Source organism: Capricornis sumatraensis, chromosome 21 (assembly GCF_032405125.1).
Source record: "Capricornis sumatraensis isolate serow.1 chromosome 21, serow.2, whole genome shotgun sequence".
NCBI classification, from domain to species: Eukaryota; Metazoa; Chordata; class Mammalia; order Artiodactyla; family Bovidae; genus Capricornis; species Capricornis sumatraensis.
This window is the reverse complement of record NC_091089.1, coordinates 48385353-48529531: the sequence shown is the minus strand read 5'-3', so window position 1 is coordinate 48529531 and position 144179 is coordinate 48385353. Positions and strand designations below refer to the sequence as shown.

General features: G+C 42.5%; 3 protein-coding genes across 4 annotated transcripts in view; 2 read left to right on the top strand and 1 right to left on the bottom strand.

The window, feature by feature from the left end:
* HAUS1 (HAUS augmin like complex subunit 1) overlaps positions 1 to 9689 on the bottom strand; it is a 13106-nt gene extending 3417 nt beyond the window's left edge. Inside the window, exons 1-7 of the mRNA XM_068993853.1 lie at positions 9655 to 9689; positions 8500 to 8674; positions 4436 to 4571; positions 2750 to 2884; positions 1435 to 1558; positions 863 to 928; positions 40 to 111 (exon numbers count right to left, since the gene is read on the bottom strand). Of these exons, the coding sequence (XP_068849954.1) occupies positions 40 to 111; positions 863 to 928; positions 1435 to 1558; positions 2750 to 2884; positions 4436 to 4571; positions 8500 to 8674; positions 9655 to 9684 (738 nt within the window). The 5' untranslated portion in view covers positions 9685 to 9689. The remainder of the gene's footprint in view (positions 1 to 39; positions 112 to 862; positions 929 to 1434; positions 1559 to 2749; positions 2885 to 4435; positions 4572 to 8499; positions 8675 to 9654) is intronic.
* Positions 9690 to 13881: 4192 nt separating this feature from the next.
* ATP5F1A (ATP synthase F1 subunit alpha) lies at positions 13882 to 22729 on the top strand. 2 transcript variants are annotated; one of them, XM_068993548.1, is made up of 12 exons: positions 13882 to 14003; positions 15481 to 15559; positions 16769 to 16938; positions 18578 to 18685; positions 18840 to 19006; positions 19207 to 19355; positions 19693 to 19844; positions 19944 to 20168; positions 20680 to 20787; positions 20898 to 21042; positions 21974 to 22124; positions 22265 to 22729. In XM_068993548.1, exons 1-12 carry the CDS (start codon positions 13944 to 13946, stop codon positions 22344 to 22346), a joined length of 1596 nt encoding a protein of 531 aa, XP_068849649.1. In that variant the 5' UTR covers positions 13882 to 13943; the 3' UTR covers positions 22347 to 22729. The 2 variants fall into 2 exon arrangements, with proteins under 2 accessions (XP_068849649.1, XP_068849648.1); XM_068993547.1 differs by having other exon boundaries at positions 18578 to 18751; positions 22265 to 22678.
* A 9758-nt stretch (positions 22730 to 32487) lies between these two features.
* On the top strand, positions 32488 to 126069 carry PSTPIP2 (proline-serine-threonine phosphatase interacting protein 2). The gene is made up of 15 exons (XM_068993664.1): positions 32488 to 32520; positions 74571 to 74671; positions 89750 to 89827; positions 96387 to 96421; positions 97850 to 97956; positions 103493 to 103555; positions 116801 to 116899; positions 117418 to 117463; positions 118321 to 118400; positions 119782 to 119880; positions 120761 to 120857; positions 120979 to 121060; positions 122661 to 122695; positions 123730 to 123790; positions 126008 to 126069. Exons 1-14 carry the CDS (start codon positions 32488 to 32490, stop codon positions 123780 to 123782), a joined length of 1008 nt encoding a protein of 335 aa, XP_068849765.1. The 3' UTR covers positions 123783 to 123790; positions 126008 to 126069.
* Positions 126070 to 144179: the final 18110 nt, after the last annotated feature.

Genomic DNA, 144179 nt, shown 5'->3' with positions numbered 1-144179 from the left:
ATAAACTTTTTTTTTTTTTTAATTCATAAAAATAATTACCGGCATTAAATCTAAATAGGACTCCAATTTTTTCTTCAAAGGTACAGTCTGTCGTTTTAGTTCTGTCAATTTCTGAGGGTGAAAAAAAGCATACAGAATAATAAAGATATTCACAATGCAATTAAACACTGCCCATTTCTGAAATAAAACGTGACAAAGCATTAACACTAGGACATTTTAAATAATGTAACAAATAAAAGAGCTTCAAAGGTAAATGGATAACAAATGGACACAATCCTTACAAGATGTTAAAACAGGAAAGTAATACTCCCCTTTATTAAGACTAATATGCTGTCTGGGAATACAAAATAATGTGATTAAGAGGCATCAGAACATCAGGAAACAAGAGTCTCAAACACATATTTATGAACTGTCAATTTTAGATTCCCAAAGTCAAAGTACCAAAAAATCTTAAGAATAAAACCATAAAACAAATCTCCCCATTTCTCCCTCTTCCCATGAAAAGAAATAAAACTCTTATAGAACCTAAACCCCAGAACTGCATTGTATAGGAGTTGGGAGCCGGTATTTTACTGAAAGGGAAGAAAGATGAATATTTAGGTGGTTTAGCACAGAATACCTCAATATGCTTATTCAATAGATAAATCAATAATCATTGACTCCATCAAATAAAGAAAAAAACAAACATATGTAAAAATATATATAGATAAACAAGTAATAAAAATATAAATACTGGTAAACATAAAATACAGAGGTAAAGGAAAAGAAATCGGGTCAATAGTGAAAAAAGCTCTATAAAAAGAAACAAGTACATTGCACACTGACATTTTAAAGAAAGCTAAGCTGGGTAAAGCAAGCGAACCTCTGAAAGTGCCACCAGTGACTGATGAGACAGAGAAGCATCCATTCCTCGGGCTGCAAGCTGCTCCTACAATGACAAAAAAGGGAGTTCAGTTTAAAAAATTATTTTGCAAGTGACCATCATTGAATATTTTCAATATACAACATAGTAAAGACTTATGTAAAGAGCTATAACATAAAATAGAGCTTTTGTAAAAGCTACCAAACAAATCATAGATGAAGAACAATACTTGCTTCTAAGCACTTTTATGTCGCATGTGAGTCATTTCAGACAGTCCGAGATTTGTGACAAGATGGCGACAATATGGGTGCAGGGCTTAAGAGCTTGAGCTTTGGGGCCTGCGTGTGAACTGGGATCTGCTGCGAGACGGCTGTGCAATGGTGACGGACAGGGAGGGCTAGCGTGCTGCGGTTCATGGGGTCGCAAAGACATGACTGAGCAACTGAACTGAACTGAACTATCTTCACAGTATCCTTGTCGTGAAAAGACAATAACAATACTGCCTAGTTGTGAGGATGAAAGTTGGAAAGAAGTCTGAAGAGAGCTAAATGTATTGAGTCTTTCATGCAAACCTCCGCAGTTCTAATTCCAGATCTGAACTCCTCCGACTTGGCTTTTAGGAAGTCCATGTTCTGAAGACGACTGTCAACTCTGGCCCTTTCCGTACACAGATGTAACTCTGCCTTCTTGAGATCCCTTAAAAAGGAAAGTTGAGAACATTTTCTTCTTGGTGAAATTATTATGAAAAGCAAACTACTACTTCTTTGATTCAAAGAGTAGACAACATACTTGCTGGATTTTCTAGCTTAAATTTTATATTCCAGACTGGCTACTACCACGCATTCTTCCAGGTCATCTTTCTCTCCATGTTGCCATCTGGGATTTTTCTCAAGGAATACTGAATAACTTTAAGATTAATCTATGCTGATTATTCTTGGAGAAAGTAGATCAGCTGCTCAAAAAAGTGGCTTAATGGATCTAAAGACAATTTGAATTATGGAGGTCACAAAGGCCTCTCTTCTAAATGTAACATGACAAGGTGCTTTGCATACACAGAGTTAGTATTTATTGGATAAATTAATACAACATCATATTACTTGTGCATATACATACTCCTGCTTCACAGCATCTAACCTCTGGGGCCATTGGGACCTAAAGAAGAGCCAGAACATCAAGAGGGATACCAGAGTTCTAGTAAGAAAGGGCAATAAAACGGAACATGACTTTAAGTTGTACCATAGTTTGTGACACAGTGGTCGAAGGAGAGAGTGGGACAAATTGAGAGAACAGTATGGAAACATACACATTACCACGTGAAAAACAGACAGCAAGTGAGAATTGGCTGTGTGACACAGTGAGCTCAACCCAGCGTTCTGTGACAACCCGAGGGATGGGATGGGATGGGAGGTGGGACCGGGGGTTCAGGAGGGAGGGGACATATGTGCAGCTGCGGCTGGCTCGTGGTGATGTGTGGCAGAGGTCAACACAATATTGTAGAGCAACTGTGCTTCCAAAATTGTATTTTGTTCTGTATTTCTCCATATTGTATAATTATAATCTTTGATAATTATTAGTTACTCAAGAACAGTTATGAGTATTGTTCAATTGTCATCACCAATAGAATGATACTCAGATGTATTCTTTCTATAAAACTTTGTAAGTAATGAAAAAAAATAGGGAAAAAAGAAACTACTACATAAAAGATAAAAGTATGTAGCCAACCACTTCTATCTTCATCCAAGTCATTTTCTACTTAAAAACGCATTTTATCTTACCATTTCCTAATGTGTTGTTTTAAATTATATCTATTGGCCAAAACTAAATCTTACAATGTCCTGTTATTGCCTTTATAGTAAAAATTGTCACAACTTCAAACTAATTACTTACTCTCGCAGACATTTTTCTAATACTAAAGTTGCTGTTAGATTTTTCTCAAGTTTTGCCAATTCAAGCTTGATTTCTTCATTTTTGGATTTGGTGCGAAAAAGATCAGAGGTCAAATCATTCACTGCAGGGATAAAACTAAAAGAAGAATCTGGTCATGTAAACGGACATTAAGGACAATAATTACAATTATTACAATTATTCCTCACCTCTAAAAATGATTTTACTTCTATGTAAATTCTTCCTTAATCACGCTCTTTCATACCTCTGTACTACTTTACACACTGTTCTCATTGGAATACCCTTCCTCAGCTGGCAAATTTCCTTAAAAACTATATTTATTCCCATTCTGGAATTCACTACCCCTTTCTCTGTGCTTTCTACGTACAACTTGTACATTCCTATAATGTTGCAGCTGTCATACTATGTTATAATTTTACAAGTCCATCTCCTTCAATTTACCATGAGTGGAGACTGTCCTTGCCGGCATTCATTATTCTATTCACTTCATTTCTGCTTCCCCAGTGCCTACATAGATAGCTATACATATATATATATGTATATATGGAGGGAGGGAGGGAAGAAGAGAGGGGAACAGAGATATAGAGAGAACTTTACATATATTTAGTATTTGGGGTCTGCTGAATTGGCTTAATTCAAGACAATTGATTGAATTAAGATTTCTACTGCTATACAGTTTATATGATCTCCTAGCTAAAACTCTTCTGCTTAAATATATATGTATATATATTCCAAGCTTTTGCATTAGCAGTTGAACAGAACAGCTATACAGTTCTCTGATTATAATCTGTAATGGTAGTCCCTAGCTAAGATTCATCCAGCAGGGATAGTCCTAGGACTCTGAAGTGGGGTTTGAAACCCACCTCTGTCATTTACTAGCTCAGAGAAATTATCTAACCCACCCCTCTGAGCCTCGGTTTCTTCTTAAGGTTGTTAGAAGAATAATGTCTTTATACAGGTAAAATGCATGTCAGAAGGAAACCTACTCTATCCAATAGGGTAGGAACATGACTGAAAATCATTACATTCAACAGTAGGCGATTTAGCCTACTGCTTTTCTTACTGTTTAAGGGAATAATCAGTCCTGAACATTCATTGGAAGGACTGATGCTGAAGATGAAGCTACAATCCTTTGGCCACCTGATGTGAAGAACTTACTCACTGGAAAAGACCCTCAAGTTGGGAAAGATTGAAGGTGGGAGGAGAAGGGGACGACAGAGGATGAGGTGGTTGGATGGCATCAGCCATTCAATGGCCATGAGTTTGAGGAAGCTCTGGGAGTTGGTAATGGAAAGGGAAGCCTGGCGTGCTGCAGTTCATGGGGTTACAGAGTCAGATATGACTGAGTGACTGAACTGACTGACTGAGGGGAATAATGTGATACCTAATCCCTTTTCAAATATACATGAGAACCAACCTTCACAAACCTAATCCTGAAAGAATAATACATTATAAATTTAACCAAGTTTATCTGAAATAATCAAACATACTCACTACCAATGATAAGGAGTTGACTAAATTTAGTGTTTCTGCATATATTTCCTATATAATTATAAACATAAAATTATTTCCTATAATTTCTTATATTACCCTGACATACAAAAGCTCCTTAGGTTAACACCTCATAGCATACATGACTGCAGAAATTAAAACAATCACAAGAATTACCTAGCTAGAGAGGTATCCTTTGTTTCAAGGGCCACTGCACTGTCAACCAAAGCATTCAGATACCTGGAACCAGTGCTGGAGAGACTGGCAGGGGAAAAATTCACACTCTCCATGAGAAGGTCTTGAAGATGCTTGGCTGAAAAGAAATAAGAGTTCTATGGTGACTAAGATCTTTGTTTTGCTTTATTTAAATTTTTCAACAGCTTTATTGCAATCACCCACCTAAAACATATAATTCAATGGCTTTTACTATATTCAGAGTTGTGTACCCATCCTTGTAGGTGTGGAGTGGAATGTGGTTTTGATTTGCATTTTCTTGATGGTTACTGATGCTGTGCTTACTGGCAGTTCCTCTGATTTGCTAATATTTTCTCCCATTCTGTGTGTTGTCTTCTCATTTACTTGATGATGAGAAGAAAAACATTTTGAGATCAAAAGTTTTTAATTTTGATGATTTCCAGTTCGCCTACTTTTTCTTTTGCTGCTGCTGTTTTTGCTATCATAGCTGAGAAACCATAGCCAAATCCAAAGCATGAAGATGAACATTTATGCTGTCTTTTGAGTTTTAGATTAGCTCTTACTTTTAGGTTTTTTATTCATTTTGAGTTAGTTCTTGTTTTTTTTTAAACTCTTTTTTAAAAAACTCATATATATATGTTTTATATATATATATATTCCACTTTCTCATATATATATATATGAGTGTATATATATATATATATATATATATATATATATGTATGTATGTATTTATTCATTTATTTGGCTGCATCCGGTCTCAGTGGCAGCACTCGGGATCTTTGCTGCTCCAGAGCGTGTGGACTTCAACATTTGTAGCGCACAGGCTCTCTAGCTGTGGCGCTCGGGCTTAGCTGGCCGGTGGCATGTGGGATCTTAGTTACCTGACCAGGGATTGAAACTGTGTCCCCTGCATTGCAAGGCAGATTCTTAACCACTGGACCACACAGAAGTCCCTTAAGTTCATTCTTATATATATTATGAGGCAGGCTCCAACTTCATTCTTCTACCTGCGGATATTCAGCCATCTACTCAGCAGACACCAACTTATAATTGTTGTTGCTTAGTCGCTCAATCATGTCTGACTCTTTGCAACTCCATGGACTGCTGCATACCAGGCTTCCCTGTCCATCACCAACTCCCAGAGCTTGCTCAAACTCATGTCCATGAATTGATGATGCCATACAACCATCTCTGCCTCTGTCACCCCCTTCTCCTGCCCTCAATCTTTCCCAGCATCAGGGTCTTTTCCAATAAGTCAGCTCTTCACATCAGGGGACCAAAGTATTGGAACTTCAGCTTCAGCATCAGTCCTTCCTATGAATATTCAGGGTTAATTTCCTTTAGGATTGACTGGTATGATCTCTTTGCTGTCTAAGGGACTCTCAGGAGTCTCCTCTAGCACCACAGTTCGAAGCATCAATTCTTCGGCCCTCAGCTTTCCTTATGGTTCAACTCTCACATCCACATGATTACAAGAAAAACCATAACTTTGACTATACAGACCTTTCCCTTTGTCAGAAAAGTGATGTCTCTGCTTTTTAATATGGTGTCTAGGTGTGTCATAGCTTTTCTTCCAAGGAGCAAGTGTCTTTTAATTTCATGACTGCAGTCACAGTCTGCAGTGATTTTGGAGCCCAAGAAAATAAAGTCTGTCACTGTTTCCACTTTCTCCCCATCTATTTGCCATGAAGTGATGGATGTTATGATCTTAGCTTTTTGAATCTTGAGTTTTAAGCCAGTTTTTTCACTTTTTCACCTTCATCAAGAGGCTCTTAGCTCCTCTTCATTTTCTGCCATGAAAGTGGTGTTTTCTGCATATCTGAGGTTATTGATATTTCTCCAGGCAATCTTGATTGCAGCTTGTGCTTCATCCAACCCAGTATTTCACATGATGTACTCTGCATACAAGTTAAATAAGCAGGGTGACAACATACAGCCTTGACGTACTCCTTTCCCAATTTTGAACCAGTCTGTTGTTCCATGTCTGGTTCTAACTGTTGCTTCTTGACCTGCATACTGGTTTCTCAAGAGGCAGGTAAGGTGGTCTGGTATTCCCATCTCTTTAAGGGTTTTTCATAGTTTGTTGTGATCCACACAGTCAAAAGCTTTAGCATAATCAGTGAAGCAGAAGTAGATGTTTATTGGATAATTTAGTATGGAAAATTGTGTCAAAATTTTGTATATATTAGTAGAAATATTTGCAATTTAATACATCACCCTAAAAGGTGCTTTAGGACAGACATAAATAATCTTAACTTTTAAAATCCTTAGAATTTTTGTTACATATTAGTATAGACAAAAAAATAGCTTTTGCAAAATAAGATTTTTCTGGACTCAAAGCCCCTTTCTTCATACTGTATTTTATTTATTTTTTTAAATTAATTTATTTTAATTGGAGGCTAATTACTTTACAATATTGTCGTGGGTTATTGCCATACATTGACATGAATCAGCCATGGGTGTACATACTGTATTTTAATAACTACTAAAATAAGACTTCTCTGGTCCACCTGCCAATGCAGCGGACACGGATTCCATCCCTGGTCTGAGAAGATTCCACATGCCGTGGGGCAACTAAGCTCCTGCATCACAACTACAGAGCCTGCACGCCCTAGAGCCCACGCTCCACAACAAGAGAAGCCACCACAGTGAAAAGCCCACGCGTCACACCTAGAGAGTAGTCCCTGCTCACGGAAATGAGAGAAAGCCCAAGTGCCTCAAGCAAGACCCAGGGCAGCCATAAACAAACAGATTAATTAAAAACCACAGGTATCTTAGATGCTTCTTGGAAGAAAAGCTATGACCAACCTAGACAGCATATTAAAAAGCAGAGACATTACGTTGCTGACAAAGGTCCATCTATTCAAAGCTATGGTTTTTCCAGTAGTCATGTATGGATATGAAAGTTGGACTATAACAAAAGCTGAGCGCCAAAGAATTGATGCTTCTGAACTGTGGTGTTGGAGAAGACTCTTGAGAGTCCCTTGGACTGCAAGGAGATCAAACCAGTCAAGCCTAAAGGAAATCAGTCCTGAATATTCATTGGAAGGACATATGCTAAAGCTGAAACTCCAATCCTTTGGCCACCTGATGCAAAGAACTGACTCATTTGAAAAGACCCTGATGCTGGGAAAGATTGAAGGCGGGAGGAGAAGGGAATGTCAGAGGATGAGATGGTTGGATGGCATCATCGACTTGATGGACATGAGTTTGAGCAAGCTCTGGGAGTTGGTGATGGACAGGGAAGACTGGTGTGCTGCAGTCCATGGGGTTGCAAAGACTGGACACGACTGAGTGACTGAACTGAACTGAACTGATCTTTTTTTTTTTTTTTTGAACTGATCTTATATGTCAGGCTAATAAGTTTAGACTTGTATTTTAGGGGTCAGTGTTTTACCATCAGAGTACCAATAAAATATACTAAATGACACTTACAACGTATTGTTATTGTTCTTTAGTCACTTAGTTGTGTCCGACTCTTTGCAATCCCATGGACTGTAGCCCGCCAGGCTCCTCTGTCCATGGATTTCCTATGCAAGAATACTGGAGTGGGTTGCCATTTCCTCCTCCAGGGGATCTTTCCGACCCAGGGATCTAACCTGTGTCTCCAGCATTGGCAGGCAGATTCTTTACTGCTGAGCTACCAGGCAAGCCCTGCAATATATTAGGTTGCTATAACAACACAGTTTAAGACAAGTCTGGGTAAAATAAAGAAGCAATGCTAAAAAGCTGTCTACACTAAATCAATCTTGTATACTCGACTGTTAGGGCTTTCTAGGTGGCACTAGAAATAAAGAACTCCTGCTAATGCAGGAGACATAATGAGATGTGAGTTTGATCCCCGGGTTAGGAAGATCTCCTGGAGGAGGGCATGCAACTCCCTCCAGTATTCTTACCTGGAGAATCCCATGGAGAGAAGAGCCTGGCGGGCTACAAAGAGCTGGACATGACTGAAGGGACTTAGCAGGCATGCATACTTTACTCTTTTAAAATCTGGTTACCTCTAGGTAGTATCTCATTCAAAATTCTGTAATTGATCTCACCTTCTGATTCATATTCCTTTGCTTTCTGTTTCAAGTCCTCTGTTACCAGGTAGACATCCCTGTCTCGGACCCTGTTGCGTTCTGAAAGGTTATATAAAATCTCTGTTGTCCGAGCATTCACTTCATATTGTGGAATGGGATGATCTCCAAATATTTTTTTCAGCCATGCAGCGACCTAACCATTACAAGGGACACGAATTTAATAACCCTTGTTTATTTCAATGGCATGAAGCAAAAAAGACCAAGTTAAGTAATGATCAATAGCAAACAAAATGCTTTCTATGAATATTCTGGCATCCTACTTACTTCACATCCTAATTTGTCTTTAGGCAGAGAGATATCAGATGTCAGGAGATTAAAAAGTGAGCAGGCACAGCACAATCAACAAAATTACCAGAAAACAATCTGTTCTTCCCCAAAGCTACGAAAGCAGTACTAGGCAAGTATTATCATAGGAAGCTCAATATGCAAGTGCTAACCATTATTATGGGCTCAAAGTCTGAAAAAAAGAGTTGTCTCCAACACATCACAAGTCCCTCAGAGCCGGAAAGCTCCTAGAGTTGGGATGCGAGATGCGGAAAACAGGTTGTGTGTGCTAAGTCCCTTCAGTCCTGCCCGCCTCTTTGAGACCCCATGGACTGTAGCCCTCCAGGCGCCTCTGTCCATGGGATCTCCAGGCAAGAAAACTGGAGTGGGTGCCATGCCCTCCTCCAGGCGATCCTCCCGACCCAGGGATCGAAGCCGTGTCTCTTACACCTCCTGCATTGGCAGGCAGGTTCTTTACCACTTGGTTAAGAGTGATAAATCCAGTAAAAAGCAGCGGTGAACTGCGAGGCCTGATTGGAAGCTGAGTTTGGGATCAGAAGTCCCCCTCCAGTGTCCAGGGAGAGGTTTCACACGAGAGGGCTCCTCAACCCCTCTCCAAGCCTGAGTCCCAACAGGGAAGGCCGGGAAAAGAAGGGAAACTCCCTTTTCAGCGTTGGGGTGGGGTGGGGGGGGCAGACGGGGGAGCTCACAGATGGTGAAAGCCGGACTAAAGATGGATCATTAGAGAAACACAGTAAAAGTGGCTCGCCCAGGAGATCCGCCGGCGGGGCGGGTGTGTCAAAGACGCGGTTTCCCGGAGGCCGCAAAGCCCAGCTCCCGCCCCATCACCTGCGCCTCTTTCTCCTCTAGAGCTTCCATCGCCACCAGTCCCGCCACTTCTCCTGCAGCTCCTCGCGGAAGAAGCGCCCCGCTTGCTCTGACGGCCCCGCCCACACACCGTTAGGCCCACCCCCTTCTGGGTCCGGGATTTGTGGGAGTTGTAGTTTTTACTAGGACTTCAGGGCGCGGAGCTCTTGAACGAAGCTGGTCCAAGTCTTCAGCCCTGCAAGCCCTTGTTCTCTTGCAGCTTTCTTCGCTCTCCATGGTTATCACCTCCAGGAGAAGTAAGGCCGCATGGAACCAGGCTGTGTTTTCTTTCTTTTAAATTTTTATATCTCACTTGAATCACTCATCTTAAAAAAAAAACCAAAACAACCTGGAACTTTTTATTTGATAGTGGATGTTTATTTCTTCCTCACTTAAAATTTTAATTTTACCTTGGCAATATGAGCTGGGGCAGTCTCACTCTTTTTATCCCTTAGTTTCTACTACTAAAGAGCTAAATGTGCTGGAAACTGTTTTTAAAAGGTTTACAGCATACAACTCCTGCACAGTCACTGCCACTCAGCCATTCTTTCATTCATTTCTTTGCCTTTCCTAAAGTTCCCTCCTCCTTCCATCATTCTGTAGTTAACACCTTGAGAGGCTCTCTATATTTCTCTATATTTCTATAGTTTTCTGTGTTTTCCTATTTTTGTTTCATTCTTACAGGAACCCTGCAAAGTAGATGGGCACACATTATTTTACCTATTTTCACATTAAAACCACACGCATGGAGTATATGGCTTGACCAAGATTAGGTGGTGGACCTGGAATCTGACCATGGTGTTCTGATTCCCGCTGGGTGTTTCAGCCTCCTCAGGTCACACCATACTGCTGTGCACAAGCTCCTGTAGTATACTATCACATTAGGAAAAATAGGCCATGTACTCAACTTTCTGTGGTGGCAGTGGTGTTCAGTCGCTGAGCTGTGTCTTACTCTTTGCGACCCCATGGACTGCAGCACCCCAGGCGACCCTGTCCTTCACTATCTCCTGGAGTTTGCTCAAACTGTGTGCATTGAGTCGGTGAAGCTGTCTAACCATCTTACCCTCTGCTGCCCCCTTCTCCTTTTGCTTTCAGTCTTTCTGTGACAGGTTTCAATATCAAATTGTGAATCACTTAGCACCAAATATCTTTCTCTTAAGTAATATGCATATTTTAAATGATTAAACTTTTCGATGAAATTTTAGTAAGTAGCCTATATCATATTGTGTGGCTTTCTTATTTTTTTCTTTTTTGTTTCAGTCATATATGTATCTGCTCATTTACTAAATTCCAGATAAGGGTAGGGAAGTTATCTTTATGCCCTTTTTCCACTTTCATCACTACAAATTTTACAAAATATCCTTGAACTTTATTTTTACAAACCCAAATTTTACCTATTCTTACCCCTAATTCCCAAGAGGACTGTCATATTTACTCAAGCCTCACCTTGAAAAGGAAGTAGGATATTAGATAAAGGGATGGGTGTTTTGCAAACTGTTTTAGGACATGACTGTTTTTAACCCAGATATTCATATGCCCAACCCAAATTAAGATTTGGGGTATAAGCCAGAATTTGGTGAATGAAGCTATAAGATCCTTCTCAAAACAGCTACAAGTAAAGTTAATGTAAATACTCTCCACTATCATAAAATGCCATAAAATGGCACAGTGGTAAAAAAAAAATTCACCTGCCAATGCAGGAGACACAAAAGACACGGGGTTTGATCCCTGGGTTGGGAAGATCCCTGGGTCGGGAAGATTCCCAGGTCGGGAAGACACCCTGGAGGAGGAAATGACAACCCATTCCAGTATTCTTGCTTGGAAAAATTCTACGGACAGAGGAGCCTGGTGGGATACAGGCCATGGGGTTGCAGCCTGTTAGGACTGAACAAGCATCACAAAATACCTAACATTTTCCTTCCCAACCCCAATTCTGCACATTTCACAATTATCTCAGTATCTCTCTCTCTCTCTCTCTCTCTCTCTCTCTTCACACACACACACACACACACACACACACACACACACACACACACAGTCTCCTTGGGGGGAGCAAAAGTCCTGCCCTGATTTCATCAAGTAGGTATAGAAAGTTATTTTCATCATAGCCATTTTACTTCAAATGAAAAAGTAGTGTCTATACTATCATGAAAATAGCTACTTTTAAAGGAAAAATTGAGCCCTAGCTCACTCTGGAGTGATTCTGGACCATTCTTCCCAGGATTAGCAACCACTCTATTCGAATTCTTCCTTGTTAAACATTTTAATGTTAAACATTGCCCTAATTGGCAGGCATAATTCTTTCAGATCGAATCTAAAAGAACTACGATTCTTCAATTTGAGTGCTTATCACAATGAGGGTGCTTTTCAAACGTTCAGCTTGCCCCCAGTGTTTGACTCAGTCTTTGGGGGTGTGGCAAGAGATCTGAAGATTCAGTTCAGTTCAGTTCAGTCACTCAGTTATGTACGACTCTTTGCGACCCCATGAATTGCAGCATGCCAGGCCTCCCTGTCCGTCACCAACTCCTGGAGTTCACTCAAACTCACGTCCATCGAGTCGGTGATGCCTTCCAGCCATCTCATCCTCTGTCATCTCCTTCTCTTCTTGCCCCCAATCCCTCTCAGCATCAGAGGCTTTTCCAATGAGTCAATTCTTAGCATGAGGTAGCCAAAGTATTGGAGTTTCAGCTTTAACATCATTCCTTCCAAAGAAATCCCAGGACTGATCTCCTTCAGAATGGACTGGTTGGATCTCCTTGCAGTCCAAGGGACTCTCAAGAGTCTTCTCCAACACCACAGTTCAAAAGCATCAATTCTTCGGCACTCAGCTTTCTTCACAGTCCAACTCTCACATCCATATGTGACCACTGGACAAACCATAGCCTTGACTAGATGGACCTTTGTTGACAAAGTAATGTCACTGCTTTTTAATATGCTGTCTAGGTTGGTCATAACTTTCCTTCCAAGGAGTAAGCGTCTTTTAATTTCATGGCTGCAGTCACCACCTGCAGTGATTTTGGAGCCCCCCAAAATAAAGTCTGATACTGTTTCCACTGTTTCCCCATCTATTTCCCATGAAGTGATGGGACCGGATGCCATGATCTTCGTTTTTTGAATGTTGAGCTTTAAGCCAACTTTTTCACTCTCCTCTTTCACTTTCATCAAGAGGTGTTTTAGTTCCTCTTCACTTTGTGCCATAAGGGTGGTGTCATCTGCATATCTGAGGTTATTGATATTTCTCCCGGCAATCTTGATTCCAGCTTGTGCTTCATCCAGCCCAGTATTTCACATGATGTACTCTGCATATAAGTTAAATAACCAAGGTGACAATATGCAGCCTTGACGCACTCCTTTTCCTATTTGGAACCAGTCTGTTGTTCCATGTCCAGGTCTAACTGTTGCTTCCTGACCTGCATATAGGTTTCTCAAGAGGCAGGTCAGGTGGTCTGGTATTCCCATCTCTTTCAGAATTTTCCACAGTTTATTGTGGTCCACACAGTCAAAGGCTTTGGCTTAGTCAAAAAAGCAGAAATAGATGTTTTTCTGGAACTCTTGCTTTTTCAATGATCCAGCGGATGTTCGCAATTTGATATCTGGTTCCTCTGCCTTTTCTAAAACCAGCTTGAACATCTGGAAGTTCACGGGTCACGTACTGCTGAAGTCTGGCTTGGAGAATTTTGAGCATTACTTTACTAGCGTGTGAGATGAGTGCAATTGTGCGGTATTAATCTGCGTTAATTCTCACAGCAGGAAATGCTCTGCTCCCTACACGCCCAAGAGGAGTAACTATTGCACCCACATCACCAAGGTTTAATAGCTGTATCTTCGGGACCCGCCACAGTCAACCTCCCTGATGGTCAAGCTAGCCAGCTGCGCCCCAGGACAAGGTGACGGCAGCATCGTTTTTCTACCAGGATGCGGCCTGGAAACTGCTTCTCAGCCAGTTCCGCTATAACCATGCGGTCGCCCAAGGCAACCACAAGGTCGATGAGAAAGATAAAAATAAATATGTAACCAGTGCCTGGGTCGAAGCTTGCAAACGTCTAATCAGTCATTTGGAGGTTCAAAATCTAAAAATTATACTTAAAGGAAGAAAGTAATTAACCCCCCACCCCCACCCTGGCAGATTCGCGTCCGGGGGTGAAGCGAGGGGCGGTACATCCGGGTCACGTGGGCTGACTGCTTTGACCTTCCCCGCAGCTCGGCCATTTTGTCCCAGTCAGTCTCGAGGCTGCGGCTGCGGAGGAAGCACCTGAGGAGGAGCTGCAAAGATGCTGTCCGTGCGCGTCGCCGCGGCCGTGGCCCGCGCCCTCCCTCGGCGAGCCGGGCTGGTGAGCACGGGAGGCTGGCTGGAGGGAGGGTCCAGTCAGCGGCGGGGGGCGATTGCACCGGCTCGGGCTCTCTTTCTGTGCGGAGGGTGAGGGGCTGTGGCGGGCGGCGCCATCTTGCCCCGCTGGCCGCTCGGCCTGGCCTGGGCTGTCGGCGAAGGGCTCTTTTGCTCGCCCGGTGCCGGAGGGTGCAGGGTGCTGCAGGGGACAGTGACCTTCGTGCTGTCTGGAGATGGCGCCTCGGGACGATTCCAGTCTTCGTCCGAGAGGCCGGAGAGGGGCCTTGGATGAAGGTTAGGGCTGGGGCGCTAGTTTCCCGAGGCCTGCTCCGAAACGGGGAGCCTGGGTCCCACTGACTCCCCGGCCTTCCTCGCTGAAGGTCAGAGCACTGTTGTCAGCCCGGGTTGAAGCAAGGTAGGGAGCATCGCGTGAAGGTCAGCAGGCCCCGGCATTTCGCCTCCTCCCGAGGTCGGTTCAGAGAAAAGCAATAAATGAAGGTGCCTTTCTTAGTGCTTCTATATGCGATCTCTTAGTGCCGAATAGCGAAACGATCGTGAAAACACCGTACAGGTGCAAATAACGCGTTTCAGTGCGGGCGCCACCCTGACAGCGGAGGAGCTGGCTTCCAGACTGTCTCACTGGGCAGACTTTCGTTGCTGGTGCTTTGACTTGTTTTAAGATTTCATCCTTGAGGAATGTTAGTGATTGAAAACTCAAGTAAAGTAGAACATAGTTTGGGAGAATCTCTTGAAGGTCAGTGCCCTTCATTACTTAAATCCCTTGAAGTTAAGGACATAACCCCTAAAGGTTATGTAAACGCTTTGACATTTACTTGTGTTTTCATCTTCAGAGTAATCTCAGTTTGGAAAGCTAAATAAATTCGTTGGCCATTTACTGCCCTAACACAACCGCTGATAACATCTTGGATTTCTATTAACAAAAACAAAAAAGAAGTTCTCAAGGACATTCATCCTAGTCCTGTAGAAGGGAATGCCTTCAGAATATGCCTTGACCAAGCACAGTTGTAGAAGGAGGGTCCGGATTCCTGCAGGATTTGTTGAAGGGAGTTTTTTTGAAAACAAAATGCGTATTGCCATATCTCTTAGTTTCTAACCAAACTCAACATTTAGAGGCTTTTTAAGATTAGAATAGAAAATCTGTTGAGATTTGCCCCTTTTAGGAAGCAGTTTATAAAATTGAGGATTTCCACAACTCAGTTGAAATACATTTAAAGTCAAAATAATATTTATCTGGTGCCTTTAAAAGGAAAGAGACTTTTTTAGCAGTTGCTTTTTAGTGTAATTACAGTGTACTAGGAACTTCATTAACACATTTTCATGTATATCGATAAATGCTTTTTCACGTGATTAATATTTGTGCTGATAATTTGATCATACCAACCCTGCATTTGTTTAAGCTTGCTAATTTTATAAAGGCTTTTTTTAAAAATCAGATTTTTTAAGAAAATTTCTTGCACTAGGTCTCCAAAAATGCTTTGGGATCATCCTTCATTGCTGCAAGGAACCTGCATGCGTGTAACTCTCGTCTTCAGAAAACCGGTAAGTCATTATTTCTGTGTCTGGACCACACTTACTATCTTGTTACTAAATGATAAATGTTAGGTAGGTTACACACCTGCTGGGAATATTTTTTGGATTTTTTTTCCATTAGTGAATTTTTTTCTCTCAATTTTAGTTACTGTGGAAGTTTAGATTCTGACCCATAATATGCCGTTTAGCTCTATTTTGGTAGGTTCCCTTCTAGTGAAATGAACTGTAATTATTTCTCTTGATGGGAGCACAGGTTCTTTTTTGTCGTAATGAATACTTCTTGGTCCGTATCAGTATATGTCAGGTGGTAGGCTCCTTTCTGACCTATGAACCCTTTCCTAATAGACATTGGGAAAAGACGATGTGTTTCAAAAACAGGAACTGGTAACCTATACCTGGCAGTCTGAATTTGCACATTGTAAATGCAATAGAGAAATGAGGAGGTACACTTAAGAAGATTCTGTAGGTTGGGAAATTTTTTTGAGATGTGCATTAGGGCTTTTGAAATACAGTTAGGTATCGTCTGTATGCCAAGATGAGGAATATAATACATGCTTCCCTTGAAAGGGAGAAATAACAGCTTTTCATCACTATTTGAAAGTGGGCGTTCTAATGAATTTTTTCCTTGGCTGAAATGATTAAAGTGTGAAGAAGAAATTACCCTTTTTTTGTCAAAGTGAGGTGACATAATGAACTTTCAAAATGCAGGGGCTATCAGTACTTATATTTTGTTAAACAGTTGGGGTGTTTTTGTTTTTGGCTGAGTGACTTGTGGGATCTTAGTTCCCCCAGCAGGGATTGAGCCTGGGGCTTTGGCACTGAAAGCACGAAGTCCTAGCCAGTGGACTGCCAGGGAATTCCTAAGCGGTTACCTTTTAAGATAACTTTTTATAGAATTTAGCCAAAAAATTCAAGTTTCAGATTTCTTAAGAGATTAAACCAAAGAATTAGGAGATAGAAGATATTTATTTTAGGGATATTGCTTAATTTGATTAGCTCCTTACCTGGTTTATGTTTGTCTCGTGAAGTTTTCTCTCAGTCACTTGGATTCGTTTTCATAGTGGTAGGTATCAAGCTTTTTTTAAAAAATGTTAATTTTAGAATACAATTTGATTATTATGATCACAACTATAGTTTATATGTTGTTGGGGGAAATGAGTTCTGAAAAGATCTTTGGGCCAGGCTGTTTTTTGTAATGAAATTGTCCTCTCTTAATAGGCACTGCTGAGGTGTCCTCTATTCTTGAAGAGCGTATTCTTGGAGCCGATACCTCTGTTGACCTTGAAGAGACTGGGCGTGTTTTAAGTATTGGTGATGGTATTGCCCGGGTACATGGGCTAAGAAATGTTCAAGCAGAAGAAATGGTAGAGTTTTCTTCAGGTTTAAAGGTAAATTGTAAAATGAGATTTTATAGTTTTAGCATTGGTGTTTCCTCTGTTATTTAGTAATTCAGAGATTGTGTCACTTTTTTTTTAAACTTTGAATTAGAATCTGCTTCAGTGAGATTGTGTTTGTCATTACTATAGATTGTGAAGAGAATAAATTCTTTTGTTAACCAAACTTTTACCCTCTGGACTGATTTATGCATAAGTTGAACCATTAGCACTGAAATACAAAATTGGGTAAACCTTCAACCAGATTGTGAAAAGCTCGTCTGTTTGTAGCTGTTAAGATCATTCTATACAAAAGCATTTGATTAGTTAAATTCATTTTTGGCAGAAAGTTGGAAGTCACTGACTTTGTATTTTTTGTAGGAGTAGACCTATTGTTGAGACATGAGCTAGTGGTATAGCTATCAAAGCACTAATAATAGAAGTGTGCTTTTTTCTATTAGATTATCATAGTTGGCCAGTAAGATGAGAAGTCAGAGTTGTTGGAGTCATGGGTTCTCTGACAAAAGCAGAGTTATGATATCCAGATGGACCAGGGGCAGTAGAATTACCCACTAATCACATAGATGGGGGGAAGATCGTCTTGGTTCTCTTGCTGGTGTCCAGTATGGAAAAAGAACCTGTTGGTGTGAAAGACTAATTATGGAGCCAAATGTTTTATCGGTAGCCCTCAGACCTTGGCTAAAAATTTACCCTTTGATCTATCGTGTGTATCTTTGAAAGGTTAGGCTGAAATAGAGGAACTCATTTTCATTTACCTTTTAAAGATCTAGGAGTCCAGACTGATACTGTCTGAAATAACTTTTGCCATGATGGAAATGTTTTATAGATATGGATATGATAACTACTGAAGTTTCTCTGACTTGGGTAACAGAGCAATTACTAATTTCAATTTTAAATAGCCATATGATGTTAGTGGCTACTCTGTTGAACATTAGAGATTTAGACTAAAGGTTTTGTACTTGGAATGGTATTCCATGGTACTCCTCCATATTTACTCTGTAATTCTTTTTTTTTTTTTTAATATATATGTACTCTGTAATTCTTGAGAGCTTTATTTATTGATCAGATTCAGTTCTTGGACTAGCCTTTTTGCATTGATTATGTATGAGCTAGGGACCTAACATCTTACCATTTTGAAATATGATGAGATGACCCAGCACTGTTCCGTTGTACAGATTTGTTCTTGATTAGGTAGCTTTTAATTTCACTTTTTACTGATTTGATGGATATAGGTTCTTACTAGATAATCTTTAAAAAAAGATTGTTTATGAGTTCTCACAGATGTAAATCAAGTGTGTCTTCCTAGTTGACCCTGACACTTCACTTCATACTGGTCACCCCATTCAAAAACTGCAGTCAAAGGAAATGCAGTGGAAGAAGCTTAAGCAGTTCAGTTTCTTTGCTTGTTTTAGTTTTTAGAGGATGTGGTAAGGTGTATGTTTGGCTTATAATTTTAAACTCTGATTATTCGAGGGAACTTGACAAGTGTTTATCGAAGATTGGTGGAAAAATAGAAGTGAACCAGATCTGAAAAGTTGGTATTGCTCCCCCTTCCATTTTCACATGTAGTGTAGGTGTATGGGAAGAAGTGCCACTCTGGCTTCATGGATGTTCATTTATGTCTTTTGTATAGGGTATGTCTCTGAACTTGGAGCCTGACAATGTTGGTGTTGTCGTGTTTGGAAATGATAAACTTATTAAGGAAGGAGATATTGTGAAGAGGACTGGGGCTATTGTAGATGTTCCAGTCGGCGAGGAGCTGCTGGGTCGTGTAGTCGATGCCCTTGGTAATGCCATTGATGGAAAGGTAGGTTTAACATTTATTGGATTTGGTTGTAGCTTCAAAACAAAGAGCCAAATTGATTGTTCTGGGGTTTCTTCTTATTGTTTAACAGGGTCCAATTGGTTCCAAGGCCCGAAGACGAGTTGGCTTGAAAGCCCCTGGGATCATTCCTCGAATTTCTGTGCGGGAACCAATGCAAACTGGCATTAAGGCTGTGGATAGCTTGGTGCCAATTGGCCGTGGTCAGCGTGAGCTGATTATTGGTGACCGACAGACTGGGTAAAGACTTAACAGCTTGTTAAAAGTTCTAACTAAAACTTGCTCTATTGAAAGATTACCTTTAGACTTGGAATGGTAGATATTAATACTTTGGCTATATGACGAGAGTAGACTGTAATATGAGAGTAACTTGTAGTGGAATTTAAGTTGGGGAGTTTTTTGAAGTACTTAGTAAGGTGTATGTTTCTTTTTTCTTAAAGCAAAACGTCAATTGCTATTGACACAATCATTAACCAGAAACGATTCAATGATGGGACTGATGAAAAGAAGAAGCTGTACTGTATCTATGTTGCTATTGGTCAAAAGAGATCCACTGTTGCCCAGTTGGTGAAGAGACTTACAGATGCAGGTATTAAGGAATTTCAGTCTCATTGCAGTTATCTGGGGTGCTGCAAATCTTAGACTAGCTTATGCTTATAATGAAGTCTGATTTTAATTACTCCCTAATGAATTCAAATTTCTACTAATACAAGTCAGTACAAAAGTAGTAAGTAAAACACTGTATCAGTAGTATAAAGGAGCAGTAACTTAAGGTTTTGTTAGTTTCTTTAAAGTAGAAGCTATTAGACTGGGTAATCTTAATAGTAATGACAGTAGTAAAGTGCTTAATTTTTATTCTAGTAGCGTCTAATTTAAAATCACAGTATTAATAATCGTGTACAACTTAATGTTTATTTTCTTCTCAGATGCCATGAAGTACACCATTGTGGTTTCAGCTACTGCTTCAGATGCTGCCCCACTTCAGTACCTGGCTCCTTATTCTGGATGTTCAATGGGAGAATATTTTAGGGATAATGGCAAACATGCTTTGATCATTTATGACGACTTATCCAAACAGGTCAAAAGAAATGTACTTTTAGACGTGTTTATATGTTTGTATGTGGTAGTTGACAAATGTAGCTCCTGTCTAATAGGTGAGCACTTTTCTATATTGTAGGCGGTTGCTTATCGTCAGATGTCTCTGCTGCTCCGCCGACCCCCGGGTCGTGAGGCCTATCCTGGTGATGTATTCTACCTGCACTCCCGACTCCTGGAGAGAGCAGCTAAAATGAACGATGCTTTTGGTGGTGGCTCCTTGACTGCTCTACCAGTCATTGAAACGCAAGCTGGTGATGTGTCTGCTTACATTCCAACAAATGTCATTTCCATCACTGATGGACAGGTATTATTTTTATGATGAAATAAGTGTGAAAACTTTGGTGATTTCAAGGCAGTAATTGAGACTGGTAGTTTTGAACTAATTTGTTAAATTCCTTTTACTTTTCATTATGGAAAAACCTCAATTGTAAAGAGAATAGTATAATGAAACCCCACATATTCCGCCTGTTTATGTATTGATGGTATAGTATACTTCATTCTTGCTTTCTTTTTCCCCACGGTTCTCTTTTGTGTGTAATTTTGAAGCAAATACTAGAGAGATCACATCACTTCACCAATTTAAGTTTTAATGTAAATATGGTACCTAATTTTTTTGCATCTCACCTCCTCATCTCAGCAGTGGAATATACAGGACAATTTTGAGTTGTGAAAGATTTGAGGAGCTCTTTAGGATAAGAAGCCGTTTAGCATTCTTCAGTTTTGGGGCTTCAGTTTTTGCTATAGTGACTTAATTGTGAAAATAATTGATTTCTTTAAGCTTGCTGATATGCCTCTGAATTTTCCTTACATTGTAGATCTTCTTGGAAACAGAATTGTTCTACAAAGGTATCCGCCCTGCCATTAATGTTGGTTTGTCTGTGTCCCGTGTTGGATCTGCTGCCCAAACCAGGGCCATGAAACAGGTAATTTGTATCACTTTGTCATTAGGTTAAAAATAAAAATGTATTTGTATGGTGGTCTGTGTCATTGAAGTATTTTTGTATTGTTTGAGTTAACCATTTCTATGTTTCAGGTGGCAGGTACCATGAAACTGGAGTTGGCTCAGTATCGTGAGGTTGCTGCTTTTGCCCAGTTCGGTTCTGACCTTGATGCTGCCACTCAACAACTCTTGAGTCGTGGTGTGCGTTTGACTGAGTTGCTCAAGCAAGGACAGTATTGTGAGTTGTACCTTTGGTCAAGTTCCTACTCTGTTAGGACCTGGGACTATCACAAAGCTCCTTACAAACTGTAGTATGTGTCATTACCTTTGATTAAAGATGTTGCCTTTTGAATGTGATTGATACCTGTTTTAATTAAAGTACAGTCATTATTTCAATGGAAATGCTAGGAAGGGTATAATAATACCTTTCTTTTGGAAATTAAGACATAGTAGATTGTATGTCTCCCCACCATTGCCTTGGTTATATACGTGTGGAATCTGGCAGATTTAAAAGAATGTTGAAGGTGAAGCTCGCTCACTCATGTCCGACTCTTCGACCCTATGGACTATACAGTCCATGGAATTTACCACGCCACAATGCTGGAGTGGGTAGCCTTTCCCTTCTCCAGGGGATCTTCCCAACCCATGGATTTGAACCCAGGTCTCCCATATTGCAGACAGATTCTTTACCAGCTGAGCCACAAGGGATAACTAATAGATAACTAATAAACTAATAAATAATTAATAAAGAGTAACTAATAAAGAATGTTAGTGTTGGGAATTCCCCAGTGGTCCAATGGTTAGGACCTCTGTATTCTCACTGCCAGGGGCCTGGCTTCTATCCCTGGTTGGGGAACTAAGATCTCACAAGCTATGTGGTGCAGCCAAAACTATCTTACTATAAAATTTCAACAAGTTGTTTTTACCCAAAACAATCCTATTGGGTGATGTATAGTGCTCATGGAATAAGTGCGAAGATTGTACTTCAAGGTTTACCAATAAGAGGAAAAAACTTGCTCCAGGGAGGTGGGAAGGAGTACTAATATGGAATTTCTACTTGTGAAGTTCCGTGATCTATGGAGACATGTTAATAATTTGTGGAAAAAAATAAGTGTCTAACTGGGAACAACGGCATGCATTTGTTGAGCAACTTACTTCTTTCATTTCAGCTCCCATGGCTATTGAAGAGCAAGTGGCTGTTATCTATGCGGGTGTCAGGGGTTATCTTGACAAGCTGGAGCCCAGCAAGATCACAAAATTTGAGAATGCTTTCTTGTCGCACGTTATCAGCCAACATCAAACCCTGTTGGGCAAAATCAGGTATGAACACAACTGATGTCTCCTTTTTTTTGTAAGCTTTAAAATAAAAAGTCTTGTTAAAATTCTTTTGAATTCTGTAATTAGGTTAGTCATTGAATTTTTGCCCAGGTCACAACTGATCTGCTTTTGTTTTCAAATAGGACCGATGGAAAGATCTCAGAAGAGGCAGATGCAAAGCTGAAAGAGATTGTAACAAACTTCTTGGCTGGATTTGAAGCTTAAACTCCTGTGGATTCACATCAAATGCCAGTTTGGTTTTGTCATTGTTTCTTCTAGTTCCATTTGTAAAAGGATTACTCCAATACTGCAGATGTACAGTAATCACATTAAAATAAAGGTTCCATGTTGCTTGGTGGTTTTCTATAGATTGATTCTTTAAAAGAACTGAGGTTACTTTGAGGAATTGGTAAATATGTTTCTTAGCTTTTTTTACTTTATTAAAGTTAGCAGGCCTACATAATATTTGTGACTGAGTTCTTTGCACGATCCCAGAGTGTTTTGTGATTGATTAAAGAGAAATTCACTAACTGGCCATAAGAGGCAAAGTTCATATTTGATAAAGTGAAAAGCCTGACTGGCTTCTCTGCCCAGAAGACTGATCTGCATGAAGAGGTACTGTAATCAGTAAAATAAAATAGGGCAACTAAGGTTTTCAAAGAAATGAAAAAAATGCTAAGTGAAGAATAAAAGATTAGGGCAAAAATTGTGAAAGTAGGTATCAGAATGAATAAAATTGTGAACATGTCTATCTTTGCTTTAAAATAACAAGTACACTGCAGTCCTTAATTATAAAGTGATCAAGTTTTCATGTTTGGTCTTAGGAAGTCTTTACAGTCACAGAGATAACTATATTTTCTGTTAAGAGTTGTGAAGATTTGCTGTCACCTAAGAGCTTAATTCGCATATTAGAGTTCTTCAGAGAAATGAAACATAAGTGTAGTTGTACACAGAGATTATAGTGTTGGCAAATTTGAAAGGTTAGGTGGGCAGGTTGGAGACTTAGGGAAGTGTTCCATTTGGAGGTACAATTCCTTCTCCCACAGTAGACCTCAGGTTTTTCAATGGCAATGAGACCCACCCTTCTGGAGAGTAATGGACTTCACTCAAAGTCTAATGCTTTTTTATTAAAGTGTTAATCATCTAAAAAATACCTTCACATGGGACTTCCCTGGTAGTCCAGTGATAGATTGTCCTCCCCCCCCCAACCAAAAAAAAACAAACCCTTCACAGCAATACCGAAACAAAAACGGTACCATAGGCAGAGCCAAGGACAGGGCTGTTGATGAAAAAAATGGCAATCTTTGTCTACCCCCAACTTTCTCTCTAAAAGCAGCTGACTATTTCTTCTGTCAATTGTGTATTGCAGTTTTTATTGTGCCACTTTCACATTATGTATGTGATCTGTTGATTTCACCCAGTAGTTAAGAATTTTGCATGTGGACACTACACACCCGTATTTATCATTACAGTGTAGATTATGATTTGGGATAAAGAGAAATTTTGCTTATATGACAGCTGAAGAAAGCCAAAATGTTTATTTTTACCTTCCTCTCAGAATCTGTATACACAGAATATTTTAAGATCTAGTTTTTAAGAACTATTTTGACTGCGTTGGGTCTTTGTTGCTTGGCTGGGGCTTTCTCTAGTTGTCGTGCGTGGACTTCTCGCACAGGCTCTAGGTGGGTCGACTGCAGAGCATGGGCCCACCTCTGCTGCATGTGGACTCTTCTGGCCCGGGGGTGGAACCCGTGTACCTTGCAGTGGCAGGTGGATTCTGATCAACTGCACCACTAAGGAAGTCCCCAAACAGTTGTAGTTTAATTTGTCTGGTGGTAATGAGACCGACACATCAAGTATGCCTTGTGAAGAGTGTGAGTTTGCTCATGTAGACCAGTCTCTGTGCATAAGCTGTATGAATTTGGAAGGTCATCTAAGTCTTTGATCATGTGGATTAAGAGTTGTGGCCCTTTCCCTGATTTTATTTACCTAAAGTTCAGCTCATTCTATTGCTGAAGCTCATGTCCATTGAGCAAGCCATCCTGCCATCTCATCTGTTGTCTCCTCTTCCTGCCTTCCATCTTTGAGGTATACTTAGTCACAGAACAACTATAGTTGTTCATCATAGTGGTAAGAAGAGTTCTGCCTGTGTGATTCAAGTATCACCTGTTTGTAAGTTCCAACACCCCTGAACTCGGTTTAAACTCAAGCCCCCAAAAGGCCATTATTTAACTGGAGCTGATTGCACACATCTGATAGGTATGGAACAGCTCCCAGGTATGCTTTGTGTTTTAGTCCTTTACAAGTTTCTGAAGTGTTTAATAGAATTTATACTGGTGCCATGGAGGTGTGTTATGTGAAGACTGAGCAAAGATTCATGTTACTTCAGTAACCTGAAACCTAAAACTATCAAAATAGCCTGATACTTTCACAAACCCTAGAGCTAGGAAGGAATTTGAAGTGATGCGGTTTATCCCCTGGTTGCTGAAGACCTGTCATTCTATGCTGGAATCTCTGAAGGACGATGTGAAACTTCCCATGTGAAATGTTCTTTGCTATAGCTCCTTCTCGTTAAGAAGCTTTGTTTATATCTTGCTGAAATCTCTATTGGGAAGGATCCAACAGAAACCATTTATCATTTCTTTATAGGAAGGAAACTAGAGCTGTCAAATGCCTGTTCTATATTCTAGTTAGAACACAGGGTAGGCTCAGTGATATTGAAAGAGGAATAGCTTATATATAATGCATTGTTTGTGATTGTAATGTTAGGTTGGCGCAAGAATAATTGTGGTTTGCATTGCTGAACTTTGCTCTTTGATATTGGAATACATTGTTAAATGTAGTTATGTTATACATCAAAAAAAATTGCAGCAATGAACCAGAAGCAACAAATTCTGAGACTCAAGTGCAGTTTTTTAAAACCAAAGTTACCTCATGGGCACCTGAATCTTCTGGACAGGCAGGCCTGAATACTTTGCCTAATGGCCTTCCTGTGTGACAGCCAAATGGCCTGTCAAAATGTATTTTGTACAGCTTATAGAGGAGTGGTAAATGTCTTAAAAGGTACTTGACCTTTGAAATTTGAGGTTTTATGGCTTTCAGATTTATATTTTAAAATCTGTTGATAATAAAGTGAAGTCTCATGTCTCTTTCAAGGGTATAATTTATGATTATAGGAACATTAAGATAGGCATATTTTAAATAGTGCTTAGTTTATTGAGCATCAGCTGTGAGATTAACACTAAAGAACATGCAAAGTGAGCAAGACAAGTGCCATTTCATTTAGGTTATTTAACATTTAGAGTTAAGGTGGGAGGACAAAAGACATTAAATGACTGTAAATATTGTGCAGTTACTACACAGAAACACACTTCAAATGCAGTAGATAAAATACTGCTGGTAGAACTGGAAGAGTTCATGGATGAATTGGCTTTGGCCAGAGGAAAACTTGTTTTATGTTGTTCAGTTGCTTAGTTGTGTCTGACTCTGTGACTCCATGGACTGCAGCATGCCAGGCTTCCCTGTCCTTCACTTACCTCCCGGAGTTTGCTCAAACTCATGTCTATTGAGTCGGTGATGCTATCCAACCATCTCATCCTCTGTCTTACAGTTGATTTACAATATTGGTATTAACTTAGGTGTACAACAAAGTGATTCAGTTATATTTGAAATTCTGCACAAAAGATTTGCATATTTATATATTCAGTTACCTACTTATGTCAGTATAAATTCATGGTTATTTTGTATTTTGAATTATAATCCAATATTATATATATATATATTTTGTTGTTGTTGTTCAAATTCAGCTTATTTCCTGCCCCAGCCCTAGAAAGTCTTGGTTTTTTATTTTTTTGATTTTACAAGTTTTACACACACACACACCATACATGTACATTATGTACATACTGGATATGAGTTCTTATGGGATAAAAGTATCATAAATTTCCTCTTTTTTTTGGCCATACTGGGTCTTTGCTGCTGCACTGCGGGCTTCCTCTAGTTGCGGTAAGCAAGGGCTACTCTAGTTGTAGTGCTTGGGCTTCTCATTGTGATGGCTTCCCTTGTTGCACAGCATGGGTTGTAGCACAGCACGGATTGTAGCACAGACAGGCTTCAGTAGTTGTGGTTCTTGGGCTTAGTTGCCCCACTATATGGGATATTCCTGGACCAGGGATCAGTCTGTGTCCCCTGCATTGGCAAGTGGATTCTGAACCACTGGGCCACCAGGGAAGTCCTCTTCTGTTCTTCAGCTTGTCTGTCTTAACAGGTGGCTTTTGTTGAAAAAAAAAAAAAAAAAAAAAGCCCAGTAGACAGTAGGTTGTCTTATGTAACAGTGAATATCAAAGTTTTTCCGTCTTTAAATTACTTCAGTCAGGAACACATCTGAGTTCCTTATCTCGCTCAAGAAAATTCTAAACTTAAAAGATGTCAAGAAGGGGGAATTTTCCCCTCACACTCCGTTTGACTGGCCTACTGATAAAACACACCAGACAGATTAATGAGAGAAGTAACAAATTTTAATTCATGCACATGGAGGTCTCAGAAATGGGATATAAGACACGGCTAAAGCAGGTAAGTTTTATGCTTTTTAGACAATAAATTTGAGGGGGTTTATCAGGACAAACTTAGGCTATGGGTGCTTAATAAGTGAGTCTAAACAGAGTTTGGATTTGGGGTTGTAAATAAAAGAAGCATAACAAATTTTGTTCATACAGACTTCTTGGCCCTGAATTCCCTATCTCTGGGGATAAGGATGTCTTTCAACCTCCTGATACACAGAGAGGACCTTTCAAATGGGAGATTTATTTCCTGATTTCAGGGAGACAGGTGTTACAGTGTCCTTGGATTTGCAGTTTCTTAAGTTACTAATTCAAAATCATCCCGCTGAGGATATTTTGGGGGTGGTCTGCCTTGTGCCCCAGCAGTGCAAAGGGCAGACCACACTCACCTGTGCTTTGTTGCAGACAGCTAGCCTCTGGGTACTGAAGCCTTCTCCTGGAAGTTTTCCCTTTGTATACTATTCATGTTCTGTTCTGACCCTCTGCTCCACTCATGAATCTACTCAGCTTCTAATCTTAGTGATGAAATCCAACCTCTCTGCTTTTGACATTGACTTACTGCTGCCCTCTGTCCCCTGCTTGGCCAGGTCCTGCTTCTCAGATCCTGGCTTTAGCTCCTTGGCCAGGTTTGCCCCTGTCTCCTGGAAGGGAGGGATCAGGCTATGGGAACTGAGGTAAAAATTGGTAGTGACTGCTGTTTGTTTTTTTTTTTTAATTAATTTTTGGCTGCACTGGGTCCTTGTTGCTTTGCACAGGCTTTCTCTAGTCGTGGCAAGTGGGGGCTACTCTTCATTGCCAAGAGCGAGCTTCTCACTACAGGTAGTTTCTCTTGTGGAGCAGGGGCTCTAGGCTCACAGGCTTCAGTATTTGTGGGGCACGGGCTTAGTTGCTCCATAGCATGTGGAATCTTCCTGGACTAGGGATCGTGTCCCCTGCATTGGCAGGTGGATTCCTATCCTCCGTGTCACCAAGGAAGTCCAGTACTGCTGTTAATGATCAGGGAGAGCTTGTTGAATTCCCTGTCGGGTACTATCATTGTCTAATCCATGATCAAATAGCATCCTTATCTTGAGGGGCTTTGCAGTCTTCTTGGGGAGGTAAGCTATCCACGAGGAACAGAAACTAGAGAAAAAAACATGGATATAAGTCATATTTCATCAAGGGCTAGTTAGTGTAATAAGGATGACACGTTCTAGAAATTCAAGAAATGAGGAGACACTAAGGGCTGGAGAAGGTGGGGGAAGTGGTGCTGAGATAGAATTTGAGGAAAGAAATGAGCTGCACCCAGGCAGCCTGCAAAGGAGCAGCACAGGTGGGGTGGCAGAAAAGCCTGGCTGCCCTAGGGTGGGGACAGGGGAGGAAGCCAGGGAGTGAAGTGGGAAAGGTCAGGGTAGGAAGGTCTCAACGGCCACAAAGGGGCATTTGGGACTTAATTCTGATGGGGAAACATGGCTTTGTGAGGAGAGCAGAGAAAAGCAGCAGCAGTGCTTCAAGAAAGAAAACTAAGGCGAGTTGGCAGAGGAGGAAGAGGAATGCAGACTGATTTTTCAAAGTGTGAAAGGAAAAGGGATTTTAGTGGGCATTTGTTATTTTTGCCACTCACCATCCATTTATCCTATTTCAAGGGAAAGGTCCCTGATTCCTTCTGGGGAAGCCTCCCTTTCCTTTATAACTCTTGTGGAACAATTTGACAGCTTAATTTCAAAAACCTTTAAAATGTTTATATTATTTAACCTGTGATTATGAGGAACTTTTTTGAGGTATAGTTGATTTTCAGTGTTGTGTTAATTTCTGCAGTACAGCAAAGTGAATCAATTATATGTGTATATCACACACACACACACACACACACACACACACACACACACATACATTCTTTTTAAAAATCTTTTCCATTATGGTTTATCATAGGATATTGAATATAGTTCTCTGTGGTATTCGGTAAGACTTTGTTGTTTATCCATTCCAGTATAATAGCTTAAATCTGCTAATCCTACCCTCCCCCCCATCCCTCCCCAAACCTCTCCTCCTTGACAACTACTAGTCTGTTCTCTATGTCCACGAGTCTGTTTCTGTTTTGTAGATAGGCTCGTTTGTGTCATGTTTTAGATTTCACATATAAGTGGTATCATACTTGTCTTTCTCTTTCTGACTTCAGTTGGTATGATAATCTCTTAGTGGCATCCATATTGCAGAAAATGGCATTATTTCATTCTTGTTTATGGCTGAGTAGTATTCCATTGTATATATGCACCACATCTTTATCCATTCATCTGTCACTGGACATTTAGGTTTCCATGTCTTGGCTATTGTGAATAGTGCTTCTGTGAACATTGCACTACAAGGAATTTTAATAAAAATTTATGTAAAAGATATTTATCACAGTGATACTTCTAAAAGCATTAAGAGAATGCTAAAAAAGTATTGGTATATCCACTTGATGGGAAATTATGCAAAAGTTAGAAAGTGATACTGAAGATTTTTCTTTTTAATTTTTGGGAGGTTTGAAATAAACTCATATTGTATAAACTCAGAGGTCCAGAGAGCATGAAGTGAAAAGTAGGTTTTCTTCCCTCCTGTCCCTCTGCCCCATTCACCCCCACATAAGAGGAACATTTAAAACATGTGTGTCTATTCTTTTTCCTCCTTACCCAAACAGAAGTTTGTTTCACATCTTGTTTTTTCCTCGCTTTATAGCTGGTGATTGTTCCATATCAAAACACTGAGCTTCCTCATTTTTTTAATGCTTGAATATGATTTAATTGTATAGATATATTACAATCTATTGAGCTAGTCCTCCACTGATGGCATTTAGTTCTTTCAGATCTTTTGCCAGAATAACCATGCTGCTATAAATAATCATATACATATTTCACTTTGCACATATGAGGATATCTGGAGGATAAACTCTAACATGGAATTGTTGGATCAAAACATAGGAGCACTTAGGAAATTCCTTGGTGCTCTAGTGGTTAGGACTCAATGCTTTCACTGCAAAACTTGTGGCCAAAAAAAACAGGGAGCATTAAAAATTTTGGCAATATGGCAGAATTTCTTTCCACAGAGATTTTCAATTTTTTCATGAAAGAGTGTCCTGTCCATTCAGCCAGCACCATGTGCTATCAAACTTTATGTTAGGAAAGGTGTATTAAAGGATTTTAGAAAATACTAATGAAATATTGTTAAGTTACAAAAGCAAGACTCAAATATGTACAGTATGAGCTTAAAAATGCAAATGTAGGACTTCCCTGGTGATCCAGAGGTTAATAATCTGCCTGCCAACCATGCAAATGCATATTATTGAAAGAGATAATGCCACTGAATTAATAATAATGAATGCCACTACTAATGGCATTAATTTAATGCATTAAATTCAGATAATGCCACTGAATTTAATAATGCCATTAAATTATCCACTGTTAAATGTATTGATTCATTATTCCATAACTGCTGTAGTCCAACTCTTTGTAACCCCATGGACTGTGGCCTGCCAGGCTCCTCTGTCCATGAGGTTCTCCAGGCAGGAATATGGGGGTGGCTTGCTATTTCCTACTCCAGGGATCTTCCTGGAGTAGTGTTATGGCTGTAGTAGTGTTATTTAACTTCATTAGTAAAATATCCCAAATTTGTTATAGACCCTTGGGGGCATCCTTGGTGGTGCAGATAGTAAAGAATTTGCCTGTGATGCAGGTGACCCAGGCCGATCCCTGGGTTGGGAGGACCCCCTGGAGAAGGAAATTGCAATCCTCTCTAGTATTCTTGCCTGGAGAATCTCCATGGACAGAGGAGCCTGGTGGGCTACAGTCCATGGGGTTGTAAAGAGTCAGACATGACTGAGCGACTAACACACTTCTGCTGTAAAAACAATTCAAAGCAAGACCCATGGATATAGTACAAATATTACTTGTCTTTTTATTCCCAACACCTGTTGAGGTGATGAGGTTTATAAATTAGGAATGAATGAGGAATATTTTCTGTGTGGACAACCATTTGAAATTTCCAATCTTGCCACCAGGTGGTGGAAGAGAGTTAAAATTCAGGGGACCTCGTGGGCTCTGAGCCGCGAAAATCAAGTACAATGTACCCTGAGAGGTTAAACAAAATTTTAAAAATGAAAATTTAAACAATTAGAATTGATTTAAAATATTTGTTTCAAAATATTCAAAACTCCCAGGAAAAACCTTGATGCTATCTGTGGCACTTCAGCATATTTCCTCAGTTGGCACTATTTCTTACCCCTCCTTCTGTTGAGCCTGTCCTCCTGGTGCCCCTGATGATGCTGTCAGGCTTCCCTTTTTCCTTCTAACCTCGCTGCTTTCCAAAGAGTTGAACAACCTGATGAATGGATGCATGTCCTGGGAGTGACCCAGAGCTGAAGGCCACCTCTCCATCTCTGTTGTTGCAGATGACTCTTGGTGGGATTCCATCACCGGGGTGGGTGAGGGCCAACCTTCCAGCTGCCCTTCACATCACCCCAGCTGCTGTCTTCACTGTGTCTGTACCAAGCTAGAACCTGCTCAGAGGCACAGTTTGCCTCTCCAGGTCTGAGGCTGGGGGCTGGCTCTCGACCTCCATCCTCCCCTCCTTGAGTGGATCTGCCTCAGGAATGACCTCTATCTTTGGCTCTGATTCTGTTTAGAGGGGCAGAGCTGTAACCGAGCTCCTCATACTTTAAATACCTGTGATCTTGGCCACGTCAATCAGCCTCTGTGGGCCTCAGGTTTTGGTTCAGGGCAGGTAGCTCAGGGCTGTACTTTGTCTTAGAGTGCCTTATCACTGCAAAGCGGGGATGGGTCTGACTTGCCCTCGGTTATGTTTACGAGGGTGTTCTACTAGGAGAATGCAGGAAGAGGAAGGACGCTGGGACATCATACTTCTGGAGGGATTTGGTGGAGAAGGGTCTTGGGTCTGGATCCTAAGAATGCGGAAGGGTTGGGGAGGAGCTGAGTTCCTGGACGCCTTGAAAGGACCTCACTGAGGGACATGGAGTCAAGGGCCAATGACCTTTCCATGACTTTTGGACTAAAACATGCTTACCTGTGGCGGGTGCCTCTGAGGTCCCGCACTTGACGAGCTGAAGCGTCCACACCTAACGCGGCCGTCAGTGTTGTCAGTGGAGGCCACGCGCAGTCCCCGCGACCACCTCGGATCCGACGGGGGCTCCGTCCACCAGTGCGCAGAGCCTGGCTGTCTCCGCCAGGAACTGGGTCAAGGGAGGAAGGAGCTGTGGGCAGGAACCGAGCCGAATTCAGGGAGGCGACAGAATCGGTTCCTTCCGATCTTTAAAGGTGTCCCGAAGGAGAGGGACGTAGGGCTAACTGACTGACGCCTGACGCCGCAGGGTCTAACCCGCGGGCCGCCTCGCTCTTCCGCGCGGGACGAGTGCAGGATGCGGGCAGACCCGGGACGCGGCTCGGGCAGGAGTGGGGGGTGCTGGGTGCTGCGGACCGCTGAGGGGTGCGGGGAGCGGGGAGTGGTGGGGGTGCGGGGCGTGGTGGGGGCGCGGGGCGGGGCCGGAGAGAGGGGGCGGGGCTCCGGGGGCGGAGCGGGGGTGTGGGGAGGGGCCGGGGCCGGGCGATGCGGCTCGGGGCAGGAGGGGCGGGGATCGGGGGCGGAGCTGGGCTCGGGGGCGGGGCCGGGCGGTGAGGCTTGGGGCAGGCGGGGCGGGCAGATGGGTGGTGTGTGGGGCGGGGCGGGCGGTGGCGTGGGCGGGGCTTAGCTCCGGGTGCGCGGCTGGGCTGGCAGGTCCTGACAGTCCTCGTCCCCGCGCGCCTGCTCTGGTTCTCCTCTCTGCTCGCTAGCCAGCCATGACAGGCTCACTGTTCAAGGGGAACTTTTGGGTAAGTCAGCGAGGCGAGGAGCCCATCGCCCGGCTTGGGAGATGGGGGCCCCGAAGGGAGCCGTGGGCCCCTGTCCGGAGCAGAATTCGATCGGACCGGCCGCCGCCGGCCCCTCTCTGCGCTGCCCCCAGCCCGCCGCGCGTCCTCGGGTCCCCGGGGTCCGGTTCGCAGGGTTTCCCTCGGCCATCCGCGCCCCGGGTCACCGCAGACAGGTGTAGCCTTATAACTTGGACATTCCCCTCTCATCTCACACCTGGGGAAACCGAGACCCAAAGGGAGGAGCCACTCGTCCTGGGACAGTCTCAGGGTGGTCCCGGAGGCTGCGCTGTGAGCAGATTTGGGGTAACGTGGGTCAGAGAACGTGCGGTAAACTTCGCCGGGTTGTTTGGCTTTTCCAGGTCCGCGGAAATGTACCGCTTGTCCAAGCCTGCAGACATTAGTGGGGTTCTCTAGCAGAAGCTTTGCCGGTCTCGTAGCCCCGTTTCCTGAGCCCCTCCCAGCCTTTGTCCCCTGTCCCCCTATCCAGGGGGAGGCTGGTGCGTGTGTGAAATCCTGCGAGCTGGTGGGGACATCTGAGCCCCAGGACGGGCCCAACCAGGAGGCGTCAGCTCAGTCCTCCTCTCTGTCCAGTCCTCTTCCCCCGCCCCCGTCCTCTCGCTCCCCAGGTGCCCCTCAACAGTCTGTACCCCCTCATTTGGAGGAGCCACCCTCATCCTTTTAAGGCAGGAGCAGAAAGTCAGCTTGTCTCCAGACTGAGCTACTGCTGCCAAGCCGCCCCATCTCCTTACCTGCAGTCCCGATGTGAAGTGAAAGTTGCTCCCATGGAATTCTCCTGGCCAGAATACTGGAGTGGATAGCCTTTCCCTTCTCCAGGGGATATTTCCAACCCAGGGACTGAACCCATGTCTTCCACATTGCAGGCGGATTCCTTACCAGCTGAGCCACAAGGGAAGCCCAATACTGAAGTGGGTAGCCTATCTCTTCTCCAGAGTATCTTCCTGACCCAGGAATTGAACTGGGGTCTCCTGCATTGCAGGAGGATTCTTTACCAACTGAGCTATCAGGGAAGCCGAAAGGAAAGCAACCCCTGATGGCTCCCTGTTTAGCCTCATAGCGCCTAGCAGGTTCCTTTCCCCCATGGAGAGTGCTACAAAGAGAAAACTTGGCCCTGTGACCTGGGGGACACAGTTTAGATCCTGCCTTGAGAAGTCCCTTTTCCTGGAGTTTTTGGGGTTCTCCTTGAGCACTGCCCACCTGTGGGGTATGGTCCTCTCACCCCAAGCAGCTTCACAGAGAGGGTGCATGGCCTTGGAGCTGGCCCCTGGAGGAGGCCTGTGAATTCTTTGGGTGGAATAAAGAATCTCAGGGTCCCATGCCAGGCACTGTGGGAAAAAAACAGCACAGAGAGCCCTGTTTTTCTTCCCCTCAATATGTAGCATTCAGTTTTCAGGTCTCTGCCCAGTGTCTTCTCTTCAGGGAAGCCCTTCCTGATTGCACCCGATAGTGCGTGTTGTATTCCTTCATAGTTTTTGTCCTTTATGGTTTTGAGGTTGGGGGCCTTGCAAGCATGTGAGCACCTTGTGGACAGCTGTTGTCTGGCTTTCAGTGCCACTGCCCCTTGCACGGGCTGTTGCCAGTGAGATCTCAGCAGATAGCTGTCGAATGAGTACAGTGGATCTATGAAACGGACAGGGCATGTAGTGGGTTGAGAGCTGCGGCCTCCCTCCTCAGAGGGCTCCCAGGCCACAGGAAGGCAGCCCCCCAGCTGCTCCCAGAGGCAGTCTTGCAGGAATGTTTAGGGGAGGGGGCAGATATGAGGTCTGTGTTGGGAGTTAGAGATTTGGTAAAGGTCCAGGGTAGAGAACTTTCTGAGTTTTTACTTCCCCCTCGCCCCTTCCCGAGCTTTTACTTTCAAAACATATAAGATCCTGAGTGATAGTTCGCAAAGATATCTTCTAATTTCATATGATTTTTATGTCAAGTAATAAAAACAGTAATAGCTAACATTACTGTGTATAGAGTCTGTGGCAAGCACTGTGCTAAACACTTTACATATACCACTCATTTACGTCTCAGCTACCCTATGGGGTACCTTATTGACTATTCCATTTTGCAGATAAGGAAACTGAGTGGCAAACAGGTTGAGCAACATTCCCAAGATTGTAGAGCTATTAAACAGTGCAGCAGGACTCTGCATAGATCAAGTGTTCATCGAGTGCTTTCAGCGAGGCTGGTGCTCAGTGAGAGTGTCCTTTGGCACCGTCAGATGTAGATACTGAGACATCATTTGACTCTTCATGTGCATATCTTTCTCCTTCAGCTCCAACCATGAGTTCTTGGGGTGTCTGCACTGAGTGCCACCACCCACTGAGCCTCCAGCACTGCGATGGTGCTTCTCATATGGATGCTGAGGAACCAGGCAGACGGGACAGTCAGCCCAGATTTGAAAGAAAGGGGGCAGAAGGGAAACTATTGGAGACCTTAGGGGCTGCCTGAGATGCTCTCATATTCTTAGGGATGGGTAGAGAGTGGGGAGCAAGGCTGTTGTTATCACTGAGGGGATGGCAGCAACTCACACTTCAAGGACAAGAAGGTTGTGATGGTATAAGGTAGAAAGCTTTGGAAACCCGAGTGGGTATCAGCTGATTGAATTGAACAAATATTAGAGAAAATACGTTCTCTGTATAGAGGTGGCATTTGCAGGGATAAGAGCACTGTCTTGGGTTGAAGGTACATTCATCATTAGGAAGCCAGCAGGGAGGGTGGACTGTAGTCTTGAATGCCTGTCCTCACGGATATAGAGGACAAAGGGGTTGGGGAATGGGAGAGTTCTAGCAGGGGCCGAGGGGCAGAAAGGGTCTGTTCCAGGATGGAAATCGCAGGGAAGGGACAGGAGGAGACCAATGAAAGGAATGGCAGAGGGTAAGAGAAGTCAAAGCCATGGGACAAGGTCACCAATTGAAACCGGGCAGTGGGGGAGAGGAAAGAAAGGCTCCGAGCAGGCTCTGCGTAAGGTGAGCAGGAGAGTGGGGTACTGGCCCCAGAAAGCAGGAAGTCACATGAGGAACTGGTTTGTGGGGAGAGAAGGAGGAGGAGGCAGAAGCGATACTGACAATATTAACTACAGGGGTAGCACTGGTGAAGACGGAGACTCGCAGCATCCTGAAGCCCCTGCAGCAGCCCTCAGCTTTCAGGACAGTGCCAGTGTTGCTGGATATGGGGAGGTCCTGGGGAAGGAACAAGGGCCAGACAGCAGGGTTTGGGGATATTTTAATATTTGAACAACCAGTACAAACAATGAGTGTGCCCTGATCCTAGGTTTGAGGACTTGGTAGAGGGGGCCCCAGTAGGGTGTCCAGGGAAAGGGTGTCCAGGAAAGACAGTGCCTGGAACAGCAGAGGCTCTCAGGTGGCCTCAGTTCAGCTCAGTTCAGTCGCTCAGTTGTGTCCGACTCTTTGCGACCCCGTGAATTGCAGCACGCCAGGCCTCCCTGCCCATCACCAACTCCCGGAGTTCACTCAAACTCATGGCCAGGTTTAAATCCCCATCTGCCCCTTATAGCTGAGTGACCTTGGGCAGATAACTTCAACTCTCATTCTGTTTTTCCATGTTGAAAAATGAGGATAATACCAATGTTGGTGCTCTAGGACTGTTGTGAGGATTAAATCAGAGTTCTGTGCATGCCTGGCACATAGCGAGCACTTGTGATTGTCAACTATTATCAGCACAGAGGTGATAATTAAAGGAAGTGGTTGACAGTTACTCCTTGAGAATCAAGAGATAAGAGGACCCCAGAGAAGCACTCTTGGTGACTACCTTGTTTTGGCAGGAGTAGAGAGGAGTCAGAGAAAGAGAGGTAGAGATGTAGGGATTCAACCCTCACAGGAGCCATCACAGGCCCAGGAGAGGAATGTTCCATGGAAGTTGAGAGGCCCATGGTCAAATTAGGTAGATGTTCCTGAAAAGGTAGGAGTCCGCATACTGTATAAATAATCTTCAGATGCCCCGTGGGAAGTTCATTTAAAGGAACCTTCCGGTGGATCTATTTGAAAAGGGAATGCTCTTTAAGACTGGGATAGTCCCCCACTGTGTGTGCTTTTTCCCTCCCAGCAGTTGTGTGGTTAAGCCGTGCTGTTATTTATCCTGGTTCACGTTGATGGTATCTTGCTGAAATAAGACAGGGGCTGTGGGTGTGGTTTCCAGGGCTCCAGGGAAGGTGGCCACATAGGGACGGTCCCAGCCTTTGGCCTGTGGTCAGAGGGGCCTTGCACAGGTGACCTGTTCCAGGAGAGGGAGATGCTCCCCGCCTCAGGACAGTGCCACATTCCTCACGAGGGTGTGACCCCAGCCTGACCCTGTGTATCTTCTAGATCCTTATGTTGATGGTCTTCCTGATTCTCACTGCTCTAAGCCCAGACCAGCCTCCTGTTGCCTGTCCTAACCTCTCCCACCCCTGTGCCTACGGTGGGCGAGGCCTCTCTCCTCTGCTTGGGGAGTGACCAGGGGAAGGCTTGGGGCCCCCTCAACTTGCTCGTTGTGCCTGACCACCCAGGGCTGTCCCTCTGCTTCAAACCTCTGACCACTTTGGAATCTGTTCTTTCTGGGTCTTACCAGATCTTGAGTTGGTACTGTCCTGCCTGGTGGCAAAACGCAAGATAAAGGCGTTGACTTTCGTCCCTTTCAGTTCATTCTTTCTAGAGCAGCCACTGGGGTCTAGCTTTAAAATAATTATCACAAATCTTATTGTCTTGTTTTAGCATTGTAAGAATTTAATAAGAAAGTCATGGGATCTACCTTCTAAGGAAAACAAGAAATTCTTCTCTTTTTTTGCCATGAGGCATGTGGGATCCTAGTTTCCTCACCAGGGTGCAAACCCAAGCTCCCTGCATTGGAAGAGCAGAGTCTCAGTCACTGTGACTGCCAGAGAAGCCTCCAGAAAAATAGGAAATTCTTTTTGAAATATATGAAACAAAATCTGAACAAGTGGAAAGAAAACAAAAGTGTTAACAAACTTTAAAAAAGTCTAGATGGTGTAAGCATATTCTTTAAAAATTCAAATATTCCCAAATGACTTATAATGAAAAACAATATAATTATTATTTATGTTGTCACAATGTGTAAAGACTGTTTTTTATTTTATTTTTCTTTGCCATGTGACTTGTGGGATCTTAGTTCCTTGACCAGGGGTGGAACCCATACCCTCAGCAGAGAAAGTGCAGAGTCCTAACCACTGGACCGCCAGGGAATTCCCACAGCATGTAAAGGTTTTTATTTTTAAAGCTAAGTGTGTGTGTGTGTGTGTGTGTGTGTGTGTGTGTGTGCGCACACGCTTAGTCATGTCTGACTCTTTGCAACCCTTCGGACTGTAGCCTGCCAGGCTCCTCTGTCTGTGGGATTCTCTAGGCAAAAAATACTGGAGTGGGTTGCGATTTCCTTCTCCAGGGGATCTTCCCAACCCAGAGATGGAACCTGTGTCTCTTGCATTGCAGGCGGATTCTTTACCTGATGAGCCATCAGGGAAGCCTGAAGTAGTATATTATAGTTAGATCTCCATTCTTATTTTTCCTGGACTTTCTAATTCTTCTTTCTTTGAGGGAAGACATTATTTACCTTTATCAGAAACCCTTTTTTAAAGCATTTATTTATTATTTGATTTTGGCTGTGCTGGGTCTTTGTTGCTGTGCGGACTTTCCTCTAGTTGCAGAGAAGCGTCGGCTTCTCTTTGCACTGGCTTCTCTTGTGGAGCTCTAGAGCACAGGCTTAGTTGCTCCAGAGCATGTGGGATCTTCCTGGATCGGGGATCGAGCCCATGTCTCCTGCATTGCAAGGTAAATTATTTACCACTGAGCCACCAGGGAAGCCCCAGAGACCCTTTTTTTTTTCCTCAGTGCTCCACTCTATCAGTTTTTTCCCCTGCACAAACAACAGTTTGTTCACAGATTAGATTTACACAGTGAATGTAGAATTCTGAGTTTGGTGTCTCAGATACCCATTACAGGAACACATACATAGATAATACATAGTTAAGTTCATTCTAAAGTCAAAAAGACTTGGTGTGTGCAAACTTGGTATAAGTGTGTATGGATACATATTAATTTATGGATTTTTCTGGTAAAAGCAACTATAGATGTCATTAGCCAATCAAAGCAAAATATCAGTTACATCCAAACATATACAATATCCAAAGTATCTCTGTTTGTACAACCAGTAGATGTTTTTGCAATTAACTTCTGTAATTTTCATTTACCGTCTCTTAAGTATAATCAGAATGTCCATTTTTGGGCATATTTTATTACAGCATAAATATCATCCAAGTTTCAGTGTTAGTGAAAAGCTCATCTGAGTAGGAAGGGGCTGACATTTTTCTTTCCTCCGCTATACTAGAAATCTCCAGCTTTGACAAAAGAAAAGGGGGAAAGAAAGTGAAGTTGCTCAGTCGAGTCCGACTCTTTACGACCCCATGGACTGTAGCCTATCAGACTCTTCCGTCTATGGGATTTTCCAGGCAAGGGTGCGGGAGTGGATTGCCATTTCCTTCTCCAGGGGATCTTCCCGACCCAGAAATCAAACCCGGGTTTCCCACACTGCAGGCAGACGCTTTACCGTCTGAGCCACCAGACAAGCAAGAAAAGGGGGAGGGGCGGTGTTAAATAATAGGAATTGTTGGTTAGCTTTATAGAATGACATATCACTGTAATTAAAAAAAATTATTTGCTTATTTATTTACTTGGCTGCATTGCTCTTTGTTGCCACATGTGGGGTCTTCGTTGCTGTGTGCCAGAGCTTCGTTGCAGTTTGTGAGATCTAGTTCCCTGACTAGGGATCGAACCCAGGTCCCCGGTCATGGGAACCTGGATTCTTAGGCACTGGATCATTGGGGATGTCCCTAGCCATTGTAATTTTTTAAAATATAAAACTATTAGACTTTTCCAACTATATCAATGGGACTATTTAAGATATGGTTGCCAGGAATTTAAGAACTCTTGCATGTTATGAAAATCCATGAAGACTGAGAGCTGTATGATCTCACTCTGGAAAAGCCAGGCAACAGGAAACCAGATACTTTGGACACTGTGTTCAGATAGCTGCTGTTGAGTCTCACAACATTCAACACAGGCTTCGGAGCCTCTTCAGAATCAGGGGCTTCTAGCTTCCCAAACAGCCTGTGTGTGAGGAAGGTAGGAAGAGAAGGCTTCTGAAAGACACAGTAGGCTCTTGACATGTTGGTTTAAAAACTTGTCTTCTAGCTGGACTTAGCTGTATCTTTGTGTGAAGGTTAGACAAAGGTCAAGCTGCAGATTTCAACACAGGAGATAACAGTTTGTTCTTGAGAAGAGGAAAACTTTTCCCTAGCTGACTCTAACGCTCTTGTCTTAAACACTTTACACATTTGTATGTGTAAGGAGGCTCAAGGTAGTTCAGGGCAACTTAAATCCCGGTGCATAGACCCATACCATTCATCAGTATCTATCTGTGGAAACTCTTATAAGGCCTCCTAGCTTACCAGTCGGATATGGCTCTATTGCATTAGCATTGATCAGGTCACACAGGTGAGGACTTTATTTTTTTAAAGTTTGTTTATTTGGCTTGGTGGGTCTTAGATACCGAGTACTCTCGAATTGTGACCCGAGGGCTCAGTTGCTCCAGGGATATGTGGGATCTTAGTTTCCCGACCAGGCATCGAGCCTGAGTCCCCTGCATTGCAAGGTGGATTCTCAACCACTGGACCACCATGGAAATCCCAAGACTTTCTTTTTGACAGAAATGATCACAGCTGAAATATTTGGGAAAGTAAATTAAAATAATATTCTTTTAATTATTCTGGTTTTTTTTTTTTTAACCCGAAAGGCTGTGGCACTTTATGCCCTCTCACCAGCCCAGCACTGTGCCTCCAACACAGAGTATGACATAGAGTACCGTTTTTGTTTTTTTTTTTAAGGCTTCATGATCTTAAATATTTTTTTTTCATAGATCACTGGTCATCTTTTAAACATATTACTATTTGTGCCTTTCAGATCCCGAAGAATGGTACTGTAAGGGTCACATACCTCAGGGACATCACTGCTTTTACAACTGTATTTTAGGAGAGGGAGACACACACAGAGAATGAAAAATGAGGAAAGTTGGAGTGACAGAGGATGGCTGACCCTGCCTCATACCCTCAGCGTTCACACTGTGAGGTGCAGCCACACAAGACCCCCAAAGGGTTGGAGGTCGGGGAAGGGGGTGGGAGGTTTTAGCTGACTTTTCACTGACCTCTACTCCTGCCTCCCCGTCTTGGGGAGGAGACTTTTTCTACAAGTCTAACGATATTTCTAACAATACACGTATCTCTCCATGTTTGTTTGTTTTTCTTCCTTGGTAGACTATGGCCAACTTCAGTATTGTTTACCTCTGTGTCCCTAAAGCTTGACTCAGTTCTGAGGACAGAATATGTGCTCAATAAACATTTAACAAGTGAATAAATGAACACTGAAGTCTCAATTACTTGATGTTAACAGGCATCCCCCCACTCTCTACCCCCTGTACAATACAATAATTAGGGGCCATGCAACTAAATTCCACATATTTAACTAATTTTTGTTGTCTTTTAAAGTGTGATGCTACATTAAAAAAAAATTGTGATAAAATGCACATAACAACATTTACCCCCCTAACCTATTTTGAAGGCAATGGCACCCCACTTCAGTACTCTTGCCTGGAAAATCCCATGGATGGAGGAGACTGGAAGGCTGTAGTCCATGGGGTTGCTGAGGGTCGGACACAACTGAGCGACTTCACTTTCACTTTCATGCACTGGAGAAGGAAATGGCAACCCACTCCAGTGTTCTTGCCTGGAGAATCCCAGGGACGGGGGAGCCTGGTGGGCTGCCGTCTCTAGGGTCACACAGAGTCGGACATGACTGAAGCGACTTAGCAGCAGCAACCTTTTTTGAATGTAAGGCTAAAACTCCAATAGTTTGGCCACCTGATGTGAAGAACTGACTCATTGGAAAAGACCCTGATGCTAGGAAAGATTGAAGGCGGGAGGAGAGGGGGTCGACAGAGGATGAGATGGTTGAATGGCATCACTGATGTGATGGATGTGAGTTTGAGTAAACTCTGGGAGTTGGTGATGGACAGGGAAGCCTGGTGTGCTGCAGTCCATGGGGTTGTAAAGAGTTGAACATGATTCAGTGACTGAACTGAACTGAAGGTTCATTGGTATTAAATACATTCACGTTACTGTGCAACCATCACCACCATCTGTCCTCTAAATTCCTTTCATCTTGTAAAACTGAAGGTCTACGTCCATTAAACAATTACTCCCCATTCTTTCTTCCCCCAGTCTCTGGCAACCACCTTTATACTTCTGTCTCTATGATTTTGACTGTTTTGAGTACCTCACATAAGTGGAATCATAGAGTATTTGTTTATGACTGGTTTATTTCACTTAGTGTAATGTCCTCAAGGCTCATCTGTGTTGTAGCACATGTCAGAATTTCCTTAGTTTTTAAGTAGAATATTCTTCCTTTGTATGTATATACAAGATTTTGCTCATCTGTTCATCCATCAATAGATATTTGAATTGCTTCCTTGTTTCAGTTATTGTGAATAATACTATGAACATGGGTATACAAATATTTCTTCAAGACCCTGCTGCCAATCCTTTTGGCGTATGCCCAGAAATGTAACTGCTGGATCATATAATAATGCTATTTTTAATTTTTTGAGGAACTGCCATATGTTTCCCATAGCAGCTGTACTGTTCTACCTTCTCACCAACAGTGCAGAGGGTTCCTGTTTTCTCATATCCTCACCGGTACCTTTTATTTTCTCTTTTGTTTGTTTGCTTTTGTTTTCCACTCTACTCAAACCTCCACCTCACTTCCTCATTCTTTCTCTGTTTTGATGATCTTTGCCTCCTGCTCCATTAAGAAATCAGACACCACCTGGTGAAAGCTCACCTGTCTTCTGTATAAATAAGATAAGGTGCAGCCATGAGTAATAGAAAAACCCAAAACAACAGTAGCCTCTACAAGGACAAAGTTTTTCTTTCACCCACACAAAGTCCCCAGCCATTCATTCCAGGGATGGCACGGCCACCCACAGCATCAGGGCCCACACTTCTGTCTCATTCCTCTGGTGGTACTTAGGTTAATGCCTGGTACATAATGGATTCACAGTAATAGCTCTCGAATGACCGAAAATAGGGTTTATTAATAATAGGACATTTAAAAACTTTTGATATGTAGCACCAAACTGATTTCCTAAAGAGCAGACATAGTATAAGTGTCCCTGATAATATGTGGAAATAATCAGTTTCACTACATCAGCCATGGCCAGTTTAATAAACAAAAACAGATGCCTTATTAAATTATTGTTTGTTTTTATCACCAGGGAGAGTGAACGTTATTTTCTTGTTGTATTTCCCCATTTACAAATGGTTTTTAATTCCTTGCTCATTCTTTACTTATAAATCTACACGTTTTTTGAAATGATAAATATATTCTTTGTCATTTAATATAAATATTTGAATGTGTATTCTTGTATATATGTGTGTGTGTAATTCACATGTTCTAGCCTCCAGCAACTAGTGTGCAGCAGGGAAGGACTTTCCTCATGCCCTCAAACTTTTGCCTTGGACATTTCTGGGTTACAATCTGAGCTCTGCTCCTTTCAAGCTGAGGGATGTGCCCTTGTTCAAATTACTCAACCTTCCTAAGCTTAGTATCCTTGTCTGTAAAGGAATCACTGTACTTAAACATGTATAATGTATTTTGAAAACACTTCATGCAGTCAAGTTTGCTGTAATTTTGTAATTTCATCTCAGCTCAGCTCATTTCAGTTGCTCAGTTGTGTCCGACTCTTTGTGATCCCATGGACTGTAGCATGTCAGGCTTCCCTGTCCGTCACCAACTCCCGGAGCTTACTCAAACTCATGTCCATCAAGTCGGTGATGCCCTCCAACCATCTCATCCTCTGTCCTCCCCTTCTCCTCCCACCTTCAGCCTTTCCCAGCATCAGGGTCTTTTCCAGTGAGTCAGGTCTTCCTATCAGGTGGCCAAAGGCTTAGAGCTTCAGCATCAGTCCTTCCAATGAATGTTCAGGACTGATTTCCTTTAGGGTGGACTGGTTTGATCTCCTTGCAGTCCAAGAGACTCTCAAGAGTCTTCTCCAACTCCACAGTTCAAAAGCATCAATTCTTCAGCTCTCAGCTTTCTTTATGGTCCAACTCTCACATCCATACATGACTACTGGAAAAACCATAGTTCTGATTAGATGGACCTTTGACGGCAAAGTCATGTCTCTGCTTTTTAATATGCTGTCTTGGTTTTTCATAGCTTTTCTTCCAAGGAGCAAACATTTGTTAATTTCATGGCTGCAGTCACCATCTGCAGTCACCCAAGAAAATAAAGTCTGTCCCTGTTTCCATTGTTTCCCCATCTATTTGCCATGAAGTGATGGGACCAGATGCCATGATCTTCATTTTTTGAATGCTGAGTTTTAAGCCAGGTTTTTCACTTTCCTCGCTCACTTTAATCAAGAGGCTCTTTACTTCTTCACTTTCTGCCATAAGGGTGGTGTCATCTGAATATCTGAGGGTATTGATATTTCTCCTGGCAATCTTTGTTTTTTTTTCCTCCTGGCAGACTTGATTCCAGCTTGTGTTTCATCCAGTCTGGCATTTCGTATGATGTACTCTGCATATAAGTTAAATAAGCAGGGTGACAATATACAGCCTTGATGTACTCTTTTCCCAATTTGGAACCAGTCTGTTGTTCCATGTCTGGTTTTAACTGCTGCTTCTTGCCCTGCATACAGATTTCTCAGGTGGAGGAAAGGTGATCTGGTATTCCCATCTCTTTAAGAATTTTTCAGTTTGTTGTGATCCACAAAGGCTTTGGCATGGTCAGTAAAGCAGAAATAGATGTTTTTCTGGAACTCTCTTGCTTTTTCTATGGTCCAGCAGATATTGGCAATTTGATCTCTGGTTCCTCTGCCTTTTCTAAATCCAGCTTGAACATCTGGAAGGTCTCTCTTCATGTACTGTTGAAGCCTTTCTTGGAGAATTTTGAGCATTACTTTGTTAGAGTGTAAGATGAGTGCAATGTTGCGGTAGTCTGAATATTCTTTGGCATTGCCTTTCTCTATTGCACATCAAGGTTTCAAAACTCCTGCGCATGCTGAAACTCGATAAACATTCAGGTTCTTTTTTTCTGAACTCTTTTTTTATGGTTAGAGTTTTACTCAGTATTTAATTGTCTTTTTCTATGAGCCTTTGGGGCTTCCCAGGTAGAGCTAGTGGCAAAGAAAACACCTGCCAATGCAGGAGACATAAGGAACGTGGGCTTGATCCCTGGGTCGGGAAGAAAGATCTCCTAGAAGAGGGCTTGGCAACCCGCTCCAGTATTCTTGCCTGGAGAATCCCCATGGACAGAGGAGCCTGATGATCTACAGTCCATAGAGTTGCAAAGAGTTGGACACGACTGAAGGAACTCAGCATGCACTCATGCATAAGCCCTTAGGTGTTCCAGCATTTGCAGAAGCTAGAGATCTGTGTGGACCTGTAAAGTCAGGAGAAGACTGATCCCTGCTCTCAGGGGGCTTTGTTGCTGTTGCCATTTTGTCACTCAGTCATGTCCGACTCTTTGTGACCCCATGGACTGCAGCATGCCAGGTTTCCGTGTCTTTCGCTATCTCGCAGAGTTTGCTCACACTCATATCCATTGAATCAGTGATGCCATCCAATCAACTCATCCTCTGTCATCTCCTTCTCCTCCTGCCTTCAATCTTTCCCAGCATCGGGGTCTTTTCCAATGAATTGGCTCTTTGCATTAGGTGGCCAAAGTATTGGAGCTTCAGCTTCAGGATCAGTCCTTCCAATGAATATTCAGGGATGATTTCCTTTAGAATGGACTGGTTTGATCTCCTTGCTGTCTTGTTAAGGAACAAACACATGTGTATGATACTGATGGGAAACAGGCTCACCTATTCTGCTCATGTTGCAAGGAGTAGGTTAGCCGGACAGGATTATGGGGCAGGCTTAGCTGGAGCACCGTTTCCTAAAAAGTGCTGAGATGGTACCGAGCATGTGATAAGATGGAGAAATCTGTGTTTCCAGAACACCTCAGAGAAGGCAGTGGCATGGCACAGGAGTAGAAGGAATACTTGAGTGAGCTGCTTAGAGTAGGGGGACTGGGACTCTACCTGCAGGTCTTGCTTGAGTGAAAATAGCTGATAGTCTGGCCATCCTCTGAGGGGCTGGGGTCTGGCTCATTTTCAGGCTTAGTTTTGCTGTGTGACAGATGCCAGCCGAAATGCTGAGAAAAGTCACCTCTGTCTTTCCTCTCTGCTCTGGCCCTGCACTGCTGAGTCCCCACTCCTGTATGAACATGACTTTTTCTATTTTAAGAAGCAGGACCCGCTTAAAGCGACAGGTTCAAAAATGGCTACGAACACAATTCCTTCACTGCACCAGGCCTTGGTTGCCCCATATCTTGGAATCTACTCTGCAACTGCGCTCTGTTGTCAGAAATAAACATGACTTTCTTGATCCCGTGTCACTGTCTTCATAGACTGGGACGTGGGGACTGGAGTCAATGAGAAGAGGGACGCAGGGGACCCAAGTCTCGAGTGAAACAAGGGTGCTTTATTTGCAGAAACACATGTTTATATATCTTCACACAAGGCAGCTTTAGGCAGTAAAAAAGTTGAGCAAAAACAAAGCCAGACAAATAACAATCTTCAAAGGGCCAGAAAGCATTCCATATCCTGAGTAAAAGGGGGCATAACTGAATAGATTACCTTTAAGTAAAAGGTCACTGAAGGGAGTCACTGAAAGGAATCCAAGCAGGTACCCTTCTCACGATCTCAGTCCTGAGAACTGCTTGCAGCTCTGCTCGCTCGTTTTCCAGGAACTGATAAAGAATAGAGAGTCCTTGAGAAATGGCCCACAAAAGAAGAAAATAACATATTGGATCCCTTAAAGTTGAATGTCCCCTGACAATCCTGCGAGTCAGCTCCTGAACTAAGGGTGCAGAAAGACCTAAGCTCTGAGGCATTCATCAGTACCTCTGCTGCTGGCCGGATCTGGACAGTTGACGAGTCCTATGGGCTGTCTGCCCCAGATCAGGCTTCCCCCTCTACCTGTCCGGTGTTTGCGTGTATCTGTGCAAATCAGGATTCTCGTGTTAATTTCTGCTCAGAGGGTTGGCCAGCTTTGATTCTGACCAGCTGTGGCTCAGGGCTGGTGTCCTGGCTGGCAGGCCTCTCCCTGGCCAACCCTGGCTGATGCTGCCCTTTCCTGGGGAGTCTGTACATGAGGGACCCTCCTGTTCCTCCTGGCCATCCTCAGCTCTGAGTCACAGAGGGCAGACTTGCTGAAGATCCAGGCACCTGCGTGTGAGCTGTGCGGCCCCTTCTGCAGACACTAAACTGAAAGGTCCTGGAGTCCAAGGGCTCAGGAACCCACGAGCCTGTCTGCTGTCCGAGAGCAAAGGAATGAGTCCAGTCAGGGGTGTTGCAGAGGGGGCAGCTGGAAGCCTGAAAAGATGGGGGCCCTGAGAGAGGCTGAGTGAACAAGACCGCAGCTATTCAGAATTGTGATTGATTCCGAGAGCAGAGGATGTGGGGAGGGAGAGGCCGGCAGCCGCAGTCCTCCCGGCCAGGGCTACATATCATTTGGGGTCTGCACCCCACTCTACCTCAGACGAAGTGGGTGACTCCCCGGAAGCCACCCTGCTAACCACTCTGGTTAGCCTGGGCTTCCTGTTTAGCAATGTGGATAATACTATCTGGCCAGCTCTCTGCTAGCTAGGGCCACCGTGTCTTGGATGGAGAAGGTGGAATCATCCGGGATATGTTAATGCCAATAGTATAATGTTTTCACATTTTGTTTGTTTCTTTGGCCATGCTGTGCAGCACGCAGGATCTTAGTTTCCTGAGTAGGGGTGGAACCTCTGCTCCCCTGCAGTGGAAGCCCAGAGTGTTAACCACTGTGCCAGGAAGTCCCAATATTGTCGTGGTTTCTGCAGTTAAATTAATTTTTAAAATTGAGACCATGAATGAAAATGATGAGTGGAAATCCCTTGAAAAAAATCTCAAGAATTGTTAGAACAGGTGAAATATAGTCCCTAATCCCTAAACATTATGATTTTTAAACAAGCAGGGGTCCCTGTACTTCTGTTATGAGGCTAATTCCATAGTGTTATCCTCAGGGCTCAGTGGAACAGGTTTTAGCACAGTGAACATGGCTTTGAATCCCTGCTCAGCCTTTTATGCTTTTGCTGTATGACTTTGGGCCAGTAGTGTTACGTCTCTGGGTCTCTGTGTCTGCATCTGTAACTTCTGGGTGATAATACCTCTTGGATATCATCACCTGGATGATCTCTGCATCTCAGGGTCCTTAACTTAATCACAGCTGCAGAGTTCATTTCGCCATGAAAGATAACACGGTCACAAGTCCCAGATATTATAGCTTGGCCCCACATAAGGTGGTTGGGTTGTCACTGGACATGTCTGTTGTCATCGGGGACTTCTTTGAGAAGATGCCATTTGAACTGAGGTGTGAAGGGTAAGGTTCACCTAGCCTTGAAGATGGCCAGAGGAAGGGGAGGGAAAACAGCAAGCTTGGAAAGGGCCTAGTGTGTTTGAGGGATAGAAGGATCAGCGCTTCAGCAGGAAGCAGGCTGAATTGCTGAAACTCAGCTTGACCAGAATCCGTTTGCTGAAATGATCGTGTCAAGTTTTTAGTGACTACCCAGAAATCTAAAGCATATTGTATTATTAAACGGTAGTAGTAGTTTGTCGCTCAGTCGTGTCCAACTCTTTGCAACCCCATGGACTGTAGCCTACCAGGCTCCTCCTTCCATGGGATTCTCCAGGCAAGAGTACTGGAGTGGGTTGCCATGTCCTTCTCCAGGGGATCTTCCCAACCCAGGAATCGAACCCGGGTCCCCCGCATTGCAGGCAGACGCTTTAACCTCTGAGCCAGCAGTGAAGCCTTATTAAAGGGTAGTTTCAACAAATTTTTAATTTAACAGACTTTATTATTATTATTTTATTAATAGGCTTTATTATTTTGAACAGTTTTAAGTTTATAGAAAAAAACTGAACAAGGTACAGGATTCCCATATCACCTCTCTCTCAGTTTCCTCCACTATTAATATGGGGTGAGAAATCTTGCCTTTCATGAATGTTTACTGAGCAGCTACTCTGCGAGACACGGCAGCAGATTTTGGGACTTCATACTCTAGTCTGTGAGATCCAAGGTAGCCAAATATTACATACATTATACACTTAGGGATTTTGGTGACTTCAGTGAAGGAAATAGTGTATGAGTTTCCTATTGCTGCTTTAACTAATTTTCCACAAGCTCAGTGACTTAACACAAATTTACTGTCTCACAGTACTGAATGGCAGAAGTCTCACTAGGCTAATGTTGAAGTATCTGTAGGGCTGCATGTCCCCTGGGGCTCAAGAAAAATCTGTTCCTTGCCTTTTCCTGATTCCAGAGGCTCCCCTCATTCCTTGGCTAGTGGTCTTCTTTTATCTTTAAACCCAGCAATCACATCACTCTGCTTCTCTCTTTTAGGGATTCTTGGGCCCACCTGGATATCTTGCATTACTATGTGACTATTGCTGCACCAATTATTACTAGCTAAAGTCCACGCTTTACATTAAGTTCACACTTCATTTTCTGTGGGTTTTGACAAATGTGTGATGCCATGTATCCACCATTACAGTATCACGCAGAATAGTTTCACTGACTTGAAAAATCTTCTTTACATCCTTCCTTGCTTCCCCCGAACCCTGGGCAACCAACAACCTTAATTTATTGTCTCCATATTTCTGCTTTTTCCGGAATGTCATGTAGTTGGAATCACATATGGTATGTAGCTTTCTCAGACTGACTTCTTTCATTTAGCAATATGCTTTTAAGATTCTCGCATGTCTTTTTGGGGATGGATAGCCCATTTCTTTTTATTGATGAATAATATTCATGGTATGGACATACTACACTGTTTATTTGTTCACCTATTGAAGCACATCTTGGTTGCTTCCAATTTGGGGCAATTATGAGTAAAGCTGCTATCTACATTTGTGTGTAGTTTGCATGGACATACATTTTAAACTTGATTTAGTTGAGATTTCTTTTCACTGATTCAGATTTATTGATCTAGCTCAGTTGGATGTCATTTTAACATGTGTTTCACATCTAATATGCCTGAATATCCTCTGTGCTTCAAATTCATGCAAGATATTCACTGGATCTACCAGGATGAGAAGTCAATGAGTTAGAGAAGGAGAAAAGGCAGTGGGCTCAGATGAACATGTAGGGAGAACTACTTCTTATTTGCTTCTAAAATTTGCTTCCAAAATCCTAACATTAATTATATGCATATATCTGAAATTTGAATATGAAAACATTCTCATGACCAAATGTCATGAACAGAAAGCATAGAACACTTGAAAGATGCTGAACTTGGGCTGGTGTCAGTGAAATGGCAGTCATGAAACTCAGACTAACTCTAAAATGTAACTACATTTAAATCCAAACTTTGAAAAAGCTGTGAGGTCAACAGAAATTGTCTATTTTATAGCCAGCAGGAGCAAGTAGAAACAAGATTCACACGTTTCAGAGGTGAGAGAGGGCTGAATCACTGAGACACAGAGGGTGAGTAATTTCGGAATGGAAAAAATGGTATTGATATTATTACTCAGACTCAAAGTTAATCAGCCTGGTCTGCAGATATGGAGATTATTACATTTATTTACACGGTGCTGGTTGAGTAACACATTTTGCATTCATGTATCCCTAGTCATGTTAAGAGTATAGTGATCGGGGCTCAGTTTCTTCATTAGTTGCAGGATGGAGACTGCTTTCGTGGTTGAGTTCTAAGATGTCTTCTGATACCTCAGCACACCAAGGCTGGAACACCAAGGAACAGTAAACAGACTCTGACTACCTAGACTGTTTAGGAAATGGGATAGATATTCTGACTAGCAGTACTTTCTCTTTTTTAAAAGCTTTTTATTTTGTATTGATGTTGTTGTTCACTTGCGAAGTCATGTCTGATTCTTTGTGACCCCATGAACCACAGTACACTAGGCTTCCCTGTCCTTCATTATCTTCCTGAGTTTGCTCAAATTTTGTATTGGAGTATAGTCAATTAACAATGTGATAGTTTCAGGTGAATAGCAAAGGGACTCAGTTCAGTTCAGTTCAGTTCAGTCGCTCAGTCGTGTCCAACTGTTTGCGACCCCATGAATTGCAGCACGCCAGGCCTCCCTCCATCGAGTCCATGATGCCATCCAGCCATCTCATTCTCGGTCGTCCCCTTCTTCTCCTGCCCCCAATCCCTCCCAGCATCAGAGTCTTTTCCAATGAGTCAACTCTTCGCATGAGGTGGCTGAACTACTGGAGTTTCAGCTTTAACATCATTCCTTCAAAGAACACCCAGGGCTGATCTCCTTTAGAATGGACTGGTTGGATCTCCTTGCAGTCCAAGGGACTCTCAAGAGCCTTCTCCAACACCACAGTTCAAAAGCAGCAATTCTTCGGCGTTCAGCTTTCTTCACAGTCCAACTCTCACATCTATACATGATCACTGGAAAAACCATAGCCTTGACTAAATGAACCTTTGTTGGCAAAGTAATGTCTCTGCTTTTCACTATGCTGTCTAGGTTGGTCATAACTTTTCTTCCAAGGAGTAAGCATCTTTTAATTTCATGGCTGCAGTCACCATCTGCAGTGATTTTGGAGCCCCAAAAGATAAAGTCTGACACTGTTTTCACTGTTTCCCCATCTATTTCCTATGAAGTGATGGACCAGATCCCATGATCTTTGTTTTCTGAATGTTGAGCTTGAAGCCAACTTTTTCACTCTCCTCTTTCACTTTCATCAAGAGGGTTTTTAGTTCCTGTTCACTTTGTGCCATAAGGGTGGTGTCATCTGCATATCTGAGGGTATTGGTGTTTCTCCCAACAATCTTGATTCCAGCTTGTGCTTCTTCCAGCCCAGCGTTTCTCATGATGCACTCTGCATATAAGTTAAATAAGCAGGGTGACAATATACAGCCTTGACGTACTCCTTTTCCTATTTGGAACCAGCCTGCTGTTCCATGTCCAGTTCTAACTGTTGCTTCCTGACCTGCGCAGCCATACATACACATGTATCCATTCTCCCCCAAGCTCCCCTCCCATCCAGAGCAGTACTTTCTGGTCAATTGATAATTGACCCTGATTTTTTTTTGTTTTGGCTGCCCTGGGTCTTATTTGCTGCTCGAGGACTTTCTCTAGTTGTGGTGAGTAGGGGCTACTCTCTAGCTGCAGTGTGTGGGGCGGGCTTCTCATTGCAGTGGCTTCTCTTGTTGTGGAGCACAGGCTCTAGGCTGCAAGGGCTTCAGTAGTTGTGGTGCAGGGGCTTAGCTGCCCCACCACATGTGGGATCTTCCCAGACTAGGGATCGAACCCGTGTCCCCTCCATTGGCAGGAGGTTTCTTAACCACTGGGCCACCAGGGTAGTCTGACCCTGATTAATTTTTAATTCAAAATTTGTTAGAATTTATAAATCTACATTTGCTTTGGATAATCAAAGTCCAGAGAATATAAGGGAATTTTTTTTCGAGGACTTTTCTGATTATGCATTGGGGTTTCAGAAACGGAGATAGATAAGATGGAGGAAACTGATTAGGAATGGATGTACTAAGGCCAGGTTTGTCCTTAAAAAGTTATTAACAGTAAATCTTTTCTACTGACCTGCAGTTTCTTTACTTCAGATAAATTGTCATGGAAAAAGACCCAGGCAGTTGAGTATCTGGATGACTTAAGTCAAGGTTTCCCAGTTAGCTGGAGCCATTATTTCTGCAGGGATGAGACTGCCTGAGTCTCCACAGTGGTGTATTGTTTTGAGACCAAAATTTATTCTCCTTTGAGAATCTGGTTTGCTTAGTGGGTCAACCAGAAGGATAGGAGAGATTCAGTCAGTTCTGTCTCTCAGTTGTGTTCAACTCTTTGCGACCCCATGGTCTGAGCACGCCAAGCTTCCCTGTACATCGCCAGCTCCTGGAGCTTGCTCAAACTCATGTCCATCAAGTCGGTGTTGCCATTGAACCACCTCATCCTCTGTCGTCCCCTTCTTCTCCTGTCTTCAATCTTTCCCAGCATCAGGGTCTTTTCCAATGAGTCAGTTCTTCGCATCAGGTATCCGAAGTATTGGAGCTTCAGCTTCAGCATCAGTCCTTCTAACGAATAGTAGAGCTTAAAGTCCTTCAACATTGTACTGCAGTGTGATTGTGTCAGAGGCTGTTGGGGATTTCTGTGGATTGGACCCAAACTTTCCAGTGAGAAGGAATATAGGTCAGCTGGTGCAGTGACTGTGGATGTTCCCCTGGGTTGGACCTCCTTTGGATTCCTGGCTCTATTTGCTTTTCTTTCTTTTTTTTTTTAAACAGTGGTGGCAGTACATTTGGTTTTTGAACTGGCCTGTTTTCTTGGCTTTTCTGGCGGAACTGCTAGAGTTTGTTGTTCCCTTGAAGTCTGTTCATCCCATAGTTGAGGACTTACTTTCAGTTTTAGGAACAACCTGTTTATCCTGGTACTTGCTTGCCTCCCAGGCCTGGGCAAGTGTCTTGGGCATGTCTGGGAATTCTCAGGAATGCTGTGGGTGAGGAAGACGACTTTGGGGTCTGTATTTCTGGTCATTGACATATCACTGGTTTTACCCTGTGATGTGTAAAGTCATGCATCTCGTAGGGGTAAGCTTCAGTCCTTCGACTTATTTTTATTAACTAGAAAAGTCATAGCACTGACATTAGCAGGGCTCTTGAGGGTAATCTAGTGTTCCTTGTGAACCGAGATTCTCAAAGTTTCTCTGCCAGGAGATTTGTATTTTCCCTTAGGGTTGTGTGTGTATCTGTGTGTTCTGTGTATGTGCATGCGTATGTGAGAGATTTGGATCATGTTAAAGGTTAAATGAGTAATGCTGGACATGAGCCAACTTTCTGAATATTATCTTTTAAATCTTTTGCCTTCTATGTTAGATTTACAGGGATAAGTATCTTTCAAAAAGTCATGATCTCACCATTGCCTATTATGAATTAATATGTATTTATTAAAATAGAACTTGTTTCTAGTTTTACACCAGTTTTGTTAAAGCAGTCCAATCAGTTCAGAAATAGAGGTTGCCACTAGTAAATGTGAGGTATGGCTCCTTCTAGACTTTTATCTTTGCTGTTATATATAATGTAGCTATACATTTTCTTAACATATATAAGCTCACCTATTATGGGCTCATATATGCAACTTTCATTTTTCTTGTAATGATATATTGTGGATATCTTTTTATGTTTCTGTGTATAATTCTGCTTTATTCTAGTGTCTATTCAGTTTTCCACTGTATGATGATCAAATTTACTTAAAAAATTTTTGTTGGATATTTAGGTTGTTTCCAGCTCTTTGTCATTACAACACCTTTGTATATGTATCTTTTCAGATCTGTGTAGTTATAGAGAATGAATTTCTACTGGAAGAAGCTATACACATTCAAAATTTTCATTAATGTTGTCTATTTGCCTTCCCAAAAGGTTGTACTAATGTACAATCCGGCCAGTAGGATATGCCAGTGACTGTTTTGTTGTACTTTTCTTGGCCAGTGCTGGGTATTTTCAACCTCTACCAATCTGATGGGTAAACATTTATATCTTGTTTTTTGTTTACATTTTTTTGATTGTTGATAATATTGATTCTCTTTTTACAAAGTGCTTATTGGCCATTTTAAGAGCACTGTCTCTATATCTTTTACCTATTTGAAAAAAAATTGGTTTTGCTTATTGTTTGGTTGCCCTGAGTCTTCATTGCTGCACATGGGCTTTCTGTAGTTGCATAACTGGGGGCTACTCTCTAGTTGCAGTGCATGGGTTTCTCATTCCTGTGGCTTCTCCTGTTTCGGCGCCTGGGCTCAAGGGCACTTGGGTTTGGTGTTTGCAGTGTGCCGGCTATATAGCAAGGGCTCAGTAGTTGTGGCGCATGGATTTAACTGCCCCGTGGGATCTTTCTGGACAAGGCATAGAACCTGTGTCCCCTGGATTGGCAGGTAGATTCCTAACCACTGGACCACCAGGAAAGTCTGAAAGACTGTTTAAGATTTACAGAGAAGTTGTAAAATAGTACAGGGAATTTCTAGAGACTTTTCATTTGAATTCCTCAAATGTTAATACTTTGTTCTTTCTCTCTGTTTGTACTTAAAATACATATGCACACATTTATTTTTCATTTAAAAGTAAATTGCAGGCATGATTTCCCTTTGTCTAGAAATTCTGCATTGTGTATTTCATAAATATAAGGATATTTTCTTGCATAATCACAGTATGATGATAATAAAATACTGTTAGCTAATGTATAGACCCTACTCAAATTGTCCCAATTGCCCTGGATAATGTCTTCATAGCAAAAGAAGAAACACTCCTTTTAATCCAGGGTTCTGTGTTACATTTAGTCATCTTTTCAGTCTTCTTTAATCTGGAACAATTCCTCAGTCTTTTGTTATTTACGACTGAGATATTTGAAGCATATAAGACAGTTATTTTGTAGAATGTTCCTCAACTTGAGTTTGCCTGTTTCCTTATAATTAGATTCAAGCTATTTTTGGCATGAGCTACACAGAAATGGTGCTGTTTTATTCTCAGTATCAGGGGCATGTGATATTTATTTGTACTGTTACTGGTGGTGTTAACTTTGACCCTTTACAAAGGGTTCCAGTGGTTATGTTGGTTTCCCGTTGCTGCTGTAACAGATTGCTACAAATTTAGTGGCTTAAAACAGCACAAATTTATTATCTTATAGTTTTGGAGGTGAGAAGTCTGAAATGAGTTTCACTTGGCTAAAAATCAAGGTGTTAGGAAGGCTGGCTGGTTCCCTCTGGAGGCCCTGGAGCCTCTGCTTGCATTGTCCGGCTTCTAGAGGCTGCCTGCGTTCACTGGCTTGTGGTCTCTTCCTCCCTGCAAGTCAGCAGCACAGCCGCTTCCAATCTGTCTCTCTGATCTTTGCACCTGTCATCACATTTCTGACTGAGTTTTCTGCCTCCTTTTTATGAGGAGCCTGGTAATTACACTGGGGCCACCTGGATAATCTAGGATACTCTCTGCATCTCAAGATCCTTAATTTAATCACACCTGTATAGTTCTTTTGTCATGTAGGGAAACATACTCACAGACTTGGGGATTAGGTTGTGGACATGTTTCAGTTCAGTTCAGTTCAGTCGCTCAGTCGTGTCCGACTCTTTGTGACCCCATGTATTGCAGCACGCCAGGCCTCCCTGTCCATCACCAACTCCCGACCCAAACTCATGTCCATCGAGTTGGTGATGCCATCCAGCCATCTCATCCCCTGTTGTCTCCTTCTCCTGCCCCCAATCCCTCCCAGCATCAGAGTCTTTTCCAATGAGTCAACACTTCGCATGAGGTGGCTAAAGTATTGGAGTCTCAGCTTTAGCATCATTCCTTCCAAAGAACACCCAGGACTGATCTTTAGGATGGACTGGTTGGATTTCCTTGTAACTCCAAGGGACTCTCATGAGTCTTCTCCAACACCACAGTTCAAAAGCATCAATTCTTCAGCATTCAACTTTCTTCACAGTCCAACTTTCACATCCATACATGTGGACATGTTTAGGGGGCCATTATTCAGCCTACTGTAGTGGTGTTTTCTCAGTTTCTCCACTGTAGAAGTGCTGTTTTCCTCTTTGCAATTACAGGAAGATACTTTGAAAGTATGTAAACATACCACTTGGCTCAAACTTTCATCCATTAGTTTTAATATCCATTGATTATTCTTGCCTGAATCAAATATTACTAGGATGGTTGCTAAATAGTGATTTTTAAATGTTAGCAATTTTATTGAAGAATAATTTATATATAATAAACTGCCCATGTTTAAAGTATACAGTTTAATAATAGGTTTTAACATGTGTGTACCACCTATGAAATTCAACAGTTGAGATAGTGGATAGCAAGCAAATCCATCTTCCCAAACTTTACTCTTGCCCTTTTGAAATCTCTCCTACCTCATCAGTCCTTTTCCAGGCAACCACTGATCTGCTTTCTCTCACTATAGATTTGTTGTATTTTCTATTATTTATATAATTGGAGCATAGTAAGTACTCTTTTTTGCCTGGCTTCCTTCATTTATAATTATTTTGAGATTCGTCCCAGGTGCTGCTTGTGTTAATAGTCTGTTCTTTTTTATTTTTTATTTTTAAATCACTGAGTAGTATTCCATTTTATGGACAAATCAGTTTGTATAATAATTTACCTTTGATGGACTTTTGGGTTATTTCCAGTTTTTGAAAATTACAAATAAACCTTTGTGAACATTCAAGTCCAAAGTCTTTGTGTGGTGATTTTCTAACTCTATCTACATAATAAAGTTGGCATTCTATGTAAGGAAGAGCCTTTCTCTCTTTCTCTTTGCCTCTCTGCTTCTGTCTTTGTTAGTATGGATTTATGGATTCTTGTTTTGTTCAATGGATTATAATATGTTATGGTTATAATTTATCTTCATGCTTGAATCATCCTACATTTGGACTGTGGGGATCCCCTTTACACTGGATCCTGTGTCCTTTTGATATATCCCCATCATTCTTTGAGCACTTCCATGCTTTCTGGCACAGGATGCTATAGGACATTTCTCCACCCCAGTCCTGGAGATCCTTGTTTCTCCAAAGAGCCTGGGTTCCTTTTAGTAGAGAGCAGGACTTAGAAACCAGGATTCCAGTGCTCTAGCTATGCCTATTGCCCCTTATTGTCATTCTTTCTAGGCTCTCTCCACACACAGAGTAAAGAAATGCATATATACACATGATACCTCCATTTCCATTCCAGCATCACAGGGTTTTTCTTAAAGATAGTTTTATTTCTTGGTTACTATATTTCTCAGTCCCTTCCAGTGGTGGGCTGGTAAATGGTTAACAATTGTTTCGCTAGTGGATAAAACTCTAATTTGCAGCCTTTGCCCATTTCTATGGTGTAAAAGCTTGCCCTTTACTTTTTTCACTTTTAAATAGGAGATCATATTAATTCTAGAGATATTCTATGCTAATTCATAGAGATATTCCTCACTAATTCATAGAGATATTCCTCATTCTTTTCATAGGTGCATGTAACTCCATTGTGTGGATGTATCATAGTTTATCAAACACTCTCCTGTGTATGAGTACTTAGCTCATTCCCCAAATTTCCCAGTTACAAATAGCACTGCAGTGAATAACCTGTGCAGATGTATTTTGTTTTTGCTGGAGGTGTACCTTCAGGGTACATTCGTGTAAGCAGGATAGCTAGATCAAAAGATAAACATGTATGTGATTTGGTTAGATATTGTTGAGTTCCTACTCTTTGAACCAATTTTTCTTCTCACCAGCAATGTATGGGTGGCTGTTCACACAGTCTTGTGAACAGAACGTGCTGTTGCACTTGTTAATTTTGCCATTCTCTTGGGTGAGAAATGGTATTTCAGCTTTCATTTGCATTTCTCTTTTCTATGGGTGAGCTTATTTATTTTTCCATATGTTTAAGGAACACATACACACAAAGTAAATCATCTGTTCATACTTCCTGCCCATTTTGGGGGTTCTTCTCCATTAGTTTTAAAGAATTATTTATATATTAGGTATATTAGTCCTTTAGCTATTGCATAAAAGTTAGCTAATTCTCTAATGTTTGTCAATTATCTTTATGTTGCTAATTATCACGTTTGCTATGAAAATTTTTTATTTTTAGATGATAATTTTTTTTTTTTTTTCTGCTCAGTTCCCTGACCAGGAATCAAACCCATGCTCCCTGCGTTGGAAGCATGAAGTTCTAACCACTGGACTGCTGTGATCAAACTTATGAAACTTATTGAAGTTAGATTTTAAGTTATGATTAGAAAACCTTTATGAATGTTTATTTCTAGTACTTGTATGCTTTCATGTTTTTCCATTTAAATCTCTGACCTATTTTGAAATTCTTGCATATGGGGTTAAATCTATTTTTATAATCTTCTAAGTAGCTAACATTTGTCCCAGAACCCACTTATGAAAAATTCCATTTTTGCCCCAGTGATGTGAGAAGCTACCTTTAGCATATATTAAATTTCCCTGTGTAGTTGGGTCTATTTCTGGACTTTATATTCCAGTCTGCTGGCTTGTTGACTGTTTATGCACCGGTACTGCACTGCTTCAATTATGAAGGATTTATGATATGTTTAAATGTCTGGTAGGGCTGGCTTCCCTCATAACTTTTGTCAGTTTTTGCCTTGCTATTTTTTCATTTTCATATTTTCCATATAAACTATGTTCACTATATAAAAAATGACTTGTTGGTATTTTTATTGAGATAGCATAATTTTTTGTTTATTGTTTCTTTTTGCTTTCTGGGTGCATGGCACTGCTTGCGGGATCTTAGTTCTTGGACCAAGAATCAAAGCTGGCCCTGGCTGTGAAAGCGCCAAGTCCCAACCACTGGTCCACCAGGAAATCCCCTAGCATTATGTTTTAAAATTGACTAAGAACTGATATGTTGATGACAAGGAAAATCTCTGTATTGTATTATCTGCAAGTAAAGATGGTTTTATTTCTTTTCTGTCTCTTATGTTTCTAACTGATTTATCTTCTCAAATTGCATTGGTTAATACCTCCAGTATACAGTAGTGGAAATATGAGCACATATATACATGCACATGTTAATATATATATAGATATATAAATTCCCATTTTCTCTACTTTCTTTTAACATCAGAGATGGGTTTGAATACTGTCAAAAGCCTTGAATTACTTTTCTGTGGCTGCTGTAACAAATCATCACAAACTTGGTGGCTTACAACAACAGAAGTGCATTCTCTTAGGGTTCTGGATGTCAAAACTCCAAACTCAGTATCACTGAGATGAAAAGATGCTCAGCATGACTACTCATCATATAGGCTGTCTGCATTTCCTCTTTTGAAAAACGTCTATTCAGTTCTTCTACCTGTTTTTTATTCTTCTTCTTTTATGTTGAGTTGTATGAGCTGTTTACATAGATTGGATATTAACCCTTCATTGTTCATGTCATTTACAAATATTTTCTCCCATTCAGTAGGTTCTCTTTTTGTTTTGTTGATGCTTTCCTTTGCTGTGCAAAAGCTTTTTAAGTTTAAATAGGTCCCATTTGTTTATTTTTGTTTTTATTTCCTTTTCCTTAGGAAACAGATCCAAAAAGATATTGCTAAGATGATGTCAAACAGTGTTATGCTTCTGTTTTTCTCTAGTTTTAAAATGGCAACCCATTCCAGTGTTCTTGCCTGGAGAATCCCAGGGACGGGGGAGCCTGGTGGGCTGCTGTCTATGGGGTCGCACAGAGTCGGACACGACTGAAGCGCCTTAGCAGCAGCAGCAGCAGTCTTAGGTTTTCAATCCATCTTGAGTTTATTTTTGTATCTGGTGTTAGAGAATGTCCTAATTTTGTTCTTTTGCATGTAGCCATCCAGATGATTTTTCTTTTTATTTATTAAAATGATTTTTTAGGTTAGTGGGTTTCCTTGTATTCAATAACTTTCCTTTCTTGGAATAAATCCCACTTAGTCATGGTACAATCTCTTCTTAATGTGGTATGGATTATTTTTGCTAATATTTCATTTAGTACTTGATTAATATTCATAAATGATATTAGTAACTATATTTTTATACTCTATTGGTTTTATGTATTATTTTATACTTGTTTTATAAAGTGAATTAATAAATTTTCTTTCATTTCTGATCAATTTATGGACCTAAGGAATACCTTTTTTTCCCTGAAGGAAAAAAAGTGTTTCATTCTCCTGTGAAAACATCAATTGCTTTTTTCTGCTCCTTAATCACTTTCTCTGTTTCTTCTAAGGAAATTGGCCTGTCTAAGCTTTTTATCTCAAGTGGGGTCAATTTTGGCAAACTATTTTCAGAACAGGCTAGCCTGTTAATCTTTTCTTCTATGTTTGGAGTCAGACTTAGGAAAGAAACTCTTACCTCAGATATGTTTAAAACTCTTACCTTAATATGTTTAAAATATATACATTCTATATTTTCTTAAGTGTTTATGATTTCCATGTTTACATCTTTAATTTATCAGATATTTATTTTAGAGTGCTATGTTAGAAAGGACTCCATATTTAGTTTTTGGCAGAATGAACAGTCATTGTTACAATAATATTTATTGAACAAGGCATTATTTTCTTTCTGGTTGTAAATGCTTCCTTTATCATATTCAATCCTCAGAGGTACATAAAGCCATTCTTGGACTATTGTTTGTATTTTATGTATCTGATCATTAATTCTGAATATAAATAACATGGACTTAAAAATTTTTTTGGATACTTTGCAGTGTTTTTTATATGGCAGGGTAAGTCTTCACTTATCTTTTCAACATCTTAGGGTCTGTTTTCATTCACTTACTCTTTTTATTTTGGTTTTAGAATGAATTGAAATTTAAAAAGAAATTCCACTAAAATTTTGATTGAAGTCATTTTAACTTTATAGGTTTACATGGGGAGACTTGAATCTTTCCAATATTGGACTTACTCATTTTGGACTAGGATATATTTCTTGATGTTCTGAAATCTTTGTAATTTTTTAAGTAATGTTTTATAGTTTTCCTTCAAAAAGCCTTATTCCTAGATATTTTATAGGTTTTATTGATATTGTGAATAAGATTTTGTATTTTAGACTACATTTTTAAGTGATTATTGTTGATATGTAAGAAAACTGTTGATTTTTAAAAAAGTATTTAATTCAGTTCCTAGCTTTTCATTTGATAATCTCTTGTTTTCAGAGTAAGTAATTATATAATCTAAAAATAATGACAATTTCTGATTTTTTGCCCCTGTCTGGAGTGACAGAGTGGAAAGGTGTCACCCTGACAGTGAAGGGCATTTACAGAACTTGAGATCCGCGCTGAGCCTCTTTTTTTTGTCAGTGTTTACTGTGCGAGCTTTGATGGTGCCTAGGGACAGGGGCCTGTTGCTGTTCTGGTCATCGTGTCCTTGCGAGGAGCCTGCTGCAGGGTGGAGTTCTCACCAGCTGTGGTTTTGGCACAAAAGTCAGAATTAACTGCTCTGGGGCAGGGCACTGGCTGAGTTCCTGGTGTCCAACAGTCACCCTCCCTGTATTTCTGTGGCTGCTCCAGTTTCAACCCCTGCTGATTTGAGCTTAGGGTTTTCAGTGACTCTGCTTGGAAAGTTTGTGGACTGTCTTCTGTTTTGTGGAGGTTGGAATACTGACTTCTGACTTCTACCCTCTGCCCATCTAGTCCTATCTGCTTTTTGTATTATAGAAATTCCTTCAACGTGCACCTTCCTCCTCAGTGGGCCGTTTCCTATTTTTTTGTTGTTGCTGTTGATGGTTTGTTATTTTAGTGGGGCCTGGGAATAGATGAGACAGAAACAAGACTTCAACAAGACTTCGTGTTTAAGGGATGGACGTAGGGAGAAAGGGGACTTCCTAGGTGGCGCAGTGGTAAAGAATCTGCCTACCAATGTAGAGAAGAGAGTTCAGTCCCTGAGTTGGGAAGATCCCCTGGAGTAGGAAATGGCAACCCACTCTGGTATTCTTGCCTGGGAAATCCTGTGGACAGAGGAGCCTGGGTCACAAAGGGTAGGACACAACTGAGTTGTACACGTGTATACCCGTAGGAAGAAAGACTTCAGATTATAAAATCTGTGTAGTATATTCTAGAAAATGTAGAAAATATAGAAGCATGCTAAGAAAAGAATTGCTTTTAACTTTTGGGTGCCCATCCTTCTAGTCATTTTTTCCCCCTTATTCAGAGTTTTTGCATTGTACACTTACTCAGGTTTTGCTTTCACTGAAAATATTTTCAGTTGAGTGAAGTTGCCTTTGTAATTGACCTGATGACTTGACAGGAGGAATGCTTAGACATGTAAAAACATCATGTGGACCCAGGCTAGACAGAGGTTGGGCTGTCTAAATGAGGATTACAGGGGGCAAGGGAAGCATGCTGTCAACTTGTAGAACAAGACAGGTGTGGAAACTGGGGTGGGGTTTCATTCTTGGCTTCACAATCCATTATTACTTCTTAAGAGAAGGCTTAAGGGCATAACCAGTGTAGTGGCTTTGATTTTAGGTTTAGGAAAATGACGCTGAAAATGGCAGTTTCCATATCCTTTGCTGAGATATCCCTGACACTTTTCCAGTTGCTTTCTCAGATGACGACACACTTATTTTTGAATAGCTAACAGCTACATTTATTTCACTGTTGTCTGCTTTCAATGAAAAAAAATCATTTTGTTCAAACACATATGCTTTTTTGTTTATGTGTCCTTTAAAAATCTGATGTGCCTCCCTCAATTCCTTTAGTTTATGAAGCACTTGACAAACTCAAAGTTCATGATCTCATTTGGTCCTTCCAACATCCTCATTTTATAGTCTAGTAAGGAGGGGTTGAGCTATTAGCTCCAAGTCACATATCTTGTTTGTGGTAAACCTGGGGCTCAAACCCAAGTGTGGCATTAAAGCCTGCGAGTGTCTCATTTAAAACTGTAGAGAAGTAAGCCAACTGGCAAAAAGTTAGATTTGGTTCTTATCCTCAAACAAAAGAAGCTGTGTGGTTGAGTAGTTTCAGAATACAGAGCCATTGCTTTTTATCCCGTAAAATGAAGATAATTAATTATACTTACGTCGGTAGGATTGTTATAAGAATTAAGCAAGATGTCCCATGCTAAATACTTGGTGTGCTGTTTGGAACACAGCAAGCATTTGATGTATATTACCCCAAGTTATTAATATTAATTAACAGTCTTAATCTATGTTTGTAGATAAGGTGAGTTTGAGCCATTTAGCTTTACCTCTTCTGATAAAAGATATAGAAAAGAAGGACCGAGGTTGAGAGCAGAGAGAGGTAAAATGAAGGGTTTGGTCTTTTCCTGTCTTCTGTTACCATATAGCTTTTAATAAATAGTGAAGATTTGGTAATAGTGTTAGTTGAGAGTTAAAATCGTTCACTGTGGTTGGAGGAAGTGATAAGGAGAACTTCTCTCCCTTGTTTCTTGTTTTCTTCAGCTGTAAACATGGAAATAGCTCCTGATTCACTGTGTTTATATGCAGCATGTTGTGGTCCATTAATGCAAAGTATAGCACATTTACACATCCCAAGGCCAGTCTTCAAATAAATGCAGCCTTTGTGTGTAATGCAAAGTTAGTGCCTTCTCCCCATTCTAGGGGGCTTTCTGGGCTTCCAATGGGCATTATGCCAATTTGCACTTTTTACACAAAATTGGAGGTTATAAAAAGAAATGCAAACCACGAGAGTCTTCTCTGGCCTCTTCTCCTTTGCATTTATTGATAAAAACATTCTTCCCCGCCCCATTCTGCTGTATTCTCTAGTTTCATGTGCAAGTATCCTGCTTTCCTTGAGGCAGGAGCCATGACTGCTCTTCCGTCTTTTGTAATTTCTGTGGCGGCAGTTCTCAAGCAGCATTATAGTCCTTGGAGTGTTACTGAGGCCAAGCTCTCTCTGCTTGCTGCGCAACAGGCCAGTGAATCTGAGAGACAAGGACTTGAGGCAGGGAACACAACTTTATTCGGAAAGCCATCACACAGAGAAGATGGCAGACTAATGTCTCAAAATAACCATCTTTGGGGGTCTGGAAGCCAGGCTCTTTTATAGAACCAGAGAGAAAAGCAATGAGGAACCAAAGTCAAAAGGTAGAATAGAGAGGTTGAGGCAATGAGAAAGTAAAAAGGGCCATCAGTCTTGTAAAACATCTCTGTGAATGGCCAGCATCAGGGAAGGGTTGTGTTAATCTCTTCTTTCTTGCGGCCATTCATAGGTGGGCAGGGTCAGATTATCTCTCTGTGAGCTGAAAAAAGGCACTTTAATAGTCATGCAGAGGGGCAGCGTCTTCTGAGGCATGCCACTATGTATGAGTATAGTAACAACAGCAACGAAAAGCAAGTCAAATAAACAGTTCCAACATGGAGTCACAATTGGTTCTTCTCTGCAACAGGAGGAGTATAAAAAGTGAGATTTCCCCACCGCAGATCAGAATCAGCAGGTCTGGAGTAAGACCTGGGAGTCTGCCTGTTTACCATGCTGCCTCGGTGATTCTGGCATAGGTGGTTCTTGGAGCCCACATCTAGAGAAACTGAACCTGTGTAGCAGACATCATGATAAGAGGGATGTGAGAAGCCACAGAAATGAATGTGCGGATGCTCTGTGTGGTAGCGTGTCATTCTGATGATGGTTTGGAGGCTGCAGGTATCCTTTGCTTCCCCTCTGCCTTGTCTTTCTGCCTAGCATCCACATGGTGGAAAAAGATCACTGGAAACAAATTCTCAGAGGTCCCTGCAGAATGAGCCTTAGGATTGGGCACAGAGGAGGAGTACATCATATACCTGGATTCACTGAGACCAGACCTGAGTGTTAGGGGTGGATTTGAGGAGCTGGCGCCAGTGGAGTTTACCCTCCATCAGGCAGCCCATGGAGATTTCCTTCTCCTCTGAACCCACACCCAACCTGGACTGGACTGCCCACTGGGCAGCAAGACTGTTTTTTAAATTATTCTTCAGCTCACACATCTCCTGAATATGGCACACTTGTCTGGCAAATTTTTTGTCTTACAGAAATTGAAGTGGTTTTATGATTAAAGTACTAATCCATTGATTAAAACTTGAATACTTTTTGTTATGGCTGGCAATTGTCATTATCTTTTATTTTTTGTCTGGCTGTTAATTGCAAAAACTGATAAACATCTTTTACTGTTGTCATTATGTAACTAGTGTTCATTTTAATATTGTAGGAAGGGGAACCCCTTCCAAAGCCTGAGAGTGGGCTCTTGTCTGAGAAATGAATTGCCTGAGGAGACACACCTGCTGATGAAGCAAGAGACTTTATTGGGAAGGGGCACCCAGGTGGAGAGCAGTAGCGTAAGGGACCCTAGGAGAATTGCTCTGCCATGTGGCTCACAGTCTTGGGTTTTGTGAGGATGGGATTAGTTTCCAGGTTGTCATTGACCAATCATTCTAACTCAGGGTTCTTCCTGGTGGTACACACATTGCTCAGTCAAGATGGATGCCAGCAAGAAGGATTCTGGGAGGTGGCAGGACATGTGGTGTCTCCTTTTGACCTTTCCTGAACTGTTCCTGTTAGTGGTGGCTTATTACTTCCATGTTCCTTACCAGGACTTTCCACTATAAAATAACTCACGCAAATGATTACTATGGTGCCTGGCCAGGGTGGGTGGTTTCAGTCAGTGTGCTTCCCCTAACATTAATACCATTGTATCATGATTGGTCAACAGAAAATCATAGAATTCTGTATCACTAAGTTGGTGATGGACAGGGAGGCCTGGCATGCTGCAATTCACGGGGTCACAAAGAGTTGGACACTGAACTGAACTGAAAGCCACCATTTAACAGAAAAACCTGTAACCACTTTTTAAAATCCAGATGCACATTAAAATTATCTTGGAATATTTTTGAAAAATATATATGCCCAGGTATTGTTTTTTTCTCCAAACTCCGGATGTGATTCTGGTGAGCAGCCACATTTAAAAGCAACTGGAAAAATATTGGACTATTTGATGATCCTTTACCTTTATCTAGTCTGTTTCATTTTTTCTGTTTCGTATTCAGTGCTCCCATTTCATCTGGGTTTCCCTTGTAGCTCAGTCGGTAAAGAATCTGCCTACAGTTCAGGGACCCAGGTTTGATTCCTGAATTGGGAAGATCCCCTGGAGAAGGAAATGGCGACCCACTCCAGCATTCTTGCCTGGAGAATCCCATAGACAGAGGAGCCTGGTGGACTACCGTCCATGGAGTTGCAAGAGTTGGACACGACTTAGCTACTAAATCAGCATCATCACCATTTCATTTGGCTTATGTTTTCCGATTTTTCTGTCTGTTTTTGTTGTTCTTTCTCAAACTTTTATCAAGTGTAGTAGAAAAGCTTTTGTATACATATATGTGCTCGAGCTCAGCCATGTCTGACTCTTTGTGACTCCACGAACTCTAGTCCACCAGGCTTCTCTCTCCATGGGATTTTCCAGGCAAGAATACTACAGTGAATTGCTATTCCCTTCTCCAGGGGATCTTCTCAACCCAGGGATTGAACCTGCATCTCTTGCACCTCCAGTATTAGCAGGTGGATTCTTTACAACTGAACTGCCTGGGAACCCCACACACACCCACACACACACACACACGGGCGCACGTGTGCGCATGCGCTATGAAAGTCACTCAGTCATGTCCAACTCTTTATGACCCCATGGACTATAGCCCGCCAGGCTCCTCTGTCCATGGAATTCTCCAAGCAAGAGTACTGGAGTGGGGTGCATTTTCTTCTCCAGGGGATCTTCTGGACCCAGGGATCAAATCCCAGTCTCCTGCATTATAGGCAGATTCTTTGCCATCTGAGCTACCAAGGAAACCCATATATGTTATATAATATATATATATGTACATGTATAGTAAGTATAATATGTATATATGTTTAGAAAACATGAATTTTTGCTTAGCTAAAAAATTTATGACATTTTGGTTCCACTTATTTGACTAAGTGTGACTAGAACGCTAGATTTCTAATTTATATTCACTCAAAACTTTGATATAGTTCCATTTATTCTGGCATCTCATATTACTGCTAAAATTCTAGAAAGCTTATTATTTTAGTGATTTTTAAAAATTTTTGAATGAAGCTTGAAACTTCTAACCCAATTCTGAAAATGTAAAGAAAAATTATGTTATAAAAAACAGGAAATTAAAATGTGATACTGTATTATTAACTAAAGTACAAATTTTGTTCAGATTTCACAAAATTTTATGCTAGTGGTCTATTGCTTGGTTTCAGACCTCATTCAGGATTCCACATTATATTTAGTTGCACTGATCAACTTTAGCTGCATGCAACAAATTCTGATAAATTCTCTTCTCATTTTTATTCTGTTACAAATATTTTCTAATTTTCCTTGTTATGGCTTCTTAGATATACTCAACATTTAAAAGTGTACATTTAATTTCCAAACGCATTTAAAGTATCCTTGATATTAATTTCTCACCTAAATGCTTTCTTCTCTGCAATCACTCTCTGTGATTTTTTCAGTCTTTTAACCTTCTTGAGGCTTTCACTGGCTAGGTCAAAGATCTTTCTGGATAAAGTCACATTGCACTGGAAAATATGGGGGTTATTTTCAAATGTCTTTTGATATTGATTGCTAACATCATTATACAGTTATAAGAGAACAGACTCTATGATCTCAGTACCTTTAGACTATGATATTTTTGCACCTTGTTTTATGTCCCTGGATATGTTCCAGTGTCTCCTGGCTTATAGCCTATGGGAACTTGGATAGAATTTGTACCCTGATGTTGTGTGAAACTTGTATAAATCTTAATTATGTGGAATTGGTTCATAGTGCTTTTCAGGTCTATTATATCCTTCTACATTTCTGTCTATTCATTCTATTAATTTTTGAGAGTTTGATATTGAAATTCCAACTAAAAATCTTAATTTATCTACTTAAAAATAATTGAAAAAAATTGTAATATATAGTGGAACTGGTGCTTCCTTGGTGGCTCAGATGGTAAAGCATCTGCCTGCAATGCAGGAGACCTGAGTTTGATCCCTGGGTCAGGAAGATCCCCTGGAGAAGGAAATGGCAACCCACTCCAGTATTTTTGCCTGGAGATTTCCATGGACAGAGGAGCTTGGCGGGCTTCAGTCCACAGGGTCGTAGAGTCAGACATGACTGAGCAAGTCACCCACATAGCGGAACTATATGTAACTTTGTTCTGTCCTTTCCAAATCTCCTGTAAATGCATTATCATGCTTTCATAATTCAAAAAATAAAAAAAATTTAAAAAGTTGAATGCTACTTACCTCTATAATTTGAGCATTTTCAACCTTATATTCTGGGTCTTTGGGAGGTTGCTGGGTTCTTGAATCTGCCCCTCCTTCTTTTCCATCTCCCTGCCTCACCTGGGACTCGAAAACCAGATCCATTTTTAAGGCTTACCCTCCTCTGTTCCTTCTAGTGACTGCCTCCTCCCTCCCATTATTTTCTGACTCCTAATCAATTTTTCTTTTCTTTTTATTTTTGTTTTTAAGTTTTTGAGGTGTCATTTGCCTAAGATGAAGGGCACAGGCCAACAGGTTTGAAAACTGCACATACCGGTACCACTCACACCTCCACGGAAAGATTGTTTAAACAATTTAAAATTTTTTAACCTTATTGATTTTAGTTATTTATTGTTGGCTGCTCTGCGTCTTCCTTGCTGCAGGTGGGCTCTCTCCAGTTCTCTAGCTGTGGTGCGTGGGCTTCTCGCTGTGGTGGCTTCTCTTGCTGCAGCGCACAGACGCTGGGGTGTGTGGTCTCCAGCAGTTGCAGTGCACAAGCTCAGCAGTTGTGGTGGACGGGCTTGATTGTCCCGAGGCATATGGGATCTTCCCGGGCCAGAATCAAACTGGTGTCCCCTGCACTGGCAGGCAGATTCCCAACCACTGGACCACCGGGGAAGTCTGGGAATATCCCGACTGGATGCATCGCTATCATTCCAGGAAGTTCCCTCATGTCTCTTCCAGTCCACCTTCAATTTCTCCCCTGAATTAGGCAATCCCTGTTCTTACTTCCTTTTACCATAGAAGTAAATCCTAGAATGCTTGCCTGCCCTAGAACTTCATATAAATGGGATTACACAGTAAATACTGTTTGTATCCAGCATTTTTCACTAACATAATGTTTTTGAGATTCATCCACATTGTTTCACTGTCAGTAGTTCTCTCCTTTTTATTGCTGAGTAGTATTCCATTGTATGAGTATACCACACATTGTTTATCATCCATCCATTGTTAGACACTGGGTTATTTCCAGTTTGGGGCTATTGTGAGTAAAAGTCTGTGAACATTCTTGTATAGGTCTTTTTGTGACATATACTTTCCTTTCACTTGAGTAAATGCTTCAGAGTAGAACTTTGGGTCATAGAGTAGTGCATGCTTAGCTTTTTGAGAAACTGCCATTTTTCAAAATGACTGTACCATTTTCACACTCCCAGCAGGAAGAAATGAGAGTTCTGATAGTTCAATATCCTTGCCTACATTCAACGTTGACTTTTTGATCTCAGCTGTTCCAGTGGGCATGAAGTAGATATCCTTGTGACTTTAATTTGAATTTCCCTGTCATGTTAAGCAATTTTCCATGAACTTTTTGGTCAAAGGAATATCTTTTATGAAAAGTTTATAAAGTTTAAGTATTAGGCCCAGTTTTTACTGGATTGCTTATATCTTTATTATTAATTTGTTGAAGTTATTTGTATACACTGGTTACAAGTCCTTTGACAGACATATGTACTGTGATTATCTTCTTCCAGCATGTGGCTTGCCATTTACTTTTCTTAATAATCTCCTTTATGTAGGCTTTCAATGTTGATTAAGTCCATCTTTTCCGTTTTTTTCTTTACCAGTATGTGCTTTTGTCCTCTCTAGGAAAACTTTTCCTGCCCCAAGGCTTGAAAGGTATTTGCCTGTATCTATAAACCAAAGCTTTTTATTTTGGTTTTGCATCTGAATCTGTGACCCATCTCATACTAATGGTGTGTGCATTAGTAAGACGTAATGTTACTAAACCTTTTAAGCATCAATTTCTGAATATTTTATATCTTTAATGTTTAAATTTTTTGCTGTTGGTATATGGAAATGTAATTGACTTCTGCGTATTGATCTTGTGCCCTGCAATATTGTTTAATGTATTAGCTCTAGTAATTTTGAGGGGTATATTTCTTAAGATTGTCTGAGTACACAATCATGTTGTCTGAAAATATAGGCAGTTTTACTATTTCCTTTCCAACAAGTACGTTCTTTGTTTTTTTTCTTGCCTTATTTCCTCTTTATTAGAAGGAAAGTATTCAGTCTTTTGCCATTAAGTTGTTAGCTAGGTTTCTGTAGATGCCCTTTGTCACAGTAAGGACATTGATAATTTGTGTTCTTTTCTTTCTGTTTCTCTTATTTTTTGATCAACCCAGATATAGGTTTGCTGATTTTATTAAACTTTTCAAGGGACTAACTTTTGGCTTCACTAATTTGCTTTATTGTTTGCCCATTTCTGTTTCATTGTGTTCTATTATTTTAACTTTCTTCCTTCTACTTACTGCAAATTTAAATTTATTCTTCTTTTTGTGGTTCTGTGAAATAAAAGTTTCAGAGAAGGCGATGGCATCCCACTCCAGTGTTCTTGCCTGGAGAATCCCAGGGACGGCGGAGCCTGGTGGGCTGTCGTCTATGGGGATGCACAGAGTTGGACACGACTGAAGTGACTTAGCAGCAGCAGCAAAGTAAAAGTTTAGATCATTAATTTTAAACCTTTTTTTTTTCCTTTTCTAATATTAACCTTTGAAGCTACAAATTTCCCTATAAGCACTGTTTTTCTGCCTCCCATAAACTTTGATGTATTGTTTTCTTCATCATCAATTGGTTTGAAATATCTTTTGATTTCTTGTGTGAATCCCAATCACTTTAAATGACTCTGTTTAAATCTTATATCTTCTCCTTTCTGATGACCCTAATGTGTTTTCTCTTTTCCACCTCATTTATTATATATTTTCTCTGGGGTGCTGGTTTAGTCGCTTAGTTGTGTCCGCTTCTTGTGACATTATGCACTGTAGCCCATCAGGCTCCTGTGTCCATGGAATTTTCCAGGCAGGAATACTGGCTTGCCAGTTCCTTCTCCAAGATATTTTATCTGTGTAGTCTTATATTTTGTCTCAGTCTCTAATTTTTTTATGCATACACATTTTTTTGTGTGTGTTTTTTACTGACTCCCAAAGAAGGCAATGGTACCCCACTCCAGTACTCTTGCCTGGAAAATCCCATGGACGGAGGAGCCTGGTGGGCTGCAGTCCATGGGGTCGCCAGGAGTCGGATACGACTGAGCGACTTCACTTTCACTTTACGCTTTCATGCATTGGAGAAGGAACTGGCAATCCACTCCAGTGTTCTTGCCTGGAGAATCCCAGGGACGGGGGAGCCTGGTGGGCTGCCGTCATTGGGGTGGCACAGAGTCGGACATGACTGAAGTGTCTTAGCAGCAGCAGCAGCAGCAGCAGCAAATGAACACTAAGGGACTCCATCTTTGTAACCTTTTTAACTACCTTGTCTGTAGTTGGTATAAAGTTAACAGACATTTCTTAAGCCATTGATGTAGGATCTATTGTGGGTGATGAAGTTTGGGTATAATCTAGATATGCTTAAAGTTGACTAATTTTTTTAAAAAATCAACTAATGATGCAAAATAGTATGTAATAAGGGCTAAAGAAGAGGAACCATCATTAAACACATCAGGTACTCAAAAGAGAGAAGGGAGAGTAGGATAAATTGTCTGAGGAGGACCTCAGAGCAGACTTGGGATTTGAATTGGCCCTGAAGTGAGATGGGATTTAAGTGAAGAGGAGGAGATGCCATTCCCATGGTAGGAAAGTCATGTGCAGTGGTCCTGGGGTATAAATGTACACTGCCCATTTGGAGGATGCGAAGAGAGCCGCATGGGGAGGGCTAGGGGAGAGGTCAGGGTGCTGGAAGGCAGGATATGAGGTTACGGGTTCAGCACGTTCGTTTCTGACAGCAGTCCTGGTGCTCATTGCTGCTTATGCAACTACATCGCTTCTTTTCTCCTTGGCCTTCTTATTCTGCACCTGCCAGTCAGGGCTTCTCAGCAGTGCTTTCTGAGGAGCATGGGAAGGAGTTTCCAGGGCATGCCTCCTGCCACTTTGCACTTGGGCTTGGACAATCTTTGTTTTCTCTTGGAGATTTTCTTTCTTGGGAGCCTCTGGAGTCCAGTCACTCCTCTGAAGCAGCAGTTCTGTTTTATTTTAAGGCTGGTGGCCAGGAGGCCTGGTGATTTGGTTTGTTTCCAGGAAATCCTAGTCTAGCTCCACCCTCCCTACCCAGCTCAGAGTGTCCGCACCCTTAATCGAGAAAAAGGAAACCACCTTTTCCAAATGAATATCATAAAACAGAGAACCCAGGAGTACTTCCCTGGGAAGACCAAAGCACTTCTGACTACAAATCAACATTGACATTGACCCTTTGTACCCACCCATTCATTCCCTCAGGAGTCTTTGTCTTCATTGTTCTAGTGCATCTGGCTGGGAACACAATAGGCATTTTCATCCCACAGAATGTTACTGTAGACCTTTGGTGTGCAGAATATTAAGCTAGATTTTTGGTGTGTGTGTGTGTGTGTGTGTGTGTGTGTGTGTGTGTGTAGGACCTGAGACTCAGAAGAAGCTACAGGCACTTGGAGTGGGGTTGGGCCCACAAGGCTACTCACAAGGAGGGGTGGCAAACAGCAGATTCAGGAGCTGGACAATCTGAGAGCCCAGAGGAAGAAGCCTTAGGGCTACTCAGGGAAGGCTTCCAGAAACCCTGGGGCTGGAGGGGCTGGATTTGGACCAAGACCAAGCATCGTCTTGGAGTTGCCATTGAGCACTGCACTCCAGGGGCAGTCAGAAGTCTGCCCTGCTGAGACAGAAGAGTGTGTGTGGAGCAAGGAGGGTAGAGAAATGAAGCTTTGGTGGAAGCTATTTCTCTAGGCTTCCCAAGGCCTAAATCTATGCTCAAACAACAGCCAGAACCCATAGAACTAAATGTATTTCTAACTAAGATTGATTTGTATGTCCATGTGTAAAATTTACTATACTTTCAATAATCCATGTTTTAAAAATGCAGTGTGAGTTATGGCCAGTTGAGTTTCTGAATCCATGTTGAAATCAGCCTCAGGCCTTGCCCTTGCTGGGTCTCTCCGGGACCCCTGTTTGTTCAGCCAGGCCATGAGGAGCTGCAGCGAATGGAAGAGAGAAATTCTGCTTCTCCAGTGTCCTGGGCTGAGCAGACAGGAGAGAGGAATCTTCAGGAGCCCCCCACCCCCCCACCCCCCACTGGCAGAGAAGTACTTTCCTCAGCAGACAGAGGGTGGGCTAGAGGTGGTTCATTTCAAAGCTCCCCAGGACACACCAAGAGACCACCTAACCAAGCTCCCTAAGGGCCTGGAGTCTGGATCAGACCGCCTGTTACATGCCCTTGTGGAGTAGGAACCAGAGAGCCAGCTGCAATAGGAGACGCTTTAGCGGGTATTCTTCGGAGCTCCTGGTTTGTTGGTTTGGGGAGCTGAGGAGACTTTGATTTTTAAAAGACACTGCATCCGGGGCTACTGCTTTGGGAGACTTAGGCAGCTTCCTCCAACCTCAGAGCACATAGTAGAACAAAATGGGAATAAATGGCTTACTCGATGGACAGGAGTTTGAGCAAGTTCCGGGAGTTGGTAATGGACAGGGAAGCCTGGCATGTTGCAGTGCATGGGGTCGCAAGGAGTCAGACATGACTGAGTGATGAAACTAAACTGAGTTGAAATGGCTTGCTTAAAATGTAAAAAAAAAAAGAAAGAAAGAAAAATTCCTTTCCCCCAAATTGGGGCCAGGCCATCCGGGGCCTGCTGGCTGCTGGTCTTCCCTTCCCGCTACAGTGGAAAGCCAGCCCCTCCTCCCTCTCCTGGGGCCTGGCTCAGTGATGCCCTTGACCCTCAGACCAGGCTTCTTGGCCGCGGGAAGAGCTGTCGGGGTGAAGCTCTGAGACAAGGGGGAGGCCAGAGTGAACGCTGTGTAGCCCTCGTTACGAGGACCTGTGGTGTGAGTGAGTTTCCCACTGCAGGATGGAGCTCACTCAGCAGAAGGCTGGAGGGGGGCTCAGTTCCTGCTGCCTGCCTGGCCTGATCAGAGCATGGTGGGGACCCAGGGAGGGGCCCCGAGCCAGCCAGCTCCCTCGACCATGTGCCTCTCAATGCTCTGTCACTTCCTTCCTGTTTTGTGACCCTATCGTTTCATAATTCTAAAAAGTCTTCCACAGCTACATGAACTCTGAACTTCTGTTTTGTTCTTTTTGGTCGCATGTGCGTTGGAGGTAAGCATCTCAAAAAGTCCCCATGGCCGGCTTCCCCGGGTCCCCCCGCCCCGTCCTCGCTTTAGGCCTTGGGGCTGACATCACCTGGTTCCCCATCTCACTCAGTGTTGTTTTTCCCACCAGACTTCAGACATCCTCAGCACCATTGGCTACGACAGCATCATCCAGCATCTGAACAATGGCCGCAAGAACTGCAAAGAGTTTGAAGACTTTTTAAAAGAAAGGTACATGCCGTTACTTTTTCCTCTGAAGACGCAGTGGGCAGAACGCTCCCACACAGACAAGGACAGTTTACGGGTTGTGTTTGTTTTCAGTGGTTTACAAGGCCCGCCGCTGTACGTTACAGAATGATACCCAAGAAGTAAGGGATATCTTGGTCCTGAAGCACTTAGGAACTGGTGGGAGAGATAAAGTTCATGAATGAAATGACAAACAAAATGTAACAAAGTGCTGTGCTCTGTGATACCCGTGATACTGAAGGACCTCATGGGAGAGGGGGAGATTGTGGAGGACTGGTTAAAAAGGGGGGCATCTCAAACTGTCCCTCAACTCGAGGTGGCTTGGATGAGTGGAGGATCACGGGGGGACTGCAGGCTTTGCCTGTACAGTGGAGGGAAACAGAGCCTGCTTCAGAGACCACTGAGCTGGGGGATCAGGGAGAAGGATGCAGGGGCAGGTCCCTCTGGATGGTGATGGGCTTGGAGGTCTGGGGGGATCTGGCATGGTTTAGAGGATTCCCTCCCCTCCTCTTCGCTTCTCTTCCTTTCCTTTAAGATTAAAAACATTCTATACTTAATGGCTAAGTTAGTTTGTGGAATATCTCATTCATCTGGAATCCTCCATTTCCCAGTGATTCTGGATGGAGGAGTGGTTTAGGGGGATTTTTGGTCAAAGATCTGGGTTGGTACCAGGACCCAAACTGATGAACCTGTTCTGTTTGTAAGGCAGTGAGTGAGAGATCTGTAACTTGGAGGTGCAGACAGCAAAATGTTTTCAATCAAGTCTTTGATTTTCTACTCAAGAAGACATTGCTGCTGTTTAGCCGTTTGCGATCCCATGGACTGTAGCCCACCAGGCTCCTCTGTCCACTGGATTTCCCAGACAAGAATACTACAGTGGGTTGCCATTTCCTCTGCCAGGGAACCTTCCCGACTCAGGGATCGAACCTGCGTCTCCCGCATTGGCGGATTCTTTGCCGCCGAGCCACTAGGGAAGCCCAAGAGAACATTGTTTAGTAGCTAACTTCTGTCCAGCACTTTTGTGACCCCATGGACTATAGCCCACCGGGCTCCTCTGTCCATGGGATTTCCCAGACAAGAATACTGGAGTCAGTTTCCATGCCCTCCTTCAGGGGAGAACATTAGGGTAACAAAGCTCACACTGGTTGCCCATGCTCTGATGGCGAGGTGTCTTCCCCTTAAACTGTTTCAAAGGTCCTGGGGAACTGAGTTCTGACATACTGTGAGTCTCAGGAGAGGTGGACAGAGAGAGGTCTGTCTACTGTCAGGCTCCATGGAGCTGGTCACTGTGCCTCCTTTGAGGGACCAGCCTCCATCTTCTACCCAAGCTGGTAGAAAGTGGTGACGCCGAGTTACAACTTTCCTTTCTCTGGGCAGGCACTGGGGGTGGGCTTCCTCCTTTCTGCAGCAGAGCTCTGACAAAGTAGCAAACACACAAGATATTCCCCACTGCACAGGGTATAAGGATTGCAGAAGACCCCTTGCTTTTGTATTTCTCCTCCAGTAGGGCATTTATAAATTTTCTCCTGGAAGTGAAATAACTTGGCCTCACATACACGAAGGAAGTGTTGGCTACTAGTCTAAGCTTCTGCTGCCCAGGCAGGTCGAGTCAAGGATCCCCTGATACAACCAGGATGGTGATGTGTATCAGTGGTGTCTGCATTTTTTTTTTTTTTTGGACTATACCCCTCAGTAAGAAAAAATCATTCCCAGGTAGCTTAAACGGTAAAGAATCTGCCTGTAATGTCGAAGACTTGGGTTCCATCCCTAGGTCAGGAGATCCCCTGGGGAAGGGCATGGCAATCCACTCCAGTATTCTTACCTGCAGAATCCTACAGACAGAGGAACCTGGTGGGCTACAGTCCATGGGATCACAAAGAGTCAGACACGATTGAGTGACTAACGCACACTCCGTAAGAAATACATTTTACAGTGCCACCCAGTACACATATGCATTAAATAAAAGTTTGATTAAACATTAGCATCCTATTATTTTGTTCAGTTCTATTTAATTAAAAACTGCTGGTCATAATCCATTGAATTGATTTATGGTTTACAAATGGGTCATGATGACCCACGGTTTGAAAATCACAAGTCTAAACAGAACTCAAAAACTAAGATCTCACTTTTAAAGTGTTTCACAGAAATATGTGGGTAAGAGGAGAAAGCATGTGCAAATTAAAAATTATTAAACATTTATGTGGTATTTCTAGTATATGGTCATCTTTCTTCAGAAGTTTCATAGCAAAAGAAGCCAGCCCTGTATCCTCCGGTCTGAGGGCAGAATCTGCTGGCATCAGGTCAAGGTGTCGGATACATCTGCCCTGGGTGGGGGGCTTGAGGCCCCTGATCAAGGAGGCTGCTGGCTTTGGGCCTCCTTTCCTGCTGGTATGCTTGCCAGAAGGAGACTGCTCCATCAAGGGCGCGTGTTCTGTTCATGGTTAACTCAGCAGGGGAGGTGCCATCCTCTTCAGCTTTGGGGGTCCAGCCTTTCTTTTTCGCTGTCATAGGTGCGGGGTGTGTGGGGGGCCTGGGCCTCAGTCTGGGCCGTGGTCTGATATTGCTGAAACTCCCTCCTCGGGTCTTGAGCATTACTTTACTGAGCTGCCATAAATTTCAAGTGGAACCCTGGGATGTTTGGTATTCATATGGACTAGAGCAAAAAACACACACAGGGAAAAGATAACAGCAGTTTGTCATGTATTATTTATTATTTTACCCCTGGATTGGGAAGATCCCCTGGAGGAGGGCATGGCAACCCACTCCAGTATTCTTTCTTGGAGAACCCCATGGACAGAGGAGCCTGATGGGTCCATAGGGTCCCAAAGAGTCAGATACGACCGAAGCGATTTAGCATGCATGCACATTTGTTATTTTGTTCATGAAGTGTGAAAGTGAAACTGTTATTTGCTCAGTGTCATGAGGACTAATCACATACATTTATAACATATCTACGATATGGGACTAAATATGCCCTATATCTAAGATGGTGGCCTTCTATGCCCCCAAAATGTTGAAGCCCCACCATGAACCTCTCTGGAATTTCTGGTAGGTAGCTCTACCTGCCCAGGGGCAGCAAGGGGTAGGGAGAAATACTGCATTCCCTGGGGGACCTCCCTCTCCCTCTCTCTCAGATGCAACTAGGACTGGGTCCCTGCATGCTGTGTTTCAACCTCCATCTTGGAAGCTAGGAAGTCTCCTTGTCCTTGGTTGTACCAGATGGATTGCAGTAATCCGTCTACACTTGTTTGTGCACGGACAGAACAGAGGCACATCACACTCTCCTCTGGAGTGGGCAGGAATGCTACCTTTCTTGCATCTGTATGGCCAATCTGGAAGCAGTGTCTCCGTGTGTGCCCTGTAGTTTACGAGTCCCCAGTAAGTCCTGGATGACTTACTGTAACACAGCAAATAAGTAACAAAGCAGAGAAACAAATAATGTATCGGGTAAATTGTAAATTGCCTTATCTTCTATCAGTGATGGTATAGTTGATGACAACCACAACCAACCTCTGAACAGCTACAAAATAACAAATCACACATTGAGCACTTGCTGTGTGTTGCTCTCAGAGTTTTGTCTCAGGATCTTTGTTACAGTTGGGGTTTACAAATCCCTGTGAAATGGCCTCCTTTGACACAGTCAACTGCATAAGGTATTATTATTTCCATTTTCTTTGCATGAAAATGCAGCTTTTTGAGATGAGATTGGATAAGTAACTTACCATGAGAACCTAGAAAGTCACAGAATCCAGAAGAGCTCCAGAGGCATCTCACACAGACCCTGTGTTGATGACTTATCCACTGCAGGCAGAAGGGCAGGTGATTTCCAGGAGGCTGGGCTTGTTCTAAGCACAGAGATTTCTCTCTCTCCCTTTTCCTTCTGTTTCGTATTCTCACTCACGACACCCACTCCATCTGTCCCAGCCAGAGAGATTATTAGTGAGTGTGTTTTGGATGTCTCTGCCTCTCCATCTTTACTCCATATTTCCCCACCTAGAATGTTCTCTTTTTTCTGCAACTCCCAAGTAGATTCTCTCCATTCTTCAAAGTCCAGGTCAAATTTCCTTCTCCTCTTCTTCTTTTTTTTTCCTTTAAAGGCAGCATTCTACATAACACTCCAGCCTGAGGTCTTCCACTGGCTGGCAATTAAAATGAGCTTGTCTTATCTCTGGTAGCCCAAGCTTATGGACTCTCCTGCCCCTGAAACCCTCGATGGGGCCAGACATTACGTACTGAGTTCCTGATATGACCAGGAAATGAGAAATATAAAAATGAGGATAGGGACTTCCCCGGCAGTCCAGTGGTTAATAATCTGTCTTCCAATGCAGGGGATGTGGGTTCTTCCATCCCTGTTCAAGGAATTAAGATCACACATGCTGTGGGCAACTAAACCCATGTGCCACAACTCCTGAGCCTGCATGCTCTAGATAGAGTCTGTGCTCAGCAACGGAAAAAGCCTGCATACCTCAGTGAGAAACCCTTGAGCTGCAACAAGAGAAGCTTGTGTGCTGCAACTAGAGAAACCCCACAGGCTGCAACAAAGAGCCCAGGGGCCTCAATGGAGACCCAGCGCAGCAAAAATATTTAAAAATGAGGATAAGAAGAAGGCAGTGGCAACCCACTCCAGTACTCTTGCCTGGAAAATCCCATGGATGGAGGAGCCTGGTAGGCTGCAGTCCATGGGGTTACACAGAGTCGGACACGACTGAAGCGACTTAGCAGCAGCATGCAGTTACAAGCATAATGTAGATGGATCCTAAACTACATATCATGTGTAATTCATAAATGAGATTGTGCTTACATAAAGAAATGGTCCTCTTAAGTGTAGAATTAATGGACTTTTAGATATGCAGATGACACCACCCTTATGGAAGAAGTGAAGAGGAACTAAAAAGCCTCTTGATGAAAGTGAAAGAGGAGAGTGAAAAAGTTGGCTTAAAGCTCAACATTCAGAAAACGAAGATCATGGCATCCGGTCCCATCACTTCATGGGAAATAGATGGGGAAACAGTGGAAACAGTGTCAGACTTTATCTTTTGGGGCTCCAAAATCACTGCAGATGGTGACTGCAGCCATGAAATTAAGACGTTTACTCCTTGGAAGGAAAGTTATCACCAACCTAGATAGCATATTGAAAAGCAGAGACATTACTTTGCCAAAAAAGGTCTGTCTAGTCAAGGCTATGGTTTTTCCAGTGGTCATGTATGGATATGAAAGTTGGACTGTGAAGAAAGCTGAGCGCTGAAGAATTGGTGCTTTTGAGCTGTGGTGTTGGAGAAGACTCTTGAGAGTCCCTTGGACTGCAAGGAGATCCAACCAGTCCATTCTGAAGGAGATCAGCCCTGGGTGTTCATTGGAAGGAATGATGCTAAAGCTGAAACTCCAGTACTTTGGCCACCTCATGAGAAGAGTTGACTCATTGGAAAAGACTCTGATGCTGGGAGGGATTGGGGGCAGGAGGAGAAGGGGACGACCGAGGATGAGATGGCTGGATGGCATCATCAACTCAATGGACATGAGTCTGAGTGAACTCCAGGAGTTGGTGATGGACAGGGAGGCCTGGCATGCTGTGATTCATGGGGTCGCAAAGAGTCGGACATGACTGAGCGACTGAACTGAACTGAACTGACACAATATCCTTTCTGTGTTGGTGCTTGTATTTAAGACTGTAAATCTCATCAGCTTTTGCACAGTTAATGTCTCTATTAGACTCTTTAGAAAAGTATCTTTTATGGTTAATAAAATGCAAAGACTGCACCTGCCATTATGCTAGCTTTCACTCTTACATACTTTCACAGGGAACCTGTTTTAATGAATTTATTTTGAGAAGTTTTAAATCAAATTCTATGTCAGGATTTTACATTAATGTCCAATAGGTGGTTAGATTTGTTCAATATTAAAATAGGTATTATGGTAACTTCCTCATCAGTTAAATTACTAATTTAAAGTATAACATGTTTTTTATTAAGGGAAACTAACTTATAGAGAAGTTTGGCTGAGAATAGACAACTGTTAAGGCCCTTTGTTGTACAGAATCCTGTGCTTTAATAAAATCATGATGTTGTAATAGAATTGTGTCTTCCTGAGTAATAATTTTTAGTGTTTCTCTAGTAAATCTTGAAGAGCTTATTTAACTTCTGTGGTCAAAAAAATGTTCTGTTTCCAGTCACATGTTCTCTAAATCTTCATGTCACTTATATGTTTTCCATTATTTTTGCTTTACTGTATTTGCCTATACGGATGCTTGAAATTTTAGCTTCAAAGTCGCAATGAATCTGGTTTCTCTTCATTTATTTGCATGCGTCTATCAGCCTAGTGATTTAAGGAAGCAGTGTCCAAAGGGAAACTATTTAGTAATTTAGCAGGCCTTTGTTTCTCTGTGAAGTATTAAAGAGTCCTTATCGTTTAAAAAAATAAAAGAATAAAAATAAACATGAGGATAATCCTGCTGCAGAGGGTGGCTAATGTGACTCAATGAGATTATATCCATAGTCGCCATTTATTGAAGGCGTATTAGTTCTAATGGACAGAGGAGCCTCGTGGGCTACAGTCCACTGGGTCACAAAGAGTCAGCCATGACTGAGCGACTGCACAACAACAACTATTAGTTATAAACTCCAACATTATTTAAATATATTATCTCATTTAATTCTCAAAATACCCTGTATAGCAAGTTTTATCATCATTATTTTACAAGTGAAGAAACAGAGATTCAGAGAGGTTAGGTAACTTGCCTGAAATCAGACAGGTAATAAAGGGTTAGATCTGATTCCAAACCTAGGAAAGTTGGACCCTGGAATCTGTGCTGTCAGCTCCTTCAGCTGAGTATAGTACCTGGTACAGAGTAAGTGGTGGGTGAAAGGTACCCATTACTAATGTTGTTAGATTAAGCCTAGAAGGTAGATAGAGAATATATCAGCTCCATTTTACAGCTGAGAAAGCTGAGGTTCAGTGGGGGCTTAAATGACTTGTCCAAGATTATGAAAGCAGTAAATAGTAGAGCCAGGACTTCTTGACCCCACATCTAATTTTTTTTCCACTTTATTTAGTGGTCTCCTAAGAATGTTGTGCATATATTCTTTGAAAAGAGATTTCTCTGGGAACTGGGTGGTCAGATCAGCCCTCTTAACTGTGTGTTGCAACATAATGCTGAGTGGGGAGGAGGGAACCGTGCTTGTGAAACCGCTTTGTGAAATTAGCAGCTGTAACTATGGATCCTAGCCCCAGTGCTTTGGGCTCTGGGCTCTTTCCACAAGCTCCTATACTCCCTCTGTTCTTTTTCAGGGAGAAGTCAACCTATCTTGATTACAGCTCTCCTTCTGGGGTCCTCACTATGGGCCAGCCATCTCTTAGGATGGGCTTGAGAATGATAGATTGCCAAGGTGGGCGTGACCAGTTCCCTTAGATGTCAGCTTCTCATGGTCAAGTTATAGCCAAACCATTATTACTGTATGAGTTTCCTAGGGCTGCTGTAGCAAATTACCATGAATTGGGTGGCTTTAGACAACGGAAATTTATTCTCTCCTAATTTTCAAGGCAAGAAGTCCAAAATCAGGGTCTGCAGGCTCATGTGCTCATAAAGGCTCTAGTAGAGAGACCGTGTCTTTTTCTTAGCTTCTTGTGTTAAATGAATCCTTGGTTTGCAGCCTCTAACTCCACTCTCTCCTATCATCACTTGTCTTTCTTCTCCTGTGTCTTCCTGTCATCTTCATACTGAATTAAGTGAAAGTGAAAGTTGCTCAGATGTGTCCAACTCTTTGTTGGACTATACAGTCCTGGGAATTTTCCAAGCCAGAATACTGGGGTGAGTAGCCTTTCCCTTTCTCCAGGGGATCTTCCCAACCCAAGGATCGAATCCAGGTCTCCCGCATTGCAGGCGGATTCTTTACCAGCTGAGCCACAAGGGAAGCTCTCTTCTGTTACGTATATATTATTTTGTACGTTTTTATTATGGCCCCTGTTATGTGGACCTCATATTCAGATGAAAGTACTGGTTTACATTCCCTGCTGTCCCTCACCCATGAGCTCTTCTAGGCAGGCCTCATATTTTGGTCACCTCTACGTTCTCCCAGTGTGATGCCTGGCACATAGTAGATGTTCAGTAAATGACAAATTAATGAGCAGATGAGAGGGAAATTTTTGATAGTTGGTAGAAGGGTGATCTAGATAAAAGCCTACTTATTTGGGTGTGATTTTTGCAAAGTCCTAGTGATTCCTTCATTGGCTGCAGGTCCCTGGATTCCACGGCTTCCCATTTGCAGTGTTTCTCAATCTTGTGATTGTTCACCTGATTTCATGAAGATGAAGTTGTAGTTTCATTTTTATCAAAGCTCCTTGTTTTCTTCAAAGAGCAGACTGTTGTGCCTGCTGGAACTCACTACTGTCATCATTCAGTATCTGTGGGGGATTTTTCCAGGACCTCCCAAGATCCACAGCTGCTCAAGTCTTGTATAAAATGGTGTACTATTTGCATATAACCTACGTACACCCCCCTGGATACTTGAAATCATCTCTAGGTTACTTATAATACCTAATGTAAATCCAATGTAAGTTCAAGTGTTTTTTTAAACTTTCTGGAATTTTTCCCCCAAATAGTTTTCATCCTCGGTTGAATCTGCGAATGTGGAATCTGCAGTTGCAGAATCCAGGGTTGTACAGGGCTGACTATACCTGTCAGATTCTAGGACTCTCCATGGGGATCAGATGTTGTCTGAGGTGAGTTCAGATTCCTGGTGCCTTAGTGCTAGAAGAAAGGAATTGAGTAAATTCTGCTCCTAGAAACCACAAAGGATTATCAAGAAATCTTCAGGATATAATTCTGAAAAGATAAACTATATGTACTCTATATAAATATTTTTAATGAAAATAGCCTTAATTCCTTTCTACATGTAAAAATACTAAATGTTCATTGAAGAGGATCATAAAGAGCCTCATCCAGGTTAAGTTAATGAAAGAATACTTCAAGTATCTAGGAAAGGAAACAAGCCAAATTCCCAAAACAGTAATGGACAGCAGGGAAACTGGATCGCCTTGGTCTTCTCGTCAATGACAGAAGCCAATGGAACAAGTTTAACAGAGTTCTGAGGGAAAGTTTTAGAACATGCATTACACCAGCAATATATTTAAATATAAATGCCACACCATCATCAAAAAGTCTGCAAATAATAAATGTTGGAGTGTGCAGAGAAAGGAATTCTCACACACTCTTGGTGGGAATGTAAATTGGTGCAGGTACTATGAAGAACTGTATTCAGTTCAGTTCAGTTCAGTCACTCAGTCGTGTCCAACCCTTTATGACCCCATGAATTGCAGCACGCCAGGCCTCCCTGTCCATCACCAACTCCTGGAGTTCACTCAGACTCATGTCCATTGAGTTGATGATGCCATCCAGCCATCTCATCCTCTGTCGTCCCCTCTTCCTCCTGCCCCCAATCCCTCCCAGCATCAGAGTCTTTTCCAATGAGTCAACTCTTCTCATGAGGTGGCCAAATTACTGGAGTTTCAGCTTTAGCATCGTTCCTTCCAATGAACACCCAGGGCTGATCTCCTTCAGAATGGACTGGTTGGATCTCCTTGCAGTCCAAGGGACTCTCAAGAGTCTTCTCCAACACCACAGTTCAAAAGCATCAATTCTTCAGTGCTCAGCTTTCTTCACAGTCCAACTCTCACATCCATACATGACCACAGGAAAAACCATAGCCTTGACTAAATGAACCTTTGTTGGCAAAGTAACGTCTCTGCTTTTCAATATGCTATCTAGGTTGGTCATAACTTTTCTTCCAAGGAGTAAGCGTCTTTTAATTTCATGGCTGCAGTCACCATCTGCAGTGATTTTGGAGCCCCAAAAGATAAAGTCTGACACCGTTTCCACTGTTTCCCCATCTATTTCCCATGAAGTGATGGGACCGGATGCCATGATCTTCGTTTTCTGAATGTTGAGCTTTAAGCCAACTTTTTCACTCTCCTCTTTCACTTTCATCAAGAGGCTTTTGAGTTCCTCTTCACCTTCTGCCGTAAGGGTGGTGTCATCTGCATATCTGAGGTGATTGATATTTCTCCTGGCAATCTTGATTCCAGCTTGTGCTTCTTCCAGCCCAGCGTTTCTCATGATGTACTGTGCATATAAGTTAAATAAGCAGAGTGACAATATACAGCCTTGACCTATGGAGGTTCCTTAAAAATCTAAAAATGCTATATGATCCAGTAATCCCATTCCTGAGCATATATCCGGAAAAGATGAAAACTCTAATTTGAAAAGATACATGCACCCCAGGGTTCATCGCAGCACAATTTATGATAGCCAAGACATGGAAGCAACCTAAATGTTCTTTGACACATGAATGAATGAAGAACATATGGTACATACACACAACAGAATACCACTCAGCCATAAAAAAGAATGAAATCATGCCTTTTGCAGCCACAGGGATGGACCTAGAGATTATCACAGTAAGTGAAGTAAGACAGAGAAAGACGAATATTCTATGATATCACTTACATGTGGAGTCTAAAAAATGTGATACTAATGAACCTATTTACAAGATAGAAAGAGACTCACAGATGTAGAAAACAAAGTTAAGGTTACTGAAATAGAAAGGGGGGGAAAAGGCAGGGAAGAAGATAAATTGGAAGTGTGAAGTTAATAATTATGTATTACTACTTATAGAATAGATAAACAATAGTCACCTCCTATTTAGCACAGGGAACTATATTCAGTATCTTGTAATAACCTGTAATGGAAAAGAATCTGCGAAATAATATATAGGTGGATGTATAAGTAAATCACTTTGCTGTATGCCTGAAACTGACACAACATGGTAGATCATCTGTGCTTCAATAAAAAATAATAATCTCAAATATGAAGGCCATAGGTAGATGGCCTCAAATATGAAAGAACTCAGGAAATACTGATGCCCTCCCTTCTGAGCCATTTTGGTAAAAGATCATGAATTGATGAAATCCAGCCAACCAGGAAATGAACCAGAAGACAAATCTTAGGGATGGAAAAGCTATGGTAACAGGACTGGTCGTCAGCATCGCATTTATTTTAATAGAGTTAAGACTAAACAACTAGGGGAATTATGATTGGAGAAGAGTGTGTGTTATAGATGCAAATTAAGTAAAAATAATGTGAAATTATTGAGGAGGAGATGGAGGCACAATAGTGCTAATCCTTTCACCACAGGCTGTCAAGTGTCTGAAACTGACGCTGAAATAGATCATTAAAACATTTTAATGTCTCCATCCCCTTAATTATTTTCATAAACTCCTTTTTAACTTTGGAAGGGTCTTTTAGGAATTAATTTTTCCTGTGCTAGAGAAACACTCGTTTGAAATCCAGCAATTCCTTCAGCTTCCTTTCAGTTTCCTTTTCTTCTGTGAAATTTAGCTAAAATTAGGCTTAATACCTTATTTTTATATTATGTCATTTATTTTTAAAATGTTTGCTGTGCTGGGTCTTTGTGGTGGTGCATGGGCTTTCTACTAGCTGCAGTGTGCGAGGGCGTCTCCTGTGGCGGAACACAGGCTCTAGTGTGCGCAGGCTCAGTAAAGCTCCCGGAGTTGGTGATGGACAGGGAAGCCTGGAGTGCTGCAGTCCATGGGGTTGCAAAGAGTTGGACACAACTGAGCAACTGAACGGAACTGATAGAATATAGTCTCATTCTTTTAAAATTACTCATGCCTATCTGTCCATCCATCCTGCCTGCATATCTGTGTAAAGAAATGCCCATTACCATCATCACCGAATGTTAATACTAATTATTTTTAGTTGGTGGATTTTGGACAGTTTGTTGCTTTCTTCTTTGTATTTTTCTTTTTGTTCATTTTTGAACAATGAGCATGTATCATTTTAATAAAGTGGATAAGATTATTTAGAAAAGACAGATGAGAGTGGGAGAAACTAAACATGTAAGAATAAAAATTGAGATGCATAATATATGAAGAACTTCTACAAAATAATAGGAAAAAGGTAAAATGTTCAGTTAAAAAATTGGGGTGATATGCCCATGTAACTCATAAAATAACATATAGAAATAAATATATAAAATGCATAATCACTGAAATCAAGGAAAAGTAAATTTAAATGAGAACTTTTTTTAAACCTCTCTTGCTAAAGGCTAGTGATGACTGATAATATACAGTGTTGGGGAGGGTTTTTGGGAATGGGATTGCTTGCACACTTTTGGTGAAAATATAAATTGAGAAGGCTCTTTTGGAGAGCAATTCAACACTGTTTTCCAGCATTTAAAAGATATATTCTTAACATCTTGTGACAAGACCATAGTGGAAAAGAATAAGAATTTATATATGTATAATTGAGTCACTGCTGTACAGCACAAATTAACAACTTTGTAAATCAGTTGTACTTCACTAAAATTTTTACAAAGAAAAAAAATAAAGAAAAGAAAATATAATGTAAAAAAAAAAAAGATAGATGTATTCTTCTGATCTAGTAAATCCACTTTCTCAGAAGTCCTAGCTTAGCTAGAGAAACATTCTCAGAGATGCCCGTGAATATCTGCCTGAGGATGTTCATTTAACTCTTCTTGGCAGTAGTGAAAAGCAAAGCAATTAGGGTGACCTTGAACTGTGGGAAACGCCTAATTACAAACACGGTAGTTGGCGTGTACTGATAAAGAAAGATCTATGTGACCGACCTATTACTAGGTGAAAACAGAACAGCAAGTAATAGAATGACCTCAGTTATGTAACTATGAAAAGCTGTGTGTTTGTGAGAGATGGCTATGAAAATGCAGAGAAAGGACTGGAAGGATACATAGCAGTTTCAGCAGTGGCTCCTCCCGGGCAGGGGCGTGGGGTTGGGGGAGAGCGTGAGGGGAGGCGTTTGTGTTTTATTTCATAAGACTTTGTGTTGTTTGAATCTTTTGCCGTGAGAATGTATTCATATTATACTTAAAAAATTTTTTTTAACTGGGATATATGAACCTAAAGGTCCATAACTTGATAGTAGGATTTAGATAAAACTGGGGCTGGGACGCAAAGTGGAAATGGTGACAGAGGCTGTGGGGAGCAGGAAAGGGGGAAAGGGGATATTTTGTGCTTTAGACAGACCCATAAGACCGCACCAAGCAACAGTGTGAGACATGTGACTGCAGGGTTTCTACTGTGAAGTTCTCATCTCCTTGGTGCAGTTTAGCTACATACTTGAATTGACCATGAACAGGGAACTCTAAGGGCTTCCCTTGTGGCTCAGCTGGTAAAGAATCTGCCCACAATGCGGGAGACCTGGGTTCGATTCCTGGGTTGGGAAGATCCCCTGGAGAAGGGGAAGGCTACCTACTCTAGTATTCTAGCCTAGAGAATTCCGTGGACTGTGTAGCTCTTGTGGCCACAAAGAGGTGGACACGACTGAGCAACTTTCACACATAGTGAAAGTGAAGTTGCTCAGTCGTGTCTGACTCTTTGCAACCCGTGGACTGTAGCCCACCAAGCTCCTCCATCCATGGGATTCTCCAGGCAAGAATACTGGAGTGGGTTGCCATTTCCTTCTCCAGGGGATCTTCCCGACCTAGGGATCGAACCCAGGTCTCCCACATTGCAGGCAGATGCTTTAACCTCTGCACCACCAGGGAAGCCCTTAAATACAAGAATACAGTCTCTCAGAAAACCTCCTATAGAGACACAGAACTTCAGATCCGAGTACTAACATCAAAGATTTCAAGAGAGGAAAGGAAGCCAGGTTGAAAGAAGAAAGGGGAGGAGGCGGGAGGAGGGGGATGAAAGGGGTGGCCTTACAGACGTCTCCTGCCACCTACAGATACCCAGGCGTTATGGGACTTGACCCTGGGCCTCCAGAGAAGGCAGGACTGAAACTCGACCCTACCAGAAATCAGACCAGGCCAGAACCAGAATTTGAGTTCTCTGCCAAGAGGAGGCGATCAGTCTCCAATCCTCAGCTCAGTCTGAGGGCCGTTCGACCAGATTCCTGCATCCAGGACCAGGGGACTAGAAAAACACGGAACGATAGGAAGGGTTAAGGAGAGGAAAGAGAGAGGGAAGGGGAGAGAGGTCAATAAAGTCTCTTGTTCCTTATTGGTCGGGGCACTCTGGCCAGTTGTCCGCGTCACGAGGAGACCAGGGATAAAAGGGTCCCAGTAGCGGCCGCTGGGTCTGGTCCATTGGCAGGCAAGCTGGCCCCTGAGTACATCGAGTGGTCAGGATGTCAGTCTCAGCAAAGAAGAGTCCCACCAGAGTCGCCATTTGTTGCAGGAAGGCAGACCCCTTCCAGGGCCCGTGTGGCCACAAAGAGATGCACATGATTGAGCAATTTTCACAACATAAGATGTCCTTCAATAGGTGAACAAATAAACTGTAGTACACTCTTACAATGGAATATCATTCATCAATAAGAAGAAATGGGCTATCCAGCCACAGAAGGACATGAGAGAATCTTAAAAGCATATTGCTAGGTAAAAGAAGTCAGTCTGAAAAAGCTACATACCATGCGATTCCAACTACATGACCTTCTGGAAAAAGCAGAACTATGGAGACAATAAAAAGGAGAACGCTATGGGGCTTCCCTGGTGGCTCAGGCAGTAAAGAATCTGCCTGCAATGCAGGAGACCTCTTAGGTTGGTAAAAGGATACTCATAGAGAAGATGGGAGGGGTAGGCCTAAGGAGTGCAGCATTTGACGGAAATATCTTTTACTCCACTTAAAATGTGTACATTTCATATCTGTATAGATTTGTGTAGACTATAAACATATATATATATATATATACACACACACATATATCTTTTTGGATCAGAGTTTTGAAAATTAGTCTGTAATGTAGTAACCTGTGCTGGTCAAGGGACTGTACTTGGTTTGGCCTTAATTATTCATGCTATAGACTTTTTGCTGGAGAAGAACACCATAGAGATGGAGGTCACTGGTCTTTTACAATTCTTCCTGGTTCTGTAGTAGGAGTTTCACATTTTAGAGAATTGTGAACTTCTGTGTAAAAGACGCAATTTTGCCTTCAAGGGAGGGGCCATGTGTCATAAATAAGAATCAGCCCTGAGAAGGACTCAGAACTCTCTCTCCTGTTTTCCTTAGGGCATCAATTGAAGAGAGATATGGCAAAGATCTGCTCAGCCTCGCTAGGAAGAAGCCATGTGGACAGTCTGAGACCAAGTAGGTGCCACGTTTCTTTCTGGTTTCCAGGTTGTCTGATACCACTCAGGAGCCCCGTCACTTCATCAGACAGACCTGGCCAGTAGAGTGAAATGTGTGGGGTGAAAAAAATGTTTACTTTTTTTCTTATTTCTAGTTGTGAAAAATAGAAATACAGAAAGAAATCTAAAATGAACTATGAAGCCATAACTCATTATTAATATTTTCTAAATTTTCCTTGAAGTCCTTTTCTGTGTATACTTTTTATAATAAACTGTGGAAAATTCTGAAAGAGATGGGAATACCAGACCACCTGACCTGCCTCTTGAGAAATCTGTATGCAGGTCAGGAAGCAACAGTTAGAACTGGACATGGAACAACAGACTGGTTTCAAATAGGAAAAAGTACGTCAAGGCTGTATATTGTCACCCTGCTTATTTAACTTATATGCAGAGTACATCATGAGAAACGTTGGACTGGAAGAAACACAAGCTGGAATCAAGATTGCCGGGAGAAATATCAATCACCTCAGATATGCAGATGACACCACTCTAATGGCAGAAAGTGAAGAGGAACTAAAAAGCCTCTTGATGAAAGTGAAAGAGGAGAGTGAAAAAGTTGGCTTCAAGCTCAACATTCAGAAAACAAAGATCATGGCATGTGGTCCCATCACTTCATGGGAAATAGATGGGGAAACAGTGGAAACAGTGTCAGACTTTATTTTTTTGAGCTCCAAAATCACTGCAGATGGTGATTGCAGCCATGAAATTAAAAGACGCTTACTCCTTGGAAGGAAAGTTATGACCAACCTAGATAGCATATTCAAAAGCAGAGACATTACTTTGCCGACCAAGGTCCGTCTAGTCAAGGCTATGGTTTTTCCAGTGATCATGTATGGATGTGAGATTTGGACTGTGAAGAAAGCTGAGTGCCGAAGAATTGATGCTTTTGAACTGTGGTGTTGGAGAAGACTCTTGAGAGTCCCTTGGACTGCAAGGAGATCCAACCAGTCCATTCTGAAGGAGATCAGCCCTGGGTGTTCTTTGGAAGGAATGATGCTAAAGCTGAAACTCCAGTAATTTGGCCACCTCATGCGAAGAGTTGACTCATTGGAAAAGACTGATGCTGGGAGAGATTGGGGGCAGGAGGAGAAGGGGACAACAGAGGGTGAGATGGCTGGATGGCATCACTGACTCAATGGACCTGAGTCTAAGTGAACTCCGGGTGTTGATGATGGACAGGGAGGCCTGGCGTGCTGCGATTCATGGGGTTGCAAAGAGTCGAACACGACTTAGCGACTGAAGTGAATTGAACTGAATGCATAATTTTATGCTAGAAATTCAGTAGAGTGTATTATTGTTTTATATATATATTTGTAAATGTGTATATGTTATATGAAACACATAGTTTGTAATAGTTATGAGAGACTGTCTTTGCATCATTTCATAGTTCTCACCATTGATGTTGGGATTCTGTACCTCGATTATTCATTCTTCCATCATTCATTGAACACTCTTGAGGATACAGAGATGTCCAGACATGGCACCTACTTTGGGAACACAGTCCTTCATGTGCAGGGCTGACTTGGGCAGTCATATGGGATCATATAGGATCATATGGGATCATATGGGATCGCAAATGCAGATCGGCTTCAGCACTGGTTTCATACTCTTTGTACTGATATGTGCTCTGTCACCAGTCATGTCTGACTCTGTGCGACCCCACGGACTGTAGCCTGCCAGGCTCCTCTGTCCATGGGATTCTCCAGGCAAGAATATTGGAGTAGGTAGCCCTTTTCTTCTCCAGGGGATCCTCCCGACTCAGGGATTGAACCCACATCTCTTGCATTTCCTTCATTATCAGGAGGATTCTTACTCTTTGCTGTCACTATTTGAAATTCTTAGTGATTTATAAACAAAGAATGGCACATTTTTGTTTTGCAGTGGGCCTCACAAATTATGTAGCCAGTCCTATGCACATGGAAATTTCTCGATTCCTTCTGTAAGGTAGCACATGGAGGGAGACTTGGGGGAATAGTTTAGGCAGACCTTTGTAGATCTCTGCAGATGAAATCGTACCTCATGCTGTCGTGCACACTGCTTTGTGCTGTAGACAGCAGCAAACCTGCCCTGAGGTCTGTGTCCTCTCAGAAGCAATAGTTGGAGGCAGACAAGACATTGCCCTTCCTTTTCTCTTCTCTTGATCCTAAGACACACACACCCACACCCGCACACGCACTCATCCCAGATTGCAAAGTACTGGATTACTGAGGAGGAGGAAAACACTGGGAGATATTTAAAGTAGTAATAGTTACATAAGGCTTTAAAAGGGGCTGCTGCACCTGTGGCTCAGTGGTAAAGAATCTGCCTGCCCATGCAGGAGACTCCGGTTCGATCCCTGTGTCAGGAAGATCCCCTGGAGAAGGAAAGGGCAACCCACTCCAGTATTCGTGCCTGGAGAATCCTATGGACAGAGAAGCCTGGCAAGCTACAGTCCATGGGGTCACAAAGAGTCCGACCTAACTGAGAGACTGAGCACGCTGCAGGCCTTAAAATACATGTTACCCTTAGACATAGGACATTAGTACATGGAGAATTTATTTGTTGATTTTATTATTTATATTTCTGATGTTTTAAATGTAAAAACACACTGAAAAGTAAAAAGGCAAACATAACGAATGGCTGTGAATCCATCACTTAAATTTAACAATTATTCATACTCATCATATTTTCTTAATGTAATTTTTTATGAATTTAAATCTGGAGTCAATTAGATTTTACTAAGTATTTCTCCAAGTTCTCCTAGTAATTAGCCATATTTATCTATGAAACTGAGTTCTAGCGTTGGCCATAGTCACAGAGATGTCACTGTTTCTAGGCTCTTTCAGGGGACAGATTTTATTTTGTTTATTATTTATTTATTTTGCCATCTTGGGTTTTAGTTGCAGCCAGCAGACTCCCTAGTTGTGCTGCACGACTTAGTTGCTCCCTGGTATGTGGGATCTTTGTTCCCTAACCAGGGGTTGAACCTATGAGCCCTGCATTGCAAGACATATTCTTAACCGCTGGATTAGCAGGGACGTCCCAGGGGACATATTTTAAAAGCTTGAGTTCATATTGATGTGTCTAATTCCAATTTAATTTATAATTCACTTATTTATATTTATTTCCTCTTACATAGAAAATCTTGGTTCCTGACAATATTAGCATAATTATTGGCTTTCTATGACAATATATATTAAAATGTTTCACAATGATATTAATACAGCTACTAACAATGAAACTTCTGAATGAAACATTTCTTTACAGTGCTTTTTGCAGTTCCTCTTGCAGTTCCTCTTGACCTTGTATACCACTAAGAATATTGTTTTCTAAGGTCACTTAAAATACTATTTTCTCTGTGTGGTTATGTAAGCAGTTTCATATACAGTTAAGCTTATTTGTTTTAAATGTTAAGGATTATTTGTTTCTTACATGATTTAGCTTCATGTTTTTGAATATGTAAAACATTTCTATATTCACATGTCAGACCTACATAGCATTAGGGTTAGGCAAGTTTCATTGTCATTGAAGGACAGTTTCTGTAGCTTCAAGGAAGATTAGTGGGTCAGTGGATCTAAAGCCTTGTTTATCATAAAGAAAGCATAAGTCATTTGGAAAGATATCCAAAAAGTTTTTAGGTGATGTGAGGGAAAATAGCCATGTTCTCTCACATCGTATTGCTTGGAAAACATATTTAGCAGAATGAGTCTGATGTAAAGTGGTATTTCTTATATTCTTGCATGTTTGATTTATAACTTGGTAAATTTTTCAAGAGACTCTAGCACCAATCTCTTCTGTGAAAAAAGCTCGTCAGTTTTTCTTCTAAGAATTTCTCAGAGAGGAAGGTGAATAGGATATGAGACCTGCGGACTATGATTCCAAGGTTGAAGTGAAAGGCTGTTCAGGTACTTCTCCAGGATGCTCTTTAGGAAGATGCCCTCAATGAACATGCATGACTTTGCTTGTTCAGGGCCTAGGTAGGATTTTTTCCACCTCATTGACCACTTTGAGAGACTCCATAGCTTCTGGTGGTCCCTTTTAGGGTTTAAGGCCAAAGTGTTTGTAAGAGTGGCAGGATATTTTCTCTTCCCACAGTTAAGGAGAACACCTGGGAGGAGGGGGCAGGGACATTGTGAGAACACCATCCCCAAGGTTCACATTCAAACCTTGGATTGTTGTCACCATCTAAACGCGGGAGCAGCAATGAAGTGATGTTGTGGGACAACAAAGCTGATGAGAAACTAAAGAGAGTTTGGGCTGCTCTTTTAGTGGCCTTTTAACCAGTCACTTAGGGTGGGGGAAAAATTTTAGACTCTGAACAGACTTCATCTCTGTCCCTTTCCAGCTCTGCAGCTCATTGTGGGGAAAGACTTCCAGTTCTATCTGAGGCCAAGACCAGCTTTCTCTCTCATTAATTTCAGTCATAAATCTGCTCTTGAGTGAGGCTCATGCATCTTACTGGACCCGTTGTGCATTTGTTTAGATATAGACACTTTCTAGTGCATTTTCCTTGAGAAATTGTATCATAAGGCAGGGAAAGTGTACAGAGACTGTGCAGTTAATGTTTTTCTGCTTGATGTGTTGGTAATAATTGGGAATGTTTATATGAGAAAAGGCAGGGAGACGTAAGGACTTTTTGTTTGAAGATAAATAAACAAAATGGGAAAAATGAGGTGTAGTTAAAAAGAAGGGGCCCAAAAAAAAAAAAAAGAAGAAGAAAAGGCCAGCTGAAAGATACAAGGCTTTTTAGTTTATAAAATAGCAGCACTTGCCACCTACATGTATATGTGTAGAATACAGTCCATGATCCTATGCTGTTGTGGCTCAGGGCTGGGACCATGACTACACTTAGTCCCATTTCTTCTTGAGTGGCTGGAGTGATCCCCGTGAGGTCTGCATTCGTGAGGGTGGCCATGAGCAAGAGAAACCCGAGAGCCACTTCACCTCAAAAGGAAGCTTGTTAAGGAAGTGTAGGACGGGAAGAACTAAAACCACGGGCAAGGGGAGCTATAAGGGAGGAGAGGCCGTGGGTTATGAGGGAGAGAAGGGAGGAGATTGAGAGAAGGTATGAACAATGAGTCATGGTCTTCCTCACAGAAACTGTGAAGTAAGAAATGTGTCTTGTTGTAAGCCGCTAAGTCTGTGGTAGTTCGTTCTTCTGTGATAGAACACTGTGTTCACGACTGTCTCTTCCGTTGAGACTCTGAAGTCTATGGCCATGTCTGTCTTGCACCACTGAATCACCAACATCTGACACCATGCCTGGCCCGTAGTTTATGTGCAATAAGCATATGAGGACTGAAGAATGGATGAAAAAGGAAGTGGTTGGGAATCATAGTTTGAATCCCTCTTTTATTGGCTTTTATCCATATTTGGGGCTGGATGAATCACAAGCTGGAATCAAGATTGCTGGGAGAAATATCAGCAGCCTCAGACATGCAGATGACACCATGGCAGGAAGTGAAGAGGAATTAAAGGGCCTCTTGATGAGAGTGAAAGAGGAGAGTGGAAAAACTGGCTTAAAACTCAACATTCAAAAAACTAAGATCATGGCATCTGGTCCCATCACTTCATGGCAAATAGAAGGGGAAAAAGTGGAAGCAGTGACAGATTTTATTTCACCGTGGATGAAATAAAGGCCATGAACTTAAAAGACGCTTGCTCCTTGGAAGGAAAGCTATCACAAACTGAGACACTGTATTTAAAAGCAGAGACATCACTTTGCAGACAAAGGTCTTTCTAGTCAAAGCTATGGTTTTTCCAGTAGTCATGTATGGATGTGAGAGCTGGACCATAAAGAATGCTGAAGAATTGATGCTTTCGAACTGTGATGCTGGAGAAGACTCTTGAGAGTCCCTTGGACTGCAAGGAGATCAAACCAGTTAATCCTAAAGGAAATCAACCCTGAATATTCATTGGAAGGACTGATGCTGAAACTCCAATACTTTGGCCACCTGATGCAAAGAGCCAACTCGTTGGCAAAGACCCTAGTGCTGGGAAAGACTGAAGCAAATGGAGAAGAGGGCAACAGAGGATGAGATGGTTAGATAGCTTCACCAACTCAATGGATGTGAATCTGAGCAAACTCTGGAAGACAGTGAAAGACAGGGAAGCCTGGCGTGCTGCAGCCCATGGGGTTGCAAAGAGTCGGACATGACTTAGCAACTGAACAACAAAAACAACATCCATATTTCTAATTATCATACTTTAAAGAATATTTTGTATCCTTATGAGAAATGGATCATAACTCCTATATCATCCTTGGGGACAATGAAACATAAAGAATTTTGGCATCTGGCTCCTCCCAGATGAACAGTAAAGCATTTATGATGCTTGGGCCTGGGACTGAGGGGCAATAGAGAGGAAACTGGACTGAAGAAGCATTGATCTTTTGTTGTCTTCTCAAGCTCATGGGCAAAGATCAGATCACAGCCTATCAGTTAAGATGTGGGCTGGGAGAAACATGCAGTGGCATTATAGTAAGGTTGTACAGCCAATTTTCAGAACTGAAGCTACACATGTGCTTTTATTTTTTTTAGCACCCTGAAGCGAGCCCTTGAAGTCTTCAAGCAGCGTAAGTGATTCCTTAAAAATGCATTTGCTGTCCTTGGTGAGCTCTGTGTTTGTCATCACAGCTGCGTTTTAACTTGAACAGCTCATACTGGTTTAAAAAAAAAAATAGAGCAACTTGGTGATAAATAGCCTTTCAGAGTTGAAATGAGTTGGAGAACTGTCTACACCCATACTTCATGATGTGCGTTTGACTCATTTCAGGCAGTGGTTCTCACACTGGGAATCTAGGGTGAGGCCCTGGCACTGGTCTTCAGGGGGTCCTGTCCATTTCTAGCATTCCCTGGGCCTGTGACTCAGAGTTTAAGGCCTTTAAATTTTCTGTTCTTAGTGCCTCCAAGCTAAGGACTTTAACATGGCACACTATGTGCTTAACATGTTTCTGTAGCTAGTTGAGTGGTGCTAGATATCTTTCCATTTCATTTCATATAGATCTGCCTCATTCTTATATTAACATTTTTTATTCTACAAAATGCCACATTTTTTCTTGAAAAGTGGTAAATTTCCCCCCACCCACAGCACTGTTTTTTTCCAGTGCTTGCCAATACCAAGAATGTTCAAACTTTAACTCTTTTTTTTCCAAACTGAAGGATAAAAAGTGATATATTTCTGAATTTTAAAAATTTTGTGTTGGTTTTTTTTCAGTAGTTTTAAGGCTGAATATGTTTTCAAATGTTAACTGGCCATTTTTGCCAAGCTTTTTAAAAATTTCATGCTCTTTAACCATTTTAAAACCCTGGAATATATATATTTATTTTGATTTGAAGTTCTTTTAATATAGCTGTTTACTCTGTTGCGTAAATTGCAATTTTTTTTCTAGTTTTTTGTGTCTCTTCTAACCTTATTCTAAGTTATTTTGACACACACAAGTTTAAAATTTTTTCTTAGGTCATATCTGTCAATCTTTCTATCTTTAATGCCATCTATAATTTGTATCCTTGGAACAAGAAAAATAAAAATTTCAGTTCTTTTATTAGAAAGGTAAGTCATGCTCTTTACAAAGGTCTCAGAAAATAAAGGGAAAAATACCAATAATCATTCTATCCAGAGAGAACTTTCTTACAGGCTCATGAGATGTTAGAGATGGGAAGAACCTTAGAGTCATGTACTGAGAGATAGGATTGAATTTGAAATTGCAGTGAGTTTAGTAATGTGTGCTAGCATGCAAGCTCTATGAGCTTCTCCCCTGCCTTGGGTATACACTAGGTTAGTGCAGCTAGTGGTGGAAAGCTAAACTAAAGGTTTGCTGGCTTGGTGGTAGTGGTCAGGGCAATGCTGGGTATGTGGAGGGGCTTAATAAATATTGGTGCCAAGTGAAGCAGGTTAACTTTACCACGTGCCCAAGAATTCTGTCTGTATTTTAACTTTTTATATGGTTTCTTTGATTTGAATTCAGACATGTAGGGTTTTTTTTTTTTAATTCTTTTTGCAGAAGTAGACAATGTGGCACAAAGTCACATTCACCTTGCCCAGACTCTCAGAGAAGAAGCCAGGAAGATGGAAGAATTCCGGGAAAAGCAAAAGTTACTACAAAAAAAGGTTAGATTTATGTGTTACATGGTTTATGTGGTTGGGTTGGGTTTATGTGTTATATCTTACATGTATTAAGATGTTGCCTTTCTTCCAGCAGAAAACTCCAGGCCTGTTTTCCCACTGAACTCCTTAGCTCAGCTCCCAATCTCCAGCGTGCACACTCGTCTTTTAATCTTTTAACCTATGAGATTATTGATCGGGAACCATGTGGGCACTCAGTCTAGACAGGGATGCCTCTGTGCCCAGTTACATGCTAGGGCAGTTCTTTTTTAACTTGTTGTGAGAATCAGAGGTCCAGTTTGCTTTCCTGTTCTTTTTCTATCTGCTGCCACTGTTTAAACTGTGGCTGGAAAGGGGAAGCCCTGTTTTCATAAGGGTCTAGCACATCCAAGGTGGTGGATTTTCAGTTCACATTCCTCCTCCTGGTCAAGGCGATACGGATGGGTAAGAAGTGGAGGGGACTCAGTTCTCCCTGGAAACCAGAATGTAGTCCAACCGCCCTATTTTACAAATAGGGATACAGAGGTCCGGCGAAATTCAAGTCCTTTTGGCTTCAAAACGGATGTTATACAGGCTCTTTTTGCTTGATGGGATATATTCTGGGCAATTATGTGGCAGGAGGTGGGAGTGAACAAGAGTTAATAAAATTGGCGAACATTTAGGAAGTTACAAGGATCAAGACAAGAAGTGCAGATTTATATTAAAGTGTTACTTAGACGAGACCAGCCTCTGTTCTGTCTCCCTTCTGTTTTGGTCCTAAAAACTTTGGTTTTTTGGGCTGTGCTGAGTCTTTGTCGCCGCAGGGGCTTTTCTCTAGTTGTGTTGCATGGGCTTCCCATGGCCGCGGCGTCTCTCGTTGTCAAGCAGAGGCTCTAGGGCGCAGGCTCAGTAGTTACAGCTCGAGGGCTCTAGGGTGCAGGCTCAGTAGTTGCAGCTCGAGGGCTCTAGGGCGCAGGCTCAGTAGTTGTGGTGCGTGGGCTTAGTTGCTCCAAGGCACAAGGAATCTTCCCAGACCAGGTATCGGATTCTTATCCACTGTGCCACCAAGGAAGTCCCCACAGAACTTTCCTTTAATATCTGGTCTCCAAGGTTGGCATGAACTTCATGTGAGACATAAACTCTTCCCTATGTGGCACTTGAACACACCCACCCAGGTCTCTCCAGACAGCTCTGCATGGACTTCTTGGCGACCTTTCTTCATCCTGGCCCTTTACTCTCTGGAAGTCATTGTCCGAAGTGTGTTTATCCAGTTAACAGCTGATTTTACCCATGCCTCAATCCCAGCAACTTTGCCTGTGGTTCTAAATCAGAGTCTAATTCCAACCTCCCTTGTGGCCGCTTGACATTTGGAGTGGGTGGAGGCATCTTAAGAGCCTGACTACCTTCCATATACCGTCATTTCATAAGCTGCCCTGACAGCTGTGCCTCTTCTTGGAAGGAAGGGTAGAAACTAACAATTAAGAACACTATGTAGGGTGTTTTCAGACAAATCCAAGGTTCATGTATCGGGTTTGAGGGGCACATCTGGGCCAAAGTATATGTGTATTACACCCATCTATCTATTGGATTTTCAGACTCTTTTTGTCTGCCATTGCAAACCCTGCCTGTTCTCCAAAGGGTTTACAATTTTTCCAGCCTTTGACAGCCAGGGTCTGTGCACACATGATTTCCACTAAGAGAAGAGACTCGTTTCCTCACACTCTTAAGTGCCCTTGGTTTCAGGGAGAGTTTTGTTAATTTTGCAAGGCTTCTGAAACTTCCCTTCCTAGCAAGTTACAAAGACCAAGTTCTCACAGCTGGAACTATTTTGAATTCTCTTAAGCAACAGTGGAGCCTGGGCTCATTCCACTGCTGTCATCAAAGTTCCCCACATTGTGTGCTCTCAACAGCAGGAAAACAGCTTCTGAGCTTTCTTTGCCAAGTCCAAAGTTTATTCATAAATTTACAGTTACTTGTATCACAATGAGCTATGGGTTGTTCCACTTCTGTATTTAGATCCTTTGAAAAAAAATCTTGGAGAATATGTGTCAGTTTTAACTTCTCATTTCTACTGGTCAAACCCTGCACGCGTTGGTCTCTCACTTCTTGGAAATAAAGCCATTTCTGTTTATCAAGGAAATCGATCAGTTGGTTTCTTTTAGTGAACTGGGGCAGGGGAGGTATGGCTGGTAGAACTTTTCAGTGAACTAGCTTATAGAACTAGAAGAAAGCAATGGAAACCCACTCCAGCACTCTTGCCTGGAAAATCCCATGGACGGAGGAGCCTGGAAGGCTGCAGTCCATGGGTCGCGAAGAGTTGGACACAACTGAACGACTTCCTTTTCACTTTTCACTTTCATGCATTGGAGAAGGAAATGGCAACCCACTCCAGTGTTCTTGCCTGGAGAATCCCAGGGACGGGGGAACCTGGTGGGCTGCTGTCTATGGGGTCGCACAGAGTCAGACATGACTGATACGACTTAGCAGCAGCAGCAGCTTATAGAACTAGTTTTCTGAGGGTGGTGACAAATGCGGCCGTGGCCGTCCCTCCCCCAGAGCATAGAGCTGGACCAGAGAGACTGATGTGACAGTAATCATGTCAGTGGAATGAGCCTTAAAAGATAAGGAAGTGAAGCTGCCAGCCGAACCTGCAGTGGGCACACCTAACCTAACTGGTAGGTCTGGGGAGCCTCCTGGAGGCAGTGACCTTGAAGCTAAAGCCAACAGAGTGAAAGATGGTATGAGTGAGGGCAGAGAGAAAGAACGTTCTCAACCCTGGAGGCGGCAGGCAGGGAGGGATCTTTGGAGCCACGCTCTGGAGGTTTGACATTTTAGGTGCTGAGGTGTTTTCCCAGCCCAGAGCATCCTAAGCCAAACAAAGGAAGCACGTGGTCAATCACTCTGTCCTCTGGTGCCTACATTATGCTTTACTGTCTCAACTAAGACAAGGATGATCATGGTAGAAGGCCCTGTGTCGAGAGCAAGCTCCAAAGAAGGAAACCTCCTTGGTCACATAGGTTGTCACTTCCAGTTTTCAGAGTATAGTCTGAGTGTAGGTAAACAGACAAACAGACCATTCAGCAGCTCAGCCAGCAATTTACTGCAGGCCATTATTACACATCTCTCCTTCCTTTTCCCCTTCCTCTTGCCTCTCCCCACTTGATAGCTTGCAGGGCTGTGGCTTTGCGCTATTTTGTGTTACTGATAAAACATAATCAAATTTCCACAAGAGGCAGTCTAAACAGAAAGAATGAGTCTAGAAGAAAAACATCCCTAAGGAGCCCTGGAAGAGGCTCCCTGGTGGTCCAGTGGTTAAGGCTCTGTGCTTCCACTGCATGGGGCGCAGGTTTGATCCCTAGCTGGGGAACTAAGATCTTGCATGCTATATAAGTCCTGAAAGAGGACTCGTGACATACTGGGGTTACCATGAAAAGGCCACCTTACAAGTGAGTGTGGACATGAGGAGACTTAAATCAAGGTGGTAGCAGACAGAGCTGGACTGGGTGTCACTGAGTGGTCTTGAGCTATAGCACTCTGTGGGCTCCGGGGATCACACCAGTTAGGTTAGAGCTAGACTGCTGCTAAGATCCTGCTGATATCCAAATATAGGAATCCTTGAAGCCAGAGAGAAGAATGGCATGAAGTATGATAGAACTTTGTAGCCACATGAGAGGTGGATGATGCTGGTGTTACGTAGAACTTGGAGATAAAGAGGCCTGGCTTGGGCCATAAACTATAAAATAATAACATCTCCTGAACTGAAAGAATGGCACTGTGTAAATTTGGACTAGAAAGGACCATGGACAGACCAGCATTGCTAACTGATCTGCTCTGTGGAGCCTGGGAAATCAAGAAACATTATGAATGTTTCTTGTCCTCTGCCCTCGTCACAGAGGCACACAGGTGCTCACATGAGCCACACAGCTCTCTGTCTGCAATGGCAGGGATCTGCCTGTGAGTCTTTCCCTGTGGGGTCACGTTTCTGTACTTCGTTTCTTTGGAGCCTGAACCTAGTTACCTCCTGGTCCTTCCATTTCAGCTGGGCTGGGAGATGGGTGCTTCGTTCTCAGAGGGGCCCTTGGGGGTTCTCCCAAGGGAGTTTCACATATTCTACAAAGTTCATATCTGAAGTGAGACCATCCCAAAACTTATATCCAGATATCTTGAAAATCCATCCATATTTGTGCATTATGGTAATGGACAAAAACTTAGTTTTCCAGAAGAAAGAGACATATTTTAATATTCTTAGTATTATTTTGCATTATATAATTTTGTACAAGGGCAATCCCATAACTCATTTTGTTGCATTTCTTGGCTTTTATATACCCATCTGATTTTAGAGGGCTGTCATGTGGATAATGGTAGTTTTGGGTAAAGATTAGGAACAAGGACACGGGAGTCTGACTGTGCCCAAATCCCAACTCTGCTACTTGCTGAGAATATCACCTTGGGTGAGGTTACCCAGGGGATGGGGATGAGTACTCACAATCGTGATGCATGAAAGTCACTTAGCCCATAATAGTGTGGGAGCTGCCATTATGTCTGGGCTGTGCTCAGTCTCAGTCGTGTCTGACTCTGCAACCCCATGGACTGTAGCTCAGGTTCCTCTGTCCATGGGGATTCTCCAGGCAAGAATGCTGGAGTGGGTTGCCATGCCCTCCTCCAGGGAATCTTCCCAGCACAGGGATTGAACCTGTGTCTCCTGCACTGCAGGTGGATTCTTTACCATTTGAGCCACCAGGGAACCCTAATGTTATGTCTGAGAGTTGCATTTTTATTATCAGTCCCATTGCTTTGACTAATAAAAGTATTGTCACAGCCACAGCAAAGAAATTGCTACCAAGTGATCTCAACCAAGTAGCTTACCTTCCTGGATTAGATGGTGTACAATGCAGGACTGATCAGCTGTTCCACAAACATCTCTTCTCTTCATACTGCCTGGGCTCCTTGCCTGTGATGGGAGTGCCTTTGACAGATGCCACAGAAGTGAATGTTTCTGGGTCCCTAACTGCGCTGACGCAGGCTTACAGAATAAAGAACCCTTTTAAAATGAGCAACATTTTAAAAATCCCTTTTTGAAACTCAAGCCTTCCCTCGTGGCTCAGATGATAAAAAATCTGCCCACAGTGTGGGAGACCCGGGTTCAATCCCTGAGCCAGGAAGATTTCCTGGAGAAGGGAATGCTACTCCCTCCAATCTTCTTACCTGGAGAATTCCATGGACAGAGGAGCCTGGCAGGGTCACAAAGAGTCAGACATGACTGAGTGACTAACACTTGAAGCCTAAGTTTCTTGATTCCAGATTTACTGATGAGAATACGCTAAGGTGATCCATGATTCTCAGTAGTGGCTGGTGGCCACCCAGGTCCAAAGGTAGGCAAATTGTTCAGCCTTTCTGTGTTGCACTCTCCTTATTTGTGAAATGGGAGTGATAATAAATAGCACGTCTACCCCTCTGGGTTGTGTGAGGACTAAACGAGGTAAGCCACGTCAAACACTTAGCCCTCAAAATAAACTGGTGTTAATAATTACCTTTATTAATAGTGCTTGTGCTCTCTTTGCAGACGGAGCTTATAATGGATGCTGCCCATAAACAAAAGAGCTTACAATTCAAGAAAACCATGGATGTAAGTCTTTCTATATTGCTTTAAAAAAAAATGGTGACATTTTATGAAATCCTGCGCTGTGTGTCAACATTTTCCTGAAAATAACATTTATGAAGTCTTTTAGAGAAAACAGGCTTTAGTGGTTTGACTTTCTTTCCTTTTAAGGCCTTGGAAAGATTGAGGATGAAATTAGAAGAAATACAATGATGTTATCTTTCCAGCAACCTGGGAAAATATAGCAAGTCAACTTAAATATTTCAGACCAGAGCATGTATAGTATATAATACCTTTTATCTTGTTGGATTTGAACTTCTTCCCTGTAAGACTGTTTTGAATCTTGATTTCTTACCTTTTTTTATTGAGTTTTAAATATCTGCAAACTGTAAAAGCCACCTTTGCTTTAAGTAATTTATTTTAAAAAGCTTATCAGGATAGAACTGAGACAAGTTGCTGGGATCTCACACTAGCTTTTCATGAATCCTCTACTGTTGAATTGTGTTACTGGAACATCTGTGACTCCATCTTTGTACAGAAGTATCATCATATATTTTGTGACTATGACATCATACCTGGTTACCTGGTCAAAAAAGAAAATGCCACCAATGTTGATGGTATATGCAGTCTATTCTGCATTTTTTCTTTCGTTGGGGAAGTGTGAAATTTCCTCGGTTCTGTCTAGCCACAGCAGAGATTTGAAATGAAGACCAGTGTTACAGCTCGGTTACAGCTCAGAGTTTTATTTGGCAAGCAAAGGAAAGTACACCCTTGAGGCATGAAGGTGGGCTGACCCCAAAGGAGAGGCCTCAATCCATCTTGGCTTGCTTCTTTTATACACTTGTCTCCTCGCTGCCCTGAGCCTGCCCTGAGCCTGCCCTGTGCAAACTGGGCTAGCCAACGAGAGGGTGTATTTGTGTGTGAGAACTGAAGTTCTCACTCCAGTCTGCGGATATTCTTTTGTATCATTTTTGCAGGCTTTTTCCTTTCTTTGTCTTTTAGCCACTGCCATTTTGGACTCCTTTTTCCTATTCTAACTACCTAACATCCTCCCCTCAAGAGACGGGAGGCCCAATTCTCTGGGAGTAGGGGCGTCGAGGTCTCTGGCTACTTCCTGCTGAGCTGGGATGGTGAGGGGCATTGGGCCTCCCCCTCTCTTGCTAGTCTCAAGCCTCAGAGTCCTTACAGCAGTGTCCATCTAAGGGTGAGTGATATTTTCCATGGTCGGGTGTAGTTTTACATATCCTTGTTGAACTGGCACTGCATATTGTACTTTGTTGACCTGGGCAGAGACAAGACAGGTTAGACAATTGATAATACATGGAGCAGTCACAAGCAGCATTAATATGGTGATAACAGGGATTAGTAGGGATATTAGCCAACTCCAAATTCACCCTTGCCAGGAGAAGGATTCCCCCAAAGAGAGATTGTAGCCACCCCAAGCACTCTCCAGCTCATTCTTTGAGATCCTGTAGGATCTGAATGGTTTTCTTGAGAACTGTGAGACGTTCTTTAACTTGGCTGGAGGTATTTACCAGAAACAACATGTCTCATTTAAGATGGCTCGAGTCCCTCCTTGTTCAGGGATCAGGAGCTCTATCTCCTGTCAATTTTGGGGTACAGCCGCTTCCAAGCTGTGTTGGCTCTTTAGAGCTATCCTGAGAAATCTTGTCCCCAGAAACTTAATTTGGGGGGTGTTCATTAGAACGGCACTCATTTGTAGTCCTAAATAGGCATCTGAGATCTCCCAGGTGTATTGAGCGTCCTCCTCTGTTTTCTTCCACAGCTTGACTTGTGAATAGTGGATCCAGGAGTTGTGCCCTGGTATCTTAACTGCGGTGGGGGTAGAAAATATTACAGGGTAGGGGCCCTCCCATGTGGGCTGGAGTTGAGCCTTTGGGGATCCATCTTTCCAGACTTTAATTAGCACTTGAGTCCCTGGAGCATATAGTGGTGGCTCTTTAGAATCTTTTGGGTCCTGGTTTATACCCCACAAGTGTATCCTGTTGGACTTGCCCAATAGCCATGGTATAAGACTGGAGGGTCTGAACCTCTGGATCTAGGAAGAGGTCATTGATATAAACAAAAGGTCTTCCATATAGCATCTCATAAGAACTAAGACCAACCTGTTCCTTAGGGGTAATAGGGGTGCAGAGGGGAGCTACTGATAAAGCCTCCTTCAATCCCAGGCAGGTCTCCTGGGTTATCTTTTTTATCACTGATTTTAGTAATTCTTTAATAATTCTTTCTACTTTTCCTGAAGACTGAGGCCTCCAGGCGCAATGGAGGTACTAAGTAATGCCCAGTGCTTTAGAGACCCCTTGGGTGACCTTAGAAGTAAATGATGTCCCATTGTCACTTTGTAATGACCTGGGCAGACCAAATCTTGGAATGATTTCATGGAGCATTGTTTTTTACCACCTCCTCAGCCTTCTCAGTCCAGGTGGGAAAGCCTTCGATCCATCCTGTGAATGTATTTATCATGACTAGTAGGTATTTAAACCCTTGAGAAACTGGAATCTGGGTGAAGTCCATCTGCCAGTCCTCTCCTGGGTAGGTCCCATGCCATTGGATGGGCTGGGCCAGCTGAGGTCTTTGAGCTCTTTAGGGGTTGTTTAATTGGCAAGTGGACGAAAGGAGACCACTTGCCTTATGGTTATTTGGAGGCCTTTTCCTCTGAAGGACCTTTCTAGTAATCTTTGGAGGGCCTTCTCCCCTAAATAAGGAGATATAATAACCAACTTCAATTGGAGCTTCCCAGGGAGAAAAGAGTCCCTCCTCTTGGAACCATTCCATATGATCTTCTTAAAAGCTCTCACTCTTAGCTTTAAGAGTCTTACCTTCAGTATATGAAGGAGTTTCTGGCAAATTAAGTCTGTGGAACTAAGGTGGCAACCCCTATTAGGTCACTGTTCTGTAGTGCTGCTCTTAGCTGCCTGATAGGCTGCTTGGTTCCCTTGTGCCACTTCCGTGCTCCCTTTTTGGTGTCCTTTACAGTGGGAGACTGAAACCTCAGTGGGCAGATGGACTGCCTCCAAGAACCTAAGGATTTGGTCACTCTACTTGACTGGGGACCCTCGGGTGGTCAAGTGGCCTCTTTCTTTCCAATAGCAGCATGTGCCTGTAGCACCAGAAAAGCATGCTTGGAGTCAGTGTAAATGGCTACTCTTTTTCCTTTTCCCCGCTCTAAAGCTCAGGGCTATGAGCTCAGCCAATTGGGCTGAAGTACCTGGTGACAAAGGATTAGCCTCTATGGTCTCAAAATTGGAGGCTACTTCATATCCAGCTCTTCTTTTCCCATCTAAGACCAAGCTACTTCCATCAGTGTACCAGATTTCTTCAGGATTGGTCAGAGGAGCTTCTGACAATCCCTCTCAGGGTTTTGCCCAATGGTCCAAGGTTTCTAGGCAAGAGTGAAAGGGGAGACAGCCCTCAGGAGTAGGCTGGAGGGTAGCTGGGTTAAGAACCTCACAAGGGGTTATAGCTTGGGCTGGATTTTCCATCAGCACTACTTGATACCTGAGGATCCTTTGATCAGACATCCGTAAATGGCCTTTCCCATTAAAAAGTTGTTTCACTTGGTGGCTGGTAAAAATAGTTTGCCCCCAAGAGAGAGTTTTAAAGCATCTTCCATCAGGACTGCAATAGCTGCAAGATTTCAAAAGCAGGGAAAGATCTCTTCCCAATAAGGGAGTAGGACACTTAGGGACCCCCCGAAATTGGTGGGAAAGTATTTGCCCATCCCAGCAACAAAGATGTGCTCAGGTGAATCTTTTCGTAATTGTTTTTCCTGTAGCACCCAAAACCGTACAGGTTTGGGAGGAGAAGGCTCTGGAACAGGAGGTCAGGAAGAGTAGCTAGCCCCTGTGTCAACCAAGAAATTCTTGGCCCTATCTGCCACATCCAGTTGCACCCTTGGTTTCATCCCTGTTGATGGTTATCTGTGGCAGGTGGGCTGGCTGGAGCAGGGTGCTTCAGTCCTGTTGAACCATTGTGAGGGAAGGTTTGGCACTTGACCTTGAGGCTCTTGGGTCCCGAGGGCAAAGTGCTGCCCAATGTCCCAATTGATGGCATTTGTAGCAAGCCATTTTAGGAGACTCGCCACGGTTTGAATACTCTTTGGCCCAATGTCCTGCCTGTCTACAGATTAGGCATTTGTCTCATGCCTTGTCCTTCAAGGACTTGGGGTTTGCCATAGGGCTTCCCTGGAGGGTGGCCAGCATCTGGGCATGGCTTGTCTCTTTGATTCTCTCCCTTTCCTGGGCCTTGGCTTCCCTCTCCTGTTCTCTGTTATAAGTTATTGGTGGCTGTCTGGACCATCTCATCTAAAGAGGCAGCAGAGTCCAGCTGCCGTAGCTGTTGTAACTTTATCCTGATGTCTGATGCACATTGGGACAGGAATTTGTCCTTTAAAATCACCTGTCCCTTGTAAGGGTCTAAGTCCAGATTGGTAAACTTTTGGAGGGCCTGTTTTAGCCTTTCCAGAAAGGCAATGGGGTTCTCGTTGGGCTCCTGAGTTACTGCTGAGACTCAGCACAGTCCCACAGTAACAGGCTTCCTTCTATTCCATGGGTGGACTTCCTTAGGGGTGAGTCTTTCTGAAGCTTATCCTACCCAGGACTGTTGCAACCTGAGAGCCAGGCATCCCCGGGTCAGGGTGCGATCCCCAGGCAGATTGAGGCATGACAGCCTCCTGGAGCTCAAAACCCTGGGCAGGTCAAGGCATATCGACTTCCCTGGACTGGTGGATTCCCAAGCAGGTTGAGGTGTGACAACCTCCCAAGCACAGGAGGCAGGCTGACCTCCTGGGATCCTAGGCTGGGTGAATCCCCTAGCAGGGTGAGGCGTGACAACCTCCCAGGGAACAGATCCCTAGGCATGTTGCAGGAAGAGGGACTCCTTCCAGGGCCCAATAGTGGGCTCTTGTCTAACACTCAGAAATGAATTGTCCAAGGAGACACATGTGCTGACAAAGCAAGAGATTTTCTTGGGAAAGGGCACCTGGGCAGAGAGCACTAGGGTAAGGGAACCCAGGAGAACTGCTCTGCCATGTGGCTTGCAGTCTTAATGTTGATAAGTTCTTATGTTGCAGTTTTATGTTGATAGGATTAATTTCCAGGTTGTCTTTAGCCAATCATTCTGACTCAGAGTCCTTCCTGGTGGTGCATGCCTTGTTCAGCCAAGATGGATGCCAGCGAAGGATTCTGGGAGGTGGTCGGACATGTGGTGTCTCCTTTTGACCTTGCCTGAACTCTTCCAGTTGGTGGTGACTTATTAGTTCCATGTTCCTTACCAGGACCTCCTGTCACAAAACAACTCACGCAAATGGTTACTATGGTGCCCGGCCAGGGTGGGCGGTTTCAGTCAGTGTGCTTCCCCTACTAGGCAGGTCAAGGCAGGTTGACCTCCTGGGACCCCCAGGCTGGAGTTGGGCATCCCCAAGGTCTCCAGTGTGACTAATGCTGGGTAGGATTAAGGGGTGTAATCTTAACTCATTGCCGGTTTGTCCATCACGGATGGGAATAGATACCATGATGTAAAGCAATCTAAGCCTGTGCCCTGTGACTGGGAACCTGGCGAAACCTTATCTTCTTATTGCTCTGAGGGAATGTAAGTCAGATTTCTTTCCTTAGTCCTCCCATAAGAGTAGTTTAGGGTGTTTCCAATGGTAAACATTTTATTGTCATAGACCCATTTTAGGTGAGCTTCCCTGGTGGCTCAGAGGTTAAAGCGTCTGCCTGGAATGCGGGTGACTAGAGTTCAATCCCTGGGTTGGGAAGATCCCCTGGAGAAGGAAAATGGCAACCCACTCCAGTACTCTACAGTCCGTGGGGTCGCAAAGAGTCGGGCACGACTGAGTGACTTCACTTTCACTTTGTTTCACTTTCATCTTAGGTAATAACAGAAGTAATGACATAGGAGTGGGTTATCTGGTCCTGCAGGGGCATTAAGAGTATTTTAATAATAAGCAATGTTGCCTGCAAGGGGGCAGGGTCCTAGTTGTAGGAGTTAGTAAGTGGCTTAAGAACAAATTGATTAGAAGCAACAGACCAGATGTTCCATAAAAGTGGAGTGGAGATTTGACCTGGGGGTATGTTTGTAACTTTAGGAGAAGGGTGGTAAGGGTTTGGGTCCAAATGGCCTGAAGGGCTAACTCCCAAAGAGGCAAACGTTATCCCTGGAAGCCCAATTGCCCTTGAAGGGATGCCACCAACAGATGGGCTTTTAGCAGGCATTGTGTGCCTGTCACCTGCCCTAGTGGGTTCACGGAGAGATGCTGTTGCTGCACATATAGTAAGAAGCATGGAAGATGAAGGCCTGAGTCTCTAGAGGGATTGGATATTATATAGTGTTTCCCTCCCAAGGGTCAGTTATTTTCTGGTTGTCCCTCCAGAAGATTGTATAGGCAACATTGTAGGCCCACACTGAGCTCAGGAAAAGAGCATGAAACAGGAGGGAGGGGCCAGGGCACAACTGTTGAAAGAATGACATAGCCCAAGGGTATAACATAAACCGATTAAAATCAAATGGGTCCAAGATGGCAGACAAGTCAAATTCTACTAAACTTTGGTCCTCAGTATGCAAGCTAAACAACACACCCAGAGGCTCCATGACACGTCCAAGGCACTATCAAAAGACCAAGGAGTGGGTAGTTCCCCAATTGTTGGAATGGTCCTCCCATTCATTAGCATATGAAATTACCAGCCCATAAAAAACTAACCACACCACATTTCATGGCTGCCTCACTCACCCTCTGTGATGGCCCACTCTTGGAGTGTGCATCTCTCTGAATCTGAACAAATCCACCCCTTACCTATCACTGTGTCTCTCACTGAATTTTTTTGGCAATGAGACATCAAGAGCCTGAGCTTCATTAGGTCCTAAAACCAGCCACCATGGGTTTTGGCTGGGCTCAAGTCCCAGTTGAATATGACTGAGTGACTAAGCATAGCATAGAGTCCCTGCCACATGGGTTTGAATCCCAATCTTAGGTATAAACAGTTTCAAACACAATTTTCAGAAATGGAAAGATGATGACCTTCCCAATACTTTGTAAGCAGTGGGATAGTTGGAGAGAGGAACTGAAGGACAGGAAGAAAAAGCAGTGGGAAAAATGTGCTGAGGAATCCCCTTCATAACCTGCCGGAAAGTCTGCTAAATACCTGACCTGTGCTCACAGTTTTCATTGGCCTGATCCTTGGCACGAAGATGATTAAGGACAGAAGAACCCTCACCCCCTTGGGCAACAGCTACCAGGGCATAGCAGAGTAGAGCCTTTGTGACATACTGGGGAGGAGTCCCTGCCAGAGTCCCCCAGTTGCACCCACTGCCGCTTGCCTGTTTGCAGGGGCTTCAAGGAAACAAGAAACGAGAGATTATAAAGGAATTAAGATTTTGTTAGCCATATGTCCTTCCAGCCATAGGGGTGAGTACCTCCTACCTTAACTGGAGGTCTGGAATCTGAGGCTGAGCTGTGTGAGCTTTCTGCTGAGTTTGTTTATTGCTGTCCTGGTTTCCAGCACGCTGGGCTTCTTGTCACTTCTGTTTCTTCATGTTCAGCTTCCACAGAGAGAGCTTTTGCTGAGTTGGGCTTCTGCTGTGCTTGGCCTCCGCCTTGCGAGTGCTGAGCTGAGGTTGTTTCAGCCAGGTTACATCCAAGAAACGGCACCAGATATATCTGAGGAGTGTGAAATTTCCTTGGTTCTGTCCTGCCACAGCAAAGATTTGAAACGGCAGACCAGTGTTACAGCTTAGTTACAGCTCAGAATTTTATTTGGCAAGGAAAGGAAATTACACCCTCGAGATATGAAGGCGGGCCGACCCCAGAGGAGAGGCCTCAATCTGTCTTGGCTTCTTCCTTCTATATGTTTGTCTCCTCTCCACCTTGAGCCTGCCCTATGCAAATTGGGCTAGCCAAGAAGGGGGCCTGTTTGTTTGACCTGAGGTTCTCTCTCCAGTTGGCAGATATTCTTTGTTCCGTTTTTGCAGGCTTTTCCCTTTCTTTGTCTTTTAGCCACTGCTATTTTGGACTCCTTTTTCCTATACTAATTACCTAACACTTTGATGCTGAGCACCTGAAAAGTGATTGATAGAGAATGATGTCAGTATAATGCAGAAATGGCGTTGGTTGATATATGATTACTCCCAGAATTTTTATGTTTTGAGCAATCTAGGGAAAGCTCTCTTACAAAGAGAAAGTCTTATTGAAATATAAATTTCCTACTTCTTCTGCCTACATTTACAACTGTAACATTGTTAAAATTTTTGCTTCAACTGTCAAAAATTTAGAAAACACAAGAAGAAAAAGGAAGAGTATTATATTTGCCCACTTTTTGCTGAGTGTTTTTTTTTTTTCTTCTAATGTTTCAAGGTTTCTTTTTATAATTTTGTTTTCTTAGAGAACTTCTTCAGGCATTTTTTTAAAGGTAGGTCTGCCAGTAATAACTACTCTTGTTACCGAAAATACCAAGCCCATGTGTCTGACACACACTGAGGGCAAACAATACTAAAACATTGGAGTTTGGAACAAAGGTTTATTGCAGGGCCATGCCAGGAGATGGGTGGCTCATGTCTTAAAACCCCCAAACTCCCTGGAAGCTTTTAGCAAAGCCCTTTTATAGAAAAGGTGAGGGAGGGGTGTGGCTAGCTGTGGCAAACTTGTGGATGTCAGATCCTTTATTCTTGAAGTCAGGTCATGGTCAGGTCACAATGTACCTGTAAGTTTCTGCCAAACAAATGTTATTCTCTGTCCTGACAAGAAAGGGCAGGGTCCCAAGGCACAACTTTCAGCCACCAAGGTCCCGGTCCTGGCTAAGAGGAGGCAGGTCTCAGTTGGCAGCTCCCTTGGGGCCAGGTTCCCACACCTTGACCAGCTATCATCACTGAGGGAGCCAGATGTCTAAACTAACTGGCTCTCAGCCTCCTCCGGCTGCCCAAGGGGGTGGGGCAGGTCCCACAGACTGAGACCCACACAAACTGCTGCTGATATTAGGTCACAGAGACGAGGATGGGGGAGAGGTTCAACACTGCTGAAGGCCTGGGCCAAGACTATTGGGTGGCCTTGGTGAGGGCTTTTGAGCCCCGCCTGACACAGTACCCACCCTGTTTCCTTGGTCCCCCATCACCCACTGGCCCAAGACCATGGAACAGGCTGGAGGGTCCAGGGGAGAAGGCAAGCATCTACCTCTTACCTCACTCTCCACCTGATGACCACCACCCTACTGACCACTGGCTAAATCAAGTCCCTAATGGTCTATCATTGATGGTTGCTTGTGGGAAGGGCCCACTGTGGTGCTGGCCAATGGCTGAGCAGGACCCGTTGCCTGGTAACAGTATGGAGTAATGATCCACAGTAACGTCTGTGTGCTAAGGGCTGCCCTGCTACCCTCTGTTACACTCTTAGCTTTCCTTTAGTGAATTCCCTTTCATTCTTGAAGGATATTTTCACTGGATATAGGATTGTGTGCTGACAGTTTTCTTTTAGTACTTGAAAAATGTTGTGTTGCTTCCTTGGGACCTCCATAGTTTCTAATAAGAAAACTGCTATAATTCAAACTAATTTTCTCTTATGGATAAGGTATCATTTCTGTTTTAAGACATTTTCTTTTTTGTAGTTCTCAGACGTTCACCTCTGTGTCTTATCATGGATTTCTTTGGCTTTATCTTGTTTTCAGTTTGGTCAGTTTCTGGAATCTGTAGGTTTATTTCTTTTGCCAAATTTGGAACATTTTCAGAATTTATTTCGTCAGGTACCTTTTCCGCCCACTCTCCTCTCCTAGGATTCCAAGGACATGAATGTTAGATCTTTTGATATGGTGTCAAAGGTTCCTGAGGAGTTGTTCATTTTTTAAAGCCTATTTGCTCTCTGTTTTTCAGATTAGATAATTTCTGTTGTATTGTCTTCCTGTTCACCAGTTCTTTTTTCTGTCTCTTCCATTCATAAGTCTATCCTTTCAAGTAGTAAATTTTTCAGTTCTAAAGTTTCCATTTGGTTCTTATTTAACCTCTATTTTTTTGCTGAGATTTTCTTTTTCTTTGCCAAGACTTTTTTTCATTTTCCCACTGTGTTTGCAAATGTTTATTGAACATTTTTATGATGGCTGCCTTAAAATCTGTCAGATAATTGTAACATCTCTGTCATCTTGATGTTGAAATCTCTTGATGGTCTTTTTTCAAGCAGTTTGAGATCCTCCTGGTTTTTGGTATCATGAGTGATATTCAACTGATATTGGACATTTTAGGTATTCTGTTGCAAGACTCTAAATCTTATTTAAATGTTCTGTTTTAGCTGCCTTAGTCTGATAGCACTCTAGCAGTGAGGTATGAGGGGGTAAAATCCAGGGTCCTTTCCACCACCCACCAGCCTCTACTGACACCATAGGGTCAGTGTTACTACTGGGGAGTGGTTAAAGCTCTTACTCTCCACTAGAACACCTCTGATGCCACTGCAGCAGGGAGGTGGTGCACCTCGTTACTGCCAGGTGGAGATGGTGAAAGTCCAGGCTCCTCACAGAGTCTCTGCTGGCCCTGTGTGTGCCGCTTCGTTATCTCCGGGTAGGAATGAAAGTCCAAATCTGATATTTGTCCTTCTCTGATACCACCTTAGCAGGGGAGTTGGGAACCTCAGTATAGCCTGGTGAGTGTGGAAGTCCCCGCTTGGCCTTTGCTGGATGTGTGGTGGGTGGGAGAGTTTTTTCATGTGGTGTTTGGCTGCTGTGGAACTTGGAGGATTCTTCCTGTCCTACTATGCTGTCCCGTTTCTGGCCTTTTGGCCAGAGAGAGCAGGTTTCCACTGGGACTATTTTTTGTTTATGCCCATCAGCATTTCTTGGTTGTCTGCTGCTTTGGCACCCATTCTGTGATATATGAGGCCAAAAGAAAACTCAGGGCACTTGTTTCTAGGTTACTGTCTGAGACCAAGGACGTTAGTCAATCTGTCTTCTCTCTACCTTTTAGCATCTTGTGTTTGTTTTATGTAGAATGCTCAGAGGTTTTAGTTATACTTGTGTGGAGCAATAGTGAAGAGTAAATGTGCTCTGTCTTCCCTGGAGCCCATATACATTTTTAAAAAGACATTTTATGATATGCTTTTAGAGTCATAAATGTGATCATACCCCATCTAGTTTATGCAAAGAATCTAAGACTATAAAATCATCCAAAATGAGAAAAACAAAATGCACTACTGTGTTCAGTACTTATAAGAAAACTGGAAATGATTTAATTACCAAAAAATGAAGAAAGGTTAAATTGTACAACCTTTAAAGATATGATATGAGGACTATGTAGCAACAGAGAAAAAGTCCCTAATATGTCATATTAAAAAATAATACAGAAAAGAAAAAGATTGATCACTGACAGCCTTAAAATTTAAGACTTCTTTAGAGCAAAAGAGAAAATATCATATGATGAGAGATGACATGGGAGAAAGATATTAATACCACACGGGGCTTCCCAGGTGGCACTGGTGGTAAAGAACCCTCCTGCCAATGCAGGGGACATAAGAGATGTGGCTTTGATTCCTGGGTTGGGAAGATCCCCTGGAGGAGGGCATGGCAGTCCACTCCAGTACTCTTGCCTAGAGAATCCCATGCACAGAGAAGCCTGGCAGGCTACAGTCCATAGTGTCACAAAGAGCTGGACATGACTGAAGTGACTTGGCATGCATTAGTAACATATAATTTACAGCCAGTTAGTGGTACTAGTCGGAAAAGGCAATGGCACCCCACTCCAGTACTCTTACCTGGAAAATCCCATGGACGGAGGAGCCTGGTAGGCTGCGGTCCATGGGGTTGCTGAGAGTTGGACACAACTGATCAACTTCACTTTCACTTTTCACTTTCATGCATTGGAGAAGGAAATGGCAACCCACTCCAGTGTTCTTGCCTGGAGAATCCCAGGGAAGGCGGAGCCTGATGAGCTGCCGTCTATGGGGTCGCACAGAGTCGGACACGACTGAAGCAACTTAGCAGCAGTAGCAGCAGCAGTGTTACTAGTATAGACTGAGCTTTTAAAAATCAATTAAAATTATAATGCTCCAAAAAAAAAAAAAACAACAGGTAAAAGACATGGAGTAGAAAGGATATACCACCTTAGCAATGAGATAAAATGCAAATTAAAAAGGGATATGCTTCTAGTATTAGAAAAGGTTAAAAGCATTGTCTTATTTTAGTGTTAGTAAGACTATGAGCCCACCATACCCTCACATATGTGTTTATGGGAGTATAGATGAGGGCAACCATTTTGGAGGGAAGTATGTATATATTCTTTTATCAAACAATTATGCTTCTAGGAATTTGGTCTGTAAATTCACACTACCCACAGTAAAAATTGGAGTGTTTTTATGTAATAAAAATAGGAAATAGGATAAATGTCCACCAGTAGAGAGTAGGTTAAGAAAATTATGGCATATATGTATCATATGTATGTGTGTGTGTGTATTAACCCCAATTGAATTGCAGGGGAAGCTGAGAAGTGTAGGAAAGCATGTGAGATATTTGACGAGCACAAACCAGCTCTGCAAAGGTGTCTTCTTTCTTAGTCAAGCATTTTTGGGGGGTTTATCATTTTTTATTCATTAGCCAACTGATTCACAGCTTTGCTTTGTTTGAACAAGTTAAGTCTTGGCTTCAAGAGTTGAAACACAATTATTTGATTCAGTAAGTGTACTTTGTGAACTGATTACACACTGCTAATAGTAATGGTAGCACAGGAGAGACCACACCTACTTTTAAGCTACCAAAAACAGAATTCTTTAAATCAAGAAGGAGCATGACCACCTTGAGCTACAGAAATGATGAGATTGGTGCCCTCCCCACTGCCCACATGCTGTAACGAGGCACATGAGAATACTGAAGCATTGTTAGTTATAGTTATCAGGACCAAATCATTGCATCTCAGTTCTGAGTGTAATGAATAAATGTTCGATTACACATCCTCTAGTTACATCAGTATTTGATTTTGCCTGATTCATATTCAGTCTTTCGTTTCAGTAAATTTTTAAAGTTCATGGACTTCGTTTTTGCCAAATAGGAGTTGTTAGTTCCTTGATCAGGTTGCCACTACATACATGATTTGGAAAGGGAATGGAGAAATCTTCCAAAGATAGACTAAAAAGAGCAGCTGCTCTGAGCACACACAGTCTAGAGGTGATCACAGCCCTGATCAGCGTGCCCTCTTATTTGCTGGCTGGGGTGGGGGCGGTTAGGGCGGCTGCTCCTCAGAGTCACTGTCTGCTTATCTGTTTTGGTCCTCTTTTGTCTCATAACTACAAAGGCAAAGAAGAACTATGAGCAGAAATGCCGAGACAAAGATGAAGCAGAGCAGGCTGTCCACCGCAGTGCCAACGTGGCAAACCCGAAGCAACAAGAAAAGGTACCTGGGAGAGCCAATAGCCTGAAAAATCCAAGATTCGCATATGTCAAGCTAGAGCCCAATGAATAATCTTAACAAACAGACAAAAAATGGACTTGCACTCTAAGCTCCTGGCAATACCCTCCTTCAGGCTATTAGAGTCCTCTGAGCCAGAAAAACCCATGTTCTATTTTGAGGGTTAGGGAAGAGCTAGAGAAACCTGGTCATGGGGGAGGGGTTCTGATGTTTTCATCTTTCTTCAAAACTCCATCTCATCTGTTCCTTATAACGAGGCTGCCTCCTGCTTGGGTCTTTTATAAATTGAATTTTATGAAATCTGGATAAAGATTGTTAGCAATCAGAAGGTAGGGATATGTTTTAGGAAGATTAGAGGGCAAGTTGAATGATTAACTTACAAGAGAAACATAGGTATGACTTAGAACTTGTCTCTTCACAGACTTTGCTTTTAAACCTCTTTTGCCTTTAGAAGCCTGGCCCAGCATTCCTGACTTCTTGTTGTTTTTTCCTGGTCCTCACAGCTTTTTGTGAAACTGGCAACTTCAAAGACTGCAGTAGAAGACTCGGGTGAGGGGTGTGCTCCAATGGATGGGGGAGGATGGTGGTGGGGCTGAATCTGTCTGAGAAAGGTAGTTTATATACCTTACAATAGTGAATGTATGCCTGTACCATAGGATTAGCAAGGTATCTGAAGGAAAGAAGAGAGGGACAGAGGGAAGGAAGGGAGGCGGGGAAGGGGGGTATATCAGAACCCTGGAAAGTGGGAGAAGCAACAGAGGCAGCGGTTTCTGGCCCCTGCCTGCTTAGCTCATGCTGCCTGACAGGTGACTGAATGGCATGGGGGTGTGGAGGGGTCGGGTCATGTGATAGCTGCTTTGAAATCATGTACTCATTCTTACTTATTGGGTACAATCATCTTAAAACCCCATTTCATCCCTGATACGACTTCTCTGCTGTGAAAGAAACAGCCAAGTTGTGAGGTCTCGTCATCACTGAAATCTAAGGATCCAAACCAAGAGTTTGCAAAGGCTTCTAATTCCCAGAGTTTCCTGCGAGAGACAAACCTTAGTCTCTAAATCCAAAACTGAAGTGACTTGCTAGTTCACTTTTCTGCCTGCCTCATTTAATTTTCCTCAAAATAGAAAGAGGTAGAGGGAAACCCTGGTGAGGTCTTTTTTTTTTTTTTTTTTTGTCAGCCTTTAGTTCTCTTTCTTTGGAACATTTCTGGCTTTTCTTTGGAAAGAAAGTGATGCCTGCCTTTGCTTATTTTTCACAAAGCTATGATGAGGGTGAGATGTAATTATGGCCTTCCAGCCTTCAGAGTCCCCAGGAGCCCTGTGAGCTCTCGGGAGGGGCCTGGGTGCTAGGTCTGCGAGCTCCGCTCCTCCCAGTTTCCAGACCCAGGCCCCTCCCCTCCATTGCAGACAAGGTGTACATGCTGCACGTCAACACGCTGGACAAGGTCCGGAATGAGTGGCAGAGCGAGCACATCAAGGCCTGCGAGGTACCTGGAAGCGCACGGGCGGGTCTTTCTCCCTCTACTTTCGTAGAATTGCTTGAAGGCAAATTAGAAATGTGGACTTTAAGTAGAGGATGAAAGGCCTGGAATGTTTGCTTGCAAACCTTGTCTTTCTGCTTCTTGCCCATCCTGATCATGCTGTCCCATTCTGTCAATGGCCTTGCTCTGTTTGGTTCACAGGTATGAAGCAGCTGAATCAATTAATGCTTGCTTTAGTGATGTCCAGGGCTTCCCTTGTAGCTCAGCTGGTAAAGAATCTGCCTGCAAGGCGAGAGATTTGGGTTCGATCCCTGGGTTGGGAAGATCCCCTGGAGAAGGGAAAGGCTACCCACTCCAGTATTCTGGCCTGGACCATTCCATGGACTGTATAGTCTATGGGGTCGCAAAGAGTCAGACATGACTGAGCTACTTTCACTTTCACTTTCTTGGTGACTTCCCACTGAAAGCTTCGCCTTTCTCTGTGACAAAGGGGTGCAGGGAGCAACAGAGATGGCTTTAGAGATTTTTATTCTCACACCTTTCGTTTCGCCGTGGCCCTCCTCATTTTCAACACGTGCCTCACAATGTCCTGGAGAAAATAAAGACTCCACCTGAAAACTTCCTCAAGTTTCTGTCACCCTGTCTACACATTTTTCTTACCAGTGGTTCTCAAAGGGAGATCCTGGGACCTGTACCAACATCCTTGTTAGATGCAGATCTTATTATCAGACCAATTCCAGGCCTCTGGAATCAGACTTTCTCAAGTCGAGGCGAATGGGGGCCATTCCTTAGTTTGTGGTGCATGGGCTTCTCTTGTTGCAGAACACAAGCTCTGGAGGGTGTGGGCTTCAGTAGTGGTGGCTCGTGAGCTTCAGTAGTGGTGGCTTGTGGGCTCCAGAGCGCAAAAAGCTCAGTAGCTGTGGCTCACAGGCTTAGCTGCCCTGTGGCTGGTGGGATCTTTCCAGACCAGGGACTGAATTAGCATTGCAAATTCTGCATTGCAATGTGTCCTGCGATGCAAAGCACACCCCCAACCACTGGACCATCAGGGAAACCTGAGGACAAAACTTTGCATTGGAGGCTCTGGCAAGCTACCCACATGCAGATGTCCATTAGGCAGTGGAGAATGTGAGCCACAATTCAGGTTAGAACACTGACGGCTGGGTTCACCATCACCTCTTATGTGCAAAACTGTATTCAGTCCTATTTGTGTTAGTATGTTATTAAAATCCATTTGCCAGAGTTAAGAGTGTATGAGCTTCCTCAGTGGTGGGTGGGAGTACACTAAATGAAACTATAAGCTTACAGATAATTCAACGTTGAAATTGTTTCTTACATCATAACCAGTCTAGACCCTTTCTCTGCATGTGTGTACATGTTTCTACAGGTGTTTGAGACTCAAGAATGTGAACGAATAAACTTCTTTCGAAATGCACTGTGGTTACATATGAATCAGCTGTCACAACAATGCGTCACAAGTGATGAGGTGAGTCAGAGTTATCCACGGAGGATGCTCTGCATATTAGATTCGTAGAGTGGGAGGAGTCAGAGACATTTGTTAGTTCATCCCCTGTCATTAGAGGCCCAGGTAGGTACAGTGACTGCATACACAGTGAGTATGGACCCAGATAAACACCTAACTTGCCTGACTCCTGGCTCACTTTACCATCATGAGTCTCTCACTGAGAAATTCACAAGTAGGGCAGGAAAGCAAAGAAAGGACCCAAATGCAGTTTAATTTAAGGAAAACAGAGATGTAACAACATGAATGTGAGTCCCAGGGACTGCTCCAGTCTGGAACGGAGTCACTCCAGGACAGTAGGTACCAGGAACTAGCAGGCTGAGCCACGCCCAGGCTAATGGTTACTCCAGGGCTCAAGGTTTAATGTCAGCAGTGTTAAGGGCCACTAGTGACCCAGGTTTAACTCATGCACAGCAACTGTCCTGAGTTCCCAGGTCTCAGAGGGACCAGAATCAAATGATCACAACCTTCTTTCCTAAGAAATAGCCACTCTCACTTAGATGGGACATTCAGTTTTGAAGAATAACACCCAGAAAACAGGTAGGATTGACTGACTTTTCTCCAGTTGTCTTTGCATTTGTGTGTAGGATTTGTCATGGGACTTGGTATTACTGTGCTGCTACAAATATATTATTTTTTGTCTTCTTTAAAAAAAAATGTAATAGCAGCTATACATCAAAGAAATCCCTCTATGTGAGTCCAGGACATTGTGGTATCTTTTTTTTTTTTTTCTTTTGAAGACAAAATTTGGAAAATAGGCATTTATCAAACCTCCCATTTTAATACTCCATGCCACCATTTTTATGGACGTACCTCTACCTTGATTTATCTTCTTTTTTGTTAGATGTATGAAAAAGTCCGTAAGAGTTTAGAGATGTGCAGTATCGAGAAGGACATTGAGTACTTTGTGAATCACCGCAGAACTGGACAGACTCCACCAGGTGAATGGAGTGATAGGCTGGGGGATGCTATTCAAGCAATTCTATCAGTCTTTTGTATCACATGTCATTGAGAATGGAAGTCATCAGCTTCTTAATGTTTTATGTCTTGATGATTCCCTAGCACCCATCATGTATGAGAATTTTTACTGCCCCCAGAAGAATGCAGCCCCACCAGGAAAGGCTACAGGGCCTAACTCGGCAAGGTAATATCCAGCTTTCTTTCACATGAAGAAAAGTGCTTTTAGGGACTCCCTGGTGGTCCAGTGGTTAAGACTCCACACTTCCACTGCAGGGAGTTCAGGTTTGATCTTTGGTTGGGGAACTAAGATGCCACATGCTACAGTGAGGCCAAAAAAAGAAAAGTTCTTTTAATGAGCATTTTTATTTTTAGTGTTCCAATTCTAATACGAACATGTTAGAATCAGAATGTGTCTACCATTGCATTTGCTTAGAGAGGTTTCTGGTTTTTGGAAATAGTGTTTTTAGGACAAATGTTAAATGGATTGTACTAGTCATAGTTCAAGGAGGATTGTGTCATGCTTGAGTGTGATTATTATTACTTATGCATAAATCCTATACTTTTCTATTAATAATATTTATTGATTTTTACTTATTTATTTATTATTTATTTGGTCATACCGGGTCTTACTTGTGGCACACAGGATCTTTAGTTGCAGCATCTAGTTCCCTGACCAGGGGTTGAACCCACACTCCCTGCATTGGGAACTCTGAATCTTAGCCATTGGACCACTTGGGGAGTCCCAATCCTAGACCTTTCTTCTAGAAAGCAAGAATTGGCAAACTCTGGCTCCCTGTGAGTCAAATCCAGCCTACCTGTTTTTGTAGGGCCTACAAGTTAAGAACAGTTTTCATGTTTTAAATGGTTGAGAAAACTGGAAAGGAAACTCTTTTGTGCCACGTAAACATCACATGAAACGTGAACATCCATGTTCGTATGTAGAGTTTTGCTGCTCATCTGTTTCCCTTCTGTCTGTGGCTGCTTTCATGGTGGAGATGGGTAGCATTGAGATAGAAATGCCATGTGGCCAGCAAAGCCTAAATCATTTACTCTCTGGCCCTTTACAGAAAAGATTTGCTGCCCCTGATATAAAGGATTCTGAGGGAAGAGAAGCTTCTCTTTTACATACAGTCACCCTGAAATCTAAGCTGTTGAATTTTCAGATCAAATTTTAAAAGGATAGGGGAGTGTTTGAGTAGGGAGAAAGCCAAGCGCAGGACTTCCCTGGTGGTCCAATGGTTAAGAGTCTACCTTCCAATCCAAGGGACAGAGGTTTAGCCCTGATTGGGGAACTAAGATCCCACATGCCACGGGGTAACTAAGTCTGCGTGCCACAACTAAAGAAGCCTGTGTGCCACAGCAAAGACCCAGCACACCCAAACACATAAATAAATAATAAATATTTATGAAAAAGAATGCTAAGTGCTGCTCAAAGCAGTTACTAGGAATTGTTTCCTTTAACTCTCAAGGTGAGGTAGGAGCTGTTTGACTTCCTGTTTTGCACGTGAAGACTGTCCAAGGTGATCAGGAACTCTGGCCCACACAATAGATTTCTGGGCTGCAGAGCAGAGCGCTGGGCATCCTGCTCCCTAGCATAGGGTAGTATTTGCATCCTAGATCCAGGAGGTCAGTGCTGCAGAGCTTTTGTTTCATCTGCAGTCTTCTTAACCCTCCAGAGCAGAAACCCAATGTGACTAGCATGCAGTATGTTTGTAGAGTGAAGTAGAAAATTAGAAAAAACAGCAAGAACTTATCTGAAAGATTTTGGTTTCCATTTCTTACAGGAGAGGACCTCTCCCAAATCCTAAAAGCCTACCAGGTATGCCACCAAGAAAGATCATTTGAAATCTTAGGTCAGGTTTTATTTAAGGTTAAGTAGCTAGAATTTTGAAATAAAAGGAGGGAAGGGAATAAATAGAATAAAATTTCCAAGAGAATGAACTTATTATTAGAAACTATAATACTCTTTGTCAGAGTGGAATTTGGTAATTTGTGTTCTGTTTTATAGCTTATCCAAGAGAATTCAGTTGCTCAAGTACCAAAAGAAACTTATAAGGGATTTTTACTAAGAGACTAGTTTAACTTAAGCCATGAAAATGGCTAAACTGAGATATAGTTTCCTTTGGATGACACTGAAATATAACTTATAGAAGATGTCTAGAAACATATAACCTAATATATTTTGTGCACTGCCCACAGTTGGATCTTTTAGGAATCACTCTGGTGTCTTTTTCTCTCTGAACTCCTATAATACCTCTGGGAGAATGAAATATTCAGTGCTTTTTGTTAGTCTGTGTTCCCTGGGTAATTACAAGATCCTTGAAGGCAGACATTCTGTTTTCTCCTGAATCAGTCACAAAATGTAACACGGTACTGGGCACATAGCCAGTTCTGAGCAAATACCTATTATTTGAATAAAAGATACACCTACCTATGTTCAAGGGAAGAGGGAGGAGACATCTTAGGCTGCATTTAGCATCTTAGCAAAAATTTAGTGGCTGAAATTACATCTTGGAACTCTGTAAGGATGTAAGTTAATTATTTCTCATAGCCTTTTAATTACCACTTGATAATATGGGACTTATTTTTGTCCATTTCTGAAGATGATTTTACTGTGGGGAATGATAGCTGGGCAAGGATGAAAAAGGGCAAAGAAATGCTAATAGAAATTTCCAGTATGTTTTCTGGCTTGTAGTTATGACTATTATTTGTAGGTTTTGTTGCCAAATATGTTTTCTTCTTACAAAATAGCAGTCACCAGACTCAGAGTGGAATGGTTTGATTTGAAAAGGGCTGAGATCTTATCATGAAGAAATGTTAACTTAGTGTTGCTCTCTGTTCTGCCCTTTGCAGATGACCCTGATTACTCTTTGCTTGATAATAACTACAGTTTGATCTATCAGTAACATCAGTGGTAAGAACCTTTCATCTTCACAGAATCAAGTTGCATTTAGACTAGTGACTGTCGTTTTGAAGTCTTTGAAGCTTCCTTGCAATATGACTGCAAACAAACAACGCCTTGCGTCAGGTCTTACACTGGTGGGCGTGGTGCACCTGCAGAATGGCCTCTCTGGTTCCCACAGCTGGGAGGGCACCAAAACCATTCCTTACCTACTTGAATGAGGACATTTCCCCTTTATTCTTGAACACTTTATTTGCTCTTGTTAATCTCTTTTGTGGCTATTGCACACCTATACTTAAGGCACTGCTACAAACAAATATGAGCTTCCCAGGTGGCTCAGTGGCAAAGAATCCACCTGTCAATACAGGAGACACGGGTTCAATGCCTGGGTGGGGAAAAGTCCCTGGAGGAGGAAATGGCAACCCGCTCCAGCATGCTTGCCTGGGAAATCCCATGGGTAAGAGCATCATCACGCACCAGGTGATTAGTACTCTGACCTCATGAGTAAAGCACAAAGGCTCCTGGAGCAGAACTGCTAAGCCCACGGTGGCTGCAAAGGTGATTCTTCCTGTATGGCACTCAGGTGCTGGCACTGGCACTCAACATGCCCCAAGGCAATATCAACTGAAGGGAATGTCTCTGAAGACAAAACATTACCAAATGAAACTCCTCGTGAACTGTAATTCTTTTAACCCAAATGGGCATATACATGTATATATGAGCAAAGAAAACCTCTGAAAGGATATCTTCCTAAACAGATCATAGGTTTTCTTTTCATCTATCCATGTGTGTAATTTGTCTGCAGTGCTAATTTATTGCTTCTTACATTGAAAACTCTTTTAAAGAGTTGATCATCTTGCATGTTACTGATCTTAGTGTCTTCCTGGGAGTGATAGGAGGGGTGGGTAGGATTCAGAGAGTCACAGTGGAACTGGAAAAGTCTCTTTCCCACGCTTCTCGGTTTGGTGTTGGTGAAATTCACTGTCTCTTATGAAACAAAATTGATTAGATAGAAATACTCAGCTAGCATATTATGTACGTTTACAAGTAAGTCTTTAAATTGCTTAAGAAGTATATGTAGTATTTAAAGACCTTTGCTGTGAAAGATAGTGAATATTGAAGACATAAAAATCCTCATCCTCTAACTGTATATAATTTTCTGACCTACAAACAAATTGTAGTCAGCAAGTTCTCACTTTTTCATTTCATAAACCTCTCTTCCTCATGGAAAGAGGCCCAGTGCATTTTAAAGGTAGAGTAGGAACATGGGAAATCAATGACTTGGCGTTCAAAGGTGGGCCCTGCTCTCTAGAATACCAGGCAGTAATGACTATATGGCAGGGCATTGGCAATGCCGCAAACTTCTGTTTTATTTTTTACCTTCCTTTCTTCCCTCCCTCTCTTCCTTTCTCTCTCATTCCTCCCCGGCCCTCCCTCCTCTCTCTTTTCTTTTCCTCCCTCCCCTGTCTTTATTTTCCTTCCTTCCTTCTTTCCTTTCTCTTTCCTGCTTTCTTTCTTTCCTTCACCTCTTTGGATAAAGCATACATTCTAGCTGCTTAATAACAGCATTTGACCCAACAACTCTAGTTCCTCAGAGCCCAGGACTTTGCCGTTTGAATGCAAGATGTCCGTACCAACACGTTTGCTCAAGTTAGGTCATTTTACTGGGCCTCATTAGTGTCTGTGTCAGCTCAAGGAACAGGAATCCAAATGTGTAATTGACTGAATTTAAGAGAATTTTAAAGAGAGAGTCTGCCTTTATTAATAACTTAGTTAAATGACTTACCACAACATTTAAAATAGTTTGAATGAAACTTTGGAAATGACATTTAAATAGGAAGGTTTAAGGATTTGCATTTTTTCTGTAGTTGTTGATTTTAGCTGCTTGCTATTCTTGTTTTTAATCCTAACATCTTTAGGTAAAAACATTATAACTTTTGAATTAAAAATATATATATATCAAAAATATAAAATTTTATGGGACTTCCCTGGCGATCCGGTGGTTAAGACTCACTGCAGGGCATGGGCTTGATCCCTGTTCAGTGAACTAAGATCCCACATGCTGCTTGGCCAAAAAAATTCCATTTTTCATCACTTGAAATACTCATCTCTCACTATTTATTCTCCTTGACCAAGCACATTGTTCTTGTTGAATAAAATCACAATGTAGGAGCAGGTTGCTGATGTGAATAGTTGATTCAAATGAAATGTCTCTGTTATTTCTTTCAGAAAACAAAGCTTTTCCTGGCTGGCGCTTCTAAGGCATGGAAGGAAGCATTTAAAGCAGCAGAATCTATAGAAATTATGTCAATCATGAAGACTTTGAAGTGAACCCTTGCTATGATTTTTTAATATTTTTAAATTTATGGCAGTCATTTAGTTCAACTTAATCTAGTAGAGTTCTGCAGTTTTTAAAAGTCTGTAAATTGCCCAAGACAGAAGAATTATCCTTTCCTAATCAAGTTACTAAAATTGTATGTTTTCTACTTGATTCAGGAAAGTCTTTGGATTTAAAACTTTGACTTGGGGTTTGGGGCAGGGAAGGGTGAAGAGGAGTCTGAGCCAGCAACCTGCTCAAGAAGCTCCTTTGCCTTTGAGGGCAGCGTGGCTATGGAATTTCCGTAGTGACACATAACTCTCAGTGGTGCAAGATTCAAAATCACCTTCCTTTTTGGCTGGAAGATTTAAAGGCTATCTGATAGCACTTTCTCATTTTGCAGATGAGGAAATGGGGCCCAGAAGTGTGAAATCAATCTCCCTACAGTTAGGGACAGACACAGAAGTAGAGGGCAAGCTCATCCCACATTATCGTCCTTCTAATGCTTCCTGAGGCTGTGATGCTCATGTTGAAATTTGAGACACCAAAGTTTTTGCTGGCATCTTTTCAGCTGAAGCAATTACTAGGGTTTAAATGTCAGGTTTATTTTTATATGGCTCACTATGTGTACTGAACTACAGAGCACCATATTTAATCTAAGAAGCGATTCATTGTAAAACATCCCATTATTTATATGCCGCTAAGAAAGTCAGTAGAGGAGCTGATGCTTGTGACAATGGCCAAGCCCACTGGAATTTGAATTTCTAAAGTGTAGGGGACAATACATCCTAGAATCAATGAAATATGGTGTTTTGACTCTATTCCCGAAGAGAATTTCAGACTTACAAAGCCGGTACTCAATCTTGAGTCTTCACAGAGAAGCTTCTCCTTGTTAGATCCTGGAATTTTTAAAGTGTCAATCTCACCCCCTCACAAGTATCTGAGTCTTGTTTGGTCACCCACAAACAGCCCAGAGATTGTGTACCTTGGTCTAAAATTCACACTGAGTAAACAGTGCATTTTAGTTAATGACAAGTTAAAATCACACTGGCATGGTTGTAACATTCTGGTACCACAAAGAGCAAACACTTTCCTTTTCCGCTCTGTGCATAGCTTTCCCAGAAGTATGGACAAAGTGATTGAAGGAAGGCTGATTATTTCCCCTTTTTGCATAAGGTGCTGCTGGAAGAGGCAGCTTCTCGTCATGGCCGGACGCTTGCATCAGCTGGATATCCTTTTGAGAAACTGAAGTTTGCAAAGGGCCATTGACTTCCCCAAACTGAACAGGCTCAGGAAATTTTCCTTTGAACTCGGAACATTCTATTTTTAAGTATTTTATTTATTATTAGCAAGTCCTCAGGGATTTCAGTTTTCTCTCTATTGGTCAGTGTAACTGATGTAAAATGTTTTAAGAATTGAAAATATTTTTATTTTATTGCTCTGCCAGTTTGATATGAAGTGAAATAAAGATTCTTGGTGATTTGGTGTTTATTTTGCATTTTCGTGTTCATTGAACCTGTTTTCAAAACTCTCTTTCACTCCTTGTCACATTTGCTACCATTAGATCATGGAAGGACAAACTTCTAGTCAGGGAAGCCAGACAGAGACTGGCACCATGCCACTTCCTACTAACCCTTCAGGAGCCAAATGTAGGGTCCCTTTCTTGGGGAGATAGCTTCCCTGCCTCTGGGCTTGGCGGACTTCCACTGACGTCTCCTTCCCCACTTTCACATTTTCCTTGTTATTACAGAATTCCCTCTTAAAATTAATTGTTCAAAGTCTGGCTTCCCTCCTAGACTGTAGTATCCATGACAGCAAGGTCCCTCATTGTTTTTCTTGCTTATATCCCAGCACCTGACACACGGTGGTAAATATGTAAGAATTAGTGGCCTAGAAGAAGCTAACGTAGCTAGAGAAATGATCAGGTGACAGAGGAGTGTCAAGAAAGCCAGTTAAATAAGTTCACGTGATAAATTAGTAGGTATGGGCTATTCTGCAGACTGTCAGCCCCTTAATTTGGGTTCTATCAGAAGCAGACCCTGGGATAAGGATTTGAGTGCAGGTACTTTTCAAGGGGTGATCCCAGAAGTGGGGATAGAAGTGGAGAAGTAAGACAGGAAAGAAAAGGAAACACTGTGAGCCATGAGCTTCAGCTGCCAGGACTCTTGAGTGACTGTGGGGTCTGCACCTCAGAGAGAGCTCACCCGAGGGGAGCGAGCTGGGGTAGTCATTCACCAACCCCCACCCGTCACAGGTAGAGCACTGCTCCTGGGAGGCATCGTTCCCTGGCATTTCCGGCCTGCCGTGAACACTGTCAGGGTGGCTTCCAGCTGCCGGAGAGTCCTCGTGTGCTTCCTGGCAGTTGGAAGTTGGGCTGGTGTGTGAGGGAGTGATAGACGCGGAGGGGATGTTGCCAGAGCGCTGGGAGTGCTGACCCCTGCGTGGCTCAGGTCCTCCTGCGTCCCGCATGCACTTCACTGCCTTCTGTCACCACTTCTTCAAGTTTCAGCTTCCAAAAGACACACACACACCAGGAAGTTTAGTACAACGAGCTCTAGTACCTGCTGCTACAGATGGTCCTGAGTCCATAATTGACATTAATCATCGTCTTCCTCTACCACACTGTTAGGAATTCTGTTCCCCCAAATTCATATGTTCAAGTCCAAACTCTCGATACGTGCGTGAACATTGTGGAGATAGGGCTTTTAAAGAGGTGATTAAGTTGAAGTAAGGCCTTCGGAGTGGAGCCCTGATCCAGTCCTTACAGGAAGAAGAGACACTAGGGGTGAGTTTGCACAGAGGGATGACTGTGTGAAGAGGTAGCAAGAGGGCAGCTGTCCGTGAGCTGAAGAGAGAGCCTCAGAGGAAACCAATTCTGCTGGCAACTTCATTCTGGACTTCCAGCCTATAGAACTGTGGGAAAATTAATTTCCATTGTTTAAGCCACTCAGTTCAGTTCAGTCGCTCAGTCGTGTCTGACTCTTTGTGACCCCATGAATTGCAGCACGCCAGGCCTCCCTGTCCATCACCATCTCCCAGAGTTCACTCAGACTCACGTCCATCGAGTCTGTAATGCCATCCAGCCATCTAATCCTGGGTCGTCCTGTTCTCCTCCTGCCCCCAATCTCTCCCAGCATCAGAGTCTTTTCCAATGAGTCAACTCTTCGCATGAGGTGGCCAAAGTACTGGAGTTTCAGCTTTAGCATCATTCCTTCCAAAGAAATCCCAGGTTGATCTCCTTCAAAATGGACTGGTTGGATCTCCTTGCAGTCCAAGGGACCCTCAAGAGTCTTCTCCAACATCACAGTTCAAACGCATCAATTCTTCGGCACTCAGCCTTCTTCACAGTCCAACTCTCACATCCATACATGACCACTGGAAAAACCATAGCCTTGACTAGACGGACCTTAGTCGGCAAAGTAATGTCTCTGCTTTTGAATATGCTATCTAGGTTGCTCATAACTTTTCTTCCAAGGAGTAAGCGTCTTTTAATTTCATGGCTGCAATCACCATCTGCAGTGATTTTGGAGCCCCCCAAAATAAAGTCTGACACTATTTCCACTGTTTCCCCATCTATTTCCCATGAAGTGATGGGATCAGGTGCCATGATCTTCGTTTTCTGAAGGTTGAGCTTTAAGCCAACTTTTTCACTCTCCTCTTTCACTTTCATCAAGAGGCTTTTGAGTTCCTCTTCACTTTCTGCCATAAGGGTGGTGTCATCTGCATATCTGAGGTGATTGATATTTCTCCTGGCAATCTTGATTCCAGCTTGTGTTTCTTCCAGTCCAGCATTTCTCACGATGTGCTCTGCATAGAGGTTAAATAAGCAGGGTGACAATATAAAGCCTTGATGTACTCCTTTTCCTATTCGGAACCAGTCTCTTGTTCCATGTCCAGGTCTAACTGTTGCTTCCTGACCTGCATATAGGTTTCTCAAGAGGCAGGTCAGGTGGTCTGGTATTCCCATCTCTTTCAGAATTTTCCACAGTTTATTGTGATCCACACCGTCAAAGGCTTTGGCATAGTCAATAAAGCAGAAATAGATGTTTTTCTGGAACTTTCTTGCTTTTTCCATGATCCAGTGGATGTTGGCAATTTGATCTCTGGTTCCTATGCCTTTTCTAAAACCAGCTTGAACATCAGGGAGTTCACGGTTCACGTATTGCTGAAGCCTGGCTTGGAGAATTTTGAGCATTCCTTTACTAGCATGTGAGATGAGTGCAATTGTGCAGTAGTTTGAGCATTCTTTGGCATTGCCTTTCTTTGGGATTGGAATGAAAACTGACCTTTTCCAGTCCTGTGGCCACTGCTGAGTTCTCCAAACTTGCTGGCATATTGAGTGCAGCACTTTCACAGCATCATCTTTCAGGATTTGAAACAGCTCAACTGGAATTCCATCACCTCCACTATCTTTGTTCGTAGTGATGCTTTCTAAGGCCCACTTGACTTCACATTCCAAGATGTCTGGCTCTAGATTAGTGATCACCATTATGGCTCAGATGGTAGAGAATCTGCCTGCAATGTGGGAGAACTGGGTTCAATCCCCGGATGGGGAAGATCCCCTGGAGAAGGAAATGGCAACCCACTCCAGTACTCTTGCCTAGAGAATTCCATGGATGGAGGAGCGGAACAGGCTGCAGTCCATGGAATCACAGAGTCGGACATGACGGTGCAACCAACTTTAAGCCACTCAGTCTCCGGTATTTCGCTATGGCAGCACCATCAAATGAATGCACACACATTCTAGAGTTCCTTTCACAGTTGTCTGGTCTTTTGTTTGTCCACGTTGCTTGACTGGTGGGGTAACGTAGACCCTCAACCCTAAGGGGTCTTAGCCCCTGGTTAAGACTCTTGTCAGACTCTGTTGGATGAAATTGGAAGTTTATGTTTATCAGCAGGTGTGGCAACATCAAGAGGCAGCTCAGTGAAACACCCGAATTTCAGATACATTCCTCCTTGCCCGCCTTTCCTCATGGCAATCACCGTTTCCTGCTGAGTTACTCCTTTCTCGGCTTCCTGGTCTACTGGCATGAGGCCCCCAAATGACCAGGTATCAGTGGTAGTTTAGTGGAACTCTTTTATGTCTCTTGACAGACGTATCCCCTGCCAACCACCTAGAGCCAGGTACTCTAATCCACAGAGCCTAAAGTTGAAGGGATGGGAACACATTCCCCAAGTGGACCAGTGTTAGCTATGGTGACAGAGGTCAACCTACCTCTCGGTTCCCAGGCCTGTGTTTTCGACCTATTGGAGTCAGAACATGCAGTACCATATTGTGACCATATATGCACCATATAAGACCATATCTCACAAGAGAAATAAGAGCAAAAATAAGTAAAAGGGGTTTAATCGCATTTAGGACCTTCTCACAGCCCAGGAAACCATAAACAAGATGAAAAGACAACCTATAGATGGAGAAAATATTTGCAAATGATGCAACTGACCAGGGCTCAACTTTCAAAATATACAAACAGATCCTACAATTCAATAGCAACAATAAAAAAAAGAAAATAACCCAATCAAAAAATGGGTGGAAGACCTAAATATTTCTCCAAAGAAGACATATAGATGGCCTGGAGGCACATGAAATAATTATTAGAGAAATGCAAATCAAAACAACCGTGAAGTACCAGAGCACACCAGTTAGAATGGCCATCATTAAAAGGTCTGTAAGTAATCATGCTGTAGAGGGTGTGGAGAAGAGGGAGTCTTTCTGTGCTCTTGGTGGGAATATAAGCTGGTGCAGTCACTATGGAAAATAGCATGGTGGTGGTTTAGTTGTTAAGTCCTCTCTGACTCTTGTGACCCCATGGACTGTAGCTGGTCAGGCTCCTCTGTCCATGAGATTCTCTGGGCAGGAATACTGGAGTGGGTTGCCATTTCCTTCTCTACTAAATGGGGTTTAATGGCATCGACCTCACTGGGCCGTGAAGGGGCTCAAGAGAGACAAAGACACTTAAAGTTCTCGACACAAGGCTTGGTACCCAGGAAGCTTTCCACACACAGGTGGTTCACTGTGAACAATGATCAGGAGCACTCATAGGGGCCTGCAGGGTTCCCCGAGGGAAAGGAGCAGAGTGCCCACCTCCCCAGTCTGACAGAGGGCTGGAAAACACTGATGCACAGGCTCTCCTTGAGGAAAACAGTATGAAGCTTCCTCAGAAGACTAAGATCAAGGAATCCCACTCCTGGGCATATACTGAGACAAAACTATAATTTGAAGAAATATATGTACTCCTCTGTTCATAGCAGCACTATTTACAATAGCCAGGACATGGAAATAGCCTGAATCTCCATTGACAGATGAATGGACAAAGAAGATGTGATATATATATACAGATATATATATATATATATATATATATATAAATCAGAATATTGCTCAGCCATTAAAGAGAATGTGATAATGCCATTTGCAGCAACATGGATGGATTTAGAGATTACCGTATTAAGCAAAGTAAGCCAGAAAGAGAAGAATGGAACTGGAGGAATCAACCTGCCTGACTTCATACTATACTACAAATCATAAACTCCTTATTGCCAAATTCAGACTCAAATTGGAGAAAGTAGGGAAAACCACTAGACCATTCAGGTATGACCTAAATCAAATCCCTTATGATTGTACAGTGGAAGTGAGAAATAGATTTAAGGCACTAGATCTGATAGATAGAGTACCTGATGAACTATGAATGGAAGTTCATGACACTGTACAAGAGACAGGGATCAAGACCATCCCCATGGAAAAGAAATGCAAAAAAGGAAAATAGCTGTCTGGGGAGGGCTTACAAATAGCTGTGAAAAGAGGAGAAGCGAAAAGCAAAGGAGAAAAGGAAAGATAGAAGCATCTGAATGCAGAGTTCCAAAGAATAGCAAGGAGAGATAAGAAAGCCTTCCTCAGTTTTCAATGCAAAGAAATAGAGGAAAAGAACAGAATGGGAAAGACTAGAGATCTCTTCAAGAAAATTAGAGATACCAAGGGAACATTTCATGCAAATATGGCCTTGATAAAGGACAGAAATGGTATGGACCTAACAAAAGCAGAAGATATTAAGAAGAGGTGGCAAGAACACACAGAAGAACTGTACAAAAAAGATCTTCACAATCAAAATAATCATGATGGTGTGATCACTCACCTAGAGCCAGACATCCTGGAATGTGAAGTCAAGTGGGCCTTAGAAAGCATCATTATAAACAAAACTAGTGGAGGAGATGGAATTCCAGTTGAGCTGTTTCAAATCCTGAAAGATGATTCTGTGAAAGTGCTGCACTCAATATGCCAGCAAATTTGGAGAACTCAGCAGTGGCCACAGGACTGGAAAAGGTCAGTTTTCATTCCAATCCCAAAGAAAGGCAATGCCAAAGAATGCTCAAACTACTGCACAATTGCACTCATCTCACATGCTAGTAAAGTAATGCTCAAAATTCTTCAAGCCAGGCTTCAGCAATATGTGAACCATGAAATTCCAGATGTTCAAGCTGGTTTTAGAAAAGGCATAGGAACCAGAGATCAAATTGCCAACATCCACTGGATCATGGAAAAAGCAGGAGAAAAACATCTATTTCTGCTTTCTTGACTATGCCAAAGCCTTTGACTGTGTGGATCAATAAGCTGTGGAAAATTCTGAAAGAGATGGGAATACCAGACCACCTGACCTGCCTCTTGAGAAACCTATATGCAGGTCAGGATGCAACAGTTAGAACTGGACATGGAACAACAGACTGGTTCCAAACTGGGAAATGAGTACATCAAGGCTGTATATTGTCACCCTGCTTATTTAACTTCTATGCAGAGTACATCATGAGAAACCCTGGACCGGAAGAAACACAAGCTGGAATCAAGATTGCCAGGAGAAATATCAATCACCCCAGATATGCAGATGACACCACCCTTATGGCAGAAAGTGAAGAGGAACTCAAAAGCCTCTTGATGAAAGTGAAAGTGGAGAGTGAAAAAGTTGGCTTAAAGCTCAACCTTCAGAAAACGAAGATCATGGCATCTGGTCCCATCACTTTATCGGAAATAGATGGGGAAACAGTGGAAACAGTGTCAGACTTTATTTTGGGGGGCTCCAAAATCACTGCAGATGGTGATTGCAGCCATGAAATTAAAAGACGCTTACTCCTTGGAAGAAAAGTTATGACCAACCTAGATAGCATATTCAAAAGCAGAGACATTACTTTGCCAACAAATGTCCATCTAGTCAAGGCTATGGTTTTTCCAGTGGTCATGTATTGATGTGAGTTGGGCTGTGAAGAAAGCTGAGCACTGAAGAATTGATGCTTTTGAACTGTGGTGTTGGAGAAGACTCTTGAGAGTCCCTCGGACTGCAAGGAAATCCAACCAGTCCATTCTAAAGGAGATCAGTCCTGGGTGTTCTTAGGAAGGAATGATGCTAAAGCTCAAACTCCAATATCCAAACACCTCATGTGAAGAGTTGACTCATTGGAAAAGACTCTGATGCTGGGAGGGATTGGGGGCAGGAGGAGAAGGGGATGACAGAGGATGAGATGGCTGGAAGGCATCACCAACTCGATGGACGTGAGTTTGAGTGAACTCCAGGAGTTGGTGATGGACAGGGAGGCCTGGCATGCTGCTATTCATAGGGTCGCAAAGAGTCAGACATGACTGAGCTACTGAACTGAACTGAACTGAACTGACAATCATCAAGACAGTACGGTAATGGCACAAAGACAGAAATATAGACCAATGGAACAAAATAGAAAGCCCAGAGATAAATCCATGCACCTTTGGACACTTTGTCTTTGGCAAAGAAGGCAAGAATATACAATGGAGAAAAGACAATCTCTTTAACAAGTGGTGCTGGGAAAACTGGTCAACGACTTGTAAAAGAATGAAACTGGAACAGTTTCTAACACCATACATGAAGATAAACTCAAAATGGATTAAAGATCTAAACGTAAGACCAGAAACTATAAAGCTCCTAGAGGAAAACATAGGCAAAACACTCTCTGATATTAATCATAGCAGGATCCTTTATGACCCACCTCCCAGAGTAATGGAAATAAAAGCAAAAATAAACAAATGGGACTTAATTAAACTTAAAAGCTTTTGCACAGCAAAGGAAACTATAAGCAAGGTGAAAAGACAGCCTTCAGAATGGGAGAAAATAACAGCAAATGAAGCAACTGACAAAGAAGTAATCTCAAATATAAACTAGCAGCTCCTGCAGCTCAATTCCAGAAAAATAAGCGACCCAATCAAAAAATGGGCCAAAGAACTAAACAGACATTTCTCCAAAGAAGACATACAGATGGCTAACCAACACATGAAAAGATGTTCCACATCACTCATTAACAGAGAAATGCAAATCAAAACCACAATGAGGTACCATCTCATGCCAGTCAGAATGGCTGCTATCCAAAAGTCTACAAATAATAAATGCTGGAAAGGGTGTGGAGAAAAGGGAATCCTCTTACACTCTTAGTCGGAATGCAAACTAGTACAGCCACTAGGGAGAACAGTGTCGAGATTCCTTAAAAAACTGGAAATAGAACTGCCATACAACCCAGCAATCCCACTGCTGGGCATACACACCGAGGAAACCAGAATTGAAAGAGACACGTGTACCCCAATGTTCATCACAGCACTGTTTATAATAGCCAGGACAGGGAAGCAACCTAGATGTCCATCGGCAGATGAATGGATAAGAAAGCTGTGGTACATATATACAATGGAGTATTACTCAGCCATTAAAAAGAATACATTTGTATCAGTTCTAATGAGGTGGATGAAACTGGAGCCTATTATACAGAGTGAAGTAAGCCAGAAAGAAAAACACCAATACAGTAGACTAATGCATACATATGGAATTTAGAAAGATGGTAACAATGACCCTATATGTGAAACAGCAAATGAGACACAGATGTAAAGAACAGTCTTTTGGACTCTGTGGGAGAAGGCAAGGATGGGATTATTTGAGAGGGTAGCATTGAAACGTGTATATTACCATATGTGAAGTGGATTGCCGGTCTAGGTTCAATGCATGAGACAGGGTGCTCAGGCCTGTGCCCTGGGATGACCCTGGGGGATGGGATAGGGAGGGAGGTGGGAGGGGGGTTCAGGATGGGGAACACATGTGCGCCTGTGGGTGATTCATGTCAATGTACGGCAAAAACCACTACAATATTGTAAAGTAATTAGCCTCCAATTAAAATAAATTAATTAATCAAAAAAAAAGAAAATCAAACACCATGTGATATCACTTATATAAGTGGAATCTAAAATACGACACTAATGAATGTATCTACAAAATAAAAACAGATTCACAGACAGAGAGAACAGAAGTGTGGTTACCAAACGGGAGGGAAGGAATAGGACTTGGGGCTTAGCAGATATAAACTATTATATATAGAATGGATAAATAGCAAGGTGTTATTGTATAGCACAGGGGACTATGTTCAATATCCTGTGATAAACCGTAATGGAAAAGAATATATGTATATGTATCTCACTGAGTCACTGTGCTGTACAATGGAGATGAAGCACAACACTGTAAGTCAACTGTAGTTTAACAGAATCAAACAAATCCATACCTCATCTTTTAGGCCAGCACCCCAAACTCTGCAAGTTATTTTCAACTTGCCACACCTTTAAAATGCCGTTCTATGGCATTGAAACATGTATAATATCATATATGAAACAAATCGCCAGTCCAGGTTTGATGCAGGATACTGGATGCTTGGGGCTGCTGCACTGGGACGACCCAGAGGGATGGTACGGGGCGGGAGGAGGGAGGAGGGCTCAGGATGGGGAACACGTGTATACCTGTGGTGGATTCATGTTGATGTATGGCAAAACCAATACAATATTGTAAAGTAATTAACCTCCAATTAAAATAAATAAATTTATATTAAGAAAAAGAAAAAAGAAAAAAAAATGCCATTCTACCTTTATGTCAGGGCTGCAGCTTCTTTTGCAAAACAGAGCCCATGGACATTTGTCCACTGTTGTACCATTTTCAATGTAAAGTGAAACTCTGAGTGTAAGGCATGCATTCTCAACACGGGCAATATTGCTCTCATGGGAGTAAAAATTAGTTCTTGATGGGCAAAACAATGTTCTTCTTATATATAAAGCATAGCTATACATTAAGCACATAATCAGGATATCTGCAATATTAAAATTTTATGGGTGTAGCGATTAGGTGAAAAACTGTTTCAAGTGACTCCCTCAGTTCAGTTCAGTTCAGTTCAGTCCCTCAGTCGTGTCCGACTCTTTGAGACCCCATGAATCGCAGCACGCCAGGCCTCCCTGTCCATCACCAACTCCCGGAGTTCACTAGACTCGCGTCCATCGAATCAGCGATGCCATCCAGCCATCTCATCCTCTGTCGTCCCCTTCTCCTCCTGCCCCCAATCCCTCCCAGCATCAGAGTCTTTTCCAATGAGTCAACTCTTTGCATGAGGTGTCCAAAGTACTGGAGTTTCAGCTTTAGCATCATTCCTTCCAAAGAAATCCCAGGTTGATCTCCTTCAGAATGGACTGGTTGGATCTCCTTGCAGTCCGAGGGACCCTCAAGAGTCTTCTCCAACACCACAGTTCAAAAGCATCAATTCTTCGGCACTCAGCCTTCTTCACAGTCCAACTCTCACATCCATACATGACTACTGGAAAAACCATAGCCTTGACTAGACGGACCTTAGTCGGCAAAGTAATGTCTCTGCTTTTGAATATGCTACCTAGGTTGCTCATAATTTTTCTTCCAAGGAGTAAGCATCTTTTAGTGACTCCCTAGGGGAGTGGTAATGAAAAAGGAGATCAGTCCTGGGTGTTCTTAAGAAGGAATGATGCTAAAGCTGAAACTCCAATACTTTGGCCACCTCATGCGAAGAGCTGACTCATTGGAAAAGACTCTGATGTTGGGAGGGATTGGGGGCAGGAGGAGAAGGGGACGACAGAGGATGAGATGGCTGGATGGCATCACCAACTCGGTGGATGTGAGTTTGAGTGAACTCTGGGAGTTGGTGATGGACAGGGAGCCCTGGCGTGTTGTGATTCATGGGGTCTCAAAGAGTCAGACACGACTGAGCGACTGAACTGAACTGAATGAAAAATGATTTGATAAACATGGCCCAAGGTGATGCTATGTGGAATTTCATAATGATACTCAGATATTGTTAGCCCTTGGATGGTGTTACTGGCAAAGACACTGCTGACAAAAAAAATAAAAAGAAGATAATCTCTTCTTGGAATCAATCCCACTAGAGATCTCTAGACTGTTCATCAAGGTCTGGATTTTAAAACCAGAGACTAGATCCAATAATTTACACAAGAGGTGAGCCCAGAGAACACCCCAGTAAAATAGGAAGTGAAAAAGGGAAGAAACGAAGAGAATAAAGAGTGTTTCATCAAGCCAGAGGCGATAATGGGAAATGAGCTGAACCCCACTGGGGATTTTAGGAAACAGCACAGAACACTTATCTTGGAGTTACTCCACCCAAGGGGTGAGGGAACTGGGTATTTCTATTAGTTTGCTAAAACTGCTGTCATGAAATGCCATAAACTGAGTGGCTCAAATAACAAAAATGTATTGTGGAGGCCAGCTGTGGAGGCCCGAGGCAGGAATCAAGGTGTCTGCCCAGCTGGATCCTTCTGAGGGCTGTGAAGGAAGGAGGTGTTCTAGGTCTCTCTCCTTGTCTTGTAGATGTGAGTCTCTGTGTCCAAATGGCCCCATTTTATAAGGACTCCAGTTGTGTTGGGTGAGGGCCCATCCTTATGGCCTCATTTTAACTTAAGGCAATGGCACCCCACTCCAGCACTCTTGCCTGGAAAATCCCATGGACCGAGGAGCCTGGTGGGCTGCAGTCCATGGGGTCGCTAAGAGTCGGACACAACTGAGAGGCTTCACTTTCACTTTTGGCTTTCATGCATTGGAGAAGGAAATGGCAACCCACTCCAATGTTCTTGCCTGGAGAATCCCAGGGACGGGGGAACCTCATGGGATGCCGTCTATGGAGTCGCACAGAGTCGGACACGACTGAAGTGACTTAGCAGCAGCAACCTCTGTAAAGATTCTATCTTCAAATAAGGCCACATTCTGAATTACCAGGGGTTGCAGTCCATGGGGTTGCAAAGAACTGGACATGACTGAACTGAACTGAACTGAACTGAGGATTTCAACATATGAATTTTTGAGGATATTGTTCAATCCTTAACTGTATTTATATGAGAATTTCTATATATGTCCCTGGTCAAGGGTTGCCTTTGGTTTAGGAAAATGTGTTATTTCTCTCACACTTAAAGCCTGTCATACATATGGCTGAAGGGTTGTTTGAGGCAAAGAGGTAATAACAGCTGGAATTTGGGTCTGCATACTGAGAAATGTTAAGTGCCAAGGGAATTTGAGTGGGACACCTGGAGTGTCTGATACTTTATAGGTGCAAGTAATTGTTTCTATGACTTATTTAACCTATTCTTAGTGGGGAAGATTATGAGAGGTTGTGCGCTAAGTCGCTTCAGTCGTGTCCAACTCTTTGCAATCCCATGGACTGTAGCCCGTCAGGCTCCCCTGTCCATGAGATTCTCCAGGCAAGAATACTAGAGTGGGTTGCCATGTCCTTCTCCAGGATGTCTTCTCGACCTAGGGATCGAACCTGGGTCTCTTATTTCACTGGTAGGCGGGTTGTTTACTACTAGCGCCACCTGGGAAGCCCTATGAGAAGGTAAATAAAAGAATAAAAGATAAGTTTTGTATTTTCCTTCCTGTGGAAGCAAAAATCTTTTCACAGAAAAGACCTCATCTATACAAGAGTCTTTTTAAAATATGTGGCTGGATATTTTTGGTACTTATTTGTACTGCCAGCTTATTGTTTCAAAAAACTGAAACAATTTAGAAGTGACATGATTTCTTTATAACTAAGAATGCATTTAGTAATCATGAATGATGAAATAATTAATGCCATGTACAGAGTGACATACAGGAAGTAATTGTTTTTAAAAGAATGACTTCTCTGAAATCTTGTTGGACAAGGGTTCACCAATGGACGATTACCACCAGATGGTAAAGAGACTCTAGAATCTAATCTTGTGAGGGATTTGGGAGGTTTTTGTCCTCTGAGGCATTTTATTTGTATGCATTACTTTCCTAGAAAAAAAAAATCCAAAGATTTTCTCTCCTGTATGTTTTCTTCTTGCTTCTTCATGGTCCATGGTGCCAGGTGAGGTTGTCAGTACAATGAAACTGTTATCCCCAAGTCACGAAATCTCCCAGTGACCACCAGGGAGCCGATGTTCAATGCAAAAGCAAGAGAGTCTTTATTACCCAGCTCGAGCTGGGACCCCCACCGTCACCGACGCAGCGGCAATGGGAAGGAGCCCCGAGTTTTGGGTTACATTGCTTATATAGGGTATATTTGTGTAAAAGGGGATTTCCAGGCTGGAGGACATCTGATTGGTCACCCTCTTTCGAACGGTTGTGTGTTGATTTCTGATTGGTTCTTATTACCTAGGCAAACCACAAGATTTCTGATTGGTTCTTATTACCTAGGCAAACCACAAATTCCTGGAGGTAAAGTCAGGAGATTTTGGTCTGAGGTCTGATTGGCTCGTGGGTAGTGGGGTGAGGTAGGGTGATTTTCAAAGTCTTTTCCCGGAACCTCACAAAATGGAGTCCTCTTTTTGACAAGATGGAGTAGCTTAGGTTCTTCAAAACCAAACTGACAAGATGTGAGCTGACATTTTTCTAGATCTTTGAGTTGCACATTAAATCTGGGGATGATCACTTCACACTTATTTAGCCTGCATGTCAGGTTAACAACAATTTTTCCAACCCTGTGATCATCAGTGATTTCAAATTCGCCAGTATAAATGTATTTCATCACTATATTTGGAAAACTCATGATGACTCTGGAGCCTGGCCTAATAAGCACTTGGCATTTGCCTCTCTTTTCAGCATTGCTGATACTCTTGAGAGCATCAACCAGGATGTTCATGCACATCATTATGGCAGCACGGAGAGAATGGAGGAAAGACCTAATTTTGTAAGGGATTTTTTAAGAAAGATTTACCCAAGGGTTTTCCATGAATTCAGAAGCTTTCACTTAACCCTGATACTGCAAAAAACTGTTCTAGATGCTGGCTGACTTAGGAATTGTGGTCATGTTAAGTTTTGAAATCCCTTAATATACATAAATTATACTCTTTATAATCCATAGGGTTGCAAAGAGGTAGGACTGAAGCAACTTAGCATGCATGCATGTCTTCTTTGGAAAAATGTCTGTTTAGATCTTTGGCCCATTTTTTTAAATTGTTTTTATTGTTTTAATTTTTTATTCTGTATTGGGGTATAAATGCTTAACAATGTTGTGGTAGTTTCAGGTGAACAGCGAAGGGGCTCAGGCATACATATGCATATATCCATTCTTGCGTGTGTCAACTACAAATTGGCACTTACCAAGAGAATTGCCAAGGACTGAACAACAAGGCATTTGCCATCTGCCTCTGCAGAGACTGAACCCTGTGCTGCTGCAGCTGTTGACCTTCAACACCTTCTGAGGGAGTTCAGGGTGGAGGGAGGCACTCTGTGCTCCAGGAAATCTGGTGGGACAGGTCTTTGGACAGTTGAAGGTTTTTAGGAACAGATTTTAAGGTTTCAGTCCTTGCATCTCCTTCCTCATATCTAGAAAAGCACTAAATCCTTTCATGGTGACATCAGATCCTCAAGACTAACAGAAAACCTTTTCTAAAATGAGTTCTTAATGGTAATGAATTCTGCCTTCACCAAAACCTAATATATTGACATTCCTCCCACTGCCTCTTTGGAGCAGTCTCTCAGAGCTATCTGAGATGCTGCCTTCTGGGCTGCAGTCCTCATTTTGCCCATATACCACCACAGTAATCCAAGTCTATGCCCCAACCACTAATGCTGAAGAAGCTGAAGTTGAATGGTTCTATGAAGTCCCGCAAGACTTTCCAGAACTAACACCAAAATAAGATGTCCTTTTCATCATAAGGGACTGGAATGCAGGGGTAGGAAGTCAAGAGACAGTGTCAACTACAAATTGGCACTTACCAAGAGCATTGCCAATGACTGACCAACAAAGGCATTTGCCATCTGCCTCTAGGGAGACTGAACTCCATGCTGCTATAGCTTTGGCCTTCAACAAACCCTGAGGGAGTTCAGGGTGGAGTGAGGCACTCTGTGCTCCAGGGAATCTGGTGGGACAGGTCTTTGCCAGGGATATGTGAGGCACTCTGTGCTCCAGGGAATCTGGTGGGACAGGTCTTTGCCCAGGGATAGTTGGATGTTTTTAGGAACAGTTTTATGATCTCAATCCTTGAAACTTCTCATATCTAGAGAAGCCCTAAATCTCTTCATGGTGATATCAGATCCTCATGAAAGTGAAAGTCTGACTCTTTGCAATTCCATGGGCTGTATAGGCCAGAATACTGGAGTGGGTAGCTGTTCCCTTCTCCAGGGGATCCTCCCAACCCAGGGATTGAGCCCAGATCTCCCTCATTGCAGGTGGATTCTTTACCAGCTGAGCCACAGGGAAGCCTTCATACCCTCATGACTAACAAAAAAACGTATTGTAAAATGAGTACTTAATGGTATTGAACTCCCCCTTCACCAAAACCTTATATGTTGACCTTTCCCCACTGCCGCTCTGGAGCAGTCTCTTGGAGCTATCGGGAATACTGCCTCCTGGACTGCAGTCCTCATTTTACCCCCAAATAAAACTTAACTCCCAACTCTTAAGTTGCGCATCTTTTTTAGTTGACACCTGAAATAATGCAAGTTTGGCCTTGGAGTAGAAAATGAAGCAGGGCAAAAGCTAAAAGTTTTGCCAAGAGAACATACTAGTCATAGCAAACATCTTACAACACAAGTGATGACTCCACACGTGGACATCACCAGATGATCAATACTAAAATTAGATAGACTATGTTATTTGCAGCCACAGATGGTGAAGCTCTGTACAATCAGCAAAAACAAACAAACAAACAAACAAAAACTAAACCTGGAACTGACTGTGGCTCAGATCATGAGCTTCTTATTGCAAAGTGCAGACTCATATTGAATAAAGTAGGGAAAGCCACTAGGCCTTTCAAGTATGACATAAATCAAATCCCTAATGATTACACAGTGGAGGTGACAAATAGATCCAAGGGATTATATCTAGTAGACAGAGTGCCTGAAGAACTATGGACAGAGGTTTATAACATTGTACAGGAGGTGGTGAACAAAACTATACTAAGGAGAAAGAAATGCAAGAAGGCAAAGTGGTTGTCTGAGGAGGACTTACAAATAGCTGAGAAAAGAAGAGAAGTGAAAGTCAAAGGAGAGGGAAAGATATACCCATCTGAATGCAGAGTCACAGAGAATAGCAAGGAGAGATTAAAAAGCCTTCTTAAGTAAAAAATGCAAAAACATAGAAGAAAATGATAGAATAGGAAACACTAGTGATCTCTTCAAGAAAATTGGAGATACCAAGGGAATATTTCATGCAAAGATGGTAACAACAAAGGACAGACATGGCAAGGACCTAACAGAAGCAGAAAAGATTAAGAAGAGGTGGCAAGAATACACAAATGAACTATGTAAAAATGGTCTTAATGACCCAAATAACCACGATGGTGTGATCACTCACCTAGAGCCAGGCATTCTCAAGTATGAAGTCAAGTGGGCCTTAGGAAGCATTACTATGAACAAAGCTAGTGGAGGTGAAGGAATTCCAGCCAAGCTATTTCTAATCCTAAAAGATGCTGCTGCTAAAGTGCTGCACTGACTATGCCAGCAAATTTGAAAAACAGCAGTGGCCACAAAACTGGAAAAGGTCAGTTTTCATCCCAATCCCAAAGAAAGGCAATGCTGAAGAATGTTCAAACTGCTGTACAATTGTCCTCACTTCACATGCTAGCAAGGTAAATGCTTCAAGCTAGATTTCAACAGTACATGAACTGAGAACTTCCAGATGTTCAAGCTGGGTTTAGAAAAAGCACAGGAACCAGAGATCAAATCACCAACATCTATTGGATCATCGAGAAAACAAGGGAATTGACTACGCTAAAGCCTTTGGAGAAGGGAATGGCAATCCACTTCAGTAATCTTGCCTGGAGAATTC

What these genes read in the sequence shown, in the direction of transcription:
- ATP5F1A (XM_068993547.1), top strand. Translation starts at nt 13,944, where the DNA reads ATGCTGTCCGTGCGCGTCGCCGCGGCCGTGGCCCGCGCCCTCCCTCGG. An exon ending in CTCTCGTCTTCAGAAAACCG is followed by an intron (nt 15,560 to 16,768) that starts GTAAGTCATTAT and finishes CTCTCTTAATAG; the next exon opens with GCACTGCTGAGGTGTCCTCT. An exon ending in ATTGGTGACCGACAGACTGG is followed by an intron (nt 19,007 to 19,206) that starts GTAAAGACTTAA and finishes TTTTTCTTAAAG; the next exon opens with CAAAACGTCAATTGCTATTG.
- PSTPIP2 (XM_068993664.1), top strand. Translation starts at nt 32,488, where the DNA reads ATGACAGGCTCACTGTTCAAGGGGAACTTTTGG. An exon ending in TGTTCAAGGGGAACTTTTGG is followed by an intron (nt 32,521 to 74,570) that starts GTAAGTCAGCGA and finishes TTTTCCCACCAG; the next exon opens with ACTTCAGACATCCTCAGCAC. An exon ending in AATGCGTCACAAGTGATGAG is followed by an intron (nt 119,881 to 120,760) that starts GTGAGTCAGAGT and finishes CTTTTTTGTTAG; the next exon opens with ATGTATGAAAAAGTCCGTAA.